The sequence below is a fragment of the Camellia sinensis genome, chromosome 7, assembly GCF_055761805.1.
Source record: "Camellia sinensis isolate YWXY chromosome 7, ASM5576180v1, whole genome shotgun sequence".
Classification (NCBI taxonomy): Eukaryota; Viridiplantae; Streptophyta; class Magnoliopsida; order Ericales; family Theaceae; genus Camellia; species Camellia sinensis.
The window spans coordinates 13,411,422-13,555,600 of NC_138967.1; the positions used below are offsets into that span (position 1 = coordinate 13,411,422).

The 144,179-nt window shown below is 38.4% G+C and overlaps 4 protein-coding genes and 1 long non-coding RNA gene across 21 annotated transcripts; 4 read left to right on the forward strand and 1 right to left on the reverse strand.

The window, feature by feature from the left end:
* Window positions 1-33,618: 33,618 nt before the first annotated feature.
* LOC114259888 (uncharacterized) lies at window positions 33,619-40,307 on the forward strand. The gene is made up of 4 exons (XR_014334981.1): window positions 33,619-33,746; window positions 33,873-33,900; window positions 38,561-38,744; window positions 40,076-40,307. It is a non-coding gene; the product is annotated as an uncharacterized LOC114259888 (long non-coding RNA).
* Window positions 40,308-60,956: 20,649 nt separating this feature from the next.
* On the forward strand, window positions 60,957-69,631 carry LOC114277558 (uncharacterized). 14 transcript variants are annotated; one of them, XM_082877468.1, is made up of 11 exons: window positions 60,957-61,347; window positions 63,927-63,988; window positions 64,871-64,925; window positions 65,590-65,642; window positions 66,423-66,516; window positions 66,601-66,644; window positions 66,896-66,982; window positions 67,442-67,558; window positions 67,763-67,855; window positions 68,503-68,533; window positions 69,245-69,631. In XM_082877468.1, the coding sequence occupies exons 2-9, from the start codon at window positions 63,947-63,949 to the stop codon at window positions 67,841-67,843; spliced, it is 573 nt and encodes a 190-aa protein (XP_082733594.1). In that variant the 5' UTR covers window positions 60,957-61,347; window positions 63,927-63,946; the 3' UTR covers window positions 67,844-67,855; window positions 68,503-68,533; window positions 69,245-69,631. The 14 variants fall into 14 exon arrangements, with proteins under 14 accessions (XP_082733594.1, XP_082733595.1, XP_082733598.1 ...); XM_082877469.1 differs by having other exon boundaries at window positions 66,613-66,644; XM_082877472.1 differs by lacking the exon at window positions 66,423-66,516 and having other exon boundaries at window positions 66,546-66,644.
* A 25,023-nt stretch (window positions 69,632-94,654) lies between these two features.
* Window positions 94,655-103,631, forward strand: LOC114277557 (putative E3 ubiquitin-protein ligase LUL4). 4 transcript variants are annotated; one of them, XR_014334982.1, is made up of 5 exons: window positions 94,655-95,293; window positions 100,352-100,859; window positions 101,564-101,680; window positions 102,868-102,966; window positions 103,180-103,631. XR_014334982.1 is itself a non-coding variant. In XM_082877477.1 (4 exons), exons 1-3 carry the CDS (start codon window positions 94,812-94,814, stop codon window positions 101,672-101,674), a joined length of 1,101 nt encoding a protein of 366 aa, XP_082733603.1. In that variant the 5' UTR covers window positions 94,695-94,811; the 3' UTR covers window positions 101,675-101,680; window positions 103,180-103,631. The 4 variants fall into 4 exon arrangements, 2 of the variants coding, with proteins under 2 accessions (XP_028075253.2, XP_082733603.1); XR_014334983.1 differs by having other exon boundaries at window positions 94,695-95,293; window positions 102,845-102,966; XM_082877477.1 differs by lacking the exon at window positions 102,868-102,966 and having other exon boundaries at window positions 94,695-95,293.
* An 8,948-nt stretch (window positions 103,632-112,579) lies between these two features.
* LOC145795614 (uncharacterized) lies at window positions 112,580-114,178 on the reverse strand. The gene is made up of 2 exons (XM_082880444.1): window positions 113,681-114,178; window positions 112,580-112,612 (listed from the first exon to the last, which is right to left on the reverse strand). The coding sequence occupies exons 1-2, from the start codon at window positions 114,176-114,178 to the stop codon at window positions 112,580-112,582; spliced, it is 531 nt and encodes a 176-aa protein (XP_082736570.1).
* A 7,232-nt stretch (window positions 114,179-121,410) lies between these two features.
* LOC114277556 (Heavy metal transport/detoxification superfamily protein) lies at window positions 121,411-124,344 on the forward strand. The gene is made up of 3 exons (XM_028219451.2): window positions 121,411-121,999; window positions 122,335-122,410; window positions 122,540-124,344. The coding sequence occupies exons 1-3, from the start codon at window positions 121,970-121,972 to the stop codon at window positions 123,958-123,960; spliced, it is 1,527 nt and encodes a 508-aa protein (XP_028075252.2). The 5' UTR covers window positions 121,411-121,969; the 3' UTR covers window positions 123,961-124,344.
* The last annotated feature ends 19,835 nt before the right edge of the window (window positions 124,345-144,179 follow it).

Below are 144,179 nucleotides of genomic sequence, written 5' to 3' on the forward strand. Positions count from 1 at the left end.
GGCCTCCTCTTATAGAGATTCACTCTTACAAAGCTTACAAAACAAGCTAAGCAAGAGTGAAATCCCTCCATACACATGTATGGAGGGGGTGCAAAGTGGATGCCAACTATCACAACTGGCACAAAATATCTGCCAAAAGTAGATGAACAGTGATCGGCCAGCCAAAAATGACAAATTGACCAAACAAATGGTCGACCGACCACAAATAGTGCCGACCGACCAAACATTTGGCCGATGGCAACAAAACAATGGCCGGTGGCCTCAAGCCATGGCCGGTGAGATGTGGAGATGGCCAACAATTCATTCCATGCTCCTCAAAAGCAAAACACAAGTGTTTGGTGTAAAACCAAACACAAAACAAGCAAGTCGGGAGGTTCTCGATACGTCTCACACGGAGAATACAATACCTGTGTGGCTCGTCTGGTTGCACCAGCTTCAAATGAACCGTACATACAATATCGTGCCTGAAAGAGAAAGAAAACTTTAACAGGTACGATATCGTTAGCAACATGCATAACAATGCAATCTAAGCTGCGTAACAACGCAAGTGAAAGAGTGCGTGACAATGCAACCTATGTGTAACAACGCATAACAATGCGGAATGGATGCAAAATGATAATGCAATATATGCAAAACTATGTATAAACAATGCAAATGATATGCAGTGCAATTAAAACATGATCAAACCATAAGCAGTTCAAAACCACACAAATATCATAAAGATGATGGAGATGCAAAGTCCGTCTACCATAAAAAAGGTGCCGACACCCTCAAACCACAATACCAGTAGTGGAATAGGCGCGTACACATGCAGAACTATGAGTGTATAGACGGAGCACAAGATACAAGTAATTGGGTGGGATGATATAAATGGGGAATGCTCTGCTCCGGAGAGATCGTGATCCTAAATGTTGGATGCAAAACATTACACTACAATGTAATGAATGAAAGGGATATTGGCGTGCGACCAAAACATATCTTGCCTAGGAAAGGCATGGACACAAACAAACCATGTTTAACACAGAAACAGTGCCGTCACCCTCAACACTAGGTGCGTACACATAATATCATAACTGTGCTTCAACGCGAAAAGTATGGGCACATACCAGACCAAGCTCAACATGGAAAGACGCAAGTGATAGATGGAGGTGATGCAGTGAATGCATGCAACTACAATGCAATACAATGAATGCATGACAATGCACTATTTACAATGAAACCTACATACTAAATGATGCAGTAGGGAAATGCATGACAATGCAAAGTAAGGAAGAATGCACTACAATGCATGTAAGGAAAGATGCATGACAATGCAAGCTATGTACAATGCAATATTTACTAGCTAAAATGCAATGGATGCAGTGAATAAGACCTGCGGCCAAACCGTATATTGCCTAGGAAAGGCATGGACACATACTGACCACGTTTAACACGGAAATGGTGCCGTCACCCACAACGCTAGGTGCATACACATAATATCATAACCGTGCTTCAACGCGAAGAGTACGGGCACATACCAGACCAAGCTCAACATGGAAAGGCGCAAGCCGTAAATGGAAGTGATGCGATAAATGCATGCAAGCTACAATGCAATATATACAATATGCAATGGAATGTAATATTTACAATGGATAAGGCACACGGCCAAACAGTATCTTGCCTAGGAAAGGCATAGACACATACAAACCATGTTTAACACGGAAACGGTGCCGTCACCCATAACACTAGGTGCGTACACATAATATCATAACCGTGCTTCAACGCGAAGAGTACGGGCACATACCAGACCAAGCTCAACATGGAAAGGCGCAAGTCGTAGATGGGGGTGATGCAGTGAATGCATGCAAGCTACAATGCAATATATATAATATGCAATGGAATGTAATATTTACAATGAAATGCATGTCAATGCAATATTTACAGTGAATGCATGACATATGCACTATTTACAATGAGTGCATGACAATGCATGTTTGTTTTTTTTTTTTTTTTTTTAAATGCATGACAATGCAAATGAAATTGAACGCGCGACAACGCATGTCTTTTGAAATGCATGACAATGCACATGAGTAGCGCATAACAATGCGAGTGAGGAATGCATGACAATGCAACCTAGGATAAATCCCGCCAAGAGTCGTTCAGGCATGACAAACACCAAAGGCCTTGCACCTTCAGAGAATTTAAGGTCTTCTAGACTGATATTAAAATGCATAACAATGCAAGTAAGATAAGCATGACAATGCATGATAGAGAAAATGCATGACAATGCAACTGGAATGTGCATGACGATGCAAAAGGGACTCAAATGCGCGACAATGCATGTTCTCTTTGAAATGCATGACAAATGCATGTGAGGTATGCATGATGATGCGTGACAAGGACCATGCATGACAATGCCTGCAAGGTGCGCATGACGATGCGGCCTAAGATGAAACCTACCAAAAGTCGTTCGGGCATGACAAACACCAAAGGACTTGCACCTTCAGAGGATTTAAGGTCTCCTAGACCGACAGGATTTAAGGTCTCCTAGACCGAAGGGAAGTGTATAACAATGCAAGTCGTGCGCGTTATAACGCGTGTATGCATGTATAACGATGCAACCTATGTATGCTAACCGTTAACAAGGTAAAACATTGTAATGCGACGCATTAAAAGCAGTTACTGAATCTCGTAAGATATCAAAGGATACAAAAAGGATACACCTCGCACGTATTCGAGTGCTATGCACAGAAGACACAGCGCACAGACCGGTTAAGCTTCGGAAATGCATTTTCTTGCACTGTGTTGAGCAATGGAGGCCCCAAACCACATCAAAGACCCAAACAAAGGTGTAGGAGGTTCACCGGCCATCGGGGGAGGTCACCGGCCACAAAACAAGGCCATCGGCCAAATATTTGACCGACCGGCCAAATATGCCTGAATCGGGACAGTTTGGTCAATTCGGCACGGGTCTTTAAATATAGGGCTTCTAGCCCTATATTTTCACCTTCCTCTTGCTCGAAAAAACCTTTCCTCTCTTTCTAGGTTATTTCCCAACCTTCATTTCCCCATTTTTCTCGGTTTTCGAGCCCGTTTCAACGTTTGATTCGTGAAACCCTCGCCGTTTCGAACATTTTGAACCGAACAAATCTTTGTTTCGGTGTCTTTTTCTCGATTTCCACCACTCGGGGTTTGTTTCCCTCGAGTTTTCCTTGATCTCTGTGCCTTTTCCGCACCCTGACCTTCCCGGCCATTTTTCACCCTCCTGGGGTTGACTTTTTTAGTTGACTTTTCATATTCTCGCCCAGTTTTCACATTTCCGGCTGTTTTCACACTACCCTTGAGATGGCAGACGATATTCCAGGCGGTAAGGTTCCCCCGAAGATGGATGTGGACCCAGAGGCCGAGCTCTTGCCTCTTTACATCTGACCGTTCGATCCGGTGACCTACAGGCCAATGATTCATGTGTTACCTCCTGATGGTCTTCGCCAGTTCAGGACTTTTGATAGGGGCGTGCCACGAGAGCTTCTTCTGCGCGAGCCAGAGTCACATCTGTCTTACGGCGCTTCTGAGGTACAGTCTTCCCTCTGTTTTATTTTTCGCAATGTAGAACATAACTGCAATAATTGATTCTGTTCTTTAACTGCTTAGCCCGGATACACCGATATATTACACACTGTAATTCATCTGTGAGCACAGTGATACCCGATATCTGTTTGAACCTGAAAACGTGCACACACGCTGTGTTTTCACTGAACCAATCAGACACACTGACACATCATATGCTGTAGTTCACTTCGAGCACACCAGCACTTGATATCTGTTTGAATCTGAAAACGTGCACACACGCTGTATTTACGCTGTACACTTCGAGCACACCGGCACTCGATATCTGTTTGAATCTGAAAGCGTGCACACACGCTGTATCTGCATCAATTTTGACTATTCTTCAAAACTATACATTTAATATTGCTTCGCAACTGTTTGCTTTTGAATACAGGGGGATTCCCATGCCATCCGGGGGTATGGGAATGTTGCCGTCAGAGGATAGTACATGGCGCTACTGGACGCGGTCCGCCATATTGTTGACCAGGCCGGCTTCGGCACTTTCTGCAGGGGACTATCGTGCCTTACTGCGAGCAGGCCTTTGCTTGCCGCTCTGGTGGAGAGGTGGTGGGACATTACCGATTCCTTCCACTTTTCTGCCACGGGAGACATGACGATGACTCCCTTCAACTTCTCGATACTCACCGGCATCAGGGTAGGGGGTGATCCAATCCCCTTCGACACCGACATAGACGAGTGAGAGGCCGCTCAGATGTACTTTCTTGGCGACCTACCGCCTCTCGCCCGTCCAGGATTTGTCAGATATTTGTGGTTCGAGGACCACTTCAGGATTCAGCCAGCCTTAGCTAAGGAGGCGTCGATGGCTCAGGAGGAGGCGAAGTAGTATGCACGCGGCTTCCTTATGTTCTTGCTGGGGACGACCCTCTTCGCCGACCAGGCGAACACTGTGCCCCTCTGTCTGCTGAGCGCTTTAGTGGACATCACACGGATCTGCCTTTATGACTGGAGTGGTGCCGACTTGGCCACCCTGTACGGCTACATGAGTTCATCCTCTCGCCTCAGCGGACAGTTGCTCGGAGGCTACTGGCGAGCTTGGGAGGTACATTTTCTTTCTCTGTTTTACATTTTTGCTTTATATTTTCTGTACTCTGTACACTGCACACACTGCGGTCTGCCTCACGCTGACTGTATACTGCACACACGGCACACATATAATCTGCTTTACACTGACTGTATACTGCACACTCTGCACAATACACTGCACAATACACGGTTCTGCAATTTATGTCTGCTTCGTCTGCATTCTGTTTTATCTGATAAGCATACTGGTATTTGCTCTGTAGTTGTGGGTCTACGCCTACTTCCCGAGGCTTGCCCCAATGCCGGACGAGAAGACCCCCATCGGCGTCCCATTCTCCCGCCGCTTTGACGTGAGATGCGTACGGAGACCCCGGGAGTTGTTTATATTCTTCCGCTGCTACTTCGACACCATCACCGCCGCAAAGGTATTTTAGAATTTGCAGTTCATTTAAGCTTTGCTTGACATTATTCTTTCGATAACAGTAGATAACAAACTGCATATCATTTGCAGATCACCTGGCAACCTTGGGCTCTATTGCCAGCCGCAGTTCGGGAGCGGTATGCAGACGCTGAGGAGTCCGCCCGATTCAAGCTTCTGTTGGAGGGCCGGTCTGTCGGGCTTGGTACCTAGGCGAGCGCTTCCTGCGCCAGACCTTAGGTTTACCAGAGCAGATAGTTCCAAGTCCGCCTCCTATCGACATAAGGCAGACAGAGAGATACCCCCCACATGAGATGGCCGATTACACGATCAGTTGGGAGGCGGAGGGCTTTAGAGGCAAGGGCGACTGTGCAGAGTACGTCCAGACCTTCATCATACGGCCCTTGAGTAGTGACCATCGAGCTGAGAGAGAGAGGCGTGCGGCGCTAGCGGCTGGAGCGGGAACCGGAGCAGGGACAGGAGCACCTAGGATGGCTCGGGCTCGTGGCAGGAGTGGGTCTCGGAGAGGACGGGCAGCTAGTTAGCCAACACTGCCCACGACGATGACATGCAGAGGGCAGGGTGGGGAGACTTACCAGATCCCCATCGTTCCCCCTCCGGCTGATCACGAGCTAGTCAGTTTCTACGACTTGCCTCTGGTAAGTATTATTGCATTTTGTATTTTGCATCGTCATTTCATTTCATTTCGTTTGATATTCCGCAGAATACCGATGCTTCTAACACTTTTACAGGCTTCCTCCGAGTACACTCGCCAGTCTTTGGAGTTGACCGCCTCCGTGATGGGGATGTTCCAGCGGAGCCTCGACCTACTGGCTATCTACGGTATCCCGGTAAGTCTCTTTCAACCACAATCTCAAACTGTGCATAATCTGTTTCACGCATAATCTGATGCATCGCACTACCAACATGGCACTTGATATACGGCCCTCACGGCATTTGATACACTGTATCCCACATACTGTTCACAGCGTTACTCACGGCATTCATGCACTGCACTCAGTCACTGCATTTCGTATTCAAACACTGCTCATAGCATTCATACATGACATTCATACACTGTACTCACACACTGTATTTTGTACTGATACACTACTCACAGTATTCATACACTGTATTCTGTATTTATACTCTGTTTTGTATAGCATACTGATGCGTTTGCCATTTGTGCTTTTCAGCCTCCATTCCAGATCCCTACTACAGGAGGCGCTCCAGCTGGGCCTTATGTTCCTGCCCGAGGAGGAGGGCGAGGTGGCACAGTATTCCCCCGCACCAAAGTGGGCGTACTCATGTTGGGAGTAGCTCTCGGGCACCAGTTCCCGATGATGATAAGTCCGAGGCAGAGGCAGAGGAAGAGTCATCTGAGGAAGAGACTGGAGACGACTCGGACTTGAGCTCAGATGATGGTGCCGACGACGATGCTCCTGGACCTTCGTCCAGGAAGAGGACGAGGACAGACCCTCAGACCTGAGATGATCGATGCTGATCCAGATTTTTGCTGCTTTTCTTCTTTTTGTTTTACTTTCCCATTTTTTTTTTTTTTTTTGCTGGTAGCTTGAGTACTTTGTACTGCCGCAGACAGGTTTTATTTTCCTCGAAACTTTGTACTTGAGAAGATGATGAAATGAAACAAACTTTTTGCCTGAAAAAGTGTTACATTTGTGTATTTCATACATCGCATCGCATCGCATCATATTACATAACAATGTAAATGAGATTGATCTTTTGTCTGAAAATCAAACACTTTTATTGTAATAACCAGGTAGTGAACCAGTTAATGACAAAACAACTCACACAACCTACTGCTCATTCTGAACACACAGCCCATAACACAGTGCTTGGTTTACTCTGCATACAGCCTATACACACAGTTCGTATAGCGCACTGCTTATTCTGAACACACAGCCCATTCTGAACACTGCTCATTCTAAACTCATAGCCCACAGCAGCATATTACCCATTCTGGATACACGGTTCATTCTGAACTCTGCAGAAGTTGAAACACACTCAGATGCTCCAAAATTTCTTGCTCCGCAATCCGGAACCCAAAAGCTTCAGATAGGTCCAGGTTTTTCTATTCACACTTATCGGGGGTGGACTCTGCAGTTTTATGAAAGAACCAAATCATGTTTTGCACAAATGTGGGGAATGGCACAGCACTCTGAGCACAAAACGATTTGAGGAGAGGGTTTTCGACCGAGTATTGAGCCTACAACTGAACACAGCATACTACGACTCAACCAAAGGAATACAACCTAAACACAACGAGACACGCTCGGAACAGACCCAAAACAAGAGTTAAGGTAAACAAAACAAAAGACACGACACACAGGCGCGTTATAAAAATGAGAGACTTCTCAGATCACGAGTAGCCAGTTTCTCCGAGCATTGTTCCCTACCCTCTTCTCATTTGTGATTCTCACATCACTCAGCCCTCAGGCTCGGTTTTTCTCTCAAAACCCCTTTTTGCTCACTTTTCTCTTGACTTACACCTCTCTATTCTTTACTCTCTCATTTTTTTTCATCCCTCCCCAGATATGGTCGGTGAATAAACAAGAGGTTGTGGGTTCATGCTCAACACTGTTAGCTCGCAGCTACTTCTTCCGGCGACGTTTAGTCGATGTTCCTGATAAGGGAGTGGAGTATCTTAATCCATTCCAGTTCGTGCTTCGCAATTGGCTCAATACCTCGTTGCTCGGAGGTCGAGAGAGCTTTCAGCCCTTTAATGACAGCTTCAGTTGTGCCTTTTTCGGCAAGTATGCTGGCGATGGGGGAAAGATAGGAAGCTTGACTCAACTGTGCCCCTAGTTCATCATTTTGACCATTTTTTGTTTTGGTTTTTTACTAAAACAATTTTAACCAAAATGAGAGTAAGATTAACATACTTGTTCGATTTTTGATTTAAAATCATGCAAGTCAGGCTATGAGCACTGAAAATTTTTCTTTTTTGGGTCCAAGAAAATGGTCCAGTTTTGGAAAAGAATGAATAATTTTCGAGAAAATAGTCAACCTCAGTAAAAAAAATTCTCAAAAACTATTTTCGCAAATGGCCACTGCTCAACGAGCGTAGAACTTACTCTCGAGATGCACAACCTCGGATCGGAGGCAATGGAAAATTGCCCCTTATTCTAAAGGGCACAGCACGGCAACAGAAAGTTGCCCCTGGTTTGGATGGTGACTCATGGCAACGGAAAGTTGCCCCTTGTCTGGATAACACCGCAGCATACTGTAGTCAGTCCTCATTAGTGATGATCGCAACCGAACTCTCGGATACAGAGAAGACGAAGATGGTCAAAACCAATATATGGACACAGTCAATTTCAAATGGTGTGCGGCTGGACTTCAGAATGAAGGTGCCTACATATTCCAAACATGGGAATCAAGCCTTACGTAGTTCCAGTTGTGGTACACTCGTGTATTAACCCTCACTTTTTAGGCTCTAACTTTTGCCAAGGTCGCCCTTTGCGGGTTTTCAACCTTGCGAGCTTTATTCTTCTTTTCTTTTCAATTCCTCTTTTTTTTTCTTTTTTTTTTTTGTCTTTTCTTTTTCAAATCTTTTCATTCTTCTTTTTTTTTTTGCATTTTTTGTATTCTTTTCTTTTCTTTTTCTTACTCTAACTTTTGCCTGGGTCGCCCTTCCGGGTTTTCGACCCAGTGAGCCTCTCAAAGGGTAAAAGTGTAACAAGTCCATGCCAAATGGTTTTAAGATTTTGAAGCCATCCGTATCCAGGAGAGTGGCTGTTGTATTGACTTGCAGGAGGATCCATCTTCGGCTCTTCGAGCATATCGGACATTTTTGCACCTAGTTCGAGGGGTGTTTCTGTTCTAGCTTCGCAAGCTTCTTCTGATGAGGTCTGATCTTCTTGATCTAACTTTCTTGGCCTTTTGTTCGAGGGCTACTTCAAATTTGGCCACGCAAGCCTCATTTTGTAGTCGACCGTTGAACATTCTGAACTAAGGTCCAAGATTTGAAAGCAAGGGCTCAAGTCTTGAGGCTGAGAACGATCCTAAGCTGCACAATTTCAAGAGTGATTCCACACAGGTCTTCACAGGACTGCGCAAAACATTTTGTTTTTTGAATTTTTTTTTTTTTAAGAAAGTGACAAATCGCTCATGCTGAAGATAGTGCGGAACCAATCTGGATCAAGCCAGGGTCCTTCTTAGTACTCACGTTAACAAACATGATTTCAATCATTAAAGGCTTAGCACGCCTCTCTTTCTCTCAAATGATCAAAGTTTTACAAATCCTGAGGAATTCCTTCCTCTTCGTTTTCATCACCACAGTGTTAACAAAGTTTTGAAAACCTTAGGTCAATGTAATGAATTCGAGGTGCAGAAGAGTAAGTGAGATGCTCCGTCATTTCATTCAAATGCTCTAGCACAACTAGCTCAAAGTAGCAATAGGCACGGAAAACATGATAGCCGTAGCTGTTTCATTCAGATTTCCTAGTTACAACTGGCTCCACAGGAGAGACAGACTCAAAAGAAAACAAAAGGGTAATTACAAAACAAAACGGTGTTCGAGGCAACAACCCCGGAATCACCTGACATTCTATACAATAGGACTGACTCGACACAACAAGATAGACCCTTAAGCAAAAGACTGGCTCAGGACAAAGAGACAGACTCAAAACAAAACAAAGAACTAACTCAACACCCAAACTAGAAATTACAAAATTGCATTCGCAAATGCTCAAAACAGTGCATGCCATACGCTACATCTGGAGTAAACTGAGTGCTGCCTGCAGGTGGTTCATCTCCTGATCACATAACAACCCAGGTCCAGAGTACCCAAGGGATATCAGACCCTTCTGAAGCTATGGTTCCAAGACTACTTAGCAAAAGAGAAAACAGATAGCATCTCAGCCTGATTTCACCAGAACCATCATAAGCGAAGCTGAATGACTACTCTCCCTACAGAATTCTGCCTGTAAACTGATACCCTTAGGTAAAACTGATTCCACCAAATACTGATGCATGCGGGCCTGATACTCAGACTTGCGAACAGATACATGCATTCCCTATAGAGACACACTCTAAAAGCACATAGCAAGCAAGTAAGAGCCAAAACACCCCTATGTTGGGGTAGGGTTTCCCTGTCCTATTTTGTCAGGAGCTAGGTTTCACTACACACGCAGCGGTTTTAAACAACCTATAATCGGGTAAGCAACCTGTCCTTGCTTGGAATGGTCACTATGGATTCCGAATATGCACTAGGTCGAATGGTCAAAAGGGTGCCCCGGTAAAAACTAGGGTTTGTGTTCCCATCGTGGCAGAGCCCGTAACCGGTCAGCCTTATGGCACGCTTCTCAAAACGAGCCTCCGGCAAACCGTTCAGGAATAGCAGACGGAAAATACGGTGTCCTAGGCACACCGATGCAAATGCAATGCAAAGAAACACATAAGTGTAGTCAAAACAAGATATCATGAGCTCGAGTCAAGTTCTCTAAATCCCCAGCAAAGTCGCCAGAAACTGTAGACGTCCCCGCGAATGCCCCAGGAGGATGAATCCCGTATCGTTGGTTTTGGGCTCACTACAGTTCAGGACCCAAATTGTCATGGTTCTAAATCTGAACCAAAGAGTCCAAATCCGGCAAATTGTTTTTGAAAACAGATTTTTTGTAAAGAAGTGCCAAACATGGACTGCTTTGCCAGATACAGAGTCACCACCTAAATATTTTTTTTATGGGGGAATTTAGGAAACCCAAACTCGTTTGCCTAAGGCCACGTGTCCGTCATCACCAAAGTTGCCTTGGCTCGGAAACTTGGGTACAATTGGGGAAGGCCAGCTATGAGCACCCTCACTCGCCCAATCCGAAGATCGGCCTCTACTAACCATGATATCTAGTTTTGAAAACGTTATGTGTTCTTATTCCGATTAATTAGCTAATCTTACTATGTGATGTGCACAACACAAAAGTATAGACTAGGTCGCCTAATTTGGAACAAAGCATTGCATATCCGTTTGTTCAGAAAATGTTTTGAAATGTGCTACTTGCAAGTAGGCTAAAAACACGGATTTCAACGAGTTGTTCCAACTCAAACAATCCAACCTTCACCCACAGGCATTCAGGCAGTAATATCACATAAGCACATAGCCTAATGGTAAGCATGCTATCATGGCAACACTTACACTCATGCAAGGATGCTAAAACATAAATGCTTACTGAGTACTCCAAGCCAAAACATAAACTAGTTAATAATCATGTGCATGATCCTAGTTCATGTTAAGATGGCTAATGCAACACAGGCAAGATGCAACTGCAATAGGCTCGGCTATTCTAAGATGGCATATGATGATGTTACAACTAACACATATTCAACTTGGAATTGAAATAGAATGCAGCTAGTATGATGTGCCGAGCCCGGTGCATGCAAGACAAATGTATGGATGCACGCATGCGTAGCATAAGGTATGCTAAATTAAATATGCCCTAGTACTAACCATCAAAAGCAGGTAAGTAAAATGGAGAAAGAAATGGGGATTGGAAGATGTGCAAACACACACACCCATACTTATTGCACATTTGCCCTCGCTCGGAGGGACCAAAAGAATAATACAAATTAATTAACCTACAAGCTAATTAATTATTACAGACCACTTAACTAGTTAAGCAAATTAACTAAGCTAAGAAAGCAATAAAACAGCCTCGGGAAGAGGGTCCAATGCATGCGTGCTCGGGTTTGCTCGGAAATCCATCACTATGCACAAGCTGCCTCTGTTTACCCTGCTCTGCTCTTTTGAAAATTGCACAAGTCCCAAGGAACACTCTCTGAACACTGTGGAGTATCACCGACCAAGAGGAAACATCACCGACCATGGTAGAACGGTCATCGACCATTGATATGGCTCTAGGCCTCAAATGTTTGGTCGGTTGGCAATAGAGACGGTCGGCCGACCATGTATGCCTACAGAATCTTGTTTTGACAGCAGCAGAGGGCAAACATGGCATGGCAATGCATTTCAAGCAAATGTGTGCACCACCACACTCCTTATCATGTTTATGACTCAAAGGAGTTTGGGACTCGACCCTCGGGCCACCAATCGCTCATTTCAATACGTGATGGCCAAAGAGGCCAAGGTGTGCATTTTAATATCAAATGTAATGCACACAAAACAAACAAGGGACCCAACCTCCATCATGGTGATTCAACAGTAAAGGCATGCATACAAAATGCAACCTAAGAATGTGACCTAAGTATGCAACATGAACATATGGGAAAATATGCAATAGGCACACAACCTAAGAAAACAAGCATGCAAGGCATGGAACAACTATGCGAATGACAAGCATACAAGATGCAATGTGGACATGTAAGTATGCAAGACATGTGACAACATGTTAGGCAACTTAACCAAGAGAATGCATGCCAAATGCAAAGTGTTTCAAGCATGCAACAACATGCGATAGGCCAAGCATGCAACAACACACAAGGCGAGCATGTAACAACATGCAAAGGATGGTCTTAAACTAGTTTGGGCAGCTCTCAAATAAGCCCAAAACAGTGGCCAAATGCACAGGAAATGAAGGGCAAATGCACATACAAACATACATGCAAACATGGTCCAACACTTAGGCACAAAGAGGGGACTTTTAAGCACACTTAACATGGACAAATAGTATACATGATAAGCTTTGAAAACATGTAGGAGATGATGCCAAATCAACCTACCAATGCAGGCAAGACATGCAACCAAGCGCAAGGACTTAAACTCTGGTCATGTGACACATGAAGCAAATGACTAAAGTGAATCAAAATAGTCCTAAATCATGCCAAAGTAAACCCCAAAAACCACTTAGATGGCATCTAAATGATCTAATCCTAGAAGCATACACAATGGCACAAACATGAAGCATGAAACACCAACCTTTTAAAGCATTAAAGGAGCATCAAATGCAAGCATACAAGTATGCCACGAGGACTGAAATGATGCTATAAGTGGTGGCAAACCACTGAAACAAGCCAAGTAATGCATGCTCAACACTCACACACCCAAGGCTAACAAGCCAAAATTCAAGGTGGCTATACAAAGGATGTCATGGATGGCCTAAACCACTTCCAACAGACCTTAAGCATACTAAGACATGCATAAAAGCTTCACAAAGCTAGGCCAAAAACATGCTAGAAACAAGGCTCAAAGCACAAAGCATGTTAAGGCAATTCATGGCATTACAAGACAAGTATGCAAAGCAAGCATGGCGTGTCTAAATCAATTAGAAATAGTGCTATATCATGGCAAAATAAGCACAAATACTAACTAAGACATGGCCAACATGAACTCAACAATGGTGCTTACACATGAGGCTAAAATGACAACTTTTGAAGACAACAAGGAGAGGGGATGGCCCTCTCCTTCTTAGGACCTCAAAGCACCATCCCCACCACTGAAGTCCCTCTGGATTTCAGTGGTGAGGTGGCCCAAGCAAGGTGGTCCCAGAGCTCACCAAAATAGCACAAAAAATGGGGCCAAACAAGGCCTAAGAGGGGTCAAACAACCCCAAACACCAAAACAACCTTAAACAACTATTTTAAGCACTTAAAATTAGAACTTTTATATGTTATAAGTTAAGATTAAAAACAGATGCAATGATGGCTAAAAGCCTATGCAAAAATGGGAAATAAAGGGCAAAGTTCTTACCCTTGAAGACCCCTTTCAAGAACTGAGCTCCAGCTGCTTCCTCAAGCTTGAATCCACTCAAAAACTCTAAAAATCACTCCTTAGTACCTCAGTAGCTAAAGGAAAGTGTAACACTAGGTGTTTGTGCACAAAAGTAAGGACAAACACACACAAATACACAAAGAGAGAAAGATATAGAGATAGAATAGATTCACAACCCTAACCCTAATCTCAGACCCTCCCTTGAACCTCTAGAACCCTTGAGAAAGGAGGAGAAGGCCTCCTCTTATAGAGATTCACTCTTGCAAAGCTTACAAAACAAGCTAAGCAAGAGTGAAATCCCTCCATACACGTGTATGGAGGGGGTGCAAAGTGGATGCCAGCTATCACAGCTGGCATAAAATATCTGCCAAAAGTAGATGAACAGTGATCGGCCAGCCAAAAATGACAAATTGACCAAATAAATGGTCAACCGACCACAAAGAGTACCGACAGACTAAACATTTGGCCGATGGCAACAAAACAATGGCCGGTGGCCTCAAGCCATGGCCGGTGAGATGTGGGGATGGCCAATAAGCCATTCCCTGCTCCTCAAAAGCAAAACACAAGTGTTTGGTGCAAAACCAAACACAAAACAGGCAAGTCGAGAGGTCTTGAGGCAAGGCGCGTGGCTGAGACCTCCGAGAACTTAAGACGAACACGAACATGGATGATCAACGAGTGTTCAAACGGTGACGTCCAAGTCTTGAGGACGGTCAAAAATGGGGTGTCTACAGGTACCCTTTTGACCATTCTGCCTAGTTGTATATCGGAAGCCATAGAGACTGTTCCAAACTTGGACAGGATGCTAACCCTAATACAGGAGGAGATTAAGGCAGAGTTCACCAGTTCAATTTCTACAGCAGTCATCCCCCACTTCACCTGCATCCAGTCAGGCTCAGTCTTCTACATCTAGTCCAGTACGAGATCACTCGCCAATTCCAATGGCACAATATCCCCCAGTCAACATGGAGGACCTAATCTACCATCTTTAGCAAACAGCTGAAACCATGTAGCAAGACGCTACTCTTCAAGCTGAGGTCACAGCATGTCAGGCTGAGGTAATAAACAGGCTGTAACAACAATAGTCATAGCCGGCAGCAGCTTCCACATCTCATGCACCTCCTATGGGTATCCCAGTACCTAGAGTCGCCGTCCATGTTAAGAATCAGGGCAATCTGGTAGAGCCGATCCCACCACAAGCCTCCAAAACACCCGTGTATTAGACTGAGGCTCCATTTGAGTTTGAGGTTGATCCGACTGTGCTTAAAGTTAACAAACTAGAGAAGCTCTTCAGGAGGGCACAGGGTGTTAACTCTATCCTTGATATAGAAGACAGATATACCGACTCTACAGTGACATTGCCAAATCGGTTCAAAATGCCACACATCAATTGATTCGATGGATCTAGAGCTCCCATGGTTCATCTTCGGTTGTTTTCAGACATCCTGCGACCGATGGGCCTAATTTGGTTACAGAATCTCTCACTTTTTTGGCCGAACTATGTCAGGAATAGCAACTATATAGTATGCAAAGCTAGAAGATTCTGTGAAGCAGAGTTAGGAGGAAATGGCTGAGGAATTTGTTGTACAGTACTTGTACAACACACAAATCGAGGTCACAACTCGTGATCTTGAGGCAACGCGCCAGGAGCCGAAAAAGGGTTTCTCAGAATTTATGACAAGTTGGAGGGCCAAGGCTTCAATGATAACCACATGACCTTCAGAGAAAAATCAGATAAGAATGGTAGTCCGCAATCTGCACGGCAAATTGTTGTAGAAGATTATCATCCTACCTTTGTTCACATTCACCAAGCTCCACGAGATGGGGGTTCAGATTGAAGACGCCATGAAACAAGGGCTGATTACTAATGAGAAAGAGCAGGCCAAAAGGCCTTTTGTACGCAGCTCCAATGCAACCACCAGTGGTAGCACAGCTGCAAAGCCGTCTGATGTGAGTGTTGTCACCACCGCAACCAAGATCGCCAATCCCTTGGCTAATACAGCTCCATAAACTTCAAACAACACTGCATGATCCCAGAGGACCTTTACCCCACTCTACATGCCTTTATCTCAAGCCATGAAGGTGTTGATCAAAAAAGGACACTATAGACATCCCATTTTTGATCGACCTTAAGATTCAGACGTCATCGATTGAGCACTCGGTGATTGCGCATGTTGTGCTCGTTTCAAGGTTTCGGAGTTCTTGGCTAAGAGCCTCACCTCCGGACCTCGTGACCCTTTTCTACTTTGACTCGGTTTGCGAACTAAGTCTTGTTTTCTCTTCCCGGAGGGAGGGAGAGGTCTTGTAAACCGTCTCTCAGTGGTCGTAGACTACTTCTCATGGTCGTAGGCCACTGTTCCCATTTGGAGACTAGTTTTCAATTTTCGGAGCCATCAGCCGTGCGCTCGGCTCGGGATCGCTTAACATTCTCCGTTTGGCATGATTTTTGGAACATACCTTGTTTCCTCTGTCTATAGGGGCACTGTGGTCTGGAAGACCACTTTTGTGGCCGTACGTCACCTTTTGTGCTCAACAGCCAGTTTTCGGGGCACCCGGCCGCGCGCTTTGCCCCCTGAACTCTCATTTTGCATCCGTGTTGGTCCAATTTTGGCATGAACCTTGTTTTCCTTGTTTGGGAGGTGGTACAAGGGTGGGAGACCACCTTTTCTCCTTGGAGACCACTTTTCCTCGCCAGCCAATTTTCTTGTCGGGAAGTTGGTTTTCTTGGTATTTGGGCCACATTTGCTGGTCTCCCACCATACCACTAGCTTGCTTTCAAATTGGAGACTACCAAATGGAGCCACCGACCAGTTTTTATCTGGGAGACCACTTGCCTTGGTCGGCCGACCAAGGGAAGTGGTCGGCCGACCACCTTATCTGGTCGGCCAGCTCCCTCCTACTTTGTCTGTCTGAGTGCATGCCAGCTGTGCCAGCTGGAAGGCACAGACTGGATCCTCCATACACGTATGGAGGATCTTGAGCCTTGTTTTTATCTTCTTGAAGAATCTTTGGCCTTGTTTGTCTATAAGAGAGACCCTCTCTCTCCTTATACCAGGTTGAGATTTTTGGTCTAAGGCAAAAAAACATATCTCTCTCTATATCTCTACATTTTGGCCCTAAAGAGTGTATTATTCTTAGCCCTTTGCACCACACCTCATAGCCTAACACCTCCACCATTGTTACTGAGTTCTTGGAGGGTCTTGAGAGGTCTCAAAGGTTGAGTTTTTGGTCCAGAAGTTTGCTGGTTTTGCTGAGCTTCAAGGGTAATCACTTTTTCCTCTTTTAAGCATTGTTTTGATCCTTCTCTTAGCCTCATTTGCATACTTATTTGAGCTTTGTTGTCAACTGAAAAAATCTTCATATTTAAGTGACTTTCATGTTTGTTTAAGACTCTTTTGGTGTTGGGGGTCATCTACCCTCTTACATGTTCTATTTAGCCTTGTTTTATGCCATGCCATAAAGCATTCAAGCTAGCCTTTTCTTGACCTTCCTACCACTGAAATCCAGTGGATTTTCAGTGGTGAGAATGTGGCTTTGAGGGCCTAGATCAGAGAGGGGTGACCCTTTCTCTTGTTGTCTTGTTTACTAGCATTTTTGGCCTACCAAAGGAGCATATGTTTATACCATTTGAAGGCCTTGTTCAGGCACTTTTTGGTGACTTATAGGACCTTCCTAGGCTCTAACCATGGCTGGTTTGGTCCCTTTTTGCTTGCTTCTTGCATGTGTAGAGTAATCTCTTTCATGGCTTATGAAAGGAGCATGTCATTCTTGCATGTATTGGTCTTGTTTCAGTGGGTTTTTGGCCATCATTTGGCATGCCATGACTCTATGTTTGCTTGGTTTGGTAGTCCTTCATATGCTTCATCTGCTTGTAGTGTAACTCATGCTCACTAGCTCACAATGCATGTTGTTTTAGCCCTCTATTCTAGCATATTTTGGCCATACTTCAAACTGATTTTGTTCATATTTTGGGCTGCCTTAGCTCTATTTTGAGGTCCCTTGGTCAAAAAATGCTAGCCATGCATACTTGTTGTGTAATAGCATTGACTAGCTTTGAGTTTGGAGGTTCCTTGCATGCTTAACTTGAGCTATTTACATGTTTTGGCATCATTGGGTATGATATTTCAGAGCTTATAGGGGTGCTACACTTCCATACTTTCCATGCTTTAAGTGCTCTTTAGAGTTGTGCATTAATGCCCTATTTGCGAGCCATTGCATAAGCTTCACTTTTGTGCCTTTCAAGCCATCATCCCAACCCATTTTGCTACTGTTTTGGGCCTGCATAGGGTCTGTTTGGGGTTGGTTTCATCATTTGAGCATCGCTTTGCATGCCTATAGTGTAATGCACTTCACTAGTTTCAATGCTTGAGCCGTTCAACATGCGTTGTGTGAGTTGTTTGCATGAGCCGAAGTCATTTTGGAGTCATGTTATATGCCATTTCAAAGCTGGAATATATGCTATTGTACTCCATGTTTAATCCTTTCAATGCATGTGCAAAGTTGTGTTTTTGTGCCTTAGGCTCGGGGCCATTACATTGGGCTTGTTTGCATGAGTTTTGGAGTCTTGTTTTCATCATGTATGGCCACTGATTTGGGTGTGGCTGAGGCCCAGTCATTTTGGTTTAAGTCCATTTTTTACATTGAGTATGCCATTGTATTCCATAGCATTGAGTATGCCACATTGTCGCATGATTGATCGTCGCATTGTGCATGCTTTGTTCATCTCATTGTGTATGTTAGTTCTTAGGTGCATTGTGTGTGCTAAGTACCACGTGCATTGAGTATGCCACCGTTAGTTCATAACATTGTGTATGCTAGTTTGCATGTTTGCATGTCATCCTTTGCATGTTTGCATCACTTAGTGGCATAGCATTTAGGTTGCATACTTAAAGTCGCATTGTGCATGCCATATTTTGTTACATTGTGTTCAGAATAGGAGTTAGTCCGAACACGGGAAATAAGGGATGTTTCGTACTCAAAGTGACGAAACGTGCCTCAATCCCCGGTCCCCGACACTCTTGACTACCCATGACGGAGTTGTTGGCTTTAGGTGCTTGTGTGTGCATTCATTCTATATTAAGTTGTGCAATTCAATTCCTAGGCCATCATGCATCGAGATGCGTGATTGGTGGCCCGAGGATCGAGACCTATACTCCCTTGAGCTTGTACAATGATGGGGAGAGTGGTCGTACACACATATGTCAAAAATACCTAGCCATGTCTCTCTCTTGCTCCTTGTTGCAGAAAACCAAAATCCAGGAGAAGAAACTGGTCGGCCAACCAGGTTTTCTGGCAGGCCGACCACCTTCTTTGGTTTCCACCACAAAAGGTGATCGGCCATTGGTCTCCCATGCCCATAAGCTGGTTGGCAGCCTCCCCACAGTTTCCAGGGGTGGAGTTTCATCTCTCTGGAGCTTTGTGCAAATTTCTAAAATCAATTGCAAACAAAGGCAAGTCAGGGCATCGCGATGGATTTCCCGACAAGGCGTCTCGAGCATGCATGCATCCTTTATCATCCAAGGCAGAGCTGAGGCAGTCCGTTTCATGTAGTTTGCATGATAGTTCAATTGCTTACTTAGCTAATTTGTTAATTAGTTAGAGTTGTGTAATAATTAGCTATAATTTGTTATCCATTGTGGTTGTGTAATAACTAGTTTAATTAGAATAGTTTAGATTAGCTAGTTGGTGTTGTATTATTTATTCGGACCCTCCGTCGATAGGGCCAACTGTTGTAATAAGTGTGCGTGTGTGTGATGCATGTCTTCCAACCCCACGTCTTTCTCCCTTTTATTTACTAGCTTATGATGGTTAGTTTTAGGGCATGTTTCAATTAGCATCTTTATGCTTTGCATGTTTGCATTCATTTATCTGTCTTGCATGCACCAGGCTCGGCGCATCATACTAACTACATTGTATTTCAATTTCGAGTTGAATACATGTTATCTGTTGCATTTCACATGCCATTTTTTAGAATAGCCGAGCCTATCTTAGTTGCATTTTGCATGTGTTGCATTAGCCATCTTAACATGAACTAGGATCATGCATTGATTACTAACTAGCTTTTGTTTTGGCTTGGAGTACTCGGTGAGTGTTTATGCTTTAGCATCCTTACATGTGTATGAGTGACTGTCATGATAGCATGCTTGCCATGAGGTTAACTGCTTATGTGATATACCTGCCTGAATGCCTGTGGGTGAAGGTCGGATTACTTGAATTGGAACAATTCATTGATTGCGAGTTTTAAGAGAGTGGCAAATCACCATGTTTTCTAAGCCCACTTGAGGGTGGCAAAATCTGCATTTTAGCCTACTTGCGAGTAACAAACCACTTTCAAAAACAAACATGAAATGTTTTGTTCCAACTCAAGCGATCTAGTCTATACTTGTATACTATGTGCATCACATAGTAATCCTAGGCTAATAAACTGGAACAAGAATGCATGTGTTTTCAAAAACTCGATGTCATGTTTAGTAGTGGTCGATCTTTGATCGGGCGAACGGGGGTGCTCATTGCATGACCTTCCCCAATCGTACCCAAGTTCCCGAGCCGAGGCAACTTTGGTGATGAAGGACACGTGACCTTAGGCACGAGTCAGGGTTTCCTAAATTCTCCCAAAATAAAATATTTAGGTGGCGACTCTGTATCTGGCAAAGCAGTCTATGTTTGGCACTTCTTTCTAAAAATCAATTTTTCAAAACGATTTGCCGGATCTGGACTCTTTGGTGATTTATCAATCTCGTACTACACTTTGCGAGATCAGATTAAGAACCGTGACATTGAGTTCGAACTGTAGTAAGCCCAAATGAACAAAACGGGATTTTCCCGGGATGTTCGGGGACATCTACAGATACCTCAAGCCATTAGAGCCTCGCCCACTACCCGATCCTCTCCCACCTAAACACAACCCAGCCAAGTACTGTGCGTTTCACCAACAGCACGGTCACGACACCAACCAATGCTTCAGATTACGTCATGAGATTCAAGACCTCATTGATAATAAGGTGATTGCACCACCCCAAAAAGAAAATGTAACTACCAACCCTCTCCCGACCCACAACCAGGTTCCCCCACCTCACAATCTAAACCTAATCCATACACTGGCCATCCCCTATGACCCCAGCGTATATATTACCCCTTCCCACCTACCCAAACTGATGGTGTTCATTCTGAAAAGCATAGATTTATGCATGATGGACACCTCCCCACTTCAACCTAAACCTTTGGTGGTGACCATTGGAGCAGAAAGAAGGCTGGCCTTAGAGAAGAGTACGAGTCCGCTGTCTGAGTACTCTGAGGACTTGTTTGAGGGAGAGTATGATCCAAGCTACTACATTGTGCCAATTGATCAAGTCAAGCCAGAAGTGGTATTGCCAACAATAGTGGAGGTCAATGTGGTTAGGGAGGATGACCCAAGCCAAGGTTTGGATGATCTGGCAGAGCTTGAAGAGGACCTAGACAACCTACAGTTCTTCGACGAACAAGGTCAAGGGGATGTGCTGATTAACTGGTTTGATTTGGATGGGTCAGCGAACATCTCTAGGTGGTTAAGTGATAAACCCAACAAAGAAGAAGGAACCAAGACAAAATCGGAGGAAAAGAAAGCAGGAATTACTGCAGTGGCCGAATTGGCCGATCAAAAGGGAAAACTGTCGGAGAACACCGACATGGAAAATCCAGCTCAGAAACTGGGCACTGTGAGTACTGTGGACATAGAACAGGAAGCTATGCTGAAATAGTTTCTACAAGAAAAGGTTGAAGACAAAGCTGTAATGGCCCAACACCTTGCGGAGGATGCTTGCGATGTGAGAGTGATCAGAATAGAGCCGGACAACTATTTGTCGGCTACCGAAGGTGTATGGTGGGAGGATGAAGATCTATATCTAGCTCACACTGAGGAGGACTGTGGTGAGTGCCTTCCAAACAACACGTTGTACGCTGAAGAGATAGACCACATGACGAGAAGTGGGCGGTATTTTAAACCACTACACTTAGACCAAGCTGAGGCCTCTGGGAAAGATAGAGAGATTGAAACAAAAAGAGAAGCAGCTGGAAGAAGAAGCAGTTTTGAAGTAACTGAAGAAAATCCAAGCCGATATTTTGATCTAGGGTCTGCTTATGGCCTCCTGGGTACATCGACGGGCTATACTATCAACAATGGATAAAGCTAAATTATCCATTGACACTACCCCTGAACAGCTTGTGGGATTGGTCTTCTCAGGTGGTACCGGGCCAACCCTCACCTTTTATGATAAAGAACTGCCGCCAGAAGGCTCAGCTCACAACAAGCCCCTGTACATATCTATTAAATGTAGAGAAAAATGGGTACCGGTGGTGTTGGTCGACACCGGTTCAACTATAAATGTCTGTCCTTCCTACACAGCTTATGCCATTAGCCTTAAACCAGCAAATTTTGTGCCCACTGCCCAAGTAATTCGGGGATATGATAATACAAGCAGAGAAGTTATGGGCACAGTACAAATCAGAGTCCAGGTAGGCCCAGCTCAGCAGGATATCGAGTTCCATGTTCTGGATGTCCCGGCCACCTTCAACTTACTGCTAGGGAGACCCTGGTTGCATCTGGTGAAAGTAGTCTCATCTACCCTCTACCAAATGCTAAAGTACCCTCACGAAAAGGGAGTGGCAATCGTTTTCAGGAATTCATCCATCCATCCTTCGCCAAAGGTAACTATACCAGTGTTGGAGATCGTTCATGGTGAGGAGGATGTATTCCCTTCAGGGTTTACGTTGGTTGAGGCGCAAATAGTGCAAACCATCTTGGCCGCTGATAAGGGCATGTATGTCAGCGTCCAATCAATCTATGTCATGAACAAACTGCAGTATGTGCTAGGAATGGAACTTGGGAGAAGTGGCCAGAAAGGCATCACAGCATTAGTTGATGTGCCGCATAGCCGCATGCCTTTGGTTTGGGTTATGTACCCACCAAAGATGATGGGGTCCGAAAAAGGGAAGAGATGGCAGGCAGACCCAGAGCCAAGCAGGTTAGGAAACACTTTGAGCTCATTCATAGACCAATCTGGGGAACGTTGAATGGCCACTTTGTTCGGGAGGGTGAAGACTTCCCTTTTTGCCGCTTTTCCGAGCCCTGGATGAATTCTGCGAAGCAGTGTGTTCCTGGCTTCGAAATCTTCTTTGATCTATAATTGCAAGAAAGTGATGCCGAGAAAAAGGCTAAACCAAGTACTGAACCTGAAAAGAGCATGGAAAGTGACTCGGACAACAGCGAGCTTGGAGTAGAGACAGCACTAGCATGTCTCCTTACAGATCCTTTAGCAGACTCAGAGAGCTTGGGGGATAACCTTACCATCTCCATGATCGGGGACCAACTAGGTGTGAACCCATCCAGTAGCATTTTGGATTCATCTAAAGCACTATCCCTTGTCTGGCAACAGGAGGAGGGCTACCTACCTAGTTTTAAGTCGGGTAATGAGCCAGAATCTAATTCTACAGAGTCTGTGGAGTCAGAATCAGATTCCAATTCTTCTGAGTCCGAGTCTGGTATTCCAGGGGGTGATAACCCGGATGCCACGGTCTTGTCCAGGTTCTCTTTTTCTTTTGCTTTTGAGTCGGTTATAACCGAAGAGCTAGACCTTATGAATGAGAACGTTGTTGATTCTGAGTATTTCTCTGTGCCGTTTGTTTATTGCATTGACCAAGATTTTCAAAATTTTAACGAAAACGAAGAGGAAGGAATTCTTCTAGTTTTGAAAAACTTGATTAATCCAGAAGAGGAGAGGTTTGCAAAACCCCTTGCTGATTAAAACATTGTCATTAATGTGGGTACTGAGAAGGATCTACGTCTGGTCCAGATCAGGTCCACGTTGTTTTCAGAGGAGCGCAAGCACTTAGTCACTTTATTAAAAGATTTCAAAGATGTTTTCACGTGGTCCTACGAAGACATGCCTGGAATCGATCCTGAGATTGTACAGCATCGGATCCCTCTTGACCCCGAGGCCCGACCTGTTAAGCAGAAGTTGCCAAGAATCCGTCTGAATTGGGCATTGAAGATCAAACAAGAGGTCACCAAGAAGATTAAAGCAGATCAAAGGAGGTTTTTTGTTAGTATCTGGGTATCCGACTTAGTTGGCCAACATCGTCCCAGTACCGAAAAAGGATGGTAAAATCCGGGTGTGTGTGGACTTTAGGGATTTGAATAGAGCCAGTCCGAAGGACGACTTCCCTTTGATGTACATTGATGAGCTAGTAGACTTCACTGCAGGTCATGCATTTCTATCCTTCATGGACGAGTTTTTCGAGTACAACCAGATTCTAATGGCACCCGAGGACAGAGAGAAAACTGCATTTACTACGTCGTGGGGTACCTACTGCTATCGGGTTATGACGTTTGGGCTGAAGAATGCCAAAGCTACCTATCAAAGAGCTACAACCACTATTCTGTATGATATGATCCACAAAGAGGTCGAGGTGTATGTGGACGACATGATTGTCAAATCCAAAGAAAGAGAGGGCCATTACACCGCCTTGAAGAAATTCTTTCAACGGATCAGAGAATATAGATTAAGGTTGAATCCGCAGAAGTGTACTTTCGGCATAACAGCAGGAAAAATGATGGGCTTTTTGATCATACAGAAGGGCATCGAGGTAGATCCTTCCAAAATCAAGGCCATCCTAGAAATGTCACCACCAAGGACTGAAAAGGAAGTGCGAGGTTTTCTAGGTAAAGTGCAATATATAAAACGGTTTATTTCCAAATTAACCTTGACTTGTGAACCACTTTTTGGTCTCCTGAAGGAAGGAAAGAGATTTCGATGGGATGATCGATGCCAATTTGCTTTTGAGCAGATCAAGCAGTACCTTCAGAATCCTCCTGTGTTGTCGCTGCCAAAGCCGGGGAAGCCTTTGATTCTGTATTTGTCAGTCACAGACACCACAATGGGATGCATGGTTGTGCAGGAATCTGAGAATAGGGTAGAGAAAGCCATATATTACTTAAGCAAAAAAATGCTGGATTATGAGACCCACTACACTCCGTTGGAGAAAGCTTGCCTAGCCTTGGTATGGGCTACCAGGAAGTTGAGGCAGTACTTGTTAGCTCACTCTGTAATTCTGGTTTTGAGATTAGATCCTATCAAATATCTCTTTGAGAAACCACCGCTTACGGGTAGGCTTGCTCATTGGTTGCTTCTTCTCTTCGAATTTGATCTCAAGTTTGTCACTCGCAAGTCGGTCATAGGGAGAGCTATAGCAAAGTTCCTAGCCGATCACCCAATAGAAGGGGATAAAGCAGTGGAGTACCTGTTCCCAGATGAAGCCATTTTGCAAGTCGAGGAGGAGACTTGGACAATGTACTTTGACGGAGCATCTAATCAGTATGGTTATGGGATAGGTGTGTTGCTGATAACACCCAACAATTCTCATATACCTCTACCTTTCAAACTTCAGTTCAAGGTGTCCAATAACGAAGCAGAATATAAGGCGTGTATCGCTGGTTTGGAAGTCGCCCTGGAACTAGGGGCAAAAAGGTTGGATGTTATCGGGGATTCGAACCTAGTTGTGTCTCAAGCAAATGGAGACTGAAATGTCAAAGAAGAAAATATAAAGGTTTATCACCAGACCCTGGATGTTCTGATTCCTAGGTTTGAAAAGCTAACTTTCACGTATCTACTGAGAGAGAACAACAGGTTCGCTGATACTTTCTCAACTCTATCTTCTATGATAGACATCCCGCTTGGACTCTGGATGCGTCCGATTATCATTGAGCAGAGATACACACCAGCCTATGAAACTATCGCCACAATAGATGAAGAGCAAGACAAAAACCCTTGGTACTACAATATTTGGAACTTCTTGGAAAATGAGATTTATCCACTAAGGGCAAATGACAAGGACAAAAGGGGAATATGGAAGATGGTTGTCCAATTTATCATCTACGGAGGTAAACTGTACAAAAGAGGTCATCTGGGAATACACAAGTTGTGTGTCGAAGAGAAGGAATCAAAGTGCCTAATGGAGGCCATCCATGGAGGAGAGTGCAGAGCACACATGAATAGAGTGATGTTAGCCTGGAAGATTCTCAGGCAAGGTTACTACTGGTCCACTATGGAGGAGGATTATATTGGTTTTGTTCGGCGATGCCACAAATGCCAAATTCATGCCAATTGCATGAATATCCCACCGTCAAAACTATACAACATGACTTCGCCATGGCCTTTTCAGTCTAGGGAATTGATATCATTGGGGTAGTCACACCAAAAGGGTCGAATGGGCATGAATACATTCTAATGGCAATTAATCACTTTACAAAGTGGGTGGAAGCTCAGTCCTGTGCCGTGTTGAAAGCATCGCATGTGGCTAAGTTCATTCGGAACAACATCATTTGCTGCTATGGAGTCCCAAATGAGATCATATCAGATAATGGCTTCCATTTCAAAAAGGAGGTGATCGAATTGTTGGAGAAATACAATATGGCTTTTCACAAGTCGTCTACATACCGGCCGCAAACCAATGGAGTTGTTGAGGCCGCCAACAAGAACATCAAGAATATTTTGCAAAAGATGGTTGAGACATATAGGGACTGGCCAGATAAATTACCATTCGCACTCTAGGACTATAGAACTTCAATCCAAACGTCTACAGGGGCAACTCCTTATTCTCTCATCTATAGGATGGAAGTTGTTCAGTCAATTGAAATAGAAGTTTCGTCACTGTGAGTTATGGTTGAGTGTCAGATAGAAGAGGCAGACTGGCAACAGAGCAGATTCGAAGAGCTGATGATGTTTGATAAGAGAAGTCTGAAAGCATTGTATCATATTCAGGGCTATCAACATAGAATTACTAGGGCTTTTAACAATAAGGTTAAGTCCCAAAATCTCAAAGAGGAAGATATGGTGTTAAAAGACAACTGAGCTCCCATTCATGATCCTAGGGGCAAGTTCAGACCTAATTGGACTGGTCCTTACATCATCAAAACTATCTGGTTAGGTGGAGCTATTATTATTATGGACCTGGATAGCCTAAAATTTTCCCAACCGATCAACATGGACAAGCTGAAGAAATACAATCCCTGAGAGGCTCGCTAGGCCGAAACCTGAAAGGACGACCTAGGCAAAAGTTAGAGCATGAAAAATTAGAAATAAATAAATAAATAAAATAAAAAATAAAAAAAAAACTGAGCTCGCAAGGTTGAAAACCCTAAAGGGAGGCTTTGGCAAAAGTTAAAGCACAAAAGAACAGAATTAATACTTGCGTGAACCCAAACCGAACTATGTAAGGCCTAATTATCATTTTTGGGATACGTAGGCAACTTTATCCTGAAGTTCGGCCGTAAACATCTCAAACTCAACAGTCCTGTCCACATCTCTGATCAGGTCATCTTTGTCTGTTCCTTACCTGAGGGTTTGGTTATGATCTTTACTCTGAGAAAATAGCTAGTTACAATGCTGAGAAGTGCTGTTCAATCAATGAGCAATTTGTGATCTTTTGATTCGGGGTTGTACATCTTGAGGATTGATTCTGTGCATGTCAAGTGGTGATCCTTTTCGAAAATGGTTTTGAAAAGTTTTAATAAAAGTTGATTTTGTTCAAATTTTACCTTTTACAACTTAGACCATTTTTTGACCAAAATGAAATTTTTCAGTGCTCACAACTTTAATTTCATTAATTTCGACTTAAAGTTCTCCAACTCTCTGATACCAATCAAAGTTGTTTTTATTACATTCAAAAAACTTGAAAAGAAAGGTCAAAGCAATAAATTAGGGGCATAGATGAGTCAAGTGCTCCTGCGATCCCCGCTTGTGCTTATGGAATCTTCTAAAGCCAAAGTGGGCCCGATTTGTGCCTCATCCTCGAGCCAAGCCAAACACTCGCCAGAAAGGGCGCAATTGAAACTAGGGACAGGAGCCAGAAGCTCGCTCGTCCTCAAGCAATGATGTACCTAGCCAAGTGTGAACTGCGGATGGGGAATGAAACCAGGTACTCTACCCCCTCCTCTGGGCGAATCTGATCATGCCCAAACTGATGTCTGAACTTGAAGGGGAAGTAGAACACACAATGCGTAAAGTCGATCAACTGAATACCAGGTTGCCGAGTCATGCTATAGCTCATCTCGGTCAGGTTAAGCCAAGTTATGTCAGCAACAGACCTGTTGCATAGCTAGTGGCACGACCATCCCTCATTCAAGAAATCCACTAGACGGTGGTGGAAGAAATAGCCTCAAGCTGAGTACTCAAGGCAAGAATCCACTACCTTCAGCTTATCCATAAGCCATACCTGGGAAAGGATGAAAGAAAAGAGAGATTAAAGAATACAGAGATGTATGTTGAAGGAAAAGTGAGAAAATGGTTTTAAGAGAAAAACAGAGCATGAGTGTCGAGCGATGTGAGAAACACATGTAAGAAATGGAGGAAAACAATACCTGAAGAAGTAGTGGGCTCCCCGCGAATCTGGTAGTCTCTCGCCGATGAAAGGCATCTAAACCCATCAAAGTCTCGGCCAGTACCAAGCCAATGCAACTCTTGCCTTCTTTCAAACCATGGGCCACTTCGACCAACCAAATGCTGGACCCGCCAAAACTTAGGGCAAGAAGGAAATGAGCAAGCATACATAAGTAGAGGGCGTGTTGCCGAAAACCCTGCCAAAAAAGGTCGCCTCGGTCACTGACGTCAAAAAAGCGATAAATCAAGCTGGGAATATCCAGCTCTTCATTGTGAACCAAAGATCGAGCCTCGTGTAAAGTGAGCCCACACATCCATCCCAAAGCTTGGACGTGGCCAAACTGGGGCTGAGGTATGATTTCCTCATCGCATCGGGATTCCATTAGTGCCTAAAATTCTTCAATTATCAGGCATATCTCTTATCCCCCAAAGCTAAAGACATGTGTAATCGGGTCCTAGTATCGTGCTACAGCATGAAAGAATAGAATACAAAGTGGAGTACAGCTCAGCAGATAAAGTGCATTTATGTCAAAACTCCAGAAATTAACCTTTTTCAAGCCGTCTAAAGTCACAATCCAATCCGAGACCTTTTCGGTGAAAAATGACTCTATTTGTGAAGAAATTGCAACTGAAATGAAGTTCTGGAGAAGAATTCACGAAGCTAGACCTTTTGTAGAAGATAAGGCTTTGACTAGAAGCCAGTTGTCAACAATCTGATGATTCCCACATTTGATGGCCAGCAGGTGGCCAGCATGCCACCTCTTGTGGCCAGCATATGGCTAGCAGGCTCTTTCTCTGGATGGCAACCTCCTTTTCAGGCCTACTGTCCACTTGTGTGCTGAGTAGTGCTGGAAGCATTCGTTTTGTTTTCATCTTTGTGTGTTTTAAGGTCTTGTTTTGAGTCCTTTTGGTTTTAGCAAGTTTGTTTCTTTTGTATTTGAGTTATTTTGCTTTGTTTATCGAGTTGATTTTGCTTATCGAGTGGATGTTGTGTTTTGTATTTTGTTTGTTGGTCGGTTTATTACCCTATTAAGAACACTGTTTCAATCAAGCACTCTTCGCCAATTCGATTCCATGTCCATTTTCATGCAAATATGGTGCTCATGATGCAAAAAATAACAACACTCTTTTTATAAAAGCTGCGGGGTTTTATTCCGATCATGGTTTTTACAAAATGAGGAGTACAAGTTTTAGAGAAAATAAAACCTATCTAAAGCTATACATTTGCTAATGCTACCAAACAAAAGGAAACTAAGCAAAAGTACAAAAAAATCAACGCCAGTCGCCTCAGGCCCAAAAGGCCCTCTTCATCCTCTTCCTTGGAGGAGAGGACTCTAGGGTACTATCTCCATCAACGTCGCTGTCTGAATCAGTCTCTGAGCCAGAACCAGAGCGGCATCGTCTCCGCTCTCTGTCCCCGAACCCGCCTCGACATCGTCATCTTCGCCCTCGAAACTAGAGCTGGCATCGTCTCCACTCTCGAACGACTCAAAATGCTGACTTACTACCTTCGCGAAATCACTAGTCTCAATATTGTCATTGCTCAAGATGGGCTCTAGAGGACTGCTCTGGCCTCAGGTGCCCTTATCTGCCTCTCTTCCCTACTGTTGGAGAGGGTACTGCCAGTGCCGGTGCTGCTGCCGCCGCCAAAGCCATCGAAATAAGTGGGATCTGAAAAGGAAAGGTGTCAACATATCAGTTACAGTCGGTGTATCAGATACAAGCATAGTGTGCAAAATAAGTGGCATGCAGAAATCAGATACAATGTGTAAGTACAGTGTAGAATGCAGTGTGTGAGTGTAGTGTATCAGATATAGTATGTCAGATGTTGTTTGGGAAAGACTACAGTTGAAATGCTAGTGTATCAATAGAAAGATGATAGCATGAAGTGCAAACTGAAAGAAATTACCGAGATGCCATGGAGACTGAGCAGCGTCTCCCTCCTCTGTACCATACCCATCAAGGAGGCTATCAGCTTAAGAACGCTCCCTGTGTACTCTATCGATGCCTGCAAATGCATTTGGATGATCAGTGTTCGCAATAAATATATCTGAAATCAAATGTGGGGTGCAAATAATAAAGTATGGTCCATACCTTAGTCAAGCCTCAAACTTCGACTAACTCGTGACCAGCCGTTGCAGGCTCAATCAGGATCTGGTAAGCCGCTCCAGTATGCTGCCAGCATGTAAGCGCAGTGGGAAACCCTGGCCAACTGATGCGGGGAGCCCCTCTAGCACGGGCCTTGGTTGCTCTGGTTGCCCTACATGCCTCTCTCGCTGCAGGAGCCCTCATCCCTTCACCTCCGCAAACACCTGTCAGAGGTGGCATGAGATGGGTCTAAATGAAGGTTACGTAGTCTCCCTCTACCTTGAAGTAGTCAACATCCAAGCCCACCATAAACTACATGACCTCATCAATGGATAGGTTGTCCGCTAATCTCATGAACTCCGGTAGTGCCATTGGAACAATCAGGTCTAGTAAGCCTACAGTCTGACGAACGAACTGCTCATTCAGGAACCAGGCCCAGCAGACTGGGCCCTCAAAAAGAATGAGGAAACGAGAAGTGGCCCAAGCCTCGGTGTACTGGTCCTGAATCCCAACTGGCATCATGGTCCAAGGCTGCCACATGATCTACAAATAGAGAGTGAACAAATTGTTAGTTACTATCAGTTGCTAAAATGTGAATCAGAACAGTGGTAAAGCGAAAATGACTGTGTTTTGGGTTACCTCGTAGGCAGCCATCGTATTGAAATAGTGCTGGAAGAATGTGAACGACTAGCGGCTCCTACGCTGGCATCTGCCATCATACCGCCTTGAATAGGGGACAACTAGTGGGAGCTCCTCTATGGGCTCTGGGGCAAGTGTTAGGAAATAAGCATACACCCATAACTGTAAAGAAAATGTAGTGATATGTGAGGATACAGCATGAACAAATGCAGAAGGTGCAAAGTAGAAAGCATACAGCATGAATAGATGCAGAAAAAGCGGAAAGCACAGGTGTTGAACAGATATAAAGTAGAAAATGCGGAGCAGAAAATATACAGTGCAAAGAGGGAATAGAAATGTATACCTCTCAGGCTTGCCAGTAGCCTCCGATCAACTCTTTCCTTAGGCGGGAGGTAGAGCTCATGTATCCATATAGAGTGGCGAGACCTGCTCCGCCCTAATCATGGAAGCGAACCCAGGAAAGGGTCACCAGGGCACTCAGCCGATATAAGCCCATGGTGTTCCACCTGTTCGAAAACAAGGTGGTACCGAAGAGGAACATCAGAAGACCCCTGGCGTACTACTCCATCTCCTCTACTGTCTCGAGCTCGCTCCATCGAAACCACTCAGCAAACCAACTATACCTAACCATGCATGTCTGGTATAAGGGTGGACGCGCTCCTAGCAGCTAGACCCAGGCCGCCTTCCACTCTCCCATGTCCATGTCGAACAGGATGGGATCACCCCTTACTCTTAAGCTAGTGAGCATGGCAAAGTCGTAGAGAGTCATCGTCATCTCCCCTATAGTGGAGAAGTGGAAGAAGTTGGTGGTGTCCCACCACCTCTCCACAACTGCTCCCAGAAGAGGACGACTCGCGATGACCTGCGTCAAGCTGGAGCAGAAGAGGCCGAAGCTAGTCTCATCCACAATGTCGCGAACTCCAACGGGGAGCTCGTCGTACCAATCTCCTGCAGTCATGGCTTCGTACCCTCTGAATGCACGAGACTCACCCTGTGGCAAAGAACAGATGAATCAAATAAGGCAATGATGAAAGTACAGTCAGATAAAAGGCAGTGCAAGAAATGAGTAAAAGAAAGGCAGGAATGCATGAAAACATAACTTATACCTCAACGGCGATAGATGAAAGGTGAAAAACCGGCTCCCTCAGCAAGAGGTCCTCCGGTACACCAAGAACAAAGTCGCTAAAGAGCCTGATGCCACCAGCTGGCAAGATATGTGTCCGAGGATGATACCTCGCTAGATCAAAAGGCCGTACCCTCAGTGGTAACGGCTCTGGCTCAACCTCAAGCTCAAACTCTACCTCAAGGTCGGCCTCGATGCCCTGAGCCGCCTCGCCAGTTTCGGCAACAGCCGACTTCTCTACCTCGGCAATAGGTGGAAGTACTGGGGGAATCTCTAGAGGAGCCCCGTTGTGTGGTACATCATCCACCATCTAGAAAATAGATGAAAAATAGGTGAAAAATTAAGAAAGATGGAGGAAAAAGAGTAAACTTGGAAAAAGTCAACCCTATGAGAGAGAAAATGGAAGAAAAAGTCAAAGCCCAAAAAAGTTTACTAAACTCAAGAGAAACTCGAGGGGAACAAGCCTAGAAGGGTGAAAATGAGGAAAAAAGTGTTGAAATCAAAATCTAATCGGTTCAAAGTGAAGAGAATCAAGAGGGTTTAACGAATAAAGTTTGCGTGGGGCATTGGAAAATGCGTAAAAAGCTCAGATCTAGAGAGGGAAAGTGTCTAGAGAAAGAGGGAAGGATTTCAGCCCTAGTGAAGTGAGGAAGTGAAGTGTTTCAATGTATACTTAAAGACCCATGCATGAAAAGTCAAGTTTACCCCCGAATTGCCATCGGTGGATGGCAAATTGCAGGCATGGCTCATTAGTGGCCAGCAAGGCTATTCAATGGCCGGTATGTGGCCGGCTGCCTCCTCCTATGGCCGACAGGTGATCGGCGGCTTTCCTCTGAGTCCTGATGCTGTTTTGTGTCTTTGTTTCCCAAGAGTTGCAAGAAAAGTTCACTGTTAGGTTCAGATTGTCCCTATAGAAGCTCAAAATCGTGTTTTCGGCACATAGTGTTCATCACTTGTCAACATGAATGAGGTGTATCCTTTTTAAACATATTGCAACTCCTCCGAGAGGTAAATCGGAAGGTGCTATCAAATTTCACTTTTATTCGTTTTGCATTCGTTCGCATTTCACCTATATTGTTGCATAGAGTATACATTTCACATATACGTATGTTGTATGCACGCCTTGCATCAATTATGATTTACGTATAGAATATGCTCTTTTGTTTCTTGCATAGAACATGCTTTCAATACATCAGTTACCTATCTTGCATATATACGTTGTCACTGAATTGACTCATTCATCTTTGTGCATCTTTTGCACTTGTTCCTTTTGTGCATCTATCACACTTGTTCACTTCATGCATCTATCGCATACTTCTTTGTTATTTCTCACACTACAACAAAAAACACATTTTATAGCATTTTTTTATAACATTCTTTTGAAAATGCTATAAAATGTGATGCATTGGTGGCATTTTGTAATAAAATAGCATCTGGTGAGAACATTTCAATTTTTATAACATTTAATATAATTTTAATAGCTTTTCATACATATTGTGAAATAATTCGGAAATTCAAGATTTTAATTACAGTGTATAAATGCTATAAATAAAAATATAATGCTATCAATTATATTAAAACGAAAAGACCCAGATTTTTTGCGCTAAAATCTGGCGCCCTTATTTTTCAGCAAACCCACTCCCAAATCAGTTTCCTATTTTTCCTCTCATTGTGATGATCAACAACAATGCTTCTAATGCTTCTAGGACTACTTCTTATTCTACGATTCTGCGATTCTGTGAAGCTTTGTGTTGTTTAAAGGTAATGTTCTCTCTCCCTTGCGATTTCCTTCATCAATTATTATATATATATATATATATATGTACTGATTATAGTTTCTATTTTTTTTTGTTTATATGAAATCCTCTAAATTAATCTCAAGTACAGCAGAAAGAGAGGATTTTGGGAACAGATTGTAAGTATTATTTCTCTAATTTTTTTATATTGATTGATACATGCATGTTGTTTTTTGTGTATAATTTTTGGGCTGGATTGATTTTGCTTGTGCGTGTATATATATATATATATATGTGTGTGTGTGTGTGTGTGTGGATTGGGTTTTGATTTTGCTGATTGTATGGATTGGGTTTTGATTTTGTTGATTTTGTTGATCGCAACGATGCTTGTGGAGACCCCAAAGTGTAGTCACGCAATCCCCAAAACCATTCACCACCATTGTTAAGAATATATATCTCTCTCTATTCTAAAACAGAGATGAGATACAAATCTATATGACCCAATAACCAAAACAAACTACACACAACCGAACAACTCTACATTAAGAGTCCATAATTGCAATTCAAAAGTTATTCAGCATACCCATACCAGACCCACCTCTTTTAATCTTATTTATTATCTAAGTTGGTTGCTCCCCACCATTAATCATGGTGTCTGCAGTTTTCATATATAATAAATAACAAGTCTGATAACTAAATAAATAAAATATTTGTTATATATTGTATGTAATTCAAATGGTAAGAGTCTAGTTTATCAAATTTATAGTCATAAGTTCAAGTCACACCCTTTTCTCTATTGCTTTTATTTTTATTTTTGGGAATAGAAAATTGGAAGTATAAAGAAAAAAAAAGTTTAAAGACACCAAATAGATGCTCAAAAATATAATAAAAGTTGAAAAATGATTTGGCAAGTCATTTTCAGGAATGACTTTTTAATATATATATATATATATATATATATATTTTAACCTTTTGGTGAGTGGGATGATTAGTAAAAGAAACTTAAGCTTTTGTCACTTCTGCACAATGATCAAATGATGAATTGTTTAAGAGTGTTGAGATCATCATGCCCCATAAAACTTTATGACATTTCTGAAGTGTGGATTATGGTTACAGTTAATCTCTCTTTTATCACACACGGTATTGAGTGCAATGGTGACAACTCTAAATGAGATGGTGATAAGATGGATAGACAACAGGTGGAGTGGTCTTAACCCCTGCCCCCATTTGGAGCTCTTAATTTAGTTCTTAAAAAGATAAATCAATTATGCACAAATAACACGATTTATGTGATGCACTCAAAATTAGGGTTACGTTTACAATTGCCATGAGTTTATTATGATAAAAAAAGGTTATAAGAGATTTCAAAGATAATTATCTCACTTTAATTATAGATACATAAAAAATTAAAACAATGTGTTATTAGGCCACAAATATAAAAAATAAAAAATAAAAAATAAATCCCTATTTCAAAGTTAGATTCGCGATGGAATGTTAGGGTTTTGCTTATCAAAATTCACATCATGCCATGGTATTGGCTTCACACTAATGAAATGAGAGATTAGTTTGAAGTTCAAGCTTGCGAATCAGGTGGCAGCATCCCATTTTTCCAATTCACACTGCATCTAGATATTAAGCACATCTCTCCATACTTTTCAAAAATATATATATTTTTCATTTATTTAAATTGAAATTTGTTTTTTGTTTGTTTAAATCATTTGTCTCACTCTCACAGAATAAAAAAGAAAAGAAATAAAAAGAGTCATACTGGAATAAAATAGAATAGAATTGAATGATTATATTCAATTTATTATAGTGAACTACTTTGTCTTGGAGTCTTGTAAGGTTAATGAAAAAAGTGAACAATTCTCGTCTTCATCTTATTAACTTATTGTAGTGTTTGATTTCACCATAATAAAATAGAATCATCATTCAGTAATTCATTTTTTTTTATAACGGTGAATAATAATTCTATTTATAGTACAATTTTATATTTTTTTTATTGAACAAAGCATGAAAATAGGCATATATTATAACTAACGGTTCACACACGCGATACGTGTGCAATTTAAATAAGTAAAAATAAAATAAAATATTTATTATATATAGTGTGCTGATCAAGTAGTAAGAGTCTTCTTCATTTGATATAAGTCCAAGGTTCAAATCCCCTCCTCTCTTCTATCTATTTTTTTTTTAAATAAAAAAGTGGACACGTGGTAACATAAGAAACTAAGGCTTCAGGACACCATAAAAAATGTTCACTTTATATATAGTATAGATATATATGGATTGGGTTTTGATTTTGTTGATTGTTTGTATTTATAATTTGCTGATCTGTTTGGTTTAGTCTTTAGGCTGCTGATCTGTTTGGCTGCTGAAAAGTTATGTTTTGTTGATCTGTTTGGTTTATTCTCAAGGCTTATGGCCCTGTCTGTTGGAGGATTTTTGTGGCCTTATTAGTCTCAAGGTTTAATGTTGTTTGGTCTCTCTTAGATAATTGGTTGATTGCTGAATGTTGCTGATTTGTGTTCATGCTGATGTTTAGTCTGTCTTAGTTGCTGCTAATGATTAGGGGCTGATTGCTGAATGTTGCTGATTTGTGTTCAAGGTTAGATTAGCCTTTTGGCTCAAGGCCTCTATCAAAGACTTCCCCTTTTCAGTCACTGATGTAGTTTTCAACTGCTGACATATTAGGGGCTGATTATGAGTCTGCTTGTTCTGTTTTATTGTTCTGTTGTTCTGTTTTGCTCTATTAGTTAGAGGGTTGAGCTGGAATTGGTCTGCTTTTTTTGATCAACAAAACGAAACTTTATAAATGAAGAAAGCAAAATATGCTAAAACTTACATTTAAAAAGATGGAAACTGTAAAAAACATCAACGCTAACCTTAATAATCCCAACTAGGTTGGCACCACTAAGGAAGCACAAACATATGCGAGCACTAACCCAAAGATTGGTGAGAAGCCAATCAAGAGGAACCAAAATTTAGAAAAAACAACAGAAGCAGCCTACAGCACTAGCATACTGCTGCAATAAACCATAATACACCTATAGCATACACACTAAGACAACAAACACCTACAGCATACACACTAAGCCAGCAAACACCAGAACCCCAGCAGGAAGCTACACACCATCATACCATAGCCAACTTCAATGCCCTTCCATATCCAATATAATGCAATACACCTCACTGAACCTTTCATGGCAATTAAATTTCAATCCAGAACCAACCACATTCAGAACCAGCACATTAGCTTTTGGACACGGAACCTTTCATGGCAATTAAGTTTCAATCCAGAACCAACCACATTCATAGCAGCTCTAAACTTAACAAATAGATTTCAATCCAAAACCCACCACACACAGAACCCCAGCACAGCACAACAGCAGAATCCATCAAAGTGCGGCTCCACCCTAATCAAAAGGCAGCATAACAGTAGCAGAGGACATGAATTCCCACCAGACCATGATTTTACCTAGAACCATGATTTTACCCACTAAATTCCAAGGCTAAGACCAAGGTATTACAGCTCAGAACCTACCAGCATGATTTTACCCACTCAATCCAGGTCTTAGCCTCCATCCAGAACCAACCAGATCCAACCAGCAGATCAGGTCTTAGTCTCCTACTATCTGCACAAACCGGAATTGGTCTGCTGGTCTGTTTAGTTTAGTCTTAAGGCTGCTGTTCTATTTGGCGGCTGAAAAGTTATGTTTTGTTGATCTGTTTGGTTTAGTCTCAAGGCTTATGGCCCTGTCTGTTGAAGGATTTTTGTGGCCTTATTAGTCTCAAGGCTTAATGTTGTTTGGTCTCTCTTAGATAGTTGGCTGATTGCTGAATGTTGCTGATGTTTAGTCTAACTAACCCCATAAAAAGAAAGAACTATATATCAATGAAAACAAAAAATGGGCAGCAACATAGGAGACTTGTCCAGACTAAGAGAAAACCTGGGGAGAAGCCAAAAAAACCAAGATATAAAAAGAACATCAACAAACCTATAAGCAAGCCTCCAAGATAACACCCTAACAATACCCAAAATACCACGCAAAACCTTAACAGATAGGGCAGCATGCTGTGAACAAGATGATATGTTCCTGGGCCCCATAAAAGAATATGTGGACCATGAATATATAATTAGCAAAACAGACCATATGGATTAAAATCCCTTGCACACCCCGCAAGGGTAGGTTCAAAAAAGAACTAGAGAAATCTCCAAAAGAACCCAACAGATGTATACAGTTCAAAGAACAACAAATTTCTTCACTCCTTAGGCGTTTATAGAAGCCACAAACACTGTCCCCTTTCTTCCAAGGAAGAATGCCTCCAACAAAGAGAAGACTTTGGCCTACATGATGTTGCCACACTTTCCAGCAGCCTCTGTGTAAATCACCATGCTCCCATGATCTAGTACAGCAGCGGCCATGCACCCTATCACCATAATTCCAAGATTTAATGAAACCAGCAAAGGGTAAAAAAGCTCCTTCACAGTGCTTCCACACTTTCCTGCAACCACTATGCTTGTGATCATGCTTCCTCAAGTTGGTAGATCTTGTCCATTGCAGATGGTTGTATGAGTACCACCTATACTTAGGATAGCTAATCACAGAAACAAACAATTCAATATAGCACCACACAATATATGAGCTCACTTCTCTCAACCCACAATTTAGAATCTCACAACACTCGAGGTCTTCATCTCCTGGTACCTGCACAGAATGTAAGTAACAGTAGACAAAAATAAATCAACACTTAATATGGCTAGTGAAATTTTGGTAAGAATTTTTATCTTTCTCACAAAACTCTCAACCCACTGATTTTGGTTTCCCTCACTCACAGACTGCATGTCTTGCTTATTCATGTACCTATAAAATGAGCAAACTTGAGAAAAACAGTCAATTTGTGCTACCATCACTCAACCCACATATTAGTGAACTCTCATCTCTCATTCCAAGATGCTGTGGGTACTACAGTTGCATGGCCAGCTGACAAAGTTGTTATGGGGCAGTGATCACTTCTACAGGTTAGTAATTTTTTAAAGATTAAAAAAATTACTCTTCATGAACAATGTACATCTTATTATTTTCATTTCTATTTTTTCCACCTTGAGAAATGTATTTGTAAGGAATCTAGAAATGTTTTTTTTTTTTAATGAATAGACGGGTCAGCTACCGACACAATTCTCAATTCTACACATCAGATTCAAAACAACCAAACATTGATTATGAATGATGTTCTGTAAAATGAAATAGAGAAAACCAAGTTATAAATTCGAGCTAACTCTCAATAACAAGACCCAAGAAGAAAACATGTGGCAATCCATCCCATGGAATGAATTTAGTAAGAACAAATCTCACAATTACATGCAGTGCACAAACTAAAAGGTTTCTTCTCATTCTTCTACAGCACTAGCAGCACTAAGATTCATGCTGAGGTCAAGAACCTACAGAGGAAAAAAAAAGCATGTAAATTAAATAAATAAATTATTAATTAATATTAAAACCCTTAAAAAATTCATTATGGATGATAGAGAGGGTGATGCCTTGGTTCATAAAGAGACAAGCATTTGTAAGGTAGTAGGAATGAAGAAACAAGATAGACAGTTATTTGGAAATATGGTGACTGCCACTCTAAGAGATGCATCAACAAAAGAAATGATAACAAGTAATTGAACTTGGATACTAAATCTACAACACAGAATTACTAAATAATAGAGAGTTGTTATTTCCACAGCCCCCTTTTATCCTTTTCCAGACCATTTGAGAGGGCACCCAATGTGTGAGGAGAGATGTGGAAATGGGCGGTCAAACTAACTCTGTATTTATACAATATCTAGAACATAGGATAGAATCATCCAAGATTTCCTTGAAGCTGTTGCATGCAACCTAGAGAGTCATGGATTTATTTAAGAAGGTAATCCAACAACATAAAAAGCAAAAATAATTCTTTGCACATACAATGATCCCAAAATTATACCCACGATACAGTTGTGATGCAAGATGACACCCTCATACTTCAATCACTTTGCTATTTTTTGCACAACTTTCCATCTATATACATGCTTCCAAACACCCACTATTCAACCACCTCTCCCCCTCCCTCCCTCTCTGAAATTTGTTGATTTCATGAGTTTCAGTTATATATTGATTTCATGAGTTTCAGTTATATAGACACGGACGACATGTGACACGACACAAATAGGTCGACACAAACATTTAAAAAAAATATAGGATGCAACACATGGGAGATACATGTAAACTATATAATTTTATTTTTATTTTTCCTTTTTAATGATATAGACTCCATTTTTAAACTGATTATACTTACTGTGACATGTTGATTATTGTTTTGTAGTTATTATCTTTGGAAAGAAGATGGGACCAATAGAAGTCAGCTTGGAAGTTTGTGGGTGCATAAAAAGGAATTTGAATGTGTCATTATGTCTTTACATACCGACATTATGGCTTTAAGTTTTTGTTTTTATTTTTCTGAACCTAGTGAGAGATTGTGTTTTGGTACTTTATTAAGACCATGTTATGACAATTTTATTATTTCTTGAAATTTATGGTGATGAGTTATTTTTCAATGATAATACTGTTTTGTATGTGATGGATGAAAATATGTTTGTTGCATTTACAGGATTTAGGTTTTCAATATTGGTGTTGGAATGGATTTTTATTATATTTATAAATACTAGATGATAGCATTTAAAATTGCTATCATAATGAGGAATTTATAGCATTAAAAAAATGTTATCAAAAAGTTTGTTGGCATGCTTTATTATAACATTCTTAGTTAGTTATGATATAGTAAATTGTAACATTACTAGATTGCTATAAAAGCAATTTCATAGCATTAACAAACTGTTATCCTTCGGTATTTTTAGTAACTTTCAAATTTTTCATAGCATTAAAAAATTGTTATAATATATTTACGATAGCATTCAACGACAACATTCGATAAATGTTATAAAAAATGATACACTTTTAATAACATGGGCAAACATAGCATTCCAACGAATGCTATTGTTTACTTTCAATAGCATTCATCGAATGCTATTAAATGTGTTTTTTATTGTAGTGTCAGGATGCGCAAAGCGCGGCTCTAGGCGAGTTTTATCTCAGGACTTGCGAAGCACGACCCCGAACGATTTTATCTCAGGACGCTAAAGCGCAGCCCTGGGCAGTTTTATCTAGGGACGTGCGAAGCGCGAACTCGAGCGATTTTCTTGTATCTCAGGACGCACAAAGCGCAGCTCTGGGCAGGTTTTATCTTGGGACATGCGAAGCACAACCCTGAGTGGTTTTATCTCAGGACGCGTGAACCACGGCCCTGGGCAGGTTTTATCTTGAGACGTGCGAAGCGTGAGCCCAAACAAAGTGCGGCTTTGGGCTGGTTTTATCTCGAGACGTGCGAAGCACAACCTCGAGCGATTTTATCTCAGAACGCATGAATCACAGCCCTGGGCGAGTTTTATCTCAGGACGTACGAAAGCGCATGCCTGAGCGATTTTCTTGTATCTCATGACGCGCGAAGCACGGCTCTGGGCAGGTTTTATCTCGGGACGAGCGAAGCACGACCCCGAGCGATTTTATCTCAGGACGCGTGAAGCGCAGCCCTGGGTGGGTTTTATCTTGGGACGTGCAAAGCGCGAGCCCAAGTGGTTTTCTTGTATCTCAGGACGCGCGAAACGCGGCTCTGAGGGGGTTTCATCTTAGGACATGCGAAGCACGACCCCGAGCGGTTTTATCTTAGGACGCGTGAAGCGCGGCCTTGGACGGGTTTTATCTCGGGACGTGTGAAGCATGAGCCTGAGCAATTCTCTTATATCTCAAGACACGTGAAGTGCAGCTCTGGGTGGGTTTCATCTCGATATGTGCGAAGCACAACCTCGAGCAGTTTTATCTCAGGACACATGAAGCGCGGCCCTAGGCGAGTTTTATCTTGGGACGTGCGAAGCGCGAGCACGAGCAGTTTTTTTGTATCTCAAGACGCACAAAGCGCAGCTCTGGACTGGTTTCATCTCCGAACGTACGAAGCACGACCCCAAGTGGCTTTATCTTAGAATGCGTGAAGCGCAGCCTTGGACGGATTTTATCTCGGGACGTACGAAGCGTAAGCCCAAGTGGTTTTCTTGTATCTCAGGACACATGAAGCGCGGCCCTGGGTAGGTTTTATCTCGAGACGTACGAAGCGCGAGCCCAAGCTATTTTGTCTCAAGATGCGCGAAGCGCGGCACTAGACGTGTTGTATTTTGGGACACGTGAAACGCGATCCCAAGCGGTTTTTATTCTTCGATTTCTCGGGACGTATGAAACACAACCCCAAGCGGTTTTTGTTCTCAGTTTCTTGGGACGCACGAGGCGCAACCCTGAGCGATGTTTCTTTCCTCGTCTCTTGTTTTGGTGTGGTTAAAGTGTGGTTTCATCTTTTTGTATTGAACCTATGTTGGTTTTAAGCTTGAAGCTGCTCATTCATTTGTTATGTCATTATCTTTCATTTGTTATCGCTTATTGCATCATCTCACATGATCATAAGTTTTCAAAATAGCCGGCATTGTGGAGTGTTTGAGTCCATCTTTCAAAGTTGCATTGCACATATCATTTGTATTTTGCCCCAGAACTACGCTGGTTTAATTCCTAGCAAATGGATACGTAGGCAACCTGTGGGCGCAACAATTTATTTCTGTCTTGATTGTTTGTCCAAGTCTTACGACCTTGTCAAAATGGGTCATCTTCGAGTTTTGACATTCACTCACGTCATTTCTTGACTCCGAGTTCTGTCAAAGAGGGGCAACTGTAGACACCCCATTTTTTACAGCCCTATGGCTTAGACACCATTACATGCACACCCGATGATGAATGTATATGCTCGTCCTGTGCTCGAAGTCCTCAGTGGAAAGCTATAGCTTTGAGCCTTTCAAACCCTACAGATTTGTTGCCTAGTTTCTTGTACCAAACCCTATGCTTTTCAAGCCTGCAACCCTTGGTGGCCTGCCGGCCACCTTTGAGGGCTACCGGCCATCACTTTTAGGCTGTCGGCCACTGATGTGGCTTGCCAGCCACCAGTGATGGCCAACCGACTACCATTTTCTTTTGCAGATATTTTATGCTAGCTATGCCAGTTGTTTGCATAGATGCATGCATCTCCACCCACATGTAGAGCTGGATATCCTTGTAGAGAATTCATATTTTCTATATATAGGAGACCTCTCATGTTTTAAGGTTAGAAAATTTGAGATCAAAATTTTTTCTCTCTAGCAAATTTCTACACTTTAGCCTATACACTCTCAACCTTTACCTATACACCGTTAACCAAATCTCTCCATATTTCAGCTGAGGTGTCTTTGAGCTTGGTTTGAGCTCTAGAAGTGTGTTTTGTCTTGGTTTTGTAGCTTGAATTGCTTCTTCTCTTCAAGAGGTATAAGGCTTTACCTATTTACCTTATTTTTCTATTATTGTACTTCATGTTTTCCAACTGATTTTGGGCTGTAAAACCTCTTTATTTTTGGACTGAAACTTGGGTTTTAAGGCCATTAAAGGTTGAGGGGTGATCTACCCTTCTTTGTACCTTGTTTTGGAGGCCTTTGCCCTTGTGTTTCCCACTATTTTATCATCTTTTTTTAAGCTTTTAAACACTGATTTTCAGAGTTATTTCAATGGCCAAAATCATGTTTTGAAGTCCAAATTTGGAGGGGTTAGCCTCCTATCCTTGTGTCTTGCTTACTAGTGTAGTTTGTGCCATGTTTTGGCATATTAATCTAACTTTTGTTAGCTCAATTCTAGCATGTTTTAGGACTTATTTTAAACTATTTTAGCACTTTTTTTGGGCTATTGGTTGTATTTGAGCTTTGTTTTGCATGCTTATAATGTAATTGTCCACATGAGTTTGGTGTTCAAGGACTTAGACACTATCTCCTTTGAGTTGATAGCATTTATTTATGTTTTTCTCACTCATTTTCAGCACTAAGAATCTCTGCAACCTCCCTCATTTCTTGGCTTTTGTTTTGTTTTGAGAGTTGTTTCAAGCCTCTTGTTCTTTTAAGAATGAGATTGAGGTTGTCATGCTTAATGGTTTAATCCCTTAGAAGGTTCATTACCGACGGTATGACATCTCTTTCATGTCTTAAGTTAACTCTTGGTTTGGTACTTCACTCCACTAGAGGACTTAAATTCACCTTTTGGACTCAATTAATTAAAAGGTGGTTGGTAATTTAAAATGGAGTAATTAAAATTGGGACTAAAATGGTGAAAGATAATAATTTGGTTGTGATCAATTGGACATTAATTGAACACATGAAAACTTGGGCCATTTCATACTTACTAGTGATGAAATAACTCAAGTCTTCAAGGTCACCACTTCCTTTGATCTTCCATGATAGGGAGGTGGCTTTGAGAGTCTCATTTCATTGCATTTATTGAACTTGCACACTTTGGTTCATATTCCATCATCCAATGAAATTGCTTGAGTTGGTGGTTCGTGAACCAAATTCATTACTCCTTTGATTTGCTCATGATAAGGAGGGGTGAATTGTGCAAACAAACCCTTGAAATACCCTGTATATGCTCTGTTTGTCCTCTGCTGCAGCAAGAAAAACTGGGTAGCAGTGGCCGGCATGCCACTTTCCATGGCTGGTAGGTGTCCGGCAGACCACCTTTGATGGCCGACTAGCCATCACTGGTGGATGGCAACCTTCATCACTGGTCGGCTGGCCGCTAATGCAAAATTCAGCAGTGTGTTTCTAAGGCAGAGCAGAGTTATTCTGGAAGTGGGCAGCAGTGTGTGTGTTCTATTGCCCAACAAAGGCTCTCCGAAAGCAAAACAGTGGCTTTTCGGGGTGGAAACCAAGCACGTGCATGATCATTCCTCGCGTGCCGAGCATGTTTTAAGTTCAAATTGTTGTAATTAATTAGTTGTAGCTTGTTAATTTGTAAAGTGCTGTAACTAACTAGTTAGTTAATTAATTATTCAATTTCGTTTTGTAATTAGTTAGTTAACTAAAATAGTTAGTTAGTTAATTCATTTGTTGTAATAATTAGTTAAGTAGTTTAGCTAATTTCATTTGTTGTTGTAATAGCTTAGCTAGTTAGTTAATTAGCTTAGTTCATTTGGACTCTTCTTCGTGAGAGCGCAATGTTGTAATAATGTGTATGTCTTTCAACCCCACGTCTTTCTCTCTTTTATTTACTAGCTTATGATGGTTAGTTTAGGGACATCATGTTTTGTTTAGCATACTCCATGTTTGCATCCACTCGTATTGCATGCACCGAGGCTCGGTTCATCATTCTAACTGCATCGTTAGTTCAATACTTCTTTGAATACGTGCTTAGACCGCATGCTATTTCATTTCTTCATATGCCATATTAGTAGCCGAGCCTAGTAATTGCATATCGCATATGTTACATTAGTCATATTACATAGTTAGGAATCATTCATTTTTCTAACTCATTTCTCTTTTTGGCTTGGAGTACTAGGTAAGCCTTTACTCGCTTTAGCATAATCACATGTGTGTGATTGTTTTCATGTCTAACATGCTTGCCATGAGGCTAAGTGCTTAAAGTGCTATAACTGCTTGAATGCCTGTGGATGAAGGCTTGTTGTTTGAATTGGAATAATTTGAGTAATATTTATATGTGATCACTTTTTCAAGTGGTACATATTTTGAAACAATTTTCAAAACTAAATGACTCGAAATGTTTCAATTTTTACTAGTTAGTCTATACTTGTGTTTGTATCACATAGTAATGCTAGCCTAATAATCGGAACAAGAGCATATAATGTACATAAGATTCATATCATAATTAGTAGAGACCGATCTTTGATCGGGCGAGTGGGAGTGCACAAATATATTCATGACCTTCCCCTCCCGTACCTAAATTCCCAAGCCGAGACAATCTTGGTGATAACGGACATGTGGCCTTTGGCACGAGTCATGGGTTTCCTAAATTTTTCCAAAATAAAATATTTAGGTGGCGACTTTGTATCTGGCAAAGTAGTCTAATTTTGGCAATTTGATTCAAAATAGATTTTCCAAAAGATTTGTCGGATTTGAACTCTTTGGTATTTATCAATTTCACATTGCACTTATGAGATTAGATTTAGAACTGCGAGAGTCCGAACTATAGGGCTTATTTCGACTTCCGAAAGGGGGCGCGAAAAAGTTGAGCAACACCAGGCAGCCGAAAAGAGCTTAGATTAGACCTTGCTAAAGATTGACGCAGAAATAGCGATGGAGAAGGAAGCCACATTGCCAATCGAGATCGACACTATGCCAATAGCCGAGGTTGAGCATTCTGAGATCAATGCCCAGGTCTCCAACACTTACGATTTTTTTCTTTATTTTGAACTTTACTTCGAACCGTTATGAACAATGTAATCTTTTTTGTAACTTGTGGACTAGTAATCTCTTTTGTCACGCCGAAGTGTCTTTTTGTTTCTGAACAAGTTTCTCTTGAAAGCATGCTTGCCTTTCTCATTTTCTACTAAGTGTTAGATGCTTTGTTTCATGTATGCTTACTACTTTCCTTTTATGCCTTTCATGCTTCCATACTTAGAATATTTTTGTATTTCTTCAAAGTACACCTTAACTTATGCAATCACTTCAAGGTAAGTTACCTTGGATACAAACCTTGACTACTTGTCTGGGCCAATAATTGAAATACCTCGACTAACACTTAAAAAATATTTTTTACAAGTGCTGTTTCTTGAAGCTTATTCAATCAAGTATTGCTTCATTACTTTCTCTTACTGTCTTCTATCAAGACCTTACCCTTCCAAGCTTTCCAAGCTTGGCAACCTAGTTGGTCACCTTGGGTAGTATGTACCTCAGATGTTTCTTTCACAATTACATCGGGAAACTCCAACTTGTAAATTTCTCTGAAATTTCAACAAGTGTTAAGCCCATTTTAACTTGTAATTTTTTTCTAAAAAAATTCAAAAAGTCACAAGCTCTATTTATCATTCATGCTCCATGACCCCTAATGTGAACCTGAGTTCCACTTAAGTTCACGTTATGCATTTATAGTCTTTCGCCGAAGTTAGATTCAAACAAATACTAGCCGAGGTGGTCAACCTTGATTTTTTTGTTAATCCAACTAAAGCAAACTTAGTTCCATTATGAGTTTAACTCTGCTGACATGGCAAAGTCTTAATTCAATTCCATTATATGCAAGTATAATTCAACTCTGTCATATAATAAGTCATGTTTCATTCAGAAACATCGCCAACTTAGTTCAACTCTATTATATGCAAGTGTAATTCAACTCTGCCACATAATAAGTCTAAGTTATTCGTCATCTTTCATTCAAAAACATCGCCAACTTAGCTTAACTCTATTATATGCAAGTGTAATTCAACTTTGCCATATAATAAGTCTAAGTTATTCGTCATGTTTCATTCAGAAACATCGCCAACTTAGTTCAACTCTATTATATGTAAATATAATTCAACTCTGCCATATAATAAATCTAAGTTATTCGTCATGTTTCATTTGAAAACATCACTATAGGACTAATCAGTCCTATCACACAAATTTCAAAATCAAAGTAGAATTTTATTATTACTTCGGCTAATGATATTATGACACAAACTTCGAAAAAAACAAAAAACTAATGATAAAAAAACTTCAAGTTGCAAGTGTTCCAGGGTCTTGGCAACTCCTTACCATTAGTGTCTTCAAGCCGATATGCCCCATTGCCGGCAATCGAGATGATTCTATAAGGTCCCTTCCAGTTTGGGCCAAGTTTCCCCTTTCTGGGATCCTTCTTGTTGCCGACGAATTTTCTCAGGACGAGGTCCCTAACTTTGAACTCTTTTGGGTTGACCTTCTTGTTGTAAGCGCTAGCAAGTTGTTGCTGGTACACCCCTATCCGAATTACTGCTCTCTCATTTTATCCTCTTGTAGGTCTAGATCTCGGGCCAGAAATGCCTCATTAGTCCCATTCTCTACTCCCTGGGTTCTGATCCCAGGGATGCCGACTTCCAGTGGGATAACTGCTTCAGTGCCATAAGTCATAGCAAATGGAGACTCCCCAATTGATCTTCTCGGCATAGTCCGATATGCCCAGAGTACATTAGGCAACTCTTCTACCAATTTTTCCTTTACTACTTCCAACCTCTTTTTGATCCCATCCAAGATAGTCTTATTGGATGCTTCTGCCTAACTGTTACTCTGAGGGAAACTTGGAGTAGAGTAGTAGTTCTTGATTTTGTACTTTGCACAGAAGCTTTTGATTAGCTTACTATCAAACTGTGTACCATTGTCTGCTATTATTGCCCTTAGAATCCCAAACCTAGTGATGATGTTCTTCCATATGAAGTTCTTCACATCAATATCTCGAATCTTCGCAAGAGGTTCAGCTTCTACCCACTTTGTGAAGTAATCAATTGCTACCAGTAGAAACTTCCTTTGCTCAGTTGCTTGGGGGAGTCGTCCAACAATATCCATGCCCCACTAGGCAAATGGCCAAGGGCTGGATACTGGGTTCAAATCTGCTGCTAGCTGATGTATCAAAGGTGCAAACCTTTGACACTTTCTAACGTAGGCTTCAGCGTCCTTCTACATGTAGGGCCACTAGTATCCCTGAGTATTGGCCCTATGAGTAAGTGATCTACCCCCCGCATGGTTTCCACATACCCCTTTGTGTATTTCGTACAAAAAGTCTTCAACCTGTGAGGGATGCACGCATCTCAAAAAGGGACTAGTGAAGGATCTCTTATAGAGATGGCCATTTGCTATTAGGCTGAACTTGGCCAACTTTAATCTGGTCTTATGTGCCTCTTTTCAGTCGTCTAGCAGCTTGTCATCCCTAAGGAACATCACTATTGCATCCATCCAACTTGGACCCATTTCCACACACATTGCTTCATACTCTATGATCAGTGGTTCCACACTTGGGCTTGACAAATAATCAACCATTGTCCTTACTTCCCCTGATTTCATTGCACTAGCCCGGTTAACTATTATCATCTCGGCTAACCTGCTGTAGCCGGCAATCTTGGAACAAGGCTAGCAGTCTAATGACTTCTTTGACATAGGCTATCATTCTTTCATCTAAGGCTGCGTGTTTGCCTGTTGCCTGATTCACAATAAGTTGGGAGTCACAGAAGACTACCACCTCATCGGCTTCCATTGATGCTGCTAATTTCAACCTTGCAATCAGTGCCTCATACTCCGCTTCATTGTTTGAGGCCTTGAACCCCAAACGAACAAACTGCTCTAACATTCGTCTATCTGACGATACTAACACTACTCCTACCCCTGCTCCTTGACGGTTTGAACTTTCAGCAACAAACAAGCAGAAGGAGTGGCCGATGTAGATGTCGCAGGGCTTTGGTTTCTCTTCTTTCTTCTATTTTGCTTGAGTGGGGTTCTTTGGCCCTAGCTAGGTTTCTTTTTGCTCTCCTAGGCACCCCAAGTTGCGGCTCATCGGAGTCCGACGTGGGATGGCACCAAGTGTGAACTCGGCCACAAAGTCGGCCAAAATCTAGCCCTTAATTGTTGTTCTGGGCCTAAATTCCAGGTTATATTGGCCCCACAATACTGCCTATCTGGCTACCCTGCCTGTCAGATCTCCTTGCTGCAACAGGGACTTCAAAGGATGCTCAGTTAGTATCACGATCTTGTGTAGGAATGGCAACGGGCCGGGCCGGGGATCACCCTCCATGTCCCCGATCCCCAAAACTACCATGTTCCCCGTCCCCGACCCCGATCCTCGGCGGGGAATCCATCAACCCCTCCAGCCCCGCCCCCTATGGGGATCGGGTTTCCCCGACCCCGGTTTATCCCCGTACTCATCATCAACAACATCATTCATAACCAGCAACATCATAAAAAAAAAGTTCAAAAATCATCAACATAAACATCATTAATGGCAGCAAGCAACATCATCAAATAAATAAATAAATAAAGTAGAGACAGATCTGGCGGAGGAGGGACGAAGTTGACGGTGGCGGTGGCGGGATCTTCTCAGATCTGTCGTGGCAGAGAGAGGAGGAGACGAGAGGCGACGCCGACAGAGGATGAGGCGAGAGGCAAGAGGCGATGGAGCCAACGGCGGACGAGGCCGTGAGAGACGACGAATGAGAGACTAACTGAGTGAGAGGGACGAGATACAATGAGTAAAGGAAGAGAGATCAGAGAGAGAAAGTAGAGATGAAAGAGATAAGAAAAGAAAGAGTGTGTAGATATTTTAATGAAAGAGATAAGGCTCAGTATAAAGCATATTATATTATATAAAGCATATTTTATTATATTATATAATATGCATAAAGCATAAAGCATAAAACATATTATATTATATATATATATATATAATACATCGGGGACAGCTGGGATGGGGCCGGGGCCTGGGATTTGTCATTTATGACCATCCCCGACCCGAAATTAATTGGGGAATAATTTTTTAATACCATCCCCGTCCCGTCAGGGGTATTTTTTGAGAAAAAACCGTTCAAATCGGGATCGGGAGATCGGATCCCCGTCGGGCCGGTTTCAAATTGCCATCCCTAATCTTATGGGTTTGGAAGTAATGATTCAATTTCTTCGAAGCCATTACCAGGGCTAATGTCAATTTTTCCAAGGGTAAGCACTTGGTCTCTACGCTTGCTAGGGTTTACTCACATAATATACTGCCCTTTGTTCTCCCTTCTCTTCTCTAATTACCACTGCACTCTCTACGTGCTCCGAAACTGCCAAGTATAAGAACAATTCCTCTCTAGGTACTAGATTTGACAGAACTGGAGATGTTGTCAGGTACTTTTTCAAGTTGGCCAAGGCGACTTTGCACTTTTCCGTCCACAAAAAATCTGTGGCCTTCTATAACAAACTAAAAAATGGTTACATTTATCTGAACTTCTGCTTATAAACCTGTTCAGGGTTACGGCCCTTCCAGTCAACATCTGCACTTGTTTTACCGATGTCGGGCTTTTCAAGTCAAGGATAGCTTTGATTTGATCTAGACTTGCTTTAATGCCCCTTCTGGTAACCAAGTATCCCAGGAACTTACCAGACCCGACTCCAAATGTGCATTTTGAAGTGTTGAGTCGGAGCTGATATGTTCTCAAGATATCAAAAACTGCCTTCAAGTCCGCCAAATGATTCTCAAGTTCTTTGGTCTTCACGACCATGTCATCAATATACACTTCTACTGTTTTGCCAATCAGATGTTTGAACATCTTGGTTACCAACCTCTGATAGGTTGTTCATATATTTTTCATCCCGAAAGGCATCACTCTGTAGCATACAGCCCTTTTGGGGTGATAAATGCAGTTTTCTCCCCGTCAGAGGGGTACATCGCTATCCCTTTATAGACACCCCATTTTTTACCAACATCAAGACTTAGACATCATCGTTTGTGCACTCGATGATTATGCTTATTTGAGCGCCCGAAGTTCTCGGCAGAACGCCTTGTCTTTGGGCCTCTAAACCCTTTTTGTTTTGTGCTTGTTTTTGGGGCAAACCCTGGTGCCTCTTGCTTGGAAGGGGGAGGGGCCTTGTCGGTCACTTTTTGTTCCTGTCGACCAGTTGAAGTGGCCGGTCAGCTAGTTAAGGTGGCCGATCGGCTACCTAAAGTGGCTGACCGCCATTTGTTTCCTTTTTCAGATATCTGTTTGCCAGCTGTGCCAGTTGTTGTTCACTGAAGACCATCTCCATACACGTGTATGGAGGAATGAATACAAGCCTTGCTCTTGAATTTCTATGTATAGGGGATGCTCTCCCCCATTTGAGGAGGTTGGAAATTTTGGATCAAAATCCACCCTCTCTCTCTAGAATTCTCTCTCTAGAATTCTCTCTCTCTTCTTGTTTTGTGCTTGATAGTTGATTTTCTCTACACCTTTGCACACTAGCCCTTAACCAAATTGAACCACCTTGGAGCTGAGGTCCCTTGGAGCCTAATTTGAGCTGTTGAAGGGTTGTTTGAGCCTAAAAAGTGCCTGTTTTATGTTGAGCTTTAAGAGGTATATTACTTACCTTGTAGGCTTAGTTTTAATCACTTGCTTGGCCATCTTTTTATACTATTTTGGGCCTAGTTTTCAACTACAAAAAGCTCTGATTTTTGGGCCTTAACATGTTGGTTTGAAGCTATTTTGTGCTAAGGGTTGTCTACCATTCTTGTTGCTTATTTGTGTAAGCCTTTGCACCATCTTTTAGCATGTTAAAATCAAACTTTTTGGGTCTTTAAACCACTGAAATCCAGAGTTATTTCAGTGGTAAAAAGCATGTTTTGAAGTCCAAAAATGGAGGGGTTAGCCTCCCCTCCTTGTGTCTCACTTCCATGCCAAGTTAGCATCACATGGTAACATGTTTTTGTGGCTTAACTTAGCTTATTTCCAGCATGTGTTTGCCTCTGATTTGGCATGATTTAGCTCTTTTTTGGGCTTCTTTGGTCATGTGAGCCTTGTTTTGCATAGTTGTAGTGCAAATGGCTTCTTTAGCTTGGCATTTAGGCCTCTGACATGTTTTGCTTGGAATGATTGCATGTTGTAGTGTCTTTTAACATGTAATTTCAATGTATATAGCTTTGTCACATGCTCATTTGTTTCACTCTTTCATTGCTTTTGAGAGTTGTGTCTTGAGTCTTGTTTGCAAGCTAACATGTGAGCATGTTTTTCTAGCACTTTGTACCTTAATCTCAACATGATTTAGTCACTGTTTTGACTAGTTTTAACTCTATTTTGAGTTGGTTTGGCCCTTTGAGGCTTGTATTGTATGATTGTAATGCAATCTCTTTCACTAGCTTAATGAGTTGGACTTTTTGGCATGTATTGCATGAGTTGCTTGCATGTTTTAATGCCATTTTGCACTCCATTTCAGCACTGAAATCTCTGCAATCTCCCTCTATTCTTCACTCTTTCATTTGTTTTGAAAGTGACTTTGAACCCCTTGTTGGCTTGAGTATGGAATTGAGACTCTCATGCCTAATGGTTTAATTCCTTTGGGAGTTCATTACCAACACCATGAGGCCTCTTTCATGCTCAAGGTACTTGCGATTTAAGCCCTCTTTCCATTAGAGGACACTCACTCTTTGGACTAATCGATTAAAGAATGGATTGGTAATCTAAAACGTGTAAACAAAATGAACAAAGTAAAAGATGCAAGATTAAGCATCTTTATGTTGCATTGCATGTGTTCGGATCGGACGTTAATCTGAACACAAGAAAAATGGGACGTTTCATACTCAAAGTGATGAAACGTGTCATTTTTCTTGGTTACCGTCACCCTTGATCACGCATGATAGGGTGGTCGTTATTTTGGTCTTGTTTGTGCATTCATTAACCTTGTTTAAGCTTGGTTCTCTAGCCATCATGCATGAAAATGCTTGGTTGGTGGCTTGAGAGTGAAGAACTACACTCCTTTGAGCTTGAGAGATAATAAGGAGGGTAGCAGTACACACATTTCTTGAAAATGCATTGATTTGCCTCTATTTGCACTCTGTTGCAGCAAACGGAGAAGTCCAGAAAGGGGGGTGGCCGACCGGCCAGTTGAGGTGGCTGACAGCCACTTTTTGTAGCCGACCGGCCACTAGTGAATTTTTGCACAAATGTGTTCCTGTGTTGGAGCAGAGGCATAATGGAAGTTGGTACAGTTTTCAGAAATCAAATGGGTGCAAACAGAGGCATCCGATGGCAAGGCAAGGGCATTTTTGGGTGGAGCAACCGAGCATACATGCATCCCTCGCCCACGAGGCCATTTAATCATTTTTGTTAGCTTAGAATAAGTTAGCTAATTCATTCATACATGTGTTGTAATTAATTAGCTTAATTCATTTTGTAATATTTTAATTAGCTTAGCATAGCTAGTTATTCAATAATGTTGTAATAATTAGTAATTAGTTTATTAGTTATTTGATTAGTTTGCTTAGCGTAGCTAGTTAGCTTATTTCATTCGGACCCTCCTTCGCAAGGGCACAATGTTGTAGTAAGTGTGTGTGCGTGTGTGTATGTCTTCCAACCCCACGTCTTTCTCCATTTTATTTAACCACTTTCAATGGTTAGTTTAGGGTCATTTTCAATTAGCATACCTTATACTTGCATGCTTGCATCCATTCATTCGTATTGCATGCATCGAGGCTTGGCGCATCATTCAAACTGCATCGTCATTTCAATACACTTCTTTGAATACGTGTTTGAAAGCATGTTATTAAATCGATTCATATGCCATATTAGTAGCCGAGCCTATTAATTTCATATTGCATGTGTTGCATTAGGCATCTTAACATAGTTAGGATCACGCATTGTTTCTAACTAGCTTTTGTTTTGGCTTAGAGTACTTGGTAAGTTTTTACGCTTTAGCATATTGCATGAGTGTAATTGCCATATTGCCATGTTTCGCATGCTTACCATGAGATTATGTGCTTAAATGATAAACTGCATGAATGCCTGTGGATGAAGGCTTTGTTGCTTGAATTGGAACAATTCAACGAATGTGTGTTTTAAGCCCACTTTGCGAAGTGGCAAATCATGTTTTAAGCCTATCATGTTTGATGGAAAATTCGCGTTTTAGCCCACTTGAGGGTGGCAAATTCAAACTACTTTCAAAAACAAACATGAGTTGATTTGTTTCAATTCATGCGATTTTAGTCTATACTTGCTTGCGTACGCGTCACATAATAATGTTAGCTAATAATCAGAACAAGAACACATGAGGTTTATCAAACAACATATCATGATTAGTAGAGGCCGATCTTTTGATCAGGCAAGCGGGGGTACTCATTTCAGGACCTTCCCCTCTCGTACCCAAGTTCCCGAGCAGAGGCAACTTTGGTGAAGACGGACACGTGGCTTTTGGCATGAGTCAGGATTTCCTAAATTTTCCAAAAACAAAATATTTAGGTGGCAACGCTATAATCTAGCAAAGCAGTCCAGTTTTGGCTTTATTTGATTCAAAATCGATTTTCCAAAATGATTTGCCAGATTTGACTCTTTGGTGTTTATCAGTTTCACATTGCACTTGTGAGACTAGATTTAGTACCGTGACAGGAGTCCGAACTGTAGGACCAATTCAAGCTCTCCAAAAGGAGGGCGCGAAAAAGTTGAGCTACACCCTTATAAGCATCCAGGAAACTCATCCTTCCATGCCCTGAGGTGGCATCTACTAACTGATCAATCTTAGGTAGTGGGAAACTGTCTTTGGGACAAGCCTTATTCAGGCTGGTGAAGTCCACGCAAACCCTCCACCTTCCATTCTTCTTTTTCACAATTACTGTATTGGATAGTCAAGTTGGGTAGCTCACCTCTCAAATTGCCTTGGCTTCCAACAGCTTGTCCACTTCCTCCTCTACTGTTTCCACATGAACCAACGTTGGCCTCCTTGCCCGCTAAATGACAGGTTTAGCCAACCTGTCCACATTTAGTCTATGGCAAGTGATCTCGGGGTCAATGTCAGGCATCTCGTATGGCGTCCTGGCAAACACCTCTATATTTGCTCCAAGAATGCCTCTAACTTCCTTTCCTCCTCCTCGGCCAAACCTGAGCCGAGAAAGAAAAAGTGCTCTTCATCTCCTTGTTAGCCCAGAATTTTCTTCAAGTCTTCCTCGCTTTTGTTGACCAGCTCTTTATCAACGTCATCCAGGACCTCTATGTTCTCGTCTTCAATTTCAACTGTTTCTGCCTCTTGCACGTTGTAGGTGGATTTCATTGCTACCGTTGAGCAATTTTTTGCTTGCACCTGATCACCTCTGACCTCCTCAATTCCATGCTCCATTAGGAACCACAACAGCTAGTGTAATGTTAAGGGAACAACCCTCATTATGTGTAACCATGGCTTTCCCAAGATCACATTGTAAGGTGAGGGGGTGCCAATTACTGTAAACTCTATGCTTACTTTCTTGGTGCCTGCCTGCACCTCCAAATTTATTGTTTCCAGAGGCCATGTTGGCGTTCCATTAAACCCGACCATGGGCCTGTCGGACTGCTCCAAATCATCTCGATGAAGGCCGAGCTCCTTTTAACATCTAACATACATGATGTCACAAGAGCTACCTTGGTCGATCAAAATGCGCCTTACCTGGCATTCTTCAATCTTGAGGGTCATTACCAGAGCATCGTTGTATGGATATTGTACCATGTCTAGGTCTGCTGCAATAAAGGACATCATTGGTCCCTGGCACTCGCTTGTCCTAGGCCTCTTCTGCTGGACTTGATACACATGTTGCAAATGCCTCACCCTCTGAGTCTCTCCACATACCTCGTTCTCATTAACCCTCGAGTGAATCACATTGATCACTCGAGGTCCATCTGCTTGCTGTTGTGGTGGCGATGGAGGTGGTACTGCTTGTGCCTGGGGCAACCTCGCCTGCTCTGCCCTTATTCTGGCCTCATCTACCAGGTCCTTCAAGTGACCCTGTCTGACCAGGTCTTCCAAATGTGTTTTCGGGGCTTTGCACCGCTGGGTCAGATGTCCATCCTCATTGTGGTAAGCACAATGCTTCCCAAGGCTTCTTTTTATAAATTCACCAAGAATCTTCTCCGGTGCTCTATAATATAACTGGTTCCTGATCCTTTCTAGAACTTTGTAAACCGATATCTGGAACACAGTGGCGACTGCTTGTGCAGCCCTCAACCCTGTTTCTTGCCTATTAAATCCAGTATTACTTTGGCTTCGTTTCAGCGAGCCATTTTTCTTCTCTTGCTTCAGTGCCCTTATTCCTGGTGTATCCTTTTCTGCTCTGGCATATTTCTCGATCCTTGCCATAAGCTCCTCCATGCTTTTTGATAAAGTCTTTGCAAGCGATTTTCGAAGCGTGCAATCATCCTCCAAGCCGTTCTTAAAAGACACGACTATCAGCTCCTGGTTGTATCCCGGTATTCAATTGAACACCTCATAATACCTTTTGGTGTAAGCCCTGAGGCTTTCTTCCTCGTCAATTTTCAGTGCCATCAAAGAGTCTACCCTCAGCAGCTACAACTTGTTTGTCACAAACCTGGCCACAAACATCTCGGCTAGGCCTTCCCAACTCTTCATAGTTCTTTTCGGTAACTTGTGAAACCAATCTGAAGCGATTTCCCCAAAGGATGAAGGGAACACCTTGCACAGTAACGGTTCATTCCCGGTATAAAGAGCCATTGAATTCAGGTATAAGCCGGCGTAAAAGTTCGGATTGGACTTTCCGTCAAATATCTGGAACCCCGTCATATGGAACCTTTTTGGGGCCTCAAACCTATCCAACTCTACTGGGAACAGCGTTTTTAGCTTGACGGAGGATGTGACCTCGGCATTTTGCCGCTTCCTCTAGAGGTAGTCCCTTAAATCCTCCTTAGTCCGACCAGGAGCTCAACTGTTAACGGATTTCAGCCTTTTAGTGTGCTGCTCCCAGTGTCGTTATGTGTCCTCTTGGACTTCTCTTCATTCACCGTGTCAAAACAAAGTTCCTTCCCTTGAACATGCCGATGTTCCTTGGCATAAGTTCCCTTGGTATGAGGCGTTTTCTGAGACTCTCCTCTCATTGACTTTGCTCGCCCGACATCTCGTGAAGGCTGATGTGAATGTTCCCTCATCTTGTCATGCTGAGAAACTACTGGAATTGTTTTCTGCTTCCCTTTCTGGGTGTCGTTCTTGGCCCCTAGAATCGGCATGTCCTTCAATGGAAATGGTGGTTGAATGACGTTGTTCTGCATCATGAAGTTGACAACAGATTGCAAGTCTGCCAATTTTTTTGTCATTTCCTTCATCTCGTTGTCCTTCCTCAGGCATCTATCTTTCCATACCTGAAGGTCGCTTTCGTTATAATACTTGTCTCGGCCTGCTTTCTTCGGAGCATCTCCCTCTTGGCCGACATCCTTCTCTCCTAGATTTTGATCCCGTGGTCCTTCATTAAGGTTTTTCTCCTCCATGTTAGGATCGGCATGTTTACCACTCCCACTAGGGATGTCATCCCCAATCTTCTCTTTCTGTCCGTCGTTGACCATCTATTCTTCTTATGTTCCCACAGACGGCGCCAAATTGTGGATGTTGATTTCTGACCACACAGCCAAAGGGGGAACTCAGCTGGAGAGCACCGGCAGAATAGATTAAACCCAAATAACCTATCACAGAAAGATAAGAATTCGGCAGTGGTTCGTCCACCCCGGGGCACTTCAATGCTCAAGTTAGTAATCAAATATCTCTCAAAGATAGCTAATTTTGTTTAACTCACAAGAAAGAACTTATTGCTCACAATCTATTACACATACCAGAGACCCATGGGGTGTCCTACTTTTATAACCAGCAGTGACCTGATCCCTGTAGAAGCCTTACATGAGTGGACTTAGGCTCAATGCTCATCCTGGACTCTCAGCTAGATAAGGATAAACTCCCTAAGAGCTTTATCTTTATCCAAATTAAGGTCCTCCCCTGTTCTAGGAATCTTGTCCCTTATCCGCTCATCTTCGAAGATAACCTCGACCTAACCGAGATCACCTCGGCGTCAAGAACAGGCCACGTGGCACCTCGACTAATACTTCGGTGTCAACTTGGCCACATGCTGTCATTCACAAAATATGTCCCCACAAAAATAATAATAAAAAGCAGTAAAGAAATCAAAGACTTTGATATTGTGGAAAATAAGGTTTTATTATTTCAATTTTTGCAAAATCCTAGTTTATTTCCTTAATCGTTCACAATTTACATTTTGTTTTTGTTGAATACAATCAAAATTTGATGCAAATTTTGAGACGAAATAAGTATAGACGTGAAATTTGAGTATTTTCCTCTTTTGCCATCATTTTATAGTCATATGCTTGTCACATTACTGACTTCTGTTGAAGAGTTATATGATGGAGAAACAAAAGGGAGACATTGACACTTGACTAGAAGTGCATGGGGTTGATTGTCACGATTTTATAAGTGCAAGGTGTTAACTGTCACAATTTCATGTGTAAAGATCAGAGTGGGATTGGACCAAAAGTATAGAGGGTTGACTGTCACGATTTTATGTGTAGGAACCAAAGTGAGATTTGGTGCAAAGTGTAATTTACCCATTTATAGAGTCAAAATGATAGTTCTCAGTAATTTAGGAATCTTCATGAAAATAACTCTATTAAAAAAGAGTAATGCCATGGGAAATTCTATTTTCACATACCACATTGTCTCTGTGCACATCATTTCTCACTCCACTCACTTAGTAATTTGATTTTTAGGTATTTATCTCAGTTCACACACCCTACATTCCAAATAAACTCATTTAATAAAAAATGTGTGCACACCCTCATATTCTTCATCTTCCAAACTCTAACCCTAACCAACAACCACCTCGCCGGCGGCTACATAACACCACTGTTACCTTCATCCAGTATCAAACTTATTAGGCCAAATAGGAGAGACTAGGTAGAACATGAGGGCTGCATATTTGAAAAGTAATTTGAATTGAAAGAACTTCTCATACATCTGAATACAAAAGTCAATACATACTGAAAGTAGGAAAATGCTAACAAAGAAAGCAACCATGAAATGCATTGCAAAACATATCATAGAGCCGCCAAGACGCATCCTCATGCAGGCTATGTTATGGAGAATCAAGATTTATTGAATGAAGATCATGGGCATACTTAAAGGAGAAAGTTGCGTGAGGATGGTGTGATGGTGAGACGACGATGAGATGAAGATGTTACCATGTTTAGGGTTAGGGTTTGGAGGTGGTGGGTGGTGGCGGATGGTGGTCAGCGATGGCTACTGGTAGTATGCAGTGGCTAGGGTTTTGATTGAGGGTTAGGTTTGATTAAAGAAGAAAGGGGTATCTTGGTAGTTTCATTTTAAGACAAAAATGTAATAAAAAAAAATTCATCAAATGTGTTGATAGAGAGTAAATGGTGTGGAAATAAAATTTTCCTAATGTTACACCTATTTAAAATCTTCCTAACAATCTTAGTAAAACAACAATATTACAAACACACCCTTATCAATTTAGAATTTACTAAAAAAAAAAAAAATCAATATATTAGATCCATTTCATATATAGACCTCACACTTTATCAATTCAATCTCCACTATACAAACACATTAAGGGTAAATTCAAGGTCCATAAAGGTGAGTTCCTAGCATGTCCAAATATCATTGAAGAGTAATGCTAAAACTCATACTTTTTAGACCATAAATTAACCCACAATGATGTGGCAAGTGAGTGGGTCCTAAATCATTGAATGTGTAACAAATCAAAAATTGACAAATATATTATCAAATTGGTACAATTGTGGGAGTATTTTGTGGGTCTTAAACATTTCTTTATCACTAGAGGTTTAAATATTATTATTTTTTCACAACCAATCATATTTGAACATTTTATTTTTAAGATCATCACCAGCGTTGCATCTATTCTATCATCAAATTTAAATTTGATGAAAAATAATACTTTTTGCTGCTCCAATCCTTTTATCAAAACAGTATCAAATCAAGGATATAGTAAATCTTTCACAAAATTGAGAATGAATATACTTTTTATCAAATCACTATTTATAACCATTGAAGCTGCAAGTCATTTTTACCACCGGCTGAATGTCCGGCCGATTGTCCCTCCGGAAGACCACCTTCTTGCAAAAATTTGTGAAAAAAATTATACTGGCCAGTCGACCGGCTGGACATCCGTCAGGCCGTTCGTCTGGTCGAGCGATGTTTTGATGAAAGTTTAAAATCCTCCATTAAAAAGCATGATATCAAATGAAATTTTCATTTAAAATTTGATAATATATATATATATATATATATAACATCAAAGATAGTCTAATAAGATTTTTTTTCGTAAGATTATTGAGCTCTAATTAAAACTGCTCAAAAATAGTTCTAATGAGCTGTTACTCTTAAAAAAAATAAATAAATAAAAGAAGGTAAAAGATAAAACAGGAGAAAAAAAAAGACAAATTAATACTTTTTTAGAACTCTAATTTTAGAGTTCTCACCCGTTTCTGTTATTGATATGTGCAAAGGGAAATCAACAATGATAGAGACCACTAATTTTGGAGCTCTAAAAAAATCACTAATGACATGGCACTCAATAAAAAAAGAAAAAAAATACAACACCAAAACCAAAATATCAAATCATTCTTGGTGAGGTCCACCGCCACATCATTAGTGATAGCACTAATTAGTGCTACCCCTCATTTTCCAAGGGAAATTATTGATTAAAAAAACCACCACACGCAATACCGCGCGAAAGGCTCGCGACACGTGTCCGAAGCGGTTGAATTTTTGTTGGCAGTACAAGAGAGAGAGAGAGAGAGAGAGAGAGGGAGAGAGAGAGAGAGAGCGAGCGAGAGCTTAATCCAAATCCCAAATCACTGAACTTTCTCTAGAATTGTCATCCATTTGGGACCAGACACACGTCATTGTAGTCGATAGATATATCTGTATTTCTTTTCAAAAACACTAACTCATAGAGAAACTGAGAATGTTGATTTGAATAGCCTACAAAATTGAGCTACATTTGGGGGTTTGGGGGCGAAACATAAATCCGGTAAACCTAGGAGGCTTCTTGAGGCTTCGCTTGTCTTTGAAGCTAGCCATAGCAGAGGACCAAGACGACTACGGCGACCAATGTAGTCCTTGGCATCATAGTCTATCAATGGCTTTCAATTGGGTCTCTTGCCTCAAAATCACTCTTCTCTTCTTCCTTATCGCTGCCATTGCCACCGCTTTCCTCACTCTCCCCGTCGAACAGGTCCTGTTTTCGCATCTGGGTCTGTTCAATTTGTTTTTTTTTTATCCTGTTTTGATCTGGGTTTGCTTTTTTGTGCTTTGAATTTGATGGGTTGTTTTTGAGATTTAATGGGTTGCTTTAATTTACTCTACTCAGAATCTTCAAATTGTTGATTGTTTCATTCTATTGCTCTGGTATTTGTTTGTTTTAGTAATTAATTTCCTGGGGTTCTCTGTTGTTTGTTTAGTACAAGTATAAATTTGAGCTGTTTTACTTATATATAAAATATACATTGTAGTTATGTGTTAGTTGTAATGGTTTAGTTAGTGGTTTATTTAATTGTTTAGCTAATTGACTGTGACTTTGCACTATTGCTTTGTTTAACTCACATTCATTACAGTATTTCTCACTTGGTTCAGAAAAATTCTAGGTGCATATAATTCAATTGCAGAACCACAGTTGTGTCCGGTTATGTGATCAGATTCTGTGCACGTAGAAGAGCCGCGTGGTTAACCTATTAGTTTTTTAGTAGCAAATTCCAACATTCACTTGGAGGTTGATGGCCAAATTTGATTAATTTCTTTCTTCTATCTGAAGCCATATTAGTTTTGCTTAACGAGCCATGAACAAATTAACCAAAAGGGAAAAATCTATCGAAACTTTATCCTATTGTGAACTCTTAGTTTTGTTATGATCTTCCATATGTGACTAATATATGGAGCTAGTTATTTACTTTGTAGCTTGATCTCTGCAATATCTTTCTTTTGTCAATATTTTTAGATTGATGAATTTCCATCTTCCTTCAAAAAATATTGCCATAGAAGTTGGAACCAGTTCTGTGAATTTATCTGGATTGGAAAACTTTGTTCATTCTATATACAGATGACTTTATTCAACAAGCCAGATTCTAGTCATTGCAAATGTGTTCTTTTTTAAATTTATTTCTTTACGATACTTCAAAGAAATCCTGTAATGGTGAGACTTAAATTTTCCTACAACAACTAAACACGTACAAAACAGGAAAACAATTTTTATTTTTCTTTCCTCTCCTTCCTTTCCTTTCCTGTCAATTTAACACAGAGAGCAAACCTGTCCTGATATTGAAACTGTCTACTGGTATGCTAGTCTCTATATTTATTTCCCATATTTTTAAGTAATTATTCATAAGAGCTAAGAAAATATGACTGTAAAGTGTTCGCAAGACTTTCACCTAATTTTCATCGACTTTTTTTTGTCCCCATCTTAATGAAAATGTGTCAATTTAGACATCCTTATAATTCAATGTAATTTACACAAATAAATAAATGAGTTGAATTTGTAAAATTACATGATATTGCTAATTTCGAAGTCTTGTAGCATTTTCCTACAATTCTCTCTCTTATAATTGAGAGCTCACCCCTTGCGAGAGGAAGATCGTTTTATTTTTTTGGTACACTAGGGAGAAGGAGTTGTTGAACCTGTAATCAGATAATAAGATACATGATACACTAGTTTTGGTCACCAGGCTAACTCATTAGTTGTGAGAGGTACATTGTTCATATGCTCAATTTAAAACTAAGAATTTAATAATCTCAAAGCATATATTTTAAAATATAATCAAACTTAAATATCAAAACAGAAAATTCTAACATTTACTTAAAGGATGATGATCCAATTTGATTTGATTTCTTCCTTCTATCTGAAGCGATATTAGTTTACCTTATGAGGTGTGAGCAAATTAACCCTCAGGGAAAAATCTACCCAAACTTAATCCTATATGTAAACTCTTAGCTCAGTTACAATCTTCTGTATGTGTTTGATATATATGATCCAAGTTATTTACTTTGTAGCTCAATCTCCGCAATATTGTTTGCTTTTGCCAATATTTTAAATAGATAAGTTTCCATCTTCCTTAGAAACAACATTGCCATAGGAGTTAGAACCAGTTCTGTGAATTTATTGGGATTGGAAAACAGTTGTGTTCCTTTTTTATTTTATTTTCTTTGCGATGCTTTAGAGCAATGGGGTTGTTGGGAAGCTCCACAAGTTTTCATTACAACACCAAATGAACTATAAGATGTGCTGATTAAAATAAAATAATAGTAATAAATAAATAAATGACTATGTAATATGCCTGAAGAGATCCTCACGATGCTTGGCTTTGTCTTGAACCAAGGCATTCTAGTGGAGGCGTGCATGTACGAAGGGCAACCACTTGATCAGCCAAAATTTCATCAAATTTATCATCGTATAAAAAATGCAATTCTTCTTATTGATGTAGAATATGCATTTTGCAAAACACACCTGCCGCATTTCTTAGTTGAATCGAAAAAGAACAATAATTCTAGGCAATTCAACCTTTTGTGGCTTCATCCCTCCTCCGACTTGAGTTCAACCTGAGGTATCACTGCTACAGGTTAATAGTGTTTTGGCTATCCATAGGACATGTGGTTTTTGGTTTGGGTTGTTTTTCTTCAATATGATTTGATAGATTAGAGTACCTGCCCTAACTGTAGCAGCAATTTTAACATTATAGGGCTTTGTATCCATGAACCTTTATCTTTTTGAGTTGTTTTTTTATTTCTGTTGATTTATATTTATGAAAAAATTGCTTCTTGCAGACATTAAAAGACTTCTTACTATGGCTCAAGCAAGATCTTGGGCCTTGGGGTCCACTTGTGCTGTAAGTGAGCTGCAAGTTTTTCATGTTGTGCTATTTATTTATTTACTGACCAGAAAGTTTCCTTTCTTTGTGTTCCTGATTGCTTCCCTTAATACAATTGGGGTTTTTTATGGGTGTTGGTAATTAATTTGGTAGGAATGATGTAGCTATGGTCATTTGTTCTGGATGTAGCACATTAAAGAGAGTGCCAAAGTTTATGATACGATCTTATTGAAGATGTGAGGATGATGATTTTGATATGATCTTACTGGAAGTGTTCCACGTTAAAGAGAGCATGTGAGGATGACATTTCGAATTTTTTTAATGAAACTTTGAGTGTGTCTATAAACGAATTCATAAATAATTTTTGTCCTTCACTTATTACATATTCTAACATACTTCGTAGAGATTCTATTGCACATAACATTTTTAGCTCAAAGAACCATGTTGGTCCTAGTTTTTAAGATTCAAGTAGGTAGCTCTAGAATGTACAGCAGTGCAGTGTGTTATGTTCTACACATGCAGATTGGTTATTCTCTTCTAGGAGTTTTGAGTACTGTAGGAGATTTTAAGCCCATCATCGGTCTGTGTTTCAGGAATTGAATCCTAGAATTTTGGACAAATTTGATCTTAACATATCGAAACCACTAATGCAAATGAAGTTGTGTCATATGTGGGTTGAGTATAGACAAGGAAAACCATAGTATTTCATATGTGATATGATCATCAAACATCCAATACTCCGGAATATGACCTGCTTCTTGACTTGTTGGCAACCTAATAAAGGTAAATAAATTAGGCATCAGCAATGGCTTACATAAGCATAACTCTGTTTTTTGGATAATTTTTGTAATGTTGAACTTCTGCACCTTCTAACTCCTATGTGCTTGGGGAACATTACAGGGTTGTGGCATATATTCCTCTAACTGTTCTGGCAGTTCCAGCTTCAATGCTAACTGTAAGAACTTTTTTTTTGAGCAAATTACACTATTAGTCCATGTACTTTAGTCCTTGTGTCATTTTGATCCCTAGAATTTCAGTTTGATCAATTTTGACCCTAAACTTTTGATTTTGTCTCAAATTGGTCAAATTGCCTCCAATTGTTAGTATTTTTTTATGGCAAATGCGCACATGAGCAACATGTGTCATATTTTTAGGATCAAAATTGTAAACTTGATCAATTTAGTGACTTAAATCAAACAATTCCATGAAATTTTCTGTCAGACTCTATCAACATTATCAATTGAACCAAATTGAAGCAAAATTTAAAATTAAGGGTCAAAATTAAGCTAATTGAAACTGTAAGGACTAAAATGACACAAGCAGCAAAATGTAGAGACTATCAGTGTAATTTGCCTTTTTTGTTTTTTTACCTTTCCAGTTACTGCAAGAATTAAATATCTGTTCTAATACATTTGGATAATTTAAAACATTTTTTGAATGATAATCTTACTTTATTCTGTTCATTTTAGGCTGTTTTCTATCATTTTACTTTGAACCGTCAGAAGTTTTTTTTAATTCATTTGCACTTGATGGACTGTGTATAGGATTTGATTCGTCTTAAACATATTCCATCTAATATTCTGTCTATACGTTATGGCTTGAAAATATGTTCTACCTAGTTTCAGTAATTGGGGACTTCACAATAACTGCTGGCGTGGGATCTCATAATAAGGTTTGTTATCCAATTTTACCCAACCTTGGGGTTCTTGATAGTTCCTTAGAGCATGTTGGTGAGTGGGTTGCGAAACATGTTAGAGTTGAGAGGTTTAGTTTTTTATTTTTTATTTTTTTATTGTAACCTTAATTCATTTTTTGTATTAGATTTGATCTCCATCTACTCCATGAATATAGGCAACTTCTCAAACTACGCAAGTTCTTGTGTTACTCTGTGTGTGGGGTTGTGACTCTTCTTCACTGTTTCACTATTAACAGTTTCCGGTTAGCTCATTGTCGGTTAGTATTTGAACTACTTTCAAGTAGATTGTATTTCTACCTTTGTTGTTGTTGAAACTTGTTAAGGGTGTTTGGGACTGTTGAGGATATAATATAAATAATAAAGTTGTCCATCTCTCTAACAGCTTAAGCTTTTAGATGATTTGGTGGTTAAAATTTCAATATGATATCAAAGCAGGCAATAGATCTTGTGTTTGAACATCATCGCCTACTTGATAATTAAAATACTTGCACGTGTTTAGCCTGCTTATGGAGGAAAGCCTGGCCACACGTGATATCCTGTTTGATCAGAGTTATATTGAGGTTCAACTGTATGGTAGATGATCTGGATTATGAATCTGTTGTATGGATTCTGGTTAAGTTCATCTGATATCCAGTTTCCCAGTACTTGACCCATGGAGTTGAATTTAGGGTTACCAGTTTCTGTCATTGATGGGTGCACAGAATCTAATCCTTGCACTTAAATCCTGACCTTGTCTAACACTAAGTTGCTGTTCAGGGTATCTACCTTCATTTTCTTATTATCTCGGCTCAAAACTTTTTATTTCTGGTGGATCCTTCCCGAGATATGCATGTTGCGGAAACACTAAACCGTATGTGATTCTTGACTCTTCTCTTCCAGCTTGGCGGTGGTTATCTATTTGGTTTGCCTGTGGGTTTCATTGCTGATTCTATAGGTTCTACTGTAGGTGCAGCTGCTGCATTCCTTCTCGGCAGAACGGTATGCTTTTAATAATTTTTATTGGTGATACATTTTTTCATCTACTTCTCTATGCTTTGCTCTTTTGAAGTCTTCTTTCCAAGGGGTCCTTCAAATTTCTTTCTCCTTTGATGTGTGGTATGCGTGTAGTAGTACTGGGTCTTTTATTAATTTCAAAAAACAAGAAAAGAAAAAAAGAGATAATTTAGTTTTTTCTTATTTTATATTGGTTTCTATTTATATACATTCATCTGATTAAATATTTTGTACAGATTGGGAGGTCAGTCGTTGCTTCCAAGTTAAATGATTATCCGCAAGTTCAGGCAGTTACAATTGCAACTCAGAAATCAGGTTTTAAGGTTTGTGTGTATTGCATATGTGATCCCTAGGATCTCGGTTCTTGTCTTTGATATGCGGATTTCTAATTGGCTCCTATTATTAGTTTTTTTCTTATACATTTATCAATCCATGGTTCCACAAATGGTAATTATTATTAGGTTTTTGTGAGGGATGGCAAAATTACCCAACCCGATTGTATATATCCCAATCCAATTTTAATTAAAGAGGTTTGGGAGAGTATTGATAGGTTTGAGTAATGTGTGAAATTGTATCACTAAAATAGTTGAGTTTAAAAGTAAGAAATAGCGTGAAACCCATCCCCTTGAGAAAGAAGAAGAAGAGTTTTCCAGTTGGTTTCACTACAATGCATCTTTAGGCAACGCCAGCTGCATAATTGACGAGCAATATTGTATTTTTGACTTGAGAGGGTTGTCATTGCAACATAACTTAGCTCCTGATGATTCTTGTCTCATTGACAGATTATCTTTCTGCTTCGGCTTGTTCCTATTATTCCATTTAATATGTTGAATTATGCATTGTCCGTGACTCCAATTCCACTAGGAAAGTACATCTTGGCTTCGTGGTTGGGCATGATGGTATATACACACATCTTCCTTGAACTACTACTATTTAGTGATTTTATGCCAAAGATGTCTTGAAATGTTATTTACACTTTGTTATCATCATATTTGCTCTTGAGAAATTAGAACTATTTCTTATACTTCTGATTTATTTAATTATTTATTATTATTGTTATTATTTTAACTGTTCCCTAATTTAGTTGATTTGTTTGGGTACAGCCGGTTACTCTTGCATTGGTATACATTGGAACAACTCTAAGGGATCTTTCCGATGTAACACATGGATGGCATGATTTTTAGAAAGCTCACTGGGTAAGAGCTATATCACCTGTTTTTCCCGTTCATTTTGTGTTTAGGAAACTAATTCTATTCTTACATTATTCTACTATTCTGACTGGGGTTAAGCTTAGAATTCGTTTATTCTAAAGTGGATGAGACATGGGACACAAATCTTGAAATCAAATCCTGATGACACTCGATTTTGCTTCGAGGCTCAATTTACTTTTGGGTAAATTACACTAGTGGTCCCTACATTTTACCTCCTATGATATTTTGGTCTCTACACTTTCAGTTGACTCAATTTTGACCATTAGTTTTAGATTTTGTGTCAATTTGGCCCAATGATAATCTCGTTAGTGTTTTTGAAGGAAAATAATCACTGAATTGGGTGAGGCCAACTCACTAAGTTGAGTAAATTTATAATTTTGCTATAAAAAATTTGACATATGCCACTTATATGTGTATTTTTCATAAAAAATGTTAAGAGTTGTAATCAATTGAACCAAATTAAAATAAAGACATAAATTTAGGGTCATCCAATTAATTGAAATTACATGGACCAAAATGACAAAAAGATTGTAGTACAGAGACTACTATCATAATTTTTCCTTTACTTTTTTAAGAGTCTCATTTTTATCTCATTGTGAATTTTAACATTGCTCATTTGTTGTGCAATGCAGGCATTAATTATAACAGGTCTTGTGGTGTCCGGTGAGTGTAATTTACGGAATAATCATATTATCATATAGAAAAATGTTTGGGAGCTCTAAATTATGAGCTCTAGGGGATGGGTCTCACTCATTGATGTGATGTTTTGACTTTAGAATTTTTTTTTTTTTTTTTTTTTTTTTGAATTTCCACCTCATTAGTGCTCCCAAATTAGTGGGATGAATCATTGTTGCATCATATATTATGTGTATATGCATATATGTTGCATGTTTTTATACATATATGTTGAAGTAAAAAATTTAATGAGTAAGAACGGCTCTAGTGTGATGTATTGTATGATTCTCATCTTTTCTAGCATATATATTCTGGAACTACATTGATTAGCATTTATTTATATTTCTAATTTAATTGTAGAGTAGAAATTGTGATAGAACATCATTCTTCTAGATTCAAAAAGACCGGGAACAAAAAAAAAGGGGGGGAAAACAACTAAATACACTTATCCCTGAAATTCACTTAACAAGGGTATAAGTAGAATATGTCAAGCTTGTTTTTCTTGAACGAGATGAGATAACTATGACCTAACGAGGTTGCATCTATATTGACTAACATAGACTTACTCTACGTTTCTTTGTCAATCAAAACTTTGTAAATGCATTAATATAATTGAATCCTGTGTGATTAGCATGTTTTAACTTCTATTATCTGAAATTCACCGTTTTTTTTTTTTTTTGTCCTTTTTCTTCCCGACAGTTGTGGTATTAATTTGTGTTACTAAAGTTGCAAAGGATGCTTTGGAAAGAGCATTGGCTGAAAACGAAGATATAGATAGTATTGCAGCCTCACCAGAGCTACCCGTTGTGGCTGATCCAACGGCAGATCTCCACCAGCCGCTTATGATCACGATAAATCAAGACGATCATGAAAATTGAAATTTATGTTATTTTGTAAATTCTTCACCTTCTTACGAACCTACCCTTTCTTCGTTAGCATGTAGGTCTAGAGATTCTTGCTGTTCTCAATTGTACAGTCACATTGCTTTTTGGACAGCAATGGCTTAGCTTATAGGTGAGACATACCCATTGTTTTTATTTTTGTACAAAAACATTTTTCAAAAATTTGAAAATGAATTTTATTTTTTATTTTTTTGTGTGTGTGTGTGGGTAATAGTTTTCAACAGTTTTCCTAGAAAGTGAGTTCTTTAAAAACAAATTACAGAAATAATTGGCCAAATGATTTTTCAATGTTTGCCTTCCGTTCGCAAGGTTGTCCTCATAATTTTTGTGTTATGGTTTTCTATCTTCAAATCTCTTTGTCATAGAAAGCAGTCTCATATGTAATGTATGTGTGTTCCTGTGTTGGATGTGTTGGACATGTCGCGTGGTTTGTCAATTTTTTAATTATTATTTTTTTTTACAGGAACTTCACGTGCGCACAAGTGTCTTATGTGTGGATAACACTACCTTTTTTTTTTAATTTTTAAATATAATTTTAGAAAGTTAATTTTGAATAATTATAAAATATATGAAAATAAGAGGGGAGAAAATGGAGAGAGAGAAAAAAAAAAAAGCACGTCGGTGTTCTAAATTGATATTTATGTATATAACAAATAAAAATAAACAAAAATAATTTTTTTGACATATTCTTGATGTTCTCATGTCTAATTTTTTTTTAAAATCCTTATCCTGTGTTGGTGCGGCTTAACTTCTATCGTAATGTACTTCTAGTCATGCAATGCGACGGAAATTTTCAGATAGAAAAATTTTCAAACATCATTGTATGATGAGGAATACATTTACATAATAAAAAAATTGACGAATTTAAAGACAGAAAATCGCGTATCTCAAGTCTTTGTTCAACCACCACCACTTCCCACCATTCTGGAATGTCCTGCTCATTCACTAACCTAATTGGGTCCCAACCAAACCCTGATTGATTAACCAAACAGTGTGAACACTATCCCACCACATATCTATACTATATATATAACCAAATGTAGTTGTTTTGTCAAAAATCTCCAAATATTTACTCTTAAATTCTCATAATTTTAAAATACTCTCTCTCTTACGTGGCAACCTTCTTTGATTGCCTTTCATGTTTTCTATTTTTCTTCATTTTTTATTTGTTTGATTAATTAAAATTAAAATTAATTTCATTACTTATTGATAAAGATTTGAATTTCAAAATTCCTCCATATAGATAAACATATAAAAACTGAAAATTAATTTTATAATCTACAGATAAAGATAAAAAATAAACAATTAATTTAAAAAAAAATTAATTTCATAACTTATAGATAATTTAAAATTTCTTCCCATAAATAAACAAATAAAAGTTGATAAATAACTTATAAAAATTAATTTCATGGCCTACAAATAAAGATAAAGATTAAATAATTAATTTCTTTAAAAAAAAAAAAAAACAAAATTAGTCTCTCTTTTTTTCCCCCTTCATTTCGTACTTTAATTAATTTCATTATAGATAAACATATAAAAATTCATAAATAATTTATGAAAATTTATTTCATGACTTATAGATAAAGATAAAAATTTTAAAAAAAATAATTTCATGACTTATAGATAAATAAACATACAAAAATTGATAAATAATTTATAAAGATTAATTTTGTGGCCTATAGATAAAGATAAAGATTATATAATTGATTTTCAAAAAATTAAAAACATATATATCTGTCAAAAATTAAAAATTAAAAATATGATTTGTTAATCTATATATCTATCAAAAACATATATATCTAAATATTTATTTTGATTTACTCTTTTTTTTTCTCCTATCACATATTATCTTTTTTTATTTTAAATTTCTTATCTTATGAAATGCCCTTATCTGTAACTTCTTATCTCCTATTAAATTCTTAACATTCTCTTGATAATTTTTATTATTCATTATTATCTACCAAATGATAAAGATTATAATTAAAAAAAAATAATATCGCTCTGAATGAGAATAGTATTAATAATGAAATAATAAAGGCTACATGGGAGAAGGTAGCACAAAAATCTCACAAAATTAATTTTCTTCACTATATTTATAAAATGTAATAATTTGAGATTCTTTCTATTAGTTATTAAAAATAATTTGCATTAGATCATTGTTATGTTTTTTTTTTTAATTTTTTTATGAGGCTGTCATTCGTTATAGTATTTTTTCAATCCCATCTCTAAATTCTCTCTTTGAAATTTTTGTTTTTTCAATAATTAAGTTTAGAATCAATTTCTTATCAAATTTGTTTTCTTGATCCTTATTTTATTGAAGGATCGAGACGAATAAAACCTTCATGTAATATATGAAATCAATGAATATAATACAAAGATGATAGAGAAGTACTGCATATTTGTCAATATCTCTATGCTATTATTAGTTGCTTTGCTAGATTATACTATTAATTTAGAGGCCATATGATTTAATTCAATGTTCATGACTCTATTTGTATTCGACCATTTTTTCGTTGAGTAACCGATATAATTTTTTTTTTTTTGGCATACAATGATTGAAGCTATCATTTGTTATATTTTTTCAAGTACAATTCAAATAATTTTTTGTCATTTTTTTTTATAAATAAAATGGATTAAAACTATTCTCTTATATAATTTTTATAATACTATGACATTCTTATCTTGATTAATTTTTTTAAAATGACGTAGGAACTATGCAAGTATTATTCAAATTATGGAGAATGATTTATACTTTGATATGATATGAGTGTGTCATTGATAGATGAAATCAAAGATAGAGAGTTGCTAATATAATCAATTAATGATTTGTTTGAGAAGTTCTTTTTATAAGCAAGGCAACAAACTTAGATTAAAATTTTTTAAAAACTACTTATAAATTATAATTAAAAGTTGATAATTATTCATAATTTGACCCCACAATAATAATATACACCACTGATTTAAAAGTCCAAGTAAATTTATGATAATTTTTCTGAGCTTATAGAATTTCTCTCTTTTAATGTTTTGTTTAGTTTAGTTTGATACAAGTTATTTATGTTATCAAGTGATTGTGATACTATTATTCTCAACAATTTTTATAATTAATAATTTCTTATGCATATCAAATTTTATTGTAAAATTTTGTGGGTTAATTATTGTTAACATCTACCTAGATGGCTTAGTGTTATGGCTTGTCGCTATTAAGATATAATTTAAGATTAAGATGATTTATTTATCACACAAAATATATATAGTCTATTTTTCCGTGCATTGCGCGAGTTACCGCTAGTTAAATTAGATGGAATTGGTTTGTGCAGTGAAAGAGTGGAGATGTTTGTTGAGGCTTAGAGGAAAAGTAAAATCAAAAGGGCACAAAACCTCTATAATGATGAAAGGTAAAGCAACATCATATCCAACCTCATAATGAAACTTTGATTCCATTGTGGTCGCTTTTGATTTTTTTTTCCTTCCCTCAAACCAAACAGAAAGAAGATTGGAGGGAAGGGAAAAGAATAAAGCCCCATTTGCTTTTTAAGTTGTCATAAATTTTTGTTACCATCCACTGTCTCCTTGTGTTGAATTTGCAGCTTGAGGACCCTACCACTTCCCCAAAATTGGATCAAAAAATACTCTAATTGAGATATTTTGTTATGAGATATGTTATTTTGTCTAATCTTATCTGTGAATCAAACACGATTCGGGAAATGATTGTTCACTCTTAATTTAGTCTATTCTATAGCACCGTAGTCTATTTTTGTACGATCAAAAGTTGTTCAAATTTATTTAAGGCCTAAGATGAAAAATCTAAGTAAGACCTTTCAAAATTTAATTAAAATTTTTCTCTGTATTTTTATTTAAAATTTATTTATTTCTTTTTAAAATTCAAACTTACTAATTAAGTTGTCATATTCAAGTCTGGTTTATTAATATATCAATTTCAGTTGATATTATGGCTTAATTCATTTAATATTTATTGCGACAGTGGATATCATACATAATTTTATTAATTTTGATCATGAAAATTTATTTTTACAGAATCAACCGTTGCAAATTTGTTAATAATATTATGCATGCAATAATTTAGAATAAAAATCTAGTTTCTTTTAATATATAATTCAATATGTTGACTGAAATATTTTACTCTATTTACAATTTTCTTTTAAAATTTTTAATTCAGAAAAAAATATATAAACCTTCAAATTGGACAAATAATCATGTTTAAGGTCAAATTAAAGATTAATATTTCTTTTCACAATCAAATCAATTTAAAAATCAATAGAACAAATAAAGGTGTAAAACTGGGATATGTACACTCGTTAAAAACTTTTTCAAGATCGACTCATTATGTAAATAAATCAAATTTACAATTTTGATTCGTTAAATTTTCAAATCATGTTTGAACAACCTATTATTCAGCTCGATAAACTTATATAGTATAAAAACTAAGCTACTCGACCTCAACTTGTGCTTGGCTCATTAAAAATACGTTTGAAATAAACTCATTAGGTAAACAAGTCAAGTTTAAACATAATTTTAAGCTCGTTAAGTTATTATCAAACCAAATTTAAACAACTTGACTCATTTTCCGCCTAATTCTAATGATCACACTAAAAAGATTGAAAAATAAAATTAACAACACACCAAAAGTCATAGTGTATCTTATACGCAGAAATCACAAAAGTTGTTGAAACGATCATTTATAACACACAACGTATGAGAGTTTCAATTCCTCATTGAAGAAAAAATGCAGGTTTTAGGCCTTTTTTCGCTTTCAAGGTGCTTCAATGGATGTCGCGGTCACACCCAGGTTTCCAGACTTGGAACGAGGATTTGGAACCTCAGTGACAAGCCCATGGAGCTTCAAGTAAGAGTGGGATCGAGTTTGAAGAAAATTCACACTTTGAAGCCTGGTTCTTCGAAGAGATTGAAATCCAAGACCATCTACAAGGCTTACATGCCTAGCCACGGTGGTGGTGGAGGTGGTGGCGGTGGTGGTGGCGGTGGTGGTGGTGGTGGAGAGGGAATGAGGGGATTGTTATATTACTATGATGAGACATGTCATCCTTATATTTGGATACATGACACAATGGGAAATTCCTCAAGAATGGTGAAGCAACAGTATATTAGTCTTGAAGATTTGAGAGATTGTTCTGAGATCAGAATATTTAGAGATCATCAAAGAGGCTGCATATCGGTTCGGAAGAAACCGAGGCCGGATTTTTGTTGAAAAAAGAAGTTGTTTTCTCCATTGTAAGTTAATTTTGATCATGCATATCAGAAAAATGGGATTACAGTATATTTTTGTGATTTTGTTTTTGTTTCTGTTTCTGGTGTTTTTTTTTTTTTTTCATTTTTTTGTTGGGTTTCCCTTTTCTTTTGATGGGTATTTAAAGATTTAATGTGCCACAATCAACATGTACTACACACATAATCTGAGGAATGAAATACAATGAAGCTGTTGGATCTCCATTTTTTTCCCTTTCTTTTTCTTAATTAAAAATTTTTTAAAAAGTAAATTGACTTAGACACGAGACATATACGTGGGATTCACCCATTGATATTATGTTTAGTTAGTATATTATTAGTACATTAATCAATATTTTCAATATATTATCAAGTACAAAACGGTTCACATCTATAAATACAGATTCTTATTTCTATTTATTGTCTAGTGATTGATTATGTGTTTGTAATATTAGTATAATTTCAAACTCGAAGAATTGGAGTGTTTTTGTTTCTCAGATCCAACACCCTACCAACTAATAACCAATGATGCAAACTTGATGCCAAATCAAGGCCTCAATTGTCCAAATATGCTTATAATGGGAAAGATTGCTTCATGGAGAGATCACTGAACTATGAAGCAATCTTTTAGACTTTACTGTAAATACGAGTAGAGCAAAGTGTCAATTTTGTTAAAAGTATTTCACTTTCTCTAATTTTTGAAGTATTTTTCTCAAGTGATAGATGAATAGTTACTCGTCAATTCTTTCTTAGTTTAAAAAAAAAAATGTTTCAAAACTTTAAGATATCGCGTGGGATACAACTAAGTGTTATCATTTGATCTGAAGGTTTGCAGCATGACCCAATGCAGACTGAATTTTAGAAAATAAGTATTTTTATTTTATTATTTTAAAATTAATATTTGGCCATGAATATTCTAAATTGATATAGAATATTATGGAATTATTTAGTTATTTAGTTTCCTAATTTAATATGATGTAGTTTTCCTATTTTCTTAGTTTTGATTTTATTTCCTATTTTATTTGTTTCTTGTTCTACAAGAATTAGGTTCATTATAAATAAAGATGTAAGCCTTAGGGCAAGAGGGAGAGTTTTTGATGATTAATATATTTTGAGTTTTATTACTCTTTGTTCCAACTTTGGTTAATTCTGTGTGAATCAACTTTGGTTGAGCCTTTAAACTCGGTATTCTTGGGGAATCAACGAGTCTAAAGAGGAGTCTTATTTCCGGTATTCTTGTGTGAATCAACGGATCTTAAGATTGTTACTATTATTTCGATCAGCACTGCATCAGTTGGTATCAGAGCCAGGTTACGTTCTTGCAAACATGCCACTAAGGAGACGTATTGTAGATGAAGTTTTTGAGGCTAAGAAAGTGAGAATGAAACGACAAATTGATGCTCTAGCCGAACAGATTACAATCTTGTCCATTGCCATGAAGAAACAACAACAACAACAACAACCGAGACTTCGTAATCCACATTTTGACAAAGATGAAAAGGTAATTATGAATCTGGATTCCTTTTCTTCCAACTCACAAGTTAATTGGGATTTTCCTCCCTCATATGACGAGTATCGTGAAGAAGTCATGGAAGAAATTATAGTTAAAGGAGACGTAGGAGATTTTCTCGACGATACAGAAGACGAAATTGAAATTGATCTAGAAGGTACTATAATTCACAAAATATTTAGTGAGGAAGAGTTTGATGATATATTATTAGATATAAATACTTTATTTTTGGAATCACAAGTTGATTGGAATTTACTTCCTAAATTTGATGAATATTTAGTGGAGAATGAGATTGAAATTCATGAAGTCAAAGAAAAATTTAGACATCGTGAATATGCTCTAATTGATGGCTGTGTGTATGAGATTTTGCAAGTTAGTGATGCAATTGAATTAAGGAAAAATGATCAAGTGGAAGAACTGAAAAATGACAGTAATGGGGTCATATTGTTCGTGTCCAGCAAAGAAGACAAAAATTCATTACCATATGGATTTGATCAAAAAAGAAAACCTGTTGAAGTCGAGATGGGAATGGACTTATTCCAACAAAACTACCATCCGTGGAGTTTTCATTACAGTGTATTTGAAGATCAATTGCTCGAAGACGCGAAGCGAAATTTCTGTAGTCAGAATTTGTACTACAAAGAAGATGGGTTAAATTTAATGAAGAAAATTATTTATTTAATTTCAGAAGATTCTCGTTTACAATTCAGGTTTGAGAAAATTAACCTCAAATACAAGGTTGATGCGGATCAGTGCAGACGTACCAAGTTATTTCAAGTAATGGAAACTCGAGGACGAGTTTTCTCAAGCGGGGAAGAATGATGCAGACTGAATTTTAGAAAATAAGTATTTTTATTTTATTATTTTAAAATTAATATTTGACCATGAATATTCTAAATTGATATAGAATATTATGGAATTATTTAGTTATTTAGTTTCCTAATTTAATATGATGTAGTTTTCCTATTTTCTTAGTTTTGATTTTATTTCCTATTTTATTTGTTTCTTGTTCTACAAGAATTAGGTTCATTATAAATAAAGATGTAAGCCTTAGGGCAAGAGGGAGAGTTTTTGATGATTAATATATTTTGAGTTTTATTACTCTTTGTTCCAACTTTGGTTAATTCTGTGTGAATCAACTTTGGTTGAGCCTTTAAACTCGGTATTATTGGGGAATCAACGAGTCTAAAGAGGAGTCTTATTTCCGGTATTCTTGTGTGAATCAACGGATCTTAAGATTGTTACTATTATTTCGATCAGCACTGCATCACAAGCCCATGCTCTAGAGAGGTTGGGATAGTCTAAACAATAATTCTCCTTGGACTATCCCAATTTCATGTGTGAATGTATGAAGCATTGGCATTGTTGATCAAATTAATCAGGAAAAGGCGCAATTATAAACCAGGGTGAAAAAAAAAAGAAAAAAAAAAAAGAAAAGCCAAATTTGAAAGTTCATTTAAGACCATTTAAAAGGTTATTAAAATAAATATATAAAAAAAAAATCCCAAATTCATAGCATTTGGAGCTTATCTAAGTCTTATAGTTTTGCTTCATATAATTTGCCCAAAAGATAAATTAGTTATACCAAAGATAAAATTAAAATCAAATCAAACTAAATTTTGTATTTCAATCAAACTGGATCGATTACTAGCCTAAGGCTTCTCAACAACAAAAATTCACCATGTCCAAATTTATGAGGATCTTGCTAGCCACTCGTGACTAAATAATATAAAAAAAATACAAAATTTATATAATTTTTTATAATGTGAAAATTACAAATATAATTTTTTTAATTACTTAAAATACAAATTGTCTCATATGATTCTGAAATTTTTAAATATCTCATTGTTATAATTTGTCATTTAACCTAGTTAATAGAAGAAGAAACAGAGATTTTTTTTTAGGATCCCTAATATTAAGATTTTATAACATAAAGAACATCCAATATTTTTATATATATTAGTAATGGAGGTTATTTTTTAGGATACCTCAACATTGATCCAGAGAAAATTCGATTCAGAAAATTTCTTTGGACTTCTCAAGGAATTTATCTCTAAAAAAATTCTGAGAAGACCAGAGAAGTTCTCTAGATTCCAATCTAGAGATTTTCTCTAGATTTTCAAAGAATTTTCTCTAGTGTTTGCAAGAATTTCTCTACGTTCAAACCATAAAATTTTTCTGCTTTCTCAATCACGATATGCACTTTACAAAATTGATCACCTAAATAAGCAACAACAACAATCATTATATATGTGTGTGTGTGTATATATATATATAGAGAGAGAGAGAGACTGACTGAAAGGAGAATTTTTTTGAATTCAAAGCATAGAATTTCTCTGGCTTCAAACCAAAGAAATCCAGAGAAAATTTGGTTGTGTTTGGATTAGTTTTCCAATCACAATTCCATCACTTCATGTGAACAAATCGTTTAGATGGGATTTTTAAAAATTAATTCCACCACACATTTTAAAATACATTTTTGTTTCATGTTTGGCAAAGCTTCTTCTAAAACAAACTTCCAAGCAAAGCTCTCACCTTTTCGTATAGTTTCTGAAATTTTGAGTCTACCCAAATGTCTGGCCAGTTGACCACTACAATTTTTTTTTTTTTTTTTTTCGGTGGCAATTGCCAACAGAAAGCAAAGAAGATAAGACATCAAAAAAGAAATTGGTAACTTTTTCATACATACATACATGTGTTCGTGTTGTTGTAGACTAATTTTCTATTGAAAGCGAAGAAGAGAAGACATCAAGAAAGAAATTGGTAACTCTTTCCTACATACATATATCTCTTTGTGCTATTGTAGACTAATTTTCTATTAGTGACGTATTAAAGGCAGTCGGCCATGTTGAGGACCAAGGTGGAGCAGTCGATGGCCGGCGCTGAAGCGGCAGCATGAGAGTGGAAGTGAGCAAAGTGTGCAACGGAGAAGACCTAGATGGAGAGGATGGAGAAGAGGAGAGTAATGGTGGTGGTCGTCTTTGTCGACATTGTTAGAGGAGAGAGAATGTCGGTGAAGGGGTTTTTAGGAAGTCTCTCTCTCTCTCTCTCTCTCTCTCTCTCTGTGTGGTTGTTGTTGTGGAGTGAGGGGAGATAATGTGTCTTGTGTGTGTGAACAGTGGGAAAGGAGATGAGAAAAGGGTTTCTTGGGGCTTATGATGTGAAGACCATATACATTAGGAAAATTGTGAAGAGTAATACTAGGGTTGCAATTCGGGCGGGCTCAACCCGAGCAACCCGTACCCAGCCCGAGTTTTTTTAGGGCTTGGGCAACAATATCTTGTAATCTGGACAGGCCTAGGTAGATTTTTGATGCCCGAATTGTAATTCAAGCCAGGCCTGGGCAAAATCAGTGACTAACCCGAGCAACCCGAACCCGAATTGCATTTAATATATTATAGAAATTATATGATATATATATATATATAAATTAAATTAAATAGATGCCCTTAATATATATATTTTTTTTTTGGCTGGCTTAAGTGTCCCATTCCAATGGCAATGGCTGACTCTATTTCTTAAGAGTGTGATCTGTGTCTTCAACTCAAACAAACTAGTGCCACCAGGCTCCAGCAGCTTCTTCAAACAAAGTAGGCACTCTAGAGGGCTTGTTTGGAGAAGCACCATTGCAGAAGCTGTTTGTTGTCTAGTGCAATTCGGGCTAACCCGAGTTCAAATTATAAAGCTTGGTCCGGGCTTGGGCAGCCATGCTCGGGTTGATGGTCAGGCTTGGGCACTGCCAAACACAATTCGGGTTGGGCTTGGGTAAACCTCAAACCCGACCGAACCCGCCCGAGTTGCACCCCTAAGTAATACTAGGCACCCCAAATAGTCTACCAAATGCTATACTAAACTTCTCATATGGGTGTGGAACTCACATACATGTGAATTTGTGTGAGTCTCACACCATGTAAGAGATTTGGTAAGACATTTAATAGATTATTTGAGATTCATAACACTTTCCAATTGTGAATGAGTTGTAAGGCAAAAAAAATAAAATAATTTACTTTTTGATTTTTTATTATTTCAAGTTGGATAAAAATGGTTATATTTAGAATAATAATTGATTTTTTTAATTGATTTGATAATTATAAAAAAAAAATATTATTATTATTACGTTTAAAAACATCAACTATTACAAAAAATAATTATTATTATTATTATTATTTTCTTTGTAATATTTTCAATTAAAAAAATTGATTAATGTTAATTTTTGTCAATAATTATTTTTTTTAATTGAATTTTAAAAAGAGTTTGCTTATAAGTGTTGATCAGAATTTTCAATAGAGTTTTGAGTAGTGTGTTTGGTTATGAGTTTATAACAATTTGAATTGAGTTTTGAAAACTCTTTTCAAAACTCATAAGAGTTTTCAAAACTCATAACTAAACAAATGTTCTTATTTCATATGTCACATCAAATATTAAAAACTCAATTCAACACTCAACTCAAAACTCAATTCAAAATTCATTTCAAAACTGAAAACCTGTAACAACTCTCGTCACTGTTTATCGAATAACCACTGATTACCGTTAAACTGAAACTGATTATGACTGATAAGTGAACTGAATAAACTACTGAACTGACTGACTGAAATTGAAACTGAATTGACTGAGTATGCCTGTTTAATTGTAATTCTATCTGTTTGGTTATTTAAGTATCTGTTCAGTTTTTATGTTTAAATTGCGAATTGAAGGCCTTATCGGCGACCGAATCTGAAATTGATTGATGTTCTATAATCGTTAGAATTAATGTGAATTTATGGCATATTTATCTGAAAACTGATTTGGTATGATTAAATTAGAGTAATTAAACCAAATTAATAGAGTTGGACTTATTTACCATTAGGTCATTGAGTGGACCACTACCTAATATCTTTTGACCCTTATTACACTTAGGCACATATTTGTTCAGCCACATTTGAGAAGCAAAACCGACTGAGAGAGAGAGGTAGAGGAACTTAGCTTCATCTTGAATTTTGGTTTCAAATTTGAAGGAATTGAAGGATTGAGTGCATATTTGAGCCTCCATACCTCTAATTCAAGACCTAAGGTAGTGTTATTACCCTCTTGTTTGTGAATTGAACTTGCTCTTACATGATTCATGTCAATTTAGTGGATTAAGTCAAGAATTGGTTCCTTAATGTTGAATTGGAGCTCATTCCATGCATGCATGTTTGAATTGTTGAATTTTAAGTTGTTTTCATGACAAATTGTCACATGCATGCTCATGGTTATGTTAAGTCCATGTTTTCATCTTGTTTTTGTAAGAGTTAGCTCATTAGAGCATGAAATTGAAGCTTTGAAATGGTTTAAATTCATGCATGTTTGCATGCTCTTCATATTCATGAAAATTTGTTTGAATTGAGTCGTTTGAAATACCCTTGGGCTTTGATTTTACAAATTGAGCTTTGAATCATGTTAAAGTAGGAGTTTTAATGTGTTTTCTGAAAAATTGGCCCAAGATGATCGAATTTATGGTTTAAAAACTTGGTTTTGAGCTTGAGGTTCAAATCTGGAATTTCCAGAATTTGGACTCACGCTCGAGCGGGGTGACTGGCACTCGAGCGTGGAATTCGTGCTCCCAGTACTTTGCATTGTTTTGAAGTCCGCTCGAGCGGAATAATTGACGCTCAAGCGGGACATTGTGTCTCATGCTCGAGCGGGTGTCGAGCGCCCAATCGAGCGTGATTTTCACCTATCCAGCACTTTTGACTGTTTTGCAGAACGCTCGAGCGGGTAAGTATACGCTCGAGCGAAAACCTTTGTCTGCATGTCCTCTCGAGCGGAGTAACCTACGCTTGAGCGTGACCCCTGTTTTCTGAAAATTCTGAAAATATTTTTAAAGTGCATCTTTGTATCCTCATCTCATCCTAGGCATTATTAGGCCTAGTTTAAGGCATCTTAATGAGGATATAGATGTAGAACACACCGAGGCAAATTAGGGATTAAGTTATCATCTTTCCCAACTGTGTAGCTTAGTGTGTGTTCAATCTGTAACTGTGTAGGGTTGGCGACAAGGGACGCGCTCTAGCTTACTGTAGCCCAAAACTCTGTGAGTAACAACTGTGTAAAGATATGTTCAAAATGATTATCTTCTGAACAATTGAACTGTACTGCTTTCTGAACTGTTACTGTTAATTGAATGAATGTATGTCCTATATTCTGAACTGTATTGTGGCATCCTTAGCAACTACTGTTTATTGTTACTGTTACAGAGATCTCTGTCGGTTCCTTTGTTGGAACCACTACTGTTACTAATTGATGGTCATCATTTACTGTTCGGTCTTTTAAGACCTCCTGTTTACTGTACTGTTATGCTAATGGACGTACCACATATGATTGTATCGACTGAACGACTGAAATACTGATTTAATGAACTGTTTTCATTACTGTAAGGGCATTCATTCTTAACCCCTTTACGCATTGTGTTATTCACTGGGCTTTACCTTATATATATATATATGTAGGTGTACAGGCACCAGACCGCAGCTAGAAGCGTCGGGGTAAACTCCAGTTTTGTCGAGCCAACCTATGTGCCTCAATGCGAGGTTCCGAGCCTGTCAAGCTACGGCTTAGGGGTGTTTTTAATTTCCCCGTCTGTCTCTGTATCTGTTTTGTACGACTGTATAGACTGTTACGGTACTGTTTAATAGGGATTAGGTCCCTGAACTGAATGATTGTATATATGTACATACTGTTTTGTTCATATATACTGTTTTGTCTGACTGTATATATTTGAATGAAAAGTCTTTTTGCATACAGACTGTCACAGCTCATTGGACATTGCTTATTTACTGTATTGGCTTTCGCCAGCCCCTATACTCTGTATTACTGTATTACTATTAAGCAGGCCTTCGGTAATCTCGGATTACTGGCCGGTTACGGTGCTAAACCCATAGGGGCGGGTTTCGGTCGTGACAGAGTGGTATCAGAGCGATACTTACCACGAGTTACACCGCATACACGTGTCCAAATGAGCTATAGAGTGTCCTAGAAAAGTAAATAGGGCATCACATGAGTATGATAAGTGTGTGGTTATGACATGACTGAATATATGCTAATGTGTTAATCTGTTTAAATGAATGACTGCCTATGTTAATAACTGTTATAACTGTCTATAGTAAAATGGATAACGCGAGAACTGTAAATGAATCTGAATCCTCATCCTCTGAGGCAAGAATGGCAAGACTAGAAAGAATGATGGAACTAATAACTGAAAGACTAGATCAACAACAGAATCCACAGCCCCCACCTCCTCCTCCGGTACAGCCGGAACATAATGCCAATGTTAATGGTGGGGACATAATTGCTCTCACCTATAAGTTCAGCAAAATGAAACCACCGTCCTTTCAGGGAGGCCTTGAACCGTTAAAAGCTGAAGCATGGGTTCTTGAGACTGAAAAATTATTTGAGATGTTCCCGTGCTCTGAAGCACACAAGGTATTGTTGGCCACATTTACTCTGTAGGAAGAAGCTAGAAGGTGGTAGATGCTTATCCGTGATGACAATACTGTTATGACTTGGGCTCAATTCAAAGGAGCCTTCTTTGAGAAGTATTTCCCTCAGTGTGTTAGGGACAGAAAAGTGACTGAATTTGAACAGTTGAGACAGGGCACAATGTCTGTTGCTGAATATGAGACAAAATTTACTGAACTTGCCCGTTATGCACCACATATGGTTAACACTGACTACAAGAAGGCCAGAAAGTTTGAAGGCGGCCTTAATGTTGCAATACTAGACAGAATTAATGTTTTGAAGCTACCGAACCATGTAAATGTTCTTGACCGAGCCCTTATGGCTGAATCGAACATCGAAGCTATAGCGATCCCGATATTCCCTGTTGTTATTGAACCGTAATCCGGACTCGGTTCCGTAGATTTGTTGTTGTTGTCTCATTCTCTTTTCTGTCCCTTACTCTTTATCTTAGAGTTTTGGGTTGTGTTGGACTTGTTGGGTGATGTCGGTTGTGTTTTAAAACCTAGAATCTTTGCCCAGTTTTTTGACCTCTCCGCTCGAGCGGGGGTTTCGGCGCTCGAGCGGAAAAATCACCTTCCCAGTATTTCCTCTGTAGTGTTGGACGCTCGAGCGTGAGGTTTGACGCTCGAGTGAGAGTTTGTGTGAGACGCTCGAGCGGGGAGTTGGACGCTCGAGCAGGGGCCTGTTCTGCAAAACTTCTGGATGGTTGTATCCGCTGCTCGAGCGGGGTTTTTGGCGCTCGAGCGGGAGTCTGTGAGTGAGGCTCGAGCGGGGGTTTCCACGCTCGAGCAGGGCGACCTGTATAACACACCGAGATTCAGCTTTTTGAATCACTTTTTGATTTCCTTTCTCTCTCTTACTTTTCTGAAAACGCCATTGGAGAGCACCTCACTCTAAAACCTAATTTCTCTCTTAGGATTAATCTATCTAGAGTGTTTTCCTCACCTTGGGCCTTTGCAAGAAATGTGTTGATCGTCGAGGGCTTCGTTGTGATCCAAGAAATTTGGGATTTGGAGCACTTTGATTTCGGGTCATCTTCTCCATTTGAGGTAGGGATTTCCTTGTTCTTTTTCAATACTTTGTCTATAGATAGACATGTGGTAGTTTTGTATTGCATGAAAGCCATACCTATGTTGGGTTTGTTTGAAATTCATGAGGGAACCTAGAGTTGGTTGATTAAAAATGGATTTATCGTCTTTGGGTGTTCATTGGACTATTTGTGGCGTGAAATAGCATGTTGTTGTTGAAATATAGAAAAGCCCTAATTTATATGTGTCATGATGAATTAAAAGAGGGAGAAAAACCCTAACTTAATGTTTATGATTTAATTTGCATAATTAGTTTGGAAGGTTATGGAAGGAATGGAATTGATTTTGGGAAAATGAGAAAAGTGTTTTTGGAATAAGTGGTGGAACATATTGATTTGGAAAATTATGAAAGTTGATTCTGAAAGTGAAGAATGGAACTTTAACTCTATGTGAGTCATAGAAAATAAATATGGAAATTGGATTGTTGTATCATGCGTGTCGAGTGTACACATTTGGGGGAATAAATTGTAACTACCATGCTTGGGTTGTTAATGGGTTTGTGATCTCATGATAATTGAGTCTGTTAATAGATGTACAATATATTTGCATCTGGAGGTTTTGTCTTTGGTCATCGGTGGAGGATGACATGGTTGTGTTGAATTGTCGTGTATGCATTATACCATTGTTAATGGAACATCGTATGTGATGAATTATTGAGATACATTATATATGTATGCTTGCTTGGGAAGAGGTAGTTATGTGTTCATATACTTTAACACATTGTTTGTATCCGGATGGTTTATGTATATGTGTTATACATGTTGGTTGTGCCTTGTTGCATTTGGTTGGTGGTGTTATACCCTGCGCTAATAATCAGAGGTACCGTGACCTTCCAGCTAGCGCCTGGAGAACTGTCTGCGCTAATAATCGAAGGTACCATACCCCTCCAGCAAGCGCCTGGTAAACTAGCTTGTTGTTGTAAAAGGTATATTGTTGGCTTACTACGCACATAGCTAGTAGAGCGAAGTTGGTTGTAGTTATTTCCGTATATCTTTGGCTTACTAAACACATAGCTAGTAGAGCAAAGTGGGATTGTTGTTATTTCGTTGTAACTGAAAATATCATGGATTTTGATTGGTTACAGTTCGGAGGACCGAGTTACTCCATTGGTAGGTTGTATACATGTTGGTGGGTTGTAAATTTATATTTTTACAAAGATATGCATGTATAGTTATGATAGTAATGGAAACGAACAAAAATGTCTTTTTGTCTTTTGGAAAGTGTGGAGGAGAACGTATGTTTTAAAGATAAACATGTTTGAAAAGGTACATCTGAGTATGTATAGGAAATGGGAGAAAGTGTCGGGCTTAGTGTGATTACTTCCTAAGTATTTGTTAATGTTATGACAGATTGGGAACGGGGGTTAATGAAAGGAAAAAAGGAAAGACAAACCACTTGTAGCGTTGAATGAAACGGTTGTTTTCGAGAAAAGTTCATACATATATATTTTGTATAAACTGTCACATTACTATTCTAGTATGAGAATGAGTGTTCATGATCATAGCTATCTGTAAGTTGTTATTGTTGAGGATCATGTTGAGTTCCTTACTGGACTATATGTTCATCCCACGCTGTTGAATCTTTTTCAGGTATTAAGCAGGTTGAGCTGCAAGTTTGGGATCTACTTGTTTACTGGCCACGGGGCCTCAGTTATGTTGGCGGAATGCCATTGTTGTAAAAGGGTTACACCCTTCTTCTTGTACCTTAAGTGATGTAAGCCCAAGGGCAATTTATTAAGTATGTTCATGTAATATTTACTTTGCATACGAATGAGAGTATCGTTAACCACTTCTACGGATTGAATATATGAGTGTATTTCCGCATGTTATCCTTGTAATTGAATTGAGCTAATGAATTTGGTAATGACTTCGAGTAATAAAAAGTGGGGCGTTACAGAAGCACTGAAAACTGAAACACCAGCGTCTGAATGGCGTGGTAAAAGGCAGGGTTTTAAATTCAAGAAAGGCAAGCATAACCCATTGAACAAGAAACAGAATACGGGGTCAACAACTAGCCCCAGCCAAGGGAGTGGTGTCATACCACCCTGTTCTGAGTGTGGCAAGAAGCACAAAGGGGTCTGTTACAAAATATCTGGAGCCTGTTACAAGTGTGGCAAGGTGGGCCACATGGTTAAAGATTGCCCCTCTGCTCCACAAGCTAGTAGTAAAGCTACACCAAGCGTGGCAGTATCAACTGTTGCACCAAAACCGAACCCCAAAACTACCGGGAAAGAGCCTATGAGGCAGGGCCGAGTGTTCGCCCTAGTACCGGGAGACGTGCAAAATACCGAGACCATTGTGTCAGGTATTCTCTCTATCTGTACTCAAAATGCTTATGTACTGATTGATTCGGGGTCTACGCATTCATATGTGTCGCATGCTTTTTCGCGAAAACTGAATAGACCATTAGAACCCATGAATTATCTGTTAGCTGTATCATCACCCATTGGGGGATTTATGACCTGTGCATATATGTACCCTACTTGTGAAATTATTGTTGGAGATGCACATTTGTTTATTGACTTACTACCTCTGAACATTGATCATTTTGACGTAATATTGGGAATGGACTGGTTAACGAAATACCATGCTATCATAGACTGTGTAACGAAACAAGTAGTTTTCCGTCCACCGGGTTTACCCAAATTTGTGTTTAATTGGGTTGGAGTAGTACCTCCTCCGTATTTGATTTCATCTGTGAAAGCTGTTAAATTGATTACAAAGGGGTGTAGGGGATATCTATATTCTGTATTGACTGTATCTACTGATGATAATGCTAACGTGAACAGTATTCCTATAGTCAGAGAATTCCCAGATGTTTTCCCAGATAATCTGCCAAGAGATTTGACTGACAGAGAGATTGAATTTATCATTGATGTGATTCCGGGGAACGCAGCCAGTATCTAAAGCTCTTTACTGAATGGTTCCAACTGAACTAAAAGAATTGAAAGTGCAACTACAAGAACTACTGGATAAGAAGTTCATTAGGCCTAGCACTTTGCCATGGGGCGCTCCTGTTTTATTTGTGAAGAAGAAAGACGGCTCACTGAGACTGTGTATTGACTACCGTGAACTGAACAAGGTAACTGTGAAAAATAAGTACCCGTATTGATGACTTATTTGATTAGTTACAGGATGCTCAAGTGTTCTCTAAGATCGACCTCAGATCAGGATACCATCAGTTGAAAGTTAAACCAGAAGACATTGACAAAACTACTTTTCGAACGAGGTATGGACATTACGAATTTTTAGTTATGCCTTTCGGAGTTACCAATGCACCTACTGCATTATGGACCTCATGAACAGAATCTTTAAACCATACCTTGATGACTTTATTGTTGTATTCATTGATGACATACTGATTTACTCCCAAAGTATAGAAGAACATGAACATCATCTGAGACTTGCCCTACAGACCCTAAGAGAACAGAAACTTTATGCTAAACTGTCTAAATGTGAATTTTGGCTCGATCATGTTATGTTTCTAGGGCATGTTGTTAGCAAAGATGGAATTTCTGTTGATCCACAGAAAATTGAAGCTGTAGTAAACTGGCCTAGACCAACAAATGTAACAGAAGTCCGAAGCTTTTTGGGTTTGACTGGATATTACAGAAGATTTGTCAAAGATTTCTCTAAAATTGCCTTACCGTTGACTCAGTTAACTCAGAAGGGGATATCGTTTGACTAGACTGACCAAAGGGAATCAGCATTCCAAGAATTAAAAACTCAACTTGTGACTGCACCGGTTCTTACCTTACCTACAGGTACGGATGGTTTTACTGTATGTAGTGATGCTTCTCATAAGGGTTTGGGATGTGTTTTAATGCAGAATGGGAGAGTTATTGCTTATGCTTCCCGACAACTGAGACCGCATGAAAAGAACTACCCGACCCATGATCTGGAACTTGCTGCAGTAGTATTTGCACTGAAAATCTGGCGTCACTATCTGTATGGGGCGACATGTGAAGTATATACTGACCACAAGAGTTTAAAATATTTCTTCACATAGAAAGAACTGAACATGAGACAGCGGAGATGGCTAGAATTGATTAAAGACTATGACTTACAGATTTTGTACCATCCGAGAAAAGCCAATACCGTTGCCGATGCACTGAGCCGGAAATCGATTAGAAATTTAGCCTGTTTGCTTACCGGGCAGAAGAAATTGCTTTGTGACTTTGAAAAAATCTGAAATTGAAATCGTTTTACGAGAACAAAGTGGAACCTTAGTTGCTATTTCTGCTCAACCAGCATTGATTGAAGAGATTAAAGAGAAACAACAATCGGATGACTTCTTGAAGAGGATCATCGAAGAAAGGGAAACTAAACCCAGACCGGGTTTCAAATTTGAAAATAATATGCTGAAATTTCAAGAAAGATTGTGTGTACCAAATGATACTGAATTGAAAAGAAGAGTTCTGCAAGAGGGCCACAATTCAAAATTTTCTATCCATCTAGGGAATACGAAAATGTATCAAGATCTGAAACTGAATTTCTGGTGGTCGGGAATGAAGAAAGAAATTGTTGATTTTGTATCGAAATGTCTCCATTGCCAACAAGTCAAAGCCGAACATCAACGACCCGCAGGCTTATTGCAGCCCTTACCGATACCGGAGTGGAAATGGGAGCATATCACCATGGATTTTATTGTGGGATTGCCTCGCTTCAGTAAAGGTATGGACTCAATTTGGGTTATCATTGATAGATTGACTAAATCTGCTAACTTCTTACCTGTTAAGACAATTTATAATGCGGACAAATTGGCTATACTCTATATTGATGAAATTATTAAACTGCATGGAGTGCCTGTGTCCATTGTTTCTGACAGGGATTCGAAGTTTACATCGAGATTTTGGCAAAGCTAACAGACTGCATTGGGTACTGAATTGAGACTGAGTAGTGCTTATCATCCTCAGACCGATGGCCAGTCAGAAAGAACCATCCAGACTCTAGAGGATTTACTGAGAATGTGTGTCCTTGATTTTCAGGGAAACTGGGAAAGCCATTTGCCCTTAGCTGAATTCGCCTACAACAACAGCTATCATTCAAGTATTGGTATGGCGCCTTTCGAGGCATTGTATGGCAGAAAACATAGATCTCCGATTTGCTGGGCAGAAGTTGGAGATGGGCCTTTGCTTGGGCCCGAGATTGTATATGAAACGACTAAGAAAGTGAAACTGATACAACAGAGACTGAAAACCGCACAGAGTAGACAGAAAAGTTATGCTGATGTCAGAAGACGGAATAGAGAATATGAAGTAGGTGATCACGTGTTTATGAAAGTGACACCGATGAAAGGCTAGACTCGTTTTGGAGTCAAAGGCAAATTAGCGCCGAGATACGTCGGACCATATGAGATTATTGAGAAAATCAATCCAGTGGCGTATCAGGTTGCGCTTCCTCCTGAAATGGAGCATATGCACAACGTCTTCCACATTTCTATGTTGAGGGACTACCTCCGGGATCCTTTCCATGTGATAGAGCCTACTCGTGTAGTGCTGAGTGATAACTACACTTACGAGGAACGGCCTATTCAGATTGTAAACAGACGGATCAAGAAATTGAGAAACAAAGAGATCCTGTTAGTGAAAGTTGACTGGCAAAATCATGGTGGCGTGTATGCCACTTGGGAAAGGGAAGATGACATGGCTAAAAGATATCCTGAACTGTTTTCACTGAACCCTGTTTTCTTCCAGAATGAAGGTAACTCGAGTTTAGAGGACTAAACTCTTTTTAAAGAGGGGAGACTGTAACAACCCTCGTCACTGTTTACCGAATAACCACTGATTACCGTTAAACTGAAACTGATTATGATTGATAAGTGAACTGAATAAACTACTGAACTGACTGACTGAAATTGAAACTGAATTGACTGAGTATACCTATTTAATTGTAATTCTATTTGTTTGGTTATTTAAGTATCTGTTCAGTTTTTATGTTTAAATTGCGAATTGAAGGCCTTATCGGCGGCCGAATCTGAAATTGATTGATATTCTATGATCGTTAGAATTAATGTGAATTTATGGCATATTTATCTGAAAACTGATTTGGTATGATTAAATTAGAGTAATTAAGCCAAATTAAAAGAGTTGGACTTATTTACCATTAGGCCATTGAATGGACCACTACCTAATATCTTTTGAGCCTTATTACACTTAGGCACACATTTGTTCAGCCACATTTGAGAAGCAAAACCGACTGAGAGAGAGAGGTAGAGGAACTTAGCTTCATCTTGAATTTTGGTTTCAAATTTGAAGGAATTGAAGAATTGAGTGCATATTTGAGCCTCCATACCTCTAATTCAAGACCTAAGGTAGTGTTATTACCCTCTTGTTTGTGAATTGAACTTGCTCTTACATGATTCATGTCAATTTAGTGGATTAAGTCAAGAATTGGTTCCTTAATGTTGAATTGGAGCTCATTCCATGCATGCATGTTTGAATTGTTGAATTTTAAGTTGTTTTCATGACAAATTGTCACATGCATGCTCATAGTTATGTTAAGTCCATGTTTTCATCTTGTTTTTGTAAGAGTTAGCTCATTAGAGCATGAAATTGAAGCTTTGAAATGGTTTAAATTCATGCATGTTTGCATGTTCTTCATATTCATAAAAATTGGTTTGAATTGAGTCGTTTGAAACACCCTTGGGCTTTGATTTTACAAATTGAGCTTTGAATCATGTTAAAGTAGGAGTTTTGATGTGTTTTCTGAAAAATTGGCCCAAGAGGATCGAATTTATGGTTTAAAAACTTGGTTTTGAGCTTGAGGTTCAAATCTGGAATTTCCAGAATTTGGACTCACGCTCGAGCGGGGTGACTGACGCTCGAGCGTGGAATTCGTGCTCCCAGTACTTTGCATTGTTTTGAAGTCCGCTCGAGTGGAATAATTGACGCTCGAGCGGGTGTCGAGCGCCCAATCGAGCGTGATTTTCACCTATCCAGTACTTTTGACTGTTTTGCAGAACACTCGAGCGGGTAAGTATACGCTCGAGCAGAAACCTTTGTTTGCATGTCCGCTCGAGCGGAGTAACCTACGCTCGAGCGTGACCCTTGTTTTCTGAAAATTCTGAAAATATTTTTAAAGTGCATCTTTGTATCCTCATCTCATCCTAGGCATTATTAGGCCTAGTTTAAGGCATCTTAATGAGGATATAGATGTAGAACACATCAAGGCAAATTAGGGATTAAGTTATTATCTTTCCCAACTGTGTAGCTTAGTGTGTGTTCAATCTGTAACTGTGTAGGGTTGGCGACTGGGGACGCGTTCTAGCTTACTGTAGCCCAGAACTCTGTGAGTAACAACTGTGCAAAGATATGTTCAAAATTATTATCTTCTGAACAATTGAACTGTACTGCTTTCTAAACTGTTACTGTTAATTGAATGAATGTATGTCCTATATTCTGAACTGTATTGTGGCATCCTTAGCAACTACTGTTTACTGTTACTGTTACAGAGATCTCTGTCGGTTCCTTTGTTGGAACCACTACTGTTACTGATTGATGGCCATAATTTACTATTCGGTCTTTTAAGACCTCCTGTTTACTGTACTGTTATGCTAATGGATGTACCACATATGACTGTATCGACTGAACGACTGAAGTATTGATTTAATGAACTGTTTTCATTACTGTAAGGACATTCATTCTTGACCCCTTTACGCATTGCGTTATTCACTGGGCTTTACCTCACTGCTTATATATATATGTAGGTGTACAAGCACCTGACCGCAGCTAGAAGCGTTGGGATAAACTCCAGTTTTGTCGAGCCAACCTATCTGCCTCAATGCGAGATTCCGAGCCTGTCAAGCTACGGCTTAGGGGTGTTTTTAATTTCCCTGTCTGTCTCTGTATCGGTTTTGTACGACTGTATGGACTGTTACGGTACTGTTTAATAGGGATTAGGTCCCTGAACTGAATGATTGTATATATGTACATACTGTTTTGTTCATATATACTGTTTTGTCTGACTGTATATATTTGAATGAAAAGTCTTTTTGCATACAGACTATCACAACTCATTGGACATTGTTTATTTACTGTATTGGCTTCCGCCAGCCCCTGTACTCTGTATTACTGTATTACTATTAAGCAGGCCTTCGGTAATCTCGGATTACTGGCCGGTTACGGTGCTAAACCCATAGGGGCGTGTTTGGGTCGTGACAAAATCAAACAAATTTTCTACACTCAAATTATAATTCCAAAACTCACAAACTCAAAATACAACTCTATTCTCAAATCATATTTAAAAAAACCCTACCAAACGCTACCTTGAGTTTTCTCTGGCTTTTTTCATAAATTTCTCTGGCTTTGTTAACAGAGAATTGAAATTTCTCTGGGTTTTCAAATTTTCTTTGTTTTGACCAAATTTTATGGCCTTGCTTGATTTGCTTTTGAGAGAGTAATTTTGAAGAAATTTTTTTTAAAAAATTTGTTTGGTTTAGTGATTTTGGAAAAAAAAAAAAAAAAATCAAAATCACTTTCTCTCTCCTACATATCAATCAATTACTTTTTCTCTCTTCTCTCTCCTTCTCAATCACTTTTTCTCTCACACACATCTATTCAATTATAACAAAATATCAAATCATCTCAAACTCTCATACTCCAAAACTATTTCCAAAATATACAACCAAACAAACTAAAAAATTTCTAAACTCTCTCCTCAATTTTTTTTTTTAAATTTATCTTCCAAAACCAAACCAAACACACCCTATGTGTTTATAAAATTTCTCTACAAATATGGCCAGAGAAATTTTATTGGCCACTTCTCACAAGCATAATAACAAACACCTTCAGTGCATAATCAAACAAACTAGGAATATACAAATCTCATTGTCAATTTCTTTGATAAGTTGGAATATACAATCTAAAAAACAACCAAGTTGGTATATATATATATATGAACATAACTAGCAACAAATGAATACCCAATTAGGAGAAACCACAGCACTATTTGGTTCATGGAAAATGAAGTACATTGACAACCTACCTTATATGGATCTGATGCGAATAGATAACTTCTTCTTCTTTCATACGTTGTGCTTCGTCCATTCTCGCCTCATGATCGAACACCGACCTTCCACGCCCGTCAAACCCATCGCAGGTGAGAGCTGGTTGTCAGCATGACAAATCAGTAGAGAGAGAAAAAGAAAACTCCGCTTTTATGGATGAACACGATGAGCTCCAAGTCGTTAAGCTCAAACAAGAGATTCATCGATACGATCTTTCAAACAAAAAGTTCGTCGGAGGTGGCAGTAGAGAGGTAGCGACGTCAAAAGAAACAGAGGCCGAAATGAGAGAGAGAGGAGAAGAGGAGACAGAAGTAACAACAAAAATGAGAGAGAGAGAAAGAGAGAGAGAATAAGTGCGACATATAAGATGGGTGAGGGACCTTAGCCATCACAAAATAATATTGTAGATCTCTCCTATTATTAAAAATGAGAGAAATGAGAGAGAGATTTTAGACTAATTTTTTCAAAAGTAAAATTCCTATCTATTTTTCTATACAACAATAAAATTATCAAAACTATTAGTTGAAATACATTTATGAAATCATTAAAAATTATAAATTAACTTAATAATTGATTAATAAAAGGATCATATGTCATGTGATTAAAAATTTTAAGAAATAAAATATAATTTTCAAAACGATGTGAAACAATTAATATTTTAAATAAGTTTTGAAAATATATTCATAATTTACCCTAACTTTAATATATCTCTTACAAGTATTCCCACCTTTTACTAGCATTTTCCAATTTTACAAAAATACTTTTAATTGTCACCATTTTCAAGACCAAGAGACAGGCTATTTTCCTCCAACATTGACTCAAAAAAAAAAAAAAAAAAAAAAAAAAACAAGATAAGGACGCGTTTGGATCCACCGAAATGCGAACACAAGATAAAGACGCGTTTGGATCCACCGAAATGAGAACACAACTTTAACACTCTCTCTGCTCTCCTCTCCTCTCCTCTCCTTCCCTCTTCTCTAAATTCTTCTCACTCTCTCTCTAAATTCTTCTCACTCTCTCTCTAGTTCCTCTCTAGCAATATGGGGATTTCATGGAGTAGCACCAACAGAAGAAGAAACAACAACAATAACAATTACTACCAAAACCCTCATCACAACTCACTCATCACTTCCTCATCTTCTTCTTCCTCATACTCTTACCCTCCTGATCCTTACTCTCCTCCTCTTCCCCACCCTTACCCACCTCCACCACCCCCAATTTACTCTCCCTACTACTACTCCAATGCCTACACTACTTGCAATTACTCTAATCCTATGATGGGTAGGCCCAATTGCCCCAATTTCACTCCTTACTACCCTTTTCCCAACAATGGGTGGGTTGGGATCCGACCCGCTCCGTTTATGGCTCCGGCTCCGGCTCCGCCGTATGTGGACCACCAGCAGGCCAAGAAGGTTAGGAATGGTGTGAATGTGCATAAGGATACGTTGAAGCTTGAGGTTGATGAGATGAACCCAGATCACCATTTGGTCTCGTTTGTTTTCGATGCATTGCTTGAGGGGTGGTATGAATTTTGTGTACCCCTATATGTATTATAGATGTATGATGAATTTGTGTATTTGTTTATATTGGCCAAGTTGTTTGTTTTCTTTGTGTTGAATCTTTGTTATGTGTGGGTTTGGTTGGAAGATATTGATTGATTGATTGATTGATTGTTTTAGCTGTTTTTTTGAGCTGGGTTCTATGAAGTAGAAATGCTATATGGGCTTTGATTTAGGACGATTGTTTGCACACAAAAAAAAAAAAGAAAAAAAAAAAGGGTTAATCTTGGAACTAGCAAGTGTGCTAATCAAGTAAGGGATTGCTGAGAAATTGTTCCGGGAAACAGAAATTTGATGGGGAAACTAGACTCTGATTAATTCCAATTTATTACATTACTTGTATCTCTGACTGGGTTGATTGTAGGTAGAAATGGGCTTGTAACAGGAGTTGGACTAACTGTTGAATTTGATATCTCAATTATCGAGCATATGAGCAGTCTAAAACTTAATTGTTGATAGACCAACCATATATGCTGTTAATATTGTTTGTGATGTACTTGTGTATTTGTATGGGTGAATTCCACCCAAGGATGGAACGTTGGTTTGAGTACTCGCTCAAAGTGCTAGAGTGAATTGAGATAACCTGCGAACATTCCTCCAGAGAGAGAGAGGGAGAGAGCAGATTAGGGCTTGGTGTACTTTGTGAGTGGAGAAGATAAAGGTTGTGTTTGGAACGATTTCCAAAACATAATTCTACCCACACATTCTAACTTCATGTTTGGATACGGCTTTCAAACTGTATTTCCACAACACAGAGAAAACATTGTAGAAAACTGTGTCTCAGGCGTGATTTTCAATTTTTTTTTTTTCAAATTTGGCCTAACCGGACGTCCCACCGGTCGTCCGGCTGGTTGACCGGAATAGTGCAAATTTTTTTTTTTTGGCAATTGACTCATGTTAATTTTTATTTATTCAAAAGAAATATTTTCCGAATTTTTAAAATTCTTTTGTGAGATTTAATAGAATTTTAAGTTGTGTATTTGGTTATGAGTTGTAAGTTTTTGTATAAAATATCATATGTCATATCAAAAATTTCCCACTCAATTCAAAACTCATTTCAAAACTCTTTCACCAAACAAATTTTTCACACTTAAATCATAATTTCAAAACTCACAAACTCAAAATACAACTCTTACTCTCAAATCATATTTAGAAAGCTCTACCAAACGGAGCCAAAGTTTCTTCCTTAGTGTTGATTCCCTCTATTTGTAGTTGCTCCTCTTGGTTTGCTCTTCAAGGCACATTTGTGAAACAATCTATTATTCAGCATATTTGGAAAGTAATCTGTTGCCTTGTTGCCCACGTGAGGTGTCCCCCTCTCTCTCTTTTAGCTTTACTTGAAGTCAGTTAACTTGGGCTTCTTCAAACTTCCCAACTCTAAGCTGACCCCAGAAGAGCCATTAGTAGACATACATAGTTGCTTAGTCAAGCCCTAGCCTGAAAATCCTTGCTTGTGTGTAACCTTCTAGTCCAGACCTCTTTCATCATTGTGTATGATATTTGCCCAGTCAAGCCTGCACTCCACATTGCCCTGCCTAACACTACATGTCTTGGGTCTGAATATATACTTGTGTTGGTTCCCAAAGTTGTGGCCTTTGTTTGGTGCAACTGGGCATAAGCCAATTCTAGGCCTATAATTGCCTAATTTATACCAGCTCTGTCCAGCCCACTTCCGCATTTTATTTTCCCTTTTTCATTATTCTGGGAAATTCAAGAGGGATGGCAACATTCATAGAGCTGATTGAGTAAGTCATCTAGGAAGATGGTCTACTTTTAGATTCCTTGCTAGGGTTTCTTCTGTAGCTTTCTTGTGAACAGCATTCTAGAGTATTTGATGGAACATTACAAGTGGAGAATTTCTTACCTTACGGTTATAGATGGTTGGATAAAACTTTGACTCTTCTTTTGGGTGAATATCAGTTATGGAAAGTCATTGACGGTTTTCTTCTGGTAAGATTGTAAGGGTTCTAGAAGCGAGCAGGCCAAGTTGGGTGTTTTGGTATGTTGTTAAGGGTATATCTTAATTGGGGTGCTTACATGTAGGTCCTAATAAGTGGACTTATTGTCCAATAGGTCTTGTGGGAAAAATTTGTCATAAAAAAAGTCACTAATTATAAGTTTTAGCGACAATTTATAAAAATCATGACAAAAGAAGTCACTAATTGTTAATTTTTAGCAACAAATATAAAAAATTGTCATAAAAAATTATTTTTAGCGACAATTTTACCAAGACTTATTTTCAATAGGACTTTATGGGAATTAAGTCCAACTATTAGGACCTATTGGTAGTTTACCCATCTTATAATTTTGGTGCATTCTTTGTTTGAGGGCATGATAATTTATGGAAACAATTTGAGATGTTTACATATTTCCAGCATATCTTCTCTAGACATGACCATTGCATACGAAAATTACTGAACTTAACTTGGAAGTACCAAAGAATATGGCTGTACATGTGACTCTTATTGCCAGCATTGTATCATTTTTTCCATGATGAGCATTTGTGTGCTTATTGAAGAGTTCTATGTTACTTTTTTTTGTCACAATCAATCTATATCTGTCAACCATAAAGTAATTTTAAGGGTCCAAACCCAACTTGTTTTGCATACTATGTGTCTTTGTTGAATTGAAACAATAAGACTAGAGAACTAAATACCTTGCTGAAATGGATTGTTTTACAATGAAACTATTTGCTTTGTGGGACACTCTATTAGGGATAGGAGTGAACTAAAAATTGCCTCATGTGCAAGTGTTAAGGATCAGAGAGTCCAAATCTGACACCCTTATCTTGAGAAACAAACGGGCCTAAGTTTAGTCGAAATGCAAATATTGAGATAAGTGCATGGAAAATATTGTTGGACAAGTTTAGAAAGTAAGACATACGTAAGAAGGTGTGCAGGCCACTACATGCATCTAAGAAGTACGGACCTATGAAGCATGGGTATAGGTACGAGTACTAGTACTGGTACGATACAGGTATGTTGATACAGTAAAAATTTTAAAAAAATAAGGTACATGTACAATTTTGTACGCTTGTAAATAAATAAATAAATAAATAATTTAGATGATGCAAAAATTAATTAAATGGTTTAATTTGTTAAGGTCCAACCTATAACTAACATTCAATGTCAAAAGTAAAGGTATAAATCAAAATTAAATGTCAATATATTAAATAACTTACAAACCATAATTTAATTTTAAAATCATGCTAAGTATAAAACAAAAAATAAAAAGAAAGTCTAGTTAAAGGAATTTTTTATTTTTATGGTAGAAGAAAATATTGTTTCAATTGAGGTACGGTACAGTTTGGATGTATACTAGGTACGTTTGGGTACACCAAAAATTAAGGAAAAAAAAAAATTTGAGTACGTATTTTATGTACCCGGTACATATGCAGAAGTATCATACGCCGGTAAGTACCCGTGCCATACGACATGTTTTTCAAAGTACCCATGCTTCATAGGTATGGACACTTCTAAGAAATGGCCAGTTTTGTGTCAGACATGTTTTACACACTGACACCTTGTGGACATGCTTAGATGCATGTGGAGGTGCCAGTAATTTGAAATTAAGTTATGATATTTTGGACACTTTGTCAGCAAATCTCTAGTGCTCCCTAAGACAACTGAAAATGTCCAAAATTTCTTTCTCCATAAAGCTTGACATTCTAGGCAACTGCAAGTCGAGCATGCCATGGCCACTTTTCAATAAATAACAGAAATGCAATTGTTAAGTCAAAGATGAAGTAAGAGTGTCGTAATATACGTAATACAATAGTTACATATGAACTTGTTGAGCTTCATATTATATGTTATGGAATTCTTAATATAGAGGTTTAGTCAAAGTTTCATGTCAAAGTTACATGATTTATGTTTATATGAAAGTTATATCTATATATTGCTATGCCCTCTCAGTATTCGTGTCTGTGCTCTATTGTTCTAAGGTTTGTGGCGTCATTGTGTCTGTGTCGCAAAGGTTGTCATGGATCTCTGTGTGATTGGGTCGTCATGCATTCCTGCATGTGATTTAAGGAACTTGAGAATAATCATAATCTTGTATGTCTTTAGACAATATTTTTAATAACCATTTTTTGCATTCTTTGCATTATTCTATAATGCCTAGAAATATGTAATGTATCAAATATCTTAAGATATGAATGCAATTCAAATTCTATCTTCCTTCTTATGGTATTACAGGACATGTTGGAGTTTTGTTTTTTTATTTTTAACAAGGCATCTTTAGTCTTGAGTTTCAACTTTCAACATGAATGTGCCCTAAGCGAGGCAATTCAAGAATTGGACCTTTTAAAATATTTTGTGACTGTGGCAACATAATAGATAGCCAAAGCACGGTTAACTTGTGCAGTTGGAGCAGTTAATGCTTCACAATATTATTTAATTGACTTATTTTATATTTGGCTTCAGAAAATCTTGCGGCTATAAAAGAAAAATGTTAATCGACCTATTTTATGTTTATCTTCAGAAAATCCCTGCGAAAGAAGGTTCTTACTTGTAAAAGAAAAATGTCTGGTTTCAGAAAATTCTGAATTTAGTAAAACTGAATTGCAGCATCCTCGAGTTTTTTAAGTGATGAATTGTACATTGATTTGACAGTTTCTCTTATTTAGAGGAATGTAAACACCCTCATAGGATGAATATATTAGTTTGAACTGGGAGAGACAACTGAACTTCACATAAAAATTGAACAAACAATTAAGTCTATGGACATAGAATCAACCACATAAAATATAGGTGGAGAAATCTAAGTGAAACTATATTTTTTATGATAGGCTCCACCACATGATATCTATGGCCAGTTCTGTGTCCATAGACCTGTTGTTCATAGATCGGTTCTGTGTCCGTAGACTTGTTAACCAAATTGTGGCTAGAGACTAAGGGCCGCATGTTGATTTTTTTGGTTACTAGTTTTTGAAGCATATTTATTTGATGTTTGGCTAAATGTGAATGATGCCTATTTTTTGTGCTTATGATAATTTCTTTTATTTTGTTTTTAATGGACAGCTTCACTATTTTTTACTTTGCCAAGGAAGAGCCCAATTGTAGATTGGTTCCACTATTTCCTGAAGTCTATATTCCCGTTAAAGTCCCGTTTCAGAAAGGACTAGGCCAAAGATTTCGTCAGCCTTCTAGAACTGGCATTGACTTCAGCTTCTTTGAATCAGACGATCTTTCCAAGCCATCTTCAGGAGATGTGTTTCCACTTGTTATCTGTGCTGAAACATACTTGCCTTATGTCCCTATAGAAGAATGTCTTGTTGATCCTCTGCCAAGTTCATCCCCGAACATGCAGATTACTGAAGCTGTTATAGAGAAGAACGATGAGAACACTCTTCATGTGAGAGTAATCAGGCAGATACTGTGGATTGATGGGGTTCGCTACGAGCTGCGTGAAATATATGGAATTGGAAACTCCGCTGCAGAAAGCTTCAAGGACGATGACCCAGGAAAAGCGTGCGTGATTTGCATGACTGAACCGAAGGATACAGCTGTCCTTCCATGCCGACATATGGTGAGAATTCATCTGAAACGTAGGTAGTGTTTGGTTCATTGGAATGAATGTGGATTAGAATGAAATGGTCATTCTTTAGTCTTGTTATATAATGACCATTCTTTTACAATGGTGAATGATGATTCCATCTGGAATGCATTTTTCTTAACTTTTTTAGTGAACCAAAAGTGAGAATGAACATTCTCATGGATGATCATTCCATTCTAGTTCATTCCAATGAACCAAATATAACATTAGTATATTTTCAGTGACAATTAAGATGTAGATGTCTACTGTCTAGTGAACAGTAATGATGCTTTTCATGGATTCTTACTGGATGACACAATAAGCCGTTGAGGGTGATAATGGGTTGGGCACAAAGCTTGTGGCTTTGAGCATATCTAACACGGATTGGTTTAAATCATGAAGTCTCAGGAGACAATTCTAAAGAAATTTAATTATGAGTCGTTCTTAAAGTTCACAAGATATTGAACTAATCTCTTGATGCATGTTTATTCATACAAACTAAGAAGAAAAGCTTCAATATATTCAAGTTCATTATTTTCTTTCGCTGCTCTCTCTCTCTCTCTCTCTCTCTCCTGTATTTAGTGAATCGTTCCAGTTTGTGACCATGACAAGCTCAACAACCGATCTGCTATTGCTGTTTTTCTCTTTATAAGACTTCAATTGCTTCTCTTCTGACTGTAGTATGTTGCATTTTGCAGTGTATGTGCAGTGAGTGTGCACAAGAATTGAGGCTTCAATCAAACAAGTGCCCGATATGCCGCCAACCTATTGAGGAACTCATAGAGATCAAGATCGATAGTGTTGATTAGTTAAAGGTTCCTTTCTTCATACCGAATCCAATTCTATGATACACTTGTTACCTTTTTTTTATAAATTAAAAAAAAAAAAATTACTAATTCTGTTATATAAGTGCTTTTAGTTCTGTTAGTGTTGTCTTCCATTCGTTTTTTGATCCTTCATCACATGGTGCTGTATATATATAAGCGTGCGAGGTGTCCTGTTGTTCTTGCCAAGGAATATGATCTTTGTCACCCAGTTAGTTGATTAAGGTTGTTTTTTTTCCTGCAAACCTCTCTTTGCATTGTGGAAGTTGAAATGTACTCTTTCCCATTTGCCGCCTCTAATTGATACTCAAAACGTTTGAAGTTCTCAAGAAATATATAATACCTAAATCAAGTGTTGAAACTCCCTTGCTTTCCCTTTATTCTTCTTGCTTACCTTAAGTTCTTCAATATGGATCTTTGATCCATAAAAAAGAAAAGAGAAGAAAAGTACCAAAAAGAGAAGAAAAGTAAAAAATAAAGATTGTGAGAATGGAAATTCGAAAAGCATGAAAAGAAGTCGTAACTCTTAAGCCTACAAAGGGTGGGTGAAAATTCTAGGCGTAAGGGAATACCTTTTCTTTTTAACCTCCTAGCAGCAGCCAAAAAGGGATGCTAGAAGAGAATATTTGCCATAGAACTTAACAAAAGCTGGACAAACTGAGAATCTCCTAGGTTAAAGTTTGAAATAAATAGTATTTTCAGATTTAGTTTAACCGGGGAATTTGTTTTCTCTGGTTCTTTGAAGTCTATGAATAGTATTTTCAGGCTTAGTTTAGCTGGAGAGTTGGTTTTCTCTGGTTTCTTTTTAAATCTAGAAATAGTATTTAAAAAAACTAGGCAAGTTTACAAGTATCTTAATTTCCTTTTTGATAGATGCTTATACAAGTATGTCTTAATAAAGTTGTTTTGAACTTTATTCCATGTGAATGTCGTCTCCAATTATTATTATTATTATTATTATTTGCCACATTGGGGATTGTTGTTAGTTGGCGGACCTCGGCGTTTACTGAAATGCTTAAATTATATGTATGACTAATGTTAAGACGTGCCTTATCCTTGCTCGAGGTTGTTACGGTCTACATCATTATTCACTTGTACTATTTGGTTGTCATTGTTCTTTTTTGTTTGCACTTTGGTCTTCTTTATGCCTAGCAGGAAGAATTTTCTCTGCTTTCCAGCATTCTATGTCATTTCATTTTCAAAGAGATGAGGAAAGATTTTAAGTATAGGTGCTGATAATGGCATAAAAGCTTGACATATTACAGTCATCCATCAATGTAAGTAACACTTTTCTTGCATATACACCATGCACAAATTGATCAAACTTTCATCATACTTCTATATATATATAGGCATTATATCTTTTCTAGTGGTAGCCTTTAATGGTATACTTGATGTTTGTGAGGCTTTGCATGAGATGTACACTTCTAGATATCCCATGGAATATTTTTGTTTTTTGTTTTTAGAATCATGATCTCTAGTTGTTCTAGGTAATCTAAGGACAAAATCCATACTGAGGACCTTCCAAGGTGTGTGTGGAACAGTCAAGGGTGTGTACAAACAAAGCGGTATTCTTTTCTTTGCCTTAGCCAATTAGCCAATTGACAATTGTGACATTGAGAGGCAATCACAGCAACATCCAGTTTCAAGGATGCCCACTAAAACCTATCCTCAACTCCCATATGTGTAGGCATTATATCTTTTCTGGTGGTAGCCTTTAGGGGTTGGTATATTTGATGTTTGTGAGGCACTGCATGAGATGTAAAGTTTGAGATGTCTCATGGGATTTCTTTTTCCTTCTTTTTTTTTTCTTTGTTAAATCATGGTCTCTAGTTGTTATTGTTGGATAGCTTGATATACATTGTTATGTCTATTTCCTAACAGCTTAAGCTTTTAAAATAATTGGAGACGTAACATGGTATCAGTGCTTAGGTTAAGATAAGTTTTGGATTTAAGTCTCTCTGTTAGCATTTCAAATTTTGTCCTTGTTTGGTTTTTTCTCCTATTTTGTTCTCTGTTTGTCTCTCGACATGCAAGACGAGATTGCACGTGAGAGAGGGTGTTGGATAGGTTGATATACATTGTTTTGCTTATTTCCTAATAACTAAATTTTTTTGGATAATTGGTGACTTGCCTATGTTTGGGGAGAGGGTTTTGTGGCTTTTTTTTGCTAAAATAGTCACAAAAAACAAAATAAGTTTTTTAGTCCAATAAGATAAAACATCACATCTAATCCATAATCATTACATTCTTTTTTTCACAAAAAAATAAAAAAAAGTCAAAAAAGTCAAAAGTCCTTCTCAAATCAGACTTTTTAATTTCAAGTTAAAATAATCAAAAAAAAATTAAAAAGTTAAAAATTTAACCCATTTCTCAAATGATGCTTAATAGTTATAGGGCAGATCGAGGACAAAATCTATGCAAGGTTTGTGTGGAACAAACAATTGTTTTCTACACCGGTATATCTGTAATCAGCTAGGACAATGGTCTTATCTGTACCAAAATATCGCGCTAATCCTCTAGCGTGCAATTTCCAAATTAAAAAAAAAAAAAAAAAAAAAAAAAAAAAAAAAAAAATTCTAGTTGAAGTGCAATGAATGCAATGCTTAGACCCTTTAAACATGTAATCATCTCAAAGCACAAAATCAGTATAGTCCCAACAGCTGTCATCCTGAATCTCTTAAAAAATGATGTCCAAATCAGGTTAATTGTATTCATCCTCCATCTTATAAAAAACCTGCATGAGATGTAAATTAGGTTAATTGTAATCTTTTAGACATCCCATGGAAATTAAATTGTCCATGGTTTATTCTAAGTGAGCCTCCGTTTCGAAAGTGGGTTGACTTTTTGTCTTTTTGACTTTTTTGGCTATTTTAGTCTGGGCTAAAAAGCTTGGTTTGGAAAGGGCTTTTTGGCTTTTTTTATTTTTTTTGTGAGAGAAGAGTATAATGATTATGGGTTGGATGTGATGTTTTGTTTGTTATGGCTAAAATAACCTATTTTATTTTTTGTGACTATTTTAACTCCAAAATCACTTGTCAAACACCACCTGCGATTGTTACATAATATTGTAACAACGAAAACTTGGGGGTGTAACTTATTTGTACTATGAGGGTGTGTTTGTTTAGACAGACTGGATAAAGGAGGATTGTAATCTATTGGACTATTAATTTTGGGATACGTTGTCCTCGAACTATTTGGTTGAACTAGATTTGTATTCTATGTTTGTTTAGTCATAGGATTAAATGTTTGGATTAGATTATTTTTAGTGAATTCAATGTTTGGTTTGACTGACTGAATAAAAATTAATGTTCAAAAAACTATTTTACCCTTGTAATTTATAATTTTTATTTGATATATAATTTTAAATTTGTAATCCATAATTTATAATTTAACAATACTAAAATTTTTTAATTTATAAGGTCATAATTTTTAATTTATTATGTAATATATAATTTTAAATTAACAATACTAAAAAAATAATTTTATATAATATATAAATTTAAATTTTTAACAACACTAAAAAAGTTATAAGGCCGTAATTTTTAATTAAATTAAATTTATAATTTATATTTTTTATTTAATATAAATTTTAAATTAACACTAAAAAAATAATTTATAAATGTTCAAAAAGTTATTTTATTTTTTTTCAATTGTTTATTAAGTAATAGGATGAGGGTAAAATAAACATTTTACACATTAATCTCATGAGATACCAATCTCATGAAAATAATCTCACCCTTCTCTTTAGAATACAATAATTCTTCATATATAAAAGACTAATAATCCTGAAAGACTATTAATCCAAAATAAATAAAAAAAAATTAAACTGAACAATAGACCATTATTTTGGTTGAATTGATAATCTAATCTCATAAAATAATCTTTCAAAACAACCACATCCTGAGAGATTTGACCCCTTGAAATGAACGTTGAGAGGTTTTGACAATGGTAAGTCCTATTCGTATGTGTCCTTGTGACGTAAATTTGAGTAACGAGAATTAGCTTCTCTCCCCGAAAGTCTAAGGGCTAAGTGCCTATCTAGAGTGTGTTTTATTGAACGGACTGAATAAAAGAGGATTAAAATTTATTGGACTTGAGTTCTGAGACTGTGAATTTTTCAGACTATTTGGTTAGATTGAATATGTATCCTATGTTTGTTTTTCCATGAGATTAGATATTTGAAAAGGACTATTTTTAGTGAATTCAATGTTTGGTTAGACAGACTGGATAGGACAAATGAGCAAAAGACTATTTTACTCTTTTTCAATTATTTACTAAATAATAGCAATATTAAACATATCTTTAATATTTTAATTATTTTTAGCTAGATTAAATAAAAATTTATTTTATTTTATTTTTTACACCATTAAATAAATTAATTTTTTTAAATTAAATAAATAAAATATCAATAAAAATATATGTTATTTTTTTAATTAAAATTTTAAATAAATTTGTTTTTAAAAATAATAATAATTAAACAATGAAATTAAATAAAATATCTATTAACATTTAAATAGTGAAATTAAATAAAATATAAACAAAATTTTAAAATAAAATATCAATAAAATATTTATAAAAAATTGTTTCAAAAAATTAAATAAATAAAACATCAATAAAAAGTTAAATAAAATTATTTTATTTTTAAATTGAGACATTTCAATTTTATTGAATTTTACTAAATATAATACATAATTAAATAGTAGAAGGTCAAAATGATTATTTTACCACCTAATCCCAACAGTAAATTGTCCTCCCAAAACTGTCACACACCCCCCCCGGGATAGTATAATCTCCCATACGGGGGATAAGGACTCCATGCCCGGCGGACTGAAAAAAAACAAACGATGAACTACTCACTCCTTCGGATAAGCAATCCGAATAGTGAATAATTTCCTCCTAATCTCTCCAATTATATTATATGCTGAAGCATTTTGCATTGGCTATGACCTTTATAAGTAGGCTCGAGTTATATGCAGGAATTTTGTGCACTAGGTATGACCCTCTACGTAATTAATTGGATATAGCACCTCACCAACTTATAACATTGGTTCGTTGCATGCAATTACCCACTTGAAATACAATTTTGTTATGTGTCTTAGTATATATGTCATACAAAACAATCACATTATAACATGGTGCCCTAGATGGGGAAAAAAAATTTACTTGAGATTATTGTCAGACATTCTTTCTTCAAATTTCACTATCAAAAAAAAAAAAAAGGTAGAATTGGTGACAAAAGATTTTGTCGCAAAAAGTCAATATTTTGTCGCCAAAAATATCCACGAAGAACAATGTGAATAGATTTCACGACGACTTTGTGTAGTTTCACCATGGAATGGCATAAGAGCTTTGGGGGCAAAATCATTGTTGCAAAAAGTGGTTGTCGAAATTTGACCTATGAGAAGAGGATGGAAGATGGAAGATGGAAGATGGAAGATGGAAGATGGAAGATGAAAAGATGTCACTCTCATTGTGCCAGCTTTCATTTGTTGCGTACCATTGTCAATGACAATCAGAACCTCATTGTTTTCAACATTTTGGTTTTGCAAATTTTGTTGCTGGATCACATGAATAAGTTGTACAAAGCTGGAAAACACAAAATACAAAAAAACAAAAACAAAAACAAAATTGCACGGGATGGCCAAGTGTCAAAGTTCATTGAAATTTTAGCTGAATTTGTCTTTATTTTTGCCAGCTTTTATTCACACTTTATTGTCTTTCTAAAACAATTGAGAGGGTAAAACTAAAAATGTAACAATATTTCTAAAAGTGCTAACTACTGAAGTAATAAGAGTAACTCTGGTGGCATTTGGTAATGTTTTAAGTAAAATAAAAAAAAAATTTAAAAAAAAAAAAAATATGTTTTTTGTGGTTGTTTTTTACAAAGAGTTCACTTGAAAAAAATGAAAAGCCTTTTTATTAGATGATCATGATACTTCCCAAAAAAGAAGCCGACGTCGACTATGATACACTGTTCAAAGGTGATGATGTATCGATTCCCGGGTGGATGGGTCGGACCGGCCCAGGTTCTCCAGAATCCGGCTCAGGAAGGCTGGCTCCGTCAGATGACCTGCAAGCAAGTTCAGGGGGGGAACGGGGTAGTCCCCCAGTGAACCCTCCGGTGCAAGAATTAGAAGAGCAGAGTATGAAAAGACTGTATATCGAGAGATCAAGAGAGAGAGCAACCTAACCTCCTTTTTCTTCCTCTTATCCTTGCTTATATCCTTTGGTCATCATTTTTCCTGTCTCTTGTGACGTGCTTTTTCCGCCGAAAGCCTGTGCCATAGCTTATCTTGTTTAGGGTGATGGAGGCTCTGTTCCGGCGGGGAGTGCTGTTGTAATAAATGCTGTGATGGGTTGCATTAATGGTGATGTGTTGTGATAATAACTCTGCAGATCTTTGTCTGCTGATGTGGCCCGTGTCCCACCTGCCGTGTGCCTAAATGCCGTTGGCCCTTCATGTCTAGGTGGCCTCCAGCTGTTCTGGGCCTTGTCATCCAAGCAACCGGGTTGTGCCATTGGCCCCAAGCACTGGGTTCGGGGTGGTTTACCGTGGGCCGTGTGCCTTGTGGGCCTATCCATGTCAGTAGTCCCCCATTTCCGAGTGCAGCTTTAGACCAACGAAGGGAATAGTGAGAAGGGAGAGAAGTGTGAAACGGGTGGAGAGGCCGACTGGAAGGTGGCCGAGCGGGAGAGGTCGGCCGTGAGGCGGGGCGACCACGAGGGTGGCCGAGCGGCAGGGGTCGACCGTGAGACGTGCCGATCATGAGGGTAGCCGAGCGGGAGGGGTCGGCCGTGAGGTGGGCCGACCACGAGGGTGGCCGAGCGGCAGGGGTCGACCGTGAGACGTGCCGATCATGAGGGTAGCCGAGCGGGAGGGGTCGGCCGTGAGGTGGGCCGACCACGAGGGTGGCCGAGCGGCGGGGGTCGACCGTGAGGTGTGCCGACCAGGGGGGCGTGGGGTTCTAAAATGTGCTGATGTGAAAATGGAAAAGACAGGGTAAGGGTAGGGGACAGTGCATCGTGGCCATACACGTGGCAGTGTCGTGGGGGAAGATGAAGCGTTGGGGCAGGAAATGAAGCGATAGGTCAGGGGGGGTTTTGAAAAAGGCGGTTTTGGCGGTTGATTTGAAAGGTTTTGAAACGGGTGAAAATTAATGTGGATCCGTGGAATACGGGCAAAACCGTAGGTTTTAGGTATAATGCGTTTTACCTACCGTGGGACAAGAACTCAAAATATCCAACTCTTGCACGGTGTGCGACATATCTGTGTAGCATTCTCTCAACTTTCTTGTGGTTGCGTCAGAAGTGTTTTGTGAGCAAGCCCTAGAAATGGCACAAGAAGGAGTAGTTAACGTGAGGGTAGACCCGTTGGGGGACGATGATGGGGAGGAGTTAGCAGCGCAGTACAGGGCAGAGGCATCGGACTTGATATTGGCCCCAAAGCCATTAAACCAGGTGGAGTCGGGGCAGTGGCACACTAAGGCGGACAGATCCACGCTCACGGTGGCGGATTTGGAGGCGATTAGGGGGCGATACCAGATTCCGGCGGAGGTAGATTTACGGTTGCCGACGTCAGAGGAAAGGCCGTCTATGGTGAAGCCAGGGGAGTTTTCCCTGTACGAGGAGGCGCTGAAAGGGGGGCTGAGGCTGCCATTGCCTCAAGTGGTGGTTGATGTGCTAAATCGCCTGGAGGTAGCGCCGGGGCAGTTGATGCCCAATGCGTGGAAGATTCTGATGGCTTGTGCGAGTGCGTGGCCTAAGGCGAATGGAGGAGAGGCCATGACGATCGACGAGTTCTTCTCATGTTACAAAGCGTCGGGGCAGCAAGAAACGTGGGTCACCCTACAAGCAGTGATGGGCAGGGGGTTGGTGGCGGGGCTGCCTACGTCGATCAAGGGGTGGCGGCCACGGTGGTTTTTCGTGTCAGTTAATGGGGGGATGGGGGTGCGCACCATGTGGAAGGTGCCAAATCGGTCGATGGAGTCTAGGCTAGGGGTGGTGGCGGAAGAGAGGGTGAAGAAAGTGAGGGAGTGGAGAGAGAGAGAGAAAGCCAGATGGGACGATCTTGTCCAGCCGTCAGCACTGTTTGAGGCGGGGTTGGGACCGCAGCCGAAAGGTGGAGACCTCGACCGGGGGGAGTTGGAAGAGAGGAGAAGAGCACAGGAGATGGAGGATCGAGCCATTATGGCCAAGGCCGCGAAGTTGATAGAGGCGCAGAGGGGCCGACCGGCTGAACCGCTCTCGCGGGAGAGGATCCGACCGCGCCCTAGGCCTTTGGGGGAAAAAGACTTGGGTAGCTTTGAGCCGCTTCCGCCGCCTGTAGACCCTATAAAGGAAAAGGCCAGAGGGGTTGTGACGGTCATGAAGAAAAAGAAGGAGAAGAAGAAGAGGGGGGCTCCAGAGGAGGCTGCAGAGGAGTCTGGGGCCAAGAGGGCGAAGGTGGCCCCAACGGATGCAGAGGAGTCTGCGGCAAAGGACGCCCCAGAGGAAGTGGAGATCATCCCAACGGTGGAGGTTGTGGAGGTGGGTCCACCAGTAGAAGCGGAGGCTGGGGTGGGGGAGGCGGCGCCGAGCGGGAGGGAACAGGTTCAGGGGAGGCCCGACCCCCAGGAAGGGGGGGTTCGTGTGGCCACGGCTATTTATCATGCGCGCGCGGTAGCTGGGAGGATGGAGGGAGAAGAAGGCCCAGCCAGGGCGGGAGCCGACCGCCTGGTGAGGATTGTGGACGAAGGAGCTCTGCGCGCGGCATCTGGGTACAGTGAGGCCGACCTGCTGAGGGGGTTATGCTCCGCCCAAATGGAGGTGACTACCTTAGCGGGGGCTCTTCTCAGGAAAGCTGGGGCCGCCAAGTTGAAGGCTGAGGAGGTCAGGGTCCAGCTGGCCAAGTTGAGGGAGGATAGTGCCGACTGGGAGACTGCCTATGCCGACCTGCCAGCAGTCAAGTTGGAACTGGAGGACACACGCCGTAAGGTTGTGTCACTGGAGTTCCAACTGGCTGGTGAGCACAAAAAATTGGAAGAGTCCGAGAAGGCCTGCGCGGTGGCGGTCGAGAGGCATGAGGAGGCTATGGCCAGCAATGAAGAGCTGGTCAGGCAGAAGGATGAAGCGGACTCCAGAATTGGAGACCTGCTGAAGGAGCTGGTGGAGGAGCGCACCAGAGCAGAGGAGGACAAGGGGAGGCTTCTGAGGGAATGGGAGATGGAGAAGGTGAAGATGGCGGCGGAGCTAGAGGGTCTGAGGAAGGGGATGGAAGAGGAGAGGATGACGGCAGCCGCTGGAAGGGTGGCTCTGCAAAGGGAGCTGGACGAGGAGAGGGCGAAGGCGGCGTCTGAAAAGGCGGCCTACCCTGATCTATGCGTCGCAGCAGTGGAGCAGTATAAAGGGTCCTCCGAATTTCAAATGGAGGTGGATGCTGCTGTCGCCAGGAGTCTGGCTGGTCAAGAGCCTGGGGGGTTGGGCCTGTCAAGGAAGACTGCTGGAGGTAGGACAGAATCAGAGGTGATTGAAAGCTTCCAGCAGTCCGACTGCTATAAGCATGAAATGGCCGAGTACTGGGACAGTGGTTGGAAAATGTTCAAGCGTAGAGCTGAGGAGCTGTTTCCAGACTTGGACCTGAGTAGCGTGACAATCGGCGAAGATGATGTGGCCCAGACCCCCCTGGACGAAGGCGTTGAAGAAGAGGATTTAGCATCCAGCGAGGAAGAGTAGCCAAGAAGAAGAAGAGCTGGGCGTGTTCTGTGGGGTTTGGTTAAGTGTATACATTGTAATTTTTGTGCATTGTTTTTTTTTTTTTTTTTTTTTTTTTTTTTACATTGTAATTCTATGAGTGAATGAATAAATACGTGAAGAGTTTGTTTAAGATGAATTTGTGTACGAATGTTATTTTGTGTCTGTTGGCAGCTGACTATTTGTGCAGCAAAAGTGAATAAAAACCTTGTGCGGTAAAAATGAGTAAGAAATTTTGTGCAGTAAAAGTCCACAAATGAGGGTAAAGGGTAAGTTACAAGTAGTAGCTAGACAGTTAAGTGTAAATTTGAAAGTGAATGTGAAAAAGGTAAGTGTTATGAGGAGGTTTCAAAACGGACGAGTGAGAGTGTAAACATGAAGGTAAGAGTAAGTAAGTGTTGTGGGGAAGTTTAAAAATGTGACCAAGTGTGAAAAGATGTAGCCTTGTTTGGTTTTGGAGTGCTTGGTCGAGTGTTCAGTCTAGCTGGGGCTTTGAAGTGCTTGGTCTGGCCGAGGCTCTGACGTGCTCGGACTGGCCGAGGCTTTGAGTGCTCGGTCTGGCCGAGGCTTTGAAGTGCTCGGACTGGCCGAGGCTTTGAATGCTCGGTCTGGCCGAGGCTTTGAAGTGCTCGGACTGGTCGAGGCTTTGAAGTGGTCGGACTGGCCGAGGCTTTGAGGTGCTCGGACTGGCCGAGGCTTTGAAGTGCTCGGACTGGCCGAGGCTTTGAGTGCTCGGTCTGGCCGAGGCTTTGAGTGCTCGGTCTGGCCGAGGCTTTGAAGTGCTCGGACTGGCCGAGGCTTTGAATGCTCGGTCTGGCCGAGGCTTTGAAGTGCTCGGACTGGTCGAGGCTTTGAAGTGGTCGGACTGGCCGAGGCTTTGAGGTGCTCGGACTGGCCGAGGCTTTGAAGTGCTTGGACTGGCCGAGGCTTTGAGTGCTCGGTCTGGCCGAGGCTTTGAAGTGCTCGGACTGGCCGAGGCTTTGACTGCTCGGTCTGGCCGAGGCTTTGAAGTGCTCGGACTGGTCGAGGCTTTGAAGTGGTCGGACTGGCCGAGGCTTTGAGTGCTCGGTCTGGCCGAGGCTTTGAGTGCTCGGTCTGGCCGAGGCTTTGAAGTGCTGAGGTTGGCCGAGGTTGTGAAGTTTTGAGTTGCTGGGATCGTCATACAAACATTTGAATTATGACAGTGTAGATCTGCAATCGGAATTTGCTTTATATATAAAGAAAAGGGGAATACAACAATATTGGTAATATAAAAATATGAACTTATTGATAGTAACGCTTCAGATGTTCTGCATTCCAGGGATGGGGCAGGTCTCGGCCTTCCATGTCTTGGAGTCGGTAAGTGCCTGGTCGTGGTCGGGCTTTGACGATGTAGGGGCCCTCCCATTTGGCTGCCAGTTTGCCCTCGGCTGGATTCTTTGTGGCGAGAGTCACTTCTCGTAAGACAAGATCCCCGACGGAGAATTCCCGAGGTCGGACTCGGCGGTTGTAGTGTGTTCTCATTTTCTGCTGGTAAGAAGCCAATCTGACAGCAGCGGTTTCTCTGAGTTCTTCGATTAGATCGAGGTGTGTTCGATGGAGCTCTTCGGCTGAGGCCAGATCCGGGTGTAAAACCCTAGGAGTGGGGAGGCCGACCTCTACCGGGATAACCGCCTCAGCGCCATATGTTAAACGAAAAGGGGTTTCGCCGGTGGGGGTGCGAGCAGTGGTTCGGTAAGCCCAGAGTACATTGGGCAGTTCCTCGGCCCAAAGGCCTTTAGCAGCTTCGAGCTTGGTTTTGATGATTTTGAGAAGGGAACGGTTGGTGACTTCAACTTGGCCGTTTGCCTGGGGGTGACCGGGGGAGGAGAAGCACGGTTGGATCTGGAGATCTGCACAAAATTTTCTGTACTTCGCGTTATCGAATTGTTTGCCATTGTCAGAGATGATGGCTTGAGGGATGCCAAATCGGCAAATGATCGATTGCCAGATAAACCTGGTTGTGTTCCGTTCGGTGATTGTGGCAAGGGGTTCAGCTTCGACCCACTTGGTGAAGTAATCGATGGCAACGATTGCGAATTTGGTCTGACCTCGACCGGTGGGAAAGGGACCGACCAGGTCAATCCCCCATTTGGCAAACGGGTAAGGACTGCAGAGTGTGATTAACTCTGTAGGAGGAGCATGAGGGATGTTGGCGAAGCGTTGGCATTTGTCGCATTTGAGCACGAAATCAGTCGTATCCTGACTGAGCGTTGGCCAAAAATACCCAGTACGGAGTACCTTCTGGGCAAGGGACCTGCCTCCTGAGTGATTGCCACAAATCCCCTCATGGATTTCCTGCATTACGTAAGTTGCTTGCGCTGGATTGAGGCAGCGTAGGTATGGCCGGGAGAAACCGCGTTTGTACAATATGTCGTCGATGATGACGTAATTGGACGCTCGGGATCGGACTTTGGAAGCCTGCTGCTGGTCCTCTGGGAGTGCTCCTGTGGTCAGGAATAGGAGGATGTCGGATGCCCATGGGATAGGTTCATTTTGAATGTGTTGTATAGCTTGTAGACTCGGTGAAACGGCCGGGTGGTGTAGGTATTCTATGCGGACGTCATGGCTGAGAGTAGGATGGTCAGCTGAAGCCAGCTGAGCCATTTCGTCTGCTTTGGAGTTGTCTGCCCGAGGAATATGTTTGATGTGGAAGGTATTGAAGAGGCGAGCAAGAGGGAGTGCCAGGTCTCTGTAGGCTCGCATCGTATCGTCCTTGGCGTCAAAATCCCCCGTCATTTGACCGACGACGAGTTGGGAGTCGCTGAAGACTCGGAGGTGGCTGACCCCTATGTCCTTGGCGAGGCGGAGTCCTGCTAATAATGCCTCATATTCGGCTTCATTGTTGCTTGCTTCAAACAGGAAACGGAGGGCGATCGCGGCCTTCGTTTGGTGGGTCTGGATTGCGGGGCGGTGTGCGTCGGCGATTGTTCCTGGGATGGTCAGTTCTTTGTCGCTGTGGGGGTCGGGGGTCTGTGAATCGGCTGAGACGGCCCTGGCGGATGAAGGTCTCGATCTGGTCTTTGAGGTTAATGCACTCGTCGGTGGTATGGCCATGGTCTTGGTGGAAACGGCAGTATTTGGACTGATCTTTCCGGGTGGAAGGGCTTCGGGACGGTAGGGGCCATTTGAGGGGGTAATCCCGCTGGATCTGGTTTAGGACGTGATCCATAGGGGAGTTGAGAGGGGTGTACCGCTCGAACCGACCGGGCGGTCGGGTCGGAATCGATCGGTCAGTTCGGGGGGGGTGGTCATTATACTGGGCGGTTCTGGGCTCGGAGTCTTTCCTCTTCTCTCTGGGAGTCGGATTTTTAGGGGTTGGCTCTTGTCGAGCGGCCAGGGAGTCTTCAGCATTCATGTATTTCTGAGCTTTGGATAGTAGGGTTGCCATGGTGGTTGGGGGGTTTTTGGAGAGGGAGAAGAGGAAGTCAGACGACCGCAGGCCGGCCATAAAGGCGGTGAGGATGACCTTGTCGTCATTTTCTGCTACTTGAAGGGCTTCGGTATTGAAACGGGTGACAAAGCTGCGGAGCGACTCCCCCTCTGTCTGACGAATGTTAAGGAGCTGGGTGGCCGGGCGCCTCTGACGCTGGGCTCCAATAAAATGGCTCAGGAAGGAGTCACTGAGGTGTTGAAAGGCGGAGACGGACTCCGCCGGTAGCTGGCTAAACCACAGCCGAGCTGATCCCTTTAGTGTCACTGGAAAAGCTCGGCACATGATCTCATCAGGAAAGGCATGGAGGACCATGAGGGTGCGGTAGGTTTCCAGATGGTCGACTGGGTCCGTCGTGCCATCGAAGGAGTCAATGGTAGGCATCTTGAATTTGGCAGGCAATGGTTTGTCGCGGATGGAGGCAACAAAAGGTGAGTTGGCGGTGGCCGAGGGCTTGTGCTGGATGTTCTGCATGACCCCTTGTAGTTGGAGTTTCATAGCTCGGATTTCAGCGTCCCAGAGGGGGGTGGTGTCGCCATGGTCGGCCAATGGAGGCTGGACGCTGCTAGCTTCCCCCTCAGGGGTCAGTACTGCAACCGGCGGGCGTGGAGGTGGTATGTTTTCATGTTGGGGAGGAAGGTGCTGCGAACCTTCTGGGTTAGGTGGAGGGGGCTGTGGAGCGGGATGGTCTGGGGCTGTTCCTTGGTTGGGGGGAACGTTTGGAGGTGGAACGGGGGGGTTTCTTTGGAGTAACGCATTGATCAGGGCCTGGTTTTGCTCGGCCATGCGGTTAATGCTGTTGGTGAGCTCGATGATGTATTGTGGTGGATTGATTGGGTGGGAGGGGTCTGTTTGGTGGCCGGAGGCATTGTGGTGAGAAGCCATGGACCTAGTCGTGACCATGCACCTAGATGGGCAAAAAGGAGAGGTGATAGTGAGAAGGGAGGGCTCCGGCGGTAGTGAACACAACTACCGCGCGAATAAACCAGTAACTTCCCACAGACGGCGCCAACTGATGATGTATCGATTCCCGGGTGGATGGGTCGGACCGGCCCAGGTTCTCCAGAATCCGGCTCAGGAAGGCTGGCTCCGTCAGATGACCTGCAAGCAAGTTCAGGGGGGGAACGGGGTAGTCCCCCAGTGAACCCTCCGGTGCAAGAATTAGAAGAGCAGAGTATGAAAAGACTGTATATCGAGAGATCAAGAGAGAGAGCAACCTAACCTCCTTTTTCTTCCTCTTATCCTTGCTTATATCCTTTGGTCATCATTTTTCCTGTCTCTTGTGACGTGCTTTTTCCGCCGAAAGCCTGTGCCATAGCTTATCTTGTTTAGGGTGATGGAGGCTCTGTTCCGGCGGGGAGTGCTGTTGTAATAAATGCTGTGATGGGTTGCATTAATGGTGATGTGTTGTGATAATAACTCTGCAGATCTTTGTCTGCTGATGTGGCCCGTGTCCTACCTGCCGTGTGCCTAAATGCCGTTGGCCCTTCATGTCTAGGTGGCCTCCAGTTGTTCTGGGCCTTGTCATCCAAGCAACCGGGTTGTGCCATTGGCCCCAAGCACTGGGTTCGGGGTGGTTTACCGTGGGCCGTGTGCCTTGTGGGCCTATCCATGTCAAAAGGCATCAACACTACTACATTCATTTCGGTTTTCAGCCAACAAATTTTGTGCGTAGATATAGAGATTTCTTCTTCCTACTTGGTTTAGTTAGTCACAACCCTTCACTCTTGTTTGGCAAGTTAGAATTGGACAAAGGGAGAGTTCGACCAAAACAATAGCCAACAATTACATTCCTCCCTTTGTCTGTAGGTATATTTTATTCATGTTTTATCTATTTTTTTATTTTTATTTTTAAATCTTTTCTTAAATTTTCCAACCAAACACAGTATAACAGTTTAAGGTTAACTCCTTTGGACCTTCTCTTTTCATAAATGATGTTAGGGAGAGTAATTTTAGTAAGTTGGGTGGTTGGATGTGGTGGTTGATGGCTCCGGGTGGGTGGCGGAAGGAAGGAGGAGAAGATAAAAAATAATAATAATAATAATAATAAATTACTTCTTTTAAAAATGTGAATATTTCTAAAATATTGAAAATTGTTTTTATTATTCAAAAACGAAATCGCTTCCCAAAAGTATTTTTCATTCCATTTTCCAAAATTTTTAAAAATAAAAACATTACCTGACACTTTTAAATATCGTTGATAATATTTACAGTTTATTATTTTTTTTCTTTATAGAAAACATTTTTGGATTCATTGTGGTACATTTTAGATATTTTTATGAAATGGGTTGATTTGCAAATGATTTTTGTGAAAGTATATATGCCCCCACACAAATAAAAAGGAATCAAAACAAAAACAAAAACGAGAGAGAGAGAGAGAGAGAGAGAGAGAATCTAGGTTAGGTTTCCACAGAAGTGAAAAACATCACTACAATTTTTAATGTTGGTAGATTTTTCCATGGAAACACTAAAATCTAGAGGGTAGGAGGAATGATAAGTAGGGGACTGCAAAGACCATGTGAGAGAGGAGGAGAGAGAGCATTTGCAGAGCTTTGCAGAGAGAAAGAGAGCATATAATGCAAAGAGGGCAATAAAGGGTTAGACAAGCACTTAATGAGACCCTCAGCCCCCACAAATTATATATTGGGCCTGATTTTCTCTAGTCTCAGATTGGATTAGAAAGCATTACTAGGCTTGTAGGAATTCATTACGGATCTTGTTTTGATAATTCGAATCGTTCAATATATAGAACTCGTCGAGTACTATATGTTTGTTAAAAATCACGTTGATCGGATATTGATAGTTACGTGATTAAATTAATTTTGTATTACAAAAAATGGACAGTTTAAAAATAAACGGTTGACAGAAAAATTAAACCGATGAGATAGCTATCGATATTCGATCAATGTGATTTTTTACAAAGATATAGTACTCGACGAGTTCTACACATTAAACGGTTTGGATTATCAAAACGAGACCAACAACACCCTCTAATCTGATATGAGACGGGAGAGAAGCCACTGCCATCTTGTTTCGGCTCATTTGGTGCTCATGTGGTGTACTTGCTCTACATATGTGCCCAATATGCGTTCCCTCTACAAAACTATAGGGAACCCCAAAAACAAAAAGGATCCAATGTGTGTTCGATTAAGCTTGGGATAGGGCTCCAATGACTTCTTCAATACACCTTATTGCAAGCTGAAAGTTAGTAATTAAAAAGTAAAAAATAAATGTACTATTTTCCCTACTTTTGAATAATTAATTATTTTTAATTTATTTATTGTATTTCTGTATCAAAAGTTATAAACAAAAGATGTACAAAATACTCTAATATAGATTTTTTAACCACAGAAATCTTTCTAACGTCTAGCCTGCCTTAGTTTTACTAGCTTTTAATTTTACTTTTGATTTTAAAAAAAAAATCCACACTAAATCCCATAAAAAAAAAAAAAAAAAAAGAGAGAGTAAAATATAGAATTAATTTTTAAAAAGGGCGAAAAAATAGCTATGAAAATGTTAAAATTTGATTAAAAATGATCCAAACAAGCCCTTAGAGTTTATATTTGATTATTATTATTATTATTATTATTATTATTTTATTGTTTCGCTTAATTGCTTTAAATATGTGATCGGATCTTTCATTTGTGTATGAATTTATGAAGAAAAACTAAGAGGGAGGAGCTTTTTTTTATACAAATAATTACAATCAACCCAAACCCTGTGTATTGTTCAACAATATTTTAACTTTCACTGAATTTGGGTAGGAAAGCCATTTTTTATGGGTGCTTTCCCTCCAATAATCACCATTCACGTTTCTTTTGCATGCTAAGGGAGAAAAAATAAAGGAAAAAAAAAATGTAAAAAGTAAACAAATATATATAAGGAGAATGTTTCGGACCCCAAGTGGGGGTGCTGAGTCGGCTGTGATCGGCCCAAAAAAATTATTATTATTATTATTTTTTTTTTTCAACCAGTGAGAGACTGACACATCACTGGGGTGGTCGGAAGCATTGTTGTATATATAAAGATGGGAAGGACAAAACCACAAGGGTTTCATCATATGGGTTAGCCTTTTAAGAAGGGCAACAATTATGAGCCTTATAAATGAAGGGTTACTTACTCGGAGAAATAATTAACTCAAAAAAATCAGCTGTTTATAAGGCCTTGTTTGGGGTAGCTTTCTCACCCAATTGCTGTTAAAGTAGGCCCCATATGATAAATCCACAAGCACTCCTTATTAGTTGACCATATTAGACATGCATCAAGATGTTGATATTTTTTACTTTTGATAATTCAGTATTCCATTCACTAAATCAATTAATTTAAAAGACTAATTTCACCGTCTATTAACGAGTGAGCTCAATTTAAATTAGGACAATGTTTGGTATGGACCGGCCATTCAAAATTTATTTTGATTCAATCCATTTGTAATCATATGTTCAGGAAAGACTTGGTTTGATTGAAATTTACCAAGTGGATTGCACAGTATAGTTTAGACTGTGGAGTTGATTATGGATTTTATTACGCAGATTTATACCATTAGTTCTATTTTTCCTGATCTATAGATTATCGAGGAATAAAATAATGTCCATAAAGAAAAAGAAAAAAAAGGCAAAGAAAGGAGGCATAATATCCATAGAAAATGAAAAGGGTCATGAGGGCAGTTTGGTAATTTGACATCTGGACAAGGACTGTAAGTAATTTAATAATGCTACCTAAAGAGTAACAGAAAATGATCTAATTTATTGTACAATTCAATTTTGTGGGGAAAATCTACTGTAGGGAAAATCAGACGACTATGGTCAGAGATTTTAAATATTTTATTAAATATTTTATATGCATATGAAATTCATACATTTATATAAAATTTTGATAAAATATATGCTGTCGCTAATTTTTTCAAATTTGACAAATGGTTCATTAACATTTAATTAATAAATATTTCAATAATCAATAAACTATATTACACTTAATATTTATTTTATTTTATTCATTCACACACTCAAACCAAAAGTTTCATTCAAATATACAAATAATAATGTTATATAACTAACAAAATTATAAAGTCTAAACAATAATTTAATAATTATTTATTTTAAATCAAATGAGTCTCTAAAATGAATTATTAATTTAAAAATATCACTATTACATTATTGTAATTAATTTTTTATGTATAAAGTTACTGTTTACAAATTATTTAAGTTTTGTTTGCTAATGTTTTTATTTTTTTATGAACTAAAATTTAAATAAATATATATTTGATATATATATATTTGTTTTAAAAAGTATGACATCGATTTTGAAATTTAAAAAAAAAAATTGAGAATGAAAAAATAATTTCACTTATTTTCAAAATAACTTTTACTATCTCTTCTCTCTTACCACTTCTGGCCACCTGCTACTACCAGTCTCTAGGAACCGATAAGGACCCTCCAAGTAAGAAACAATAATCGATTGTAAGAAGTAGTAACCAATTGTGACTTCCAGCAATAGGGGTAATAAACAGAACCAAATGAGCCGAACAATTAATTTTTCAATGTTGATTTGATAACTTTAATAAGTTTCAAAATTTGTTTAAATTTGGTTTGTTAAATTTTCGAGTCTATCTCAAACGAGTTTTTATCGAGTTGAACTTAAGTAGTTTAATATTTTATATAAATTTAGACTTATTGAACTGAGCCGAACGAATAATTAATTGTTCAAACTTAGTTTATAAACTTTAACAAATTTTAAAATGTGTTTCAATTTGATTTATTTATTTAACGAATCGAACTCGAACGAGTTTTTAACAAGACAAACATAAGAAGTTTTTAACAAGACGAATATAAGTCAAACTCAAATTGTTTGATTTATTTATCATCCCTAACCAACAACACTCCCCGACTATGGGAAGCAAGGATATTACTGTATGCTGTGCTTTTTGTGGGAGATCGTTTTGAGTGTTTTTTGATGATCTGAACTGTTCGTATTTTAGAATTCGTTGAGAATATTATTCATGTAACAAATCAAATTAATTGGATATTCATAATCCCATGATTAGGTTCTAATTATTTTTAAAAATTTATGAAAGTTATGTTAACTGTTAATTTTTATAAAAATAAGCGTGCATTGGTTATAGGGTTATAAATATCCAATCAATTTGATTTTTTGTAAAGATGATCTACTCAACAAACTCTACAATATGAACAATTCAGATCATTAAAAAACACTCAAAATAACCTCTTACAAAGAACACAATAATTAGGCACAACAGTGTTTCCGTTTCCCGACTATGAACTCAGGTAGCTACCATCGGTCAACCTATGCCTCTTCACCGCATCCGCACCGTACATATATATATATATATTTTATATCGTTTTTTGTAAAATTATTTATTTATACCAAATAAAATTTTCATTTTTGTTATTTAACAATAAAAAAAAAGAAAAAAAAGCCCAAACCCAAATTCAAAACCAACACAATTCTAAAGCCCAGCCAAGGCCCAAATGGCTTATACGGCGTTGTATATATAACTTATTAAAATTATTTAGTTTGAGATGTTTTAAAAAAAGTGTACTTTTTAATTTATTGATTTATATAAATTTAGTTTGAATTAAATTTGATGTGATATATTAAAGAATTGATGTGATTTAAATAAAATGATGTAATTTAATAACTTTTTATATTATTAGTAGATGCCAACCAAAGAGTTTGCTCACCTTCCTTCTTTCTCTGTCTCTCTTCTCAAACTCTGAAATAGAGGAAGCAGATACACCAGAGAAGTTTAATGTCCACCCACCGCCTCTGAAACGTCTCTCTCTCTCACTCAATCTCTCTCACACACACTGAGAGACTGAACATTGTTGTTGTAATCTTTAACTTTCTTTGCTCAGTGCTCATACCCATTTTGTTCTCTCTCTCTCTCTCTCTGTTTGGAAAAAGGGCCAGAAGAGACAACAGAGAAGAAGAAAGGAACCTCTTGTGGAGTTTTCTTGAATGTTATTTATCTTCTCAGTCACTTTTTAGCTGCTTTTGTTTCTCTCAGATCTACCTCCAACCCAACCCCTCTTCTCTTTCCATTGTTGTACCGCTTGGTTGCTCTGTTTTAGTACAAAGACATGAGTAAAGAAGAGTTTTTGAAGATCCAGGTACACTCATTTCTCCTCTCTCTCTCTCTCTCTCTCTATATATATATATATATCTTCATATATAGCTGTATGTATAGGAACTCAGTGTGATGATGTGTTTGTTGTTTTCTTGAAATGCTTTGTTTGTTCTGAACTCAAGATTTGAGATGGAATGCTCTTTCTTTCTTTCTTCACTATCACTATATATTTACAATTAGTTTCACTTGTATGCAGGTCTTTTCTTGACAAAGCTAGAAATTTTCTTTTTCTTTTTCTTTTTCTTTTCCTTTTCCTTGATTTGAATGACATTTTCTTTACTCTGTTTTTGGTTCCATGATTTCACTTTGTGCATGCAGACTTGTGTTCTGAAAGTGAACATACACTGTGACGGTTGTAAGCTCAAAGTCAGGAAAATCTTGCAGAAAATTGATGGTAATTTTCCATTTCAAAACCCCCTTTTTAAATTTATTTTGTAGATTCATATGCCCAAATTCATTTTCTTTGTGGATTTTCCCCCCCTCAATTTCTTGAAATTTCCTTTTTATTTTTTCATTTTTTTAGGGGTTTACAAAACCCATATAGACTCAGACCTTGGCAAGGTCACTGTGTCGGGAAATGTAGACCCAAACACGCTGATCAAGAAGCTAAGCAAGAGCGGCAAACATGCTGAGCTTTGGGGTGCTCCAAAGGCCAATAACCAGAAGAACATGCAAATTGACAATGGCAAAGGTGGGTCCCAGAAGGGTCAGAAGGGGGGTGGTGGTGGTGGTGGCCAGAACCACCAGCAACCCAAGGGGGGCGGTGGTGGTGGTGGTGGTGGCCAGAACCACCAGCAGCAGCTGCAGCAAATGAAGGCTATTCAAGATCTGAAGTTGCCCCAATTCAAGGGCTTGAAACTGCCCTTCACTAATAATACCAAGGACCAGAATCAACATAAGGCTGTGAAGTTCAACTTGCCTGAAGATGATGATCTGATGAGTGATGATGAATTTGATGATGAGTTTGATGATGATTATGATGACGACGACTTTGATGATGATGATGATTTGGATGATGAGATGATGAATGGTGCACCCCATCATCCTCTTAACAAGATGAAACCACAACCCATGATGATGGCTAATGGTCAGCAGATGCCTAACATGATGATGATGATGAATGGCCAGCAGCATCCACAGCTTATGAATGCTCTGGCTCAGGCCAAGAGTGGTGGCGGCGGTGGTGGAAATGGAGGAAATGGGAAAAAGGGTGGTGGTGGTGGTGGAAATATACCTGTTCAGGTGAATGATGGAAAGAATGGAAAGAAAGGTGGTGGTGGTGGGAATCAAAATCAAGGTGGTGGTGGTGGTGGTGGTGGTGGAGGTGGATCATCTGGAAAGAATGGTGGTGGGAAGAATGGCGGTGGCCATCAATCAGATGGCAAAAATGGTGGTGGAGCTCAGAACAAGAATGGTAACAATAATGGAAATGCAGGCAAGAAAGGTGGTGGTGGTGGTGGTGGTGGTGTTCAAGGTATGCCCAATGGTGGTGGTGGTGGTGGTGGTGGTGCTGCTGCTGCTGCTGCTGCTGGTGGTCAAGGCATGCCCAGTGGGTACCATGCCATGGGTGGGGCTAATGTGGGCCAGATGGGGGGTAATATGCCCATGGGCCAGATGGGCCAAATGCCAGCTGTCCAAGGCCTTCCGGCCTCTGCGATGAATCCCGCTGGGGGTGGTGGATACTTCAATGGAGCAGCAGCCCGACCGGAGATGATGGCCGGGAACCAACAATACTACCAGCAGCAATTGGCGGCGATGATGATGAACCAACAACGTGCGAATGGAAATGAGAGGTTTCAACCAATGATGTACTCTCGACCACCTCCGGCCGTCAATTACATGCCGCCATACCCATACCCATACCCATATCAGTACCCACCTCCAGCCGACCAATACACCCATGCTTTCAGTGATGAGAACACCTCAAGTTGCAGTATAATGTGAATTTACCAGGATATGTGGTGGTGAATGTGCCGGTGGTTGAGCTTGGTGATTCAGTTACATTCTTGAGGTTCTTAGAAGACTTGATGCCATATAATACATGGAAAATGGGTTTTATTTTAGTTGTTAGTTTTCTCCTTTACCGCCCCTTGAATTTCCTTTTTTTTTTATTATTTATAAGCTAAAGCTTAAATTAGGGTTTTTAATTATGATAGGAAGTATCTAATAGATAATATTTTAAAGTCTTGGGGGAGAGGAGTATGAGATGTATGGTTGTGAGCTTTCCATGAGATGTCTATATGGGTTTTGGCATGAGATGTCTATATGTGTTTATATGTTGGAAACAAAAATAAGTTGAAAGAAATGAGAATTTGGGTTTTAGCAAAAGCTCATATCTCTCTCTCTCTCTCTCAATAATGCCTGTATAAATTATTGACTTTTACTATTATTTTTTTACTAATGTGTTACTATCATATTATTAAGTGATTTTGTTTCAAATATTCAAGTTTTATCATTACAAGACATGGGTTGATAAAAAAAAAAAAAAAAAGGGTTGTAAAACTTGTTTGTCAATTAAAGTATTATTATATTATTTTTTAATTTTTTTATAGTTTTTTATAAAAAATTCAAAAATTATTAACAAAATCTGTTTTCAATTAAGGTCTTTTAATTCGTATTATAATTGGGTTAGGGGTTCTCTTACAATGACATGGTATAGTGTTGACATTGAATTGTAGGGCTAAAAGGTTTGCGTTTTTCAACTATTTCGATCATTGGTTATGTTTTTTCAAATCACCCTCAAAATATGGCTCTCCACATGATTTACAATCCAGCTACAAGCCTCGAAACAACTCTACCTCGAATGGCTCGAACCCCTCTAGTCCGAATCCTCTGTAGTCATTGCCTATGGTGCTTCATACTCGTTTTGGGACAAACTCACAAAAATGAAGGGTGTGTTTGGTATGGCTTTGTAGAGTGACCCATCTTTTCTTTTCTTTATGAAGGGTATATCCAGAAAACTACCTCTTTTCTTTTCTTTATTCTTCTTTTCCAAACAAAAACAAAGGAAGATGACCCATCTCTACCCTTAACTGCCCCTTGGCAACCCCTTCTTGTTACCCACCGCCATCGCCGCCTACCTACACATCTCTCTCTCTTTCTCCTTTGCCATTGGAGCTCTGATCCAGCCCTCCCCCCCGTCCTCTCTCTCTGCGACTTTCTTTCTTCTCATTTTTTTCTCCCTCTCTACACATACATACATGTATATATGTAAGCAAATTCATGTGTCTAAAAGTGAAAATTTTACAAAGCAGAAACTCTTCAAGTTTGATATTTTATTTAATTTTTCTTCAGTATTTTTATTGAATGAATCATAAAATTGAAATTTTTTTATTTTTGATTAATTTTTCTTCAATATTTTGAGGAGTGAATCACAAAATTGAGCATATTCATGGCTATTTCAATTCAAGCCTTAGGATTAGAAGAGACTTGAGAGAGAGATTTGTGTCGAACAATAGGCCGAGCTAAACCAACGCAAAATGTGGTGTTGAGCCAAGTCAAACCAGCACGAAACATGGTGTTGGGCTGAGCCAAACCAGCACAAAATGTGGTGTTGGGCCGAGTTAACCAACATGGAAATGGCGTTGAGTCGAGCTAAACCTTTGCGGTCTTAGGCGTCATGCTGAAAAAGGCCATGTCTTAGCTATGAGAATAGGCCGAACTAGGTGTGGCGTGGGCCGAATACGAGGATCGAGCAAGATGTGTAAGGGGTCACGGTCTATAGCTGAGATGACGACCAACATGGAAATGGCGTTGAGTCGAGCTAAACCTTTGCGGTCTTAGGCGTCATGCTGAAAAAGGCCATGTCTTAGCTATGAGAATAGGCCGAACTAGGTGTGGCGTGGGCCGAATACGAGGATCGAGCAAGATGTGTAAGGGGTCACGGTCTATAGCTGAGATGACGACCAACATGCCGAAACCAACTAGTCTAAGAGTGCAACACAGTTGAGGCATTGATTAAGCACGAAGCTGACTTGGGAGCCGGCGTGATTCAGCTCGGCACGAAGACATCCTAAGCCATCATTCTGTTAGTGCTACAAGTGATCGTTCGGTTCAGGCATTCCACGTGGTCCAATGGTAGAAGGAGAGGAATCCGTTCTGAGCACGCGTCAATACCATTTGGCGGTTTAGCCAATATTGTTTGGTAGTATTAATGCGTACACATGTGAAGAATGGAGAGGACAATATAGCCACGCGTCCAACAAAAGACGCCAGAAGTAGTGGGGCTGCATGACCAACCTAGATAAAAGGCGCGACCAGACTCTAGATATGTAAGAAAACTTTAACTCTCTCTCTCTCTACAGTGTTCTACCTTCTCTCTTCTCCAAGAAAGCTAACTTGGCAGTTAGAGAAGTTTTCCAGTAACCCACCCTCTGGGTAGCTCACCTTTGTGTTGTTTGCTATTAGATGGAGTTTTATCGGAGCAAGTCAAGCTTGGTAGCAAGGAGTACGGAAAGTGACAAATATTTTCCACACGTAGAAGACCCAACCCCTCTCTTTCTCTCTCTATAACTAGCCAAGGATGAAACAGAACATATTGGATTTCATGGCGAGCTAGTTTGCACCCACTACTCTCTTCTACGTCTTCAACCTTATGATCAGCATTATCTTCATCATCTCTAACCTCAAATCCCATCACCATGAACCACTGCCATCGCCATCACTGGATGACGAACACAACCACCACCATCTCTGCTTTGAGCTTCGTTTATTTTAAAACAAGTCACGTCCTTCAATTTCTCTTTCTATAGCTCCGAACAATAACCCGACAATGACCCATTACACTTCTCAACCCTCCACCTTGACCCACATCAACAACCCAACAACCACCAACCACCTCAACTGGTTCGAGCTCTATCTTTCCTCGAACAAGTCAAGTCCTTCAATCTCTCTCTCTCTCTCTCTATAGATCCGAACAACCTGACAGCGAGAGGACGAGAGGGATGAGAGAGAGCGAGAGGATGGAAGGGATGAGAGAAGAGAGAGCTTGTGCTGCTTAGGTTTGAGGAGAGAGAAACAAGCCACGTGAATGGTTGAAAAGAGAGAAAGATTCGAGGCATTCGAGCCTTGAAGTGTCGAGGCACCAAGCATTTTTCCATGATTTAATGAATGAAAGTGTTTTAGAATCGAAGGATAGAAATTTGAAGACAAATAATTTTTAGTCAAATTCTATTGTAAGATTTTTTGTCTTCATATTTCTTTATCCTTCTATCTAAAATTTATGAACAGAAGAATAAAAAATTTTAAGGATAGAATAATTTGAGAAGAGATAATCTTCTGACTCTACAATTAAATGGAGTTGTTTGGTGTTTGATTATATGAGATTTTTATAATTTTTTATTTTGAAACTTTGTGTCATTGTTTAGTAGAGCTTTTAATTATAGTTTATTAAATAAAAATCATTAAGTAAAAAAATTAATTAATTAAAAATTAAAGTAGTGTTGTATTCGATTAATATTTTTCTGGTGGTGTTACATGTACCAATTAGAAGTAGGTTGGCTTTTTGGCTGTTTTGGCTATTTTAGCCTGGGCTAAAAAGTTTGGTTTGGGAATGACTTTTTAGCTTTTTTTATGAGAGAAAGGCGTAATGATTATGGGTTGGATGTGATATTTTGTTTATTGTGGCTAAAATAGTCTATTTTGTCTTTTGTGGTTAAAATAGCCACAAAAGCCCTTGCCAAACGGAGCCTTACTATATCAACTAATGTACCAATACTAATAACGACATTGTTATTAATCTCACTCACTATACAAATTATAAATACTAAAACCTTATTAAATTATAGGGATAATTAGTCTAAGGTCCCTCTCCCACTTTTCGTAATGGAAGAGATCCACAAAATTATTTTTTGATGTCTAAGGTCCCTAAACATGTACTAGAGAAATTTGACTCTTTCTCTCCTCTCTTTCTTTCTTCTCTGCTCCTTCACCCTCCTCTCCACCCTCCTCTACGACCTCACCTTCTCCTCCGACTCCTCCCTCCGCTCTGCCACCGTCGCAGACCTCCACGCGCGCCCGGATCCGCGACCCGGCCTGCCTCTCTGTAAATTTCTGATTGAACAGCTGAACGCAGAGTTTACCCGCGACACCTTCGATGGCAACCAAGTCTTAGAGCTTAGATACGAAGCTTATTTGCCAAGGGCGATTCGCTGCACCAAATCCATCTATTCATCAGCTCGTTCTTCTTGGAATCTTCACTCCATCGTCGTCGCTCACCGCCTTGGCCCCGTTCCAGTCGGCCACACCAGCGTCTTCATCGCCGTCTCTGCTGTTCATCGTGCTGAAGCTTCAATGAAGAAGATTCGGCTGCCAAGGCCAGAGCGTGGGCAGTAGCCAAAGTTGCAACAAATGATTAGCATTCACAGTTATAGTATACACCAGTTGGCAGATCGGAAGAACAGAGTCATTATCATGATCAGTATACACAAACTGCTGATCCTCATTATCCTGATGTGGCTAAACCGTCACTTCATGCAATGAGCTATCAACAGTATCCACCTCCAGCTGCACCCCTACACAGGCCACCCATGGTTCATCTGCAGGAGTCTGTATCCATCAATTCTGGGCAATCTTCTTTTGTTCCAAATGAGCATTTAGCTCACAGTGCTAGAGATGGAAATTTGGCAGGAGATTCAAATGATGTATTTCCTCATCAAGAAAGTTCACCTACAAGTTCATCGGTTCATCTGCAAGAGGTACCTTTTAGTTAACTGAATTGATTGCTGAGCTGAATTTCTCTGGGTTGAAACCAGAGAAATTCTCTGATTTTTTAACTGAATTTTCTCTGGGTTGGTCCAGAGAAATTCTTTGGTTTTGAGCTGGAACCTAGAATGCTTAATTTGTGTAAATCCCATTGCATTTTTCCTCCTCTGTATTTATTTTCTTGATGTATACAAAGTTGCCCATGATGTTAAAGCAGAGAAATTTGTCTCCATCTCTAGCATCCCAATCACAGAAATTGGAATTTCTTTGAATTGGAGAGGAAGAATTTCTCTGGTTTGGGTCGGAGAGGGAGAATTTCTCTGGGTTAAGTGAATTTCTCTGGATTGAAAATGAGAATTTCTCTAGTTTTCACTGAATTTCTCTGAGTCAGAGAGGGAAATTTCTCTGGATTGAAGTAAATTTCTCTGGAAAGTGTAGAGAAATGTGAGATTTTCTCTGTGCAGTCCAGAATTTCTCTGGAAAAAATTTCTCTAGGTTGAAATTTCTCTGGATTAGAATTTCTCTAGGCTGAAATTTTTCTAGACTGAAATTTCTCTAGATCAATGTTGAGGGACCTTAGACATTATGAAAATATTAGATGTCCTTTATACTATAAAGTCTTAATACCAGGGACCCTAAAAAAAAAGGGTATGGCTTCTGTCCGGTCCGGGATCGGACTGGACCGTGCTGTTAGGCACGTGGAGACCCACCACGGGTCCCGTTTTGATAATCTGAACCGTTGAATGTATAGAACTCGTCGAATACTATACGCCTGTAAAAAATCACGTTAATCGGATATCGATAGCTATATGATCAAATCAGTTGTATATTAAAAAAATTGAACAGTGAACAAATTTACGGTTGACAAAAAACTGTTTTGATCACATAGCTATCGATATCCGATCAATGTGATTTTTTTCAGGCATATAGTACTCGACGATTTCTATACATTGAACGGTTCAGATTATCAAAACAAGACCCGTGGTGGGCTCCCAAGCGCCTAACAGCATAGTCCAGTCTGATCCCAGACTGAACACAAGCCGTACCCAAAAAAAATCCCTAAATTATACTATATCATCAATTAATATATTAATTAATATACTAATTAATATATATAACATTATTTATATTTTTCTTAGCGTTAATTTTTAACTTAAAAACTTATTGTGTCTGGTGCAACTTAAAAGTTGTTTATTTCAGCTTTCAGCTTAATTTAAGCTATTTTGATGTATTTGGTTTAGCTTAACAATGCAGCTTATAACTTTTTGTAAGTCAGAAATCAGCTTATTCTTTAAGTGGGATAAGAGATGCTTAATTTATAAGTCAAAAATTAACTTATATTCATAATTATAAACTCTAAGTTGTTAAGACATAAATTATAGATATTTTCTCACAACTCTACCAAACACAGTCGTTGTTGATCACGATGGCTTCGTGCTTTTTTCTTTGCCTTTGACCTTATTAAATTGCACATTTGATGATTATTAAATTGGGCACATATATCTTGATGTGTTTGAAATCATGCACCATTAATGTGGTGGGACTTGAACCCCCATTAATTGAGCAAAAAATTGTACCCCATACTCATTAAATTTGTTTTTTATTAATTTATTTTCTTGGGTAAATACATGGAAGAAGTATGACCACCATTATTTTGTTGGGTGTGTCATGTGAGTGACAGGAAAAATTATTGAGGTAAAGTTTGATAATTTAAAAATATTTTATCTTTTTATTTTTTTATTTTTTTATTACATTATTTTTTTATTTTTTTACATATTTTTTTATAAAAAGATAAAAAGTATATTTATTTAGGTTATCCCAAATAACCTCTAAGTATTTTTAGGATTGGTTTGGGAAGTTGGTTGATTTTTTAGCTTTTTGACTTTTTTGGCTATTTTTGCCTGGGCTAAAAAACTTGGTTTGGGAAGGACTTTTTGACTTTTTAACTTTTTTGACTTTTTTTGTGAGAGAAGAGTGTAATGATTATGGGTTAGGTGTGATATTTTGTTTTTTGTGATTAAAATAGCTTATTTTGTCTTTTGTGACTAAAATAGCCAAAAAAATCCAATCTAACTCTTCCCAAACGGAGCTTGTTATGTGATTTTGTTTTTCATCAATTATAATTTTTAATTATTTTTTATTTTTTAATTATTGAACATAAAATCATAAATTTCACTTCTTCCACTAATTATGTCATAGTTGAGCCACCACTTGACAATATTTCAAGACCAACTAACAACTTCTTGAGTGAGGGAGTGTGTAGTAATCACTGTGTTTATTTTTAATTTTTTAATTCAATTTTTTAGAAATTGAGGGTATGTTTGGTTTGGTTTGGTTTGGTTTTGAGAGAGCAGTTTTTAAAAATTGTTTTGGGGAGAGAGTTTAAAATATTTTTTGGTTTGTTTGGTTATGTATTTTGAAAATAGTTTTGGAGTTGGGAGTTTGGAATGATTTGATATTTTGTTATAATTGAGTAGATGTGTGTGAGAGAAAAAGTGATTGAGAATGAAGAGGAGAAAGAAAAAGTGATTGATTGATAGATAAGAGAGAGAGTGATTTTAGAAATTGTTTTGGAAAAATTACAAACCAAACAAATTTTATATAAATTTTTTTCCAAAATCACTTGACAAATCCAAACCAAACATACCTTATTTTTATTTTTTGTATTTTTTTTTTTGTTTTTAATGAATATTTTTAAAATTTTAAACATTTTTTTTTATTTTTAGATGCATCTTAAATATTTTTAAAAAATCAATAAATACATAAAAATATAAAAATGTACTAAATTTTCATTTTTTATATTTTTCGTATTTAGTGAATGTTTTATAAAAAAAATTTCACAAATATTATACTTTTTAAGTGTATTTATTTTAAATTTATCTGAAATTAAAAAAAAATCTTAAAATATTAAAAAAATTCAATAAAAACAAAAGCATATAAAAAATAAAAAATTCAATTTAAAAAAAAATAAATTCTAAAATCTAAACCAAAAATAGTAACATAAATTATTGGTTTTTGTACCTAATGCTTTGATGTACTTACTGTGGTTGTGGGGTGGTGTACAGTGTATACTCTTCTTCTTCACTCATGAAAATGAATGAAGTCAGTCTCTGCGTGTGCTAGTGGCCAAAGTGATATATGTCTATGAAATAGGAGTGTGATTTGTCCTGCTGCGTATTTTTTAAGGATAAATTGCACTTTAGTCCTTTTAACTGTTGTCCAATATCGTTTTATTCCCTTAATTAAAAATTATAATAATAATTAACTTTTTTATCTATAAATTTTTTTTAATCTAGACTAAAATAAATTACATTTTATCCTTTGAACTATCATCTCATATCACGTTCAATTTAAACTCTTTTTTTTTTTATTTTATCACTAAATTAATTTTTAGTTTTAGAAAAAAAAATTGAAAACCAAATAACAAAAATATTTATGAAAACAATTAAAAATATTTATGAAAAAAAGTCAATCCACAACACCTTCCGTGAGTGTTGTTAATTCTATGTATATAAATAGTATACATTCTTAAATCAACAATGATAGATGGCCTGAAAAAATATAACTTGAAACACTCAAAACGATATCATTTTGAGTATAAAATAATGTTATTTTAACATATTTGAATCATTCGAGCTATAAAATTTGAGCCATCAAACATTTTCTTCTTAGATATAAAGGGCATAGACTGATGGTGGTCTCTTTTTTTAAAATAAAAAATTTGTTTTAATATTTTTTTGTTATTAAATTATATTTCAAAAGTTATATACTTCAAATTTTTACTGTTTGAAAATAGATTATTTTAAAAAAAATTTACTTTTTATAAAAGTAATAAAAAGATAATGTGATTCAAATAAAAAGCCATGAATTTATAAAAAGATACTAATAAGGCCCCGTTTGGAGACTTATTGTTTTAGTCAATTAGCCAAAAAGTTATTAATTTAGTCAAAAAGTCAACAACTCAGACAAAAAGTTAAAGATTCTCTTTTCTCTCTACTTTTTGCACATCTTTTCGTAATTAGTCAAAAAGTCATCCCCAAACATATAAGTTTTTTTTACCTACCTTTTTAGCCAAATAGTCAAATAATTACTAAATTAACCTGTTCCCAAACGAGGCCTAAGTATCTTATTTAAATAATGTTTAGGGTGCATTACAAAAGTGTGTTTATTTATTTATTTATTTGAAAATATATCATTTTTTATTTTTTTACATATTTTTATAAAAAATTAAAAAATATATTTAATTTATCCTAAACAATCCGTTAATATATATAAACTTATCCTAAACAATCCGTTAATATATATAAACAGCATGATAGAAGATGTATGACAAGGACAAGCTAACTACTTTTAAATTTGAAAAATCTAACGGCGTTGACACTTACACGAATTCTGGTAAGAGTCTTGTCCAATCAACCCAACTGGACCCCAACCCCACTACTACTATACTACTACACTACACACTCACGCTCACCCTCACACTCTCTCCTCTTGGTTTGTCAATTTGATCATTATCAAATCCCATCTCATTTGGATATGAAAAATCAAAAATGTTTTAGAAGTGTTACAAAAAACGATTTTAAGAAAGTTTTAATGGGACGAGACCCATTTATAATGTGATATTTTAGGTTTTGTTTGATAGAGTTTTCTAAATTTAATTTTATCATTACATTTAAGTGTGGTGTTTATTTACAATTTTTAAAAATTAATTTCATACTCACTTCTGAAAACTCTGTTTAAGGTGAAAAAATTTGGATTAACTAGTTGTCCTTTCGAACATCCGGCCTGTTGATCGGAACAGTATTTTTTTTTTTTTGTTTTTAACAAATGCCAGGTGTTATTTTTTATATTTTAAATAAAAAAAATTTCAGAATTTTTTTATGAGTTTTGAATAGAATTTTTGAGTTGCGTGTTTAGTTATGAGTTATAAGTTTTTGTATTAAATATCATATATCGTATCAAAAATTTTCCATTCAATTCAAAATTCATTCATTAAACAAATTTTTCACACTCAAATTATAATTTCAAAATTCACAAACTCAAAATACAACTCTATTCTCAAATCATATTTAAAAAATTTTACCAAACACAACCTTAATATTTTTTTTTGAACTACCAGCTTAATAGAGTTCCATTTAAAACTCTACTTTTGGAGTTATCTATCACTATCCATGAAAAATTCTACCATACACCCCCCACTTAAAGCGGTCATCACAGACCTCAATTATAATATGGGCAATGCTAGAGACCTCTAATTTAGAGGCTCTAAACACACCTCTAATGAGGTGGAAAAGGCAAAAAAAAAAAAAAAAAAAAAAAAAAAACCAAGACACAGCACTGATGTGGCAGTGGGTCACTAGTGGTACCTCTAATTAGAGGTCCAAGCATTTTTCTTATAATATTTATAGTGTTTAGTTATAATTTTTTTAGTATTAGTTATGATGAACCTTAGCTTTTTAGCTTTTTTTTAAATTTTTTTAGTTTTTTTGAGTTACATTATCTTTCTAGTTTTTTATGCAAAAAAAATTAAAAAATTAAAAAATTAATTTTTTATTATTTTTTCAAAACACCACATAATTTAGCGTTAGCGTAATGATTTATGTATTTGTATCTTAGGACAGTCCAAAAGTTAGTAGTTCAAGTTTGAGTTGACGAAGCAATTGCAATCCTAATCAAATTCTCCAACTCCTAATATCCTATCATATGGTTATAAAAATAAGATTAAAAAAAACTTGAAATATACATTAAGATTTAATCCTGACTCATTATAATGTAAACTCATTTTTTTAAGTATGACCTTAAAATTTGCAGAAATTAATCTCATAAATATTAAGGTGTGCTTGGTTTGTGTTTGTAGAGTAATTTTTTAGTTAAAAAGTATGAAAACTTGTTTAGTTTGTTTTTTTCAGAAATAGTTTTGAAAAATTATTTTGGGAAGAAAGTTTTAAAAAAAGTGATTGATTTGATGTATATGAGAGAGAGAGTGATTTTGGAAAGTATGTAACCAAACAAAATTTTGATATTTTTTTTGAAAAAAATAATTTGGTTTGATTACTCTTGAAAATTTGTTTGTAGAGAATTTTTTTCAAAATTTTTTCTGAAAAACAAACCAAACAATGCCACTTTTATATGATATATTGTTTTGGCAACTCCGTTAAAAGTTAACTTTTAGCTTTTAACGTGTTTTAGGTCACATCACCTCTCATATTTTTTATCCACAAAATAGCCAAAAAAAAACTAAAAAAATTATTTTTTAAGCAATTTCTCGAAACATCCCGTACCATAACATAACCCACATACATTATCATGTTATGACCTATTTTGGGAAGTGTTTTTTTTTTTTGAAAAATATGTAAAAAAAATAAAAATATAATGTTGATTCAAATAAATCAATAAGTTAATTTTTTTTTCTAATTGCCAAAATAAACCTATATGTATATCTATATTTAAAGGTTCAACATATACGCAACAAAAAAAATTATTGGTTAGTCTAAAGGTGTCACGTGATCATATCCTTCACCAATTACAATTCACTATATCTCTTTATATTCTCAAATTACCCAACACAAATTCGTAGGTCTTAAATCTTCTATCAATCACAATATCGTTAGGGCATCACGTGGGGTATCCAAAAATCACCCAATAACTTCACACAACATGGCCCCAATCACGAGAAATTATTAATTGGTCCAAGAACAATGTCTCGTGATGTTTTATATGTATTATGATTAATTAAAAGAATATGACTTATAATTTTATATTGAATCAGTTTGGTCTCAAAACCAACCAGCAATTTTTTTTTTTTTTCTGTTAATCACCCCTGACATATCATCGATCTGTCTAATCAGACAGTGTTTGTTTCATGTGAGTCCCCTGTGCATTTTGCAAAAGTACCCCTGTCCTGTGTAAAAATGGAAGAATATCAACAAAAAAAAACAAAAAAAAAAAGTGAAAAAAATATATAAATAAAGAATGTTAGGAATTTTAAGAAAATTATTGATTTTTTTTATTAAACATTTATATGAATTATCCACACGAGTATGAACCTTGCACCCATGCAAATATTTGATAATTTTATTGGAAATTCTAGTATTGCTCAAAAAAAATATCAATAATTTTAAATAAAAATAATTAGTAATTCGAATTTTAGTTTACTTGAATAGTCCAAATCTGTACATGTCAATCGATCGCTTGAATTACCACTTGGACAACTGGTGCAACATTTATCTATTACGGTTATCATTTTTGTCGAATGTAATTGTCACCTTGTCACCTTATGACCAGCCGAACAACCAAGTCAAAATTCGAATGATTTAGACAAATTAAAATTCGAACAATGTAGCATTATTAATTTTCAAATGATGATAGTATAAATTTTTCTTGCATAAATTTATACAATAACTACTTATATTTCTATCATTATAAAATTATTTTATCAAACTCACTTTCTCAAAATTCTCTCTTAAAACATTGCACCATACAGGACACTTGTCTTGTAGTGGATTTACCATTTTAACCAATAAAATTAAGGGTAAACAACGCTTATTTCCTTTAAAAAAAATTTAAGTTACTCTTACATTTTTAATATAATTATATTGATTTGTCTTAAATTTTTAATTTAAATAACAATTAGACTTTTTTATCCATAATTCGTTAATTATATGAATAAAAAATAATATTATCATTTATTTCGTACTAAAATATATATTTATCATTATTTATTTCAGTATGTATCTACCATTGGTATTAGTTTCGATTAATTTAACCATACTAAAAGGGAGTTAGTATAATTATGTAAAAAATATAAGATTAATTATATTTTCTCAAAATTTCAAGAGAGTTGAGCATAATTACCCTAAATTTAAAATTGCGACACCACATTGATTTTTCCTTGCGGCAAAATATAATTTCTTGTCTTCTTCGCTCATACCACGTGACATTCATGATATGATACTAAAAATCAATTATTTAAAGAAAAAATGTATGAGTGAGACATGTTAATTCACATTTTTTTTTTTTTTTGTAATGTGAGCCACTTAGTTCATATTGTGATTTCTCATTGATCAAAAATTGAATAACATATAAACAATAACACATAATATTCAAAAATTATTTAATAATTTTTTTGTGCAAATACATTTGAAAAATTGTTTAGTTCTCTTAAGGAAAGTACATCTATGTTTAATTTAATTTTTATTAATTTAAATAGTAAGACTCATTATTTTTAGGAGAATGCACCATTAAATCCCAAATCTCAATCTTTTGTTCCATTTAGTCCTAACTTTAATCTTATGAACCAATAAGTCTCATCCCAGTGTTAAAGACGAATTAGCCCATGTTTTAACATGTAAAGTAAGGGTAATCTAGGGTTTTGTTGATGTTCAATTGACGTCTGTGCCCCAAATCTTTTCTATTGGGAATTTTGGTTTCCCTCCAAAGCAATGGGAACAGAAGAGACGTAAATGGGAATTTCTGCTGTGCTTCGATGTTAATGAGATAGTGATTGGTGTGTTTGTGAGCCATGTGTAATTGGGCAACGTTGAATCCGTGTAGATTGGTACTGTAAATTGATCATTCATTTTTTTCCATAAAACCCTAGAAACAGACGATTCCCTTATCTTGTCAATACATTTACATCGTGAAGTTGTAGAGGCGGTGCGATGGTGTGTGTCATGCGACGAGGAAAAAAACCTTCATTCGTTGTCACTGGTGATTGTGTCATCAACAAATGACGTCGGGTAAGTTGCTCCCTCATTGTGACAACCCTCACCACTGTTTACTAATAATACCACTGATTACTGCTAAACTGTGACTGAACATGATTAAGTAACTGATTTGACTGACATTCTGAACTGATTGATTGAGTGTATTAGTTTAAACGCATTTCTATCTGTTGGACTATTAATTGATCTGTTCATGTTTTTAAGTGTCGAACTGTGAATTGAAGGCCTTATCGGCGGCCGAATCTGAAATTGATTAGTATTTCATGATTATTAGAATTTATGTGATTTTATAGTAGATTTAATTGAAATTTGATCTGGTATGATCAAATTGGATTCAATAATGTTAAATTGCATTAGTGGGCTTATTTACCAAATTGCCACTTAGTGGACAATACTAGGACCATTTAGTTGACTCTTATATGCTAGCATTAGCACCTCTTCAGCCATTATTCAAGACCCAAAACCGTAGGAAAGAGTGAGAGAGGAGAAACTTGGCTTCAATTGAGATTTGACTTGGAGGCTTAGAAGATTTGGAGGATAATTGCAAAAATTGAGCTTCCCTTCATGAACTTGAGGACTTAAGGTAGAGCTTTTACCTTCTTGTTTATGAATTGAGTTGGTTCTTGCATGGTTTAGAAGAATGTTGAAGTCTAGAGCCAAGTTATGGCTTAAAATGTGGAATAGTGAGCTTGAATCATGCATGCATGTTTACATTCTTGAATTTTAAGGTTGTTTTCATAGAATCCTCTCATGCATGTCTATATTTGGGTTATAGTTCATGAATTCATCATGTTTTGGAAGGATTAGCTCATTTGATCAAGTATTTGAAGCTTTGATTTCAATTGAACACTTGCATGTTGCATATACATCATGTTCTTAAAGTTTTGTTTGGAAATGGGTTCAATTGAACTACCTTTGGGCTTTGATTTTGCAAATTGATCTTTGAAACATGTCATTATACGAGTTTTAAAGTGTTTCTAGAAAATTAGCCCAAAAGGATCGAATTTGATGCTTTAAATGTTGAGTTTCATGCTTGGAGAAAAATCTGGAAATTCTAAATTTTGGATCCACGCTCGAGCGAGGAACTTCACGCTCGAGCGTACACTCTGAGTTCATGCAGTCCGCTCGAGCGAGTAAAGTAACGCTCGAGCGTGAAATGCGTGTATCCAGTACTTTGTATGTGTTTACAATCCGCTCGAGCGAGGAAATTCACGCTCGAGCGAGGACTTCTGTCTCACGCTCGAGTGGGGGTCGAGCGCCCGTCGAATGTGAATTTCACCCATCTAGTACTTTTGCAATCCGCTCGAGCGAGGAAAATCACGCTCGAGCAGAGATCCTTTGTCTGCATGTCCGCTCGAGCGAGACCCCTGTTTTCTGAAAATTTTGAAAAGTGCTTTTAAGTACATCTATGCATCCTCATTTCATCCTAGGCATTCCAAGGCCTAGTTTAAGGCATCTTAATGAGGATATTGATGTAGAACCACACCGAGTCAAGTTAGGGACTAAGTCATTGATTCTCAAGTGTGTAACTTAGTGTGTGTTCATTCTGTAACTGTGTAGGGTTGGCATCCGAGGATGCTCTACCCTATCTGTAGCCCAGTGCTCTGTGAGTAACAGTGTTGTAAAGATATATTCAATCATGAATATTTTCTGAACGATCAACTGTACTGCGTTCTGAAATGATATTTCTTATTGAATGAATGTTTGTCCTATTACTGTTACTGTACTGTTACTACTACTGTCACAGAGATCTCTGTCGGTTCCCATGTTGGAACCACTACTCTTTACTGATATGATGACCATCAACTGACTGTTCGGTCTGTTAAGACCTACTGTACTGTTTTGCTATGGGATGTACCACATATGACTGCTATGACTGAATGACTGATATACTGTTATAACTGACTATTTTAAATACTGAAAGGACATTCATTCTTAACCTCTTTACGCATATGTTATTTACTAGGCTGTAACTCACTGTTTATATATATATATATATATATATATATATATGTAGGTGTCCAGGCACCGGATCGGAGCTAGGAGCGTTGGGTTAAACTCCCTTTCTATCAAGCCAACCAACGTGCCTCACTGCGAGGTTCCAAGTGTGTTTAAGCTTAGGCTTTTTGGGGTGTCTCAGTTCACCCTTCTGTCTCTGTTTTCTAATACTGTATAGACTTGAACTGTACTGTTCTAATAGGGATTAGATCCTTGTCCTGGATGATTGTATATGTATGTATATACTGTTTTGGTTCTGAATGTAAATATGTGTGAAAAGTCTTTTTGCATACAGTCTGTCTCAGCTCAATGAACATCTTTTATTACTATTTTGGTTTCTGCCAGCCCCTGTACTCTGTATTACTGTTATTGCTATTAAGCAGGTCTTCGGTAATCACGGATTACTGGCCGATTACGGTGCTAAACCCATAGGAGCGGGTTTAGGTCGTGACACTCATGTATGTGCACTAATGATATCCTCTGTCTTGTTAAGAGTGAGCTGTGAAAGTGGGTTTTTGGGTGTTATAATTTATTGAAATGTGGAAATTTTTGGATGTTTTCGCAGAGTGATGGGGGTTTGGATGCATATGTTTTTGATAAATTATGACTGATTTACTTTGTTTACCTTAAGTGTGGTGATAATGGTATTTTGGATTTCGATGTGGTGTTGTTGTCTTATGGTAGATAGTTATGGAAAATGGTGGTTGGGTTTTCTATCTGGGTTATTTACATTAGACTAAAAAAATTAGGTTTGATGTTTATCATTTTAGAGAGAAGGGGATAGTAACCGTGTTAACATTGTTATTGAAAACAATGTTAACAAAAGCTCAAAACCCATATTACTAACAAAAAAGGAAAGTTTTTGCTATTTTTTTTGGGGGGGGGGGGGGGTGGTGTTTACATTATCTGCAACATAGAGGAAAAACCTGTTACACTATGCCTATCGTAAACAATGTTATCGAAAACAATGCCTGTCGTCTTTAACACTGTTGTAAACAATGCCTCATGAAACAAAGCAAAAACCACCGGAAATGAACACGACACCAGAATAAAATCGCCGTCGGAAAAATATCCAACACTCCAACCAATGATTCAATGTTAAACAATTCAAAACTGACTCCCCCACAATAACATTTCCTTATCCGCTCTAAATCTGAATCAGTGAAGTAGGAAAACACAATCACATCAAGGGTATACATGTAAAATCAACATAACATCAAACTCATATCAAAAAAACTTACCAAATAAATAGGACTAATTGATATACAAGTAAACTCTCCCAACTAAATAGTTTAACTTTTCTTTATTTAGGATTTATGAATAATTTTTTCTTATTTTTATGTTAGTCTTTTGCAAGACAATAGAATTATTACTATAAAATGAATGGCATGAAATATTGTTTTAAAACTATCAAATATGACAAGGTAAGTTTGTAAAACAATAAAGTCGAAACAAATAGCTGATTCGATGAAAAATGCTTTCACACTTTGGGGCGTTTTGACAAGCTGGTAAACAGTTAATTCTTTGGTTTTTTAGGTTTTTGTGAGTCATATTAATTTTCTATTGTTTTACATCATAAATTTAAAAAAATTAAAAGATTAACTTTTTAACAACTTTTTAAAATACCACTTTATCAAGAATATGACTTTATTTTCACATTTATTTCTTCTTTTTGATAGTTTATTATTGGATTGTCAGCCAATATTTAAAGTATACTTAAAAAATTAATAAGTATTTAGAAAAATTAATTTAATTTATTTAAATCTATTCAATCTTTAACAGATTTTTAAAATAAAAAAATCCGAATTCGAGTTTTGTACGTATCAAATAATTTGTAATATTTATAACGTGTCAAAACACGAGTAGCTTACAATGACTTGTTCCCTTGGTTTTGAACCATGTGGGTTGTGATTCAGGGGATAATAACTTTTATGTGCGTGCCAGCTATGGATTGGTTGGGATTTTGTTTATGTTTTTGAGGAGTTTTGTTTCGGTGCGATTCAAACCTACCTTAAAGTAGTGGGACTGGTTTTGAACCGTACGATATGTCTCTGATGTAAATCACGGAACTGAGAGACCATTAATGTCTCGAGATCCGAAATTCGCTTGGAGTGTTTGGTTACAGATTAGTTTTGTCCAGTTAATTTCTGTCCTATATTTGTTTTCTAGGGTAGTGAAACATGGAGCTTTTTTTTAAAAAATATTTTTAAAAAATAAATAATTTAGAGAATTGACTCATTTTTTAAAACTATTTAGAGCTCGTTTGGGAAGTAGCTTGACTTTTTGATTATTTTAGTCTGAGACTAAAAAACTTGATTTGAAAAGGACTTTTGATTTTTTTTGACTTTTTTGTGAGAGAAAGAATGTAATGATTTTGGGTTGGATGTGATATTTTGTTTTATTAGACTAAAAAACTTATTTTATTTTTTATGACTATTTTAGCCAAAAAATCTCAAAACCAACTTCCCAAACAGAGGCTTAGGAAATTAACATACTTTTTAAAATCGCATTTTAAAAAATATAATTTTAAATTGAAATTGCATTTTCAAGATGTACTTTCACTTTGAAATCGTATGTTGAAAATGCAATTTATATTGACACGAACTTCACTTTTTGAAATTACATTTTCAACATGCGATTTCAAGGTGAAATTACAAATCGCATGTTGAAAATGTAATTTTAATTTCAAAATTACATTTTAAAAATGCGATTTCAAAAAAACAAGTTAATTTTTCAAATAATATAAAAATGGGTCAATTCACTAAATTATTTTTGTTTTTAGAATATTAAAAAAAAAAAAAAAAAACTCGTGAAACATGACCATGTTCTAATTTTCTTAACATTTAATTTTTAGATTGGGTTTAGATTTTTGTTTTTAATCTCGTTTTTCTTCTTCCTTTTTTATTGTTTTTTTTTTTTTCACCAATTCAAAGTCCAAAATTTAACACAGTTTAAAATAAATAAATTATGTGCCATATTTACAATTAACATGGATATTTAGCCAAAGTTTGTGATGATCTCTCTAGCTTGTAGATATCTTTTTTTTTTCTGTTTTAGAGTTATATTTGTAGTTCTACCTACCAAAAAAAGAGATAATTACTTGAAGACGCAATTAACTACAAATGAGTTGCTCTTCGAGTTTAGTTTGAAAACTTAATAAGATTTTAAAATGTGTCTAAATTTAATTTATTTATATTTTCATTAGATTACATTTAAACTCAAATAGTTTGTTTGATTTCTTCTTCTTCTTCTTCTCCTCCTTTTTTATTTTATTTTTTATAACAAAATTATATAGTATGTATTATGTATAAGTAAGAGTCATTATTTGACTTAAAGGTTCGCGGCTTGACGAACTTTTACCTTACCCAATCCCCGAACCCTTTACAAGCTACATTGATTGACATAAGGCTTAGGTTGGGCCTAAGTTTTGAAGTCTTGCTTGCTTGACTCTATGTGTCACGATCTACACCCATTCTTATAGGTTTAGTATCGTAACCGACCAGTAATCCTTGAATTACTAAAAGCCTCTATACAGAATAACATAATTAAGGGGCTACGAAAGCAACTAAACAAAATACAATGTGTATAGAGTTGTGCAAACATATATAGAACATAAATTTAAAATTTTATATATACACATGTGACGTCACAATTACATTAGTCTTACGTCACCCACATGTACAGATCAAAATGGGACTTAGCCTAGTATATAGATAAACTGAAACTTGTTTAGATTCAGTAAAAGAAAACAAAGTCTCAAACTTAGTTCACAAAACTCGACCACTTGACTCTTTTCGGAACCTCCTCGGGAGGCACAAAGGTTGGCCAACAAAACGAAACTCTAGGCAACCAACTCTGAGCCTGGTCACGCGCCTGGTCACCTATATACATAAATAATACAGTGAGTTATGGCCTAGTGAATAAAAACAGAGTAAAAGATTTAATGAATGTTGTCCATAATAGATACAGAAAACATAATTCAGCTTATATCAGAATTCAAAATTCATTCCAAAAATGGAATTAGAATCATATTCATAATCAGAATTTACAGTCAATCGTACGTGGTATCTCCATTAGCACTAACAAAAACAATTGACCCATAAAGGGACAGCCATAAAGGCATACAATTAACTCACATGCACGGAGACGGTACAGTTGGCTCATGAGACGTTCAATTGGCCCATAATTGAGATATAATAGAACAGATAACAGATGTCATCTGAAGTTAATGATGCCACGAATACATTTCAGAAATATTGGACAACCATTCATTTATACAGAAGATAATAATTCAGAAAACAGAACATCTTATATCATTCAGAAAATACTTATAATTGAACATAACTTTACAAAATTATTACGCACAGTTGGCTCCAATTGCAAACAGACAGGAGCAGATAAAGCAGACAAACAGAGCAGATAACCAGATAGCCTATCGCGCGTGACCTATATAAACACAGAACGGATACACATTGAAACATATGCTCGAAATTCATTTAATTTTTTTTTTGGCCTGTGTGTATTTTTAAACTTTATCCTCATTATTATATTTTAATTAGGGTTTAGGAATGCCTAAAATACAATAAGAATGCCAAAATATAACTTGAAACACTTAGTCAAATTTTCAAAAATAGGACATGCGATTTGCAAAGTCTGCAAAAGTACTGGCTACATGATTTTTCTGCTCGACGGACGCTTGATGGTCGCTCGAGCCAAAGACTGAGTAAACAGGATCCTCGC

Coding starts and splice junctions, on each gene's coding strand:
- LOC114277558 (XM_082877463.1), top strand. CDS start 61,252: ATGGCTTTCAATTGGGTCTCTTGCCTCAAAATCACTCTTCTCTTCTTC. Junction 61,348..63,926: donor TCACTCTCCCCGTCGAACAG/GTCCTGTTTTCG, acceptor TGCTTCTTGCAG/ACATTAAAAGACTTCTTACT. Junction 66,517..66,600: donor TGTTGCGGAAACACTAAACC/GTATGTGATTCT, acceptor CTGATTCTATAG/GTTCTACTGTAGGTGCAGCT.
- LOC114277557 (XM_028219452.2), top strand. CDS start 94,812: ATGGGGATTTCATGGAGTAGCACCAACAGAAGAAGAAACAACAACAAT. Junction 95,294..100,351: donor GATGCATTGCTTGAGGGGTG/GTATGAATTTTG, acceptor TTTAATGGACAG/CTTCACTATTTTTTACTTTG. Junction 100,860..101,563: donor TCCTTCCATGCCGACATATG/GTGAGAATTCAT, acceptor TGCATTTTGCAG/TGTATGTGCAGTGAGTGTGC.
- LOC145795614 (XM_082880444.1), bottom strand. CDS start 114,178: ATGACGGGGGATTTTGACGCCAAGGACGATACGATGCGAGCCTACAGA. Junction 112,613..113,680: donor GCAGGTCCCTTGCCCAGAAG/GTACTCCGTACT, acceptor TTCCGATTGCAG/ATCTACACTGTCATAATTCA.
- LOC114277556 (XM_028219451.2), top strand. CDS start 121,970: ATGAGTAAAGAAGAGTTTTTGAAGATCCAG. Junction 122,000..122,334: donor AAGAGTTTTTGAAGATCCAG/GTACACTCATTT, acceptor TTGTGCATGCAG/ACTTGTGTTCTGAAAGTGAA. Junction 122,411..122,539: donor AATCTTGCAGAAAATTGATG/GTAATTTTCCAT, acceptor TCATTTTTTTAG/GGGTTTACAAAACCCATATA.